A 144179-nucleotide genomic window follows, 5' to 3' on the forward strand; every position below is an offset into this window, starting at 1 on the left:
CAGAAAAGCCCACAAAGAGTTCGGCCATTGCTTACAAGCACAAAGACTACTCAGATGCCATTCGATCTCAGATCAAACGACCTCGAAGCTCGTATCACCGTAGCATCCAAGCTGCGAGAGCACCTTATGTTTTCTCGCACGGGAGGATATGAGGTGCTCCCGCACCGTAGATTCTATGGTGATACGAGTTCACGGAGATCTAACGGCCCACAGTAGGAGGTTTGAATGTTTTTTCAATATACGGATGAGAGAGTTCCGGAATTGCCCAGAAAGTACAAGTACTATGCATGTGCCATCTGATCACTGATCATACGACCTAAATGCTCATATCACCGTAGCGGGTAATTAAGCTACGGGGAGCACCTAATATGAGCAACGGGGAGCCGTTGGATCCAAGATGCAGCGGCACACACGAGGCCTGAATGTTTATTTGCAAAAAAACCTTTGGAGAGTTTGGAAATTGCGCATAATTACAAAGACTACTCCCAAGCCATTGGATCTCACTTCCAACGGTGTAAAAACTCGTATCACCATAGCATCTAAGCTGCGGGGTGGACGTGATATTCTATGCCGCTGTCATTTTTGTTCGTAAACTTGCAAAATATGTGTAACTTGTGCCGTTACTTGTCTAACCGCGCAAAGTGTTTGTTCAAAAAAACCATCCTACACTGAAATATCGGAACAACACACGGGGTCCCACTTGTCATTAATCAAATTTGGACCTAAAACTATCAAATCTAAAAGACGAGATTCGAATTGGCAACCTGGACTACAAAGCGTAAGTCGATAGCCTGAAACAACAATGGTTGTTGGCTTTGTCCCATAAATTGATTTTATACAGTAGTACGTTGAGTAGAGTAGAGGGAGTGCCTCGTCAACACGTGCATGACCGTTGACTCACTTACTGGTGGGTCCTAGGTCTGCGATCTCTCTCTTCTCTCCATCGTCTAACCTTTGCACGGGCACACACGAAGAGCGGCGCTAGCTTGCCGTGGTGTTATTACAACTAAAAAAGCTTGGAAAATAGAAGAATGACCTAGAACAAGAGACGTTGTGGCTGGTCGAGACGGAACTAACCACACCTATCCTCCGTGCCATGTTAGCATGATGAAGCTGTGTGGCTAGTGGGGTGTTTTCGACCGACTGGCTGGGTCCCGAGGTCGAACCATAGGTACTATGTCTGATACAGTAAATTTTTACACGCACATTTTTCCTCCGTGCCGAGACATGGCACACCCTACCGCGCGGTTTCGGGGTCCTCCCGGGTGGTGCACGCATATATTCTTCTTGACATGGGACGCCCTACCGCGCGTTTTCGCCGAAGCAAGTAAATGAGTCGTCAAATCACGAAAGACCACTTTTCCCGCTGAGAACATCAGTGAAGCACGGTGGCTAGCTAGTTGGGCTAGTTCGACCGATTAGCTAGGCCGCCGCCACATTTGTTTTTTCACCCCTTTTTTTATCTACTTGCCGGCAGGTAAATTCAAATATCCACCACGGCGTTGCTCTGGTGTTTGAGTGCGGCAGGATTTTTAATTTTTTGATTGACGGGAGCAGGCGCGGCAGCAATTAGTCACGATGACTCCGCCTGTAAAACCCACTGCTCCCTGATGTGAGAAGTCGTCGACTGGTGTTTTACCATGGTGAAAACCAAAAGATCCCCCGCTCCTCAGCTGGCTCCCTCCGCCTTCCCGTAGATTGCATTGCCTTTCAGCCGTTTCGCCCCTGCATCACCAACATCGTGTGCCTCGAGAAGCAGAGGGACTTCAGTGGTGTTTAGGCGCCCTCTGCATGGGCATGTCCATGTCTCGGCGCAACATGACCGTTGGATCAAACTCAGACGGTGCAGATCAGTGACTGTAGCACAAAGCGTGTGGGTGTGTTTGGTTGCATTCTCATCTCAATATACTCCTCTGTCTAGGTGTGTAAGTCACCTTACGAAAACCAAATAATCCCAAAACACTTAGGCACGGTACATTAACTCCCTCCCCGTTTCTTGTTTTGTGACATATCAACCAATAAGAGACGTGGACCGTGCATGCTTTCAATGACTTGAGACTAATAAACATGACATGTAGTGGTTACTTCATTGCATGCAATGCTATTAATTAGCAAACAGACATTAAGTTTTCTCGTTTTCCTCTCCACCTTGGTCGCAGTGCACAACGTAAGATGACTTACACACCTAGACGGAGGGAGTAGTTGTTTCCTCTTCGTGTATTTGTGTTAACCTACTAGTGTGGACTCATGCACCCTTCATGCACTCTGCCAAACACCCAAAAGTGGGTCGAGAAGGGAACTTTCGCTCCCATCCCGTGCACCCTTCATACACCCTACACTATTCATGCTTCATATGGTTCATGTTTCGTGGAGTACTGTAGCACCGTACTCTCCGTGTGCTGTAGACCTAGTTCTATTAACATTGATCCCACCGTTCATTCTCGACCGGACAGTCGAGAAGTGGTACTATGTTACTACATTACTGTTCATATAGTTGACATGCGCACAACATCATTTGTTGTCGTCATATCTTACTACACAAGCAACAAGATTATGTAGTACTGATGTATGAACCACTGCACATGCCTAGTAGTAGGAGCACTGTGTATGTTCAAGTGGCTGCCCTGTTTCGCACTCCTCCGTCGTAAGAGTGGAAACACTTGCCGTAATCATTTTTTTCTTCAGAAAAACAGTGGACACGCTCTACCGTGCGGATCCTCCTCCAGCCATGCACTAAATTACTCACTTTCGCCGACGTGTGGGACAGCCAGCATCGGGGTCCACCAGCCATGCACTAAATTACTCTATAGTAGAGTGACGATAGACTACCCCGAACGAAGCGCCGCAGTAATGCCCAATGAGCCGTCAAATCACAAAACCCCCTCCTTTCCAGTAGTAAGTTGGACGGACGAAGCAACCATCATTTCACTCTTCTCTCTCAGCTTCCTCTCTACCCAACTCGCTTCTCCCTCATCTTGTTCCTCATTTCTTCAAGAAAACCCCGACCTGCTTCTGCTATTGTTCTTCTCTCCCAAAGAAGGAAAGGTGAGCGCATCAATGGTGTTGATTCTGGCCACGGCCCGGTCTTGCAACCCCGAGACTGATCCTATAACTCCCTCTCTTTTCTTCTTTTGGGTTTGTGATTATGGTTTCTTTTCTTTTATTTCTATTTGACAGTTTCTTGATGGACGTTGGAGCACCGGCCGAAGTGATGTCTATGGCTCTGGCCAAAACCGTCGAGGCTCATGGTACGAAGAAGCGCAAGCACCCCGCCGAGACTACCGCAGACAAGCTCAAAGCCATCGCCCTGTCCAAGCCCCCCTCTCTGGGATCCCTCATTAAGCAAGTCCAGGTAATATCTCTTCTTGACATTCTTTTTCTTGATCTTGATCGTGTTTTTTCATCTAACACGCAGTACTAGTACTAGTAGTACAACTTTCTGGGTGATCTTGCATGTGATTTTTGTGTGCCAAATGACGGTTCTAAATTCCTCTTTTGACCAAAACATGTGAGAGGTTGACACTGATTTCTTATAGATTACTTTCAACTACTCCCTCTGTCCCAAATTTATTGTCTTAGATTTGTCTAGATACAGATGTATCTAATACTAAAATGTGACTTGATACATCCGTATCTAGACAAATCTAAGACATGAATTTTGGGACGGAGGGAGTACTTCATGAACATCAATGCTACCTTTGAAGAGGGTATATTTGCCTCAGTAACTTCTGTTATGAATATTGCAAGTAATCCCTCTGCTCTCATGCCTTTGAAGGCATGTTCTAGTGTCTTTGTTCACTCATTTATGTGCGTATATGTAGTCATATATGGAGTATAATATCGAAAATCATCTTATATTTCTGAACGGAGGTAGTAATAAAATATGGTTTCTGTTTGCATTAGAACCAGGTCCGCGGTGGAGATGAAGTTCTCAAAGTCATGCCGTGTGAACTGGAAGACCTGAGGATGAGTTCTACTGCTAAACTATCCAGCTGTTGTGTCCTTGCCGCGACGTGTCCTGAACTAGTGTTTTCCTGTAGCATTGTTGTCAGGCGTGTTCTCGAGGCTGTACTTGACCACAACAATTTCCTGGCTGTGCCTTCGATTACGAAGGGTGTGGTTCTTGTAAAGCTTCCCAACAAATCTGATGCGGCCTGTCTTCATGATCATGTTTATGAGTGGAAAGACCACTCTGTTAGGTTCTCCAAGGTTGACGAGATGGTGATGGTGCATGTAGACATCTCTCACGAAGTCCATGGCCTAGTCAGTTATGCGGGGTTCATCCCGTAGGTCGGTGGCAAGAAATAGTCTGCAGAGTTTAATTAGTGCAACTTTGCTTGTCTGTAGCTCCGACACCGGCACCAGCTCTACAAGGAGCACCATCTCCGGCAGCAGCAGCGGCTTCGGCACCTGCACCAACACTTGCACTTGCATCTACTCCGGCCCGTGCAGCGGCAACCGAACGAGCAGTTGCACCGGCAACAGACTGGGCTGCAGTTCGCACTTCATATACCAAAGTCCTTACAAAAACCGACATGTCCACCTTCTTGGTAAGCATTGGCCGCCCAAGTGTTTCGTTCTTTTTTCTTTCCATGTTGTTTCGCATGATTCACTGTGTTGATCTAACTGTTTGGGTATGTCTTCTTGTTTGCAAATAGAGAATTCCTAGAGCAACGATGGAGTCATTCAACAATCCGGGCGACAACGGCCAAGTCTTACCATGCGCAGCCTTGGTGTGAATGAACCTGCTCAATATACCGTAAGTACAAAGGATGGTCGCATGATGATTGATGCTAAAGGATGGTCAAGGTTCAAATCTAAATCATATCTTGCGGTAGGGGATGATCTCAAAATCAAACTTTCTCGACAAGGAGAGCCGGTCCAAATCAACTTTGAAATTCTTCAGTAGCATCACGCAACTGCCGAACTGATCTATCCTACGAGAGATTTTGATGTAATAATCTGGCATGGTGAAACAAGTGTCCTGTGTTTATAAGTAATACGGCAGTATTAATTATCACATGGTATATCTTTGATAGAATTGCAACTCTCATTGCTGGTTAGGAACTGTCGTTCGATTTTATTCCAACTGCTGCCGTGCTTTATTCAATTTTGTGTATTCGCCTTGTGACAACATCTAAAACCAGCGCCGTACCGATCGCTTGCAATATGAAAAGCGCTAAGGTAGAACACATGGGCCCCCAAACATGCAGGGTGGGCCTGCGGCCCAAAGTCCAGAACCGTGAGCCTGTCTGAGTATTATATTCTCAGCTGAACCCCCATAATGCCCGTGCGTTGCACGTAACATCAAGATGCATTTGTATGAGTATTTTATCTTGTGAGAGAAAAGGATGAATGAGGGAAGGCCTTATTTGCAAATGTGGAGAGGTGTGTGGGTACCTTTTTGCAAAACTGCCATAGTTTCCTTCCTATCCGTCAGATATAAATCGGACGGCCTATATTGCAGGATGGCAGGCACACCATCATCACCAACTCCTCTATACTGTGTTAAAAGAACTCTGTTTTTTATAATTATATATGTTATATATTCCCATTGATTTTTCTTATGTATAAAGTTGTGATATAAAAGATTTGTATATTTCTTTACAGAGGGAGTATCTCTCTGTCAAAAATATATTTTTGTCTAACTAGTTACTCCTGTCTTTCTACTTCCTTTCGCTGATATGTGGGGCATCCGGCAATGGGGTCCACGTGCCATATGCACAAATTAGAGTGTACAACTGCACGGTAGACACACCCCGGTCGTAGCGCCGCAGTAATGCCCAATGAGCCGTCAAATCACAACCCCCCTTTCCAGCTTTAGCAGTAAGCTAGACGGACGAAGCGGCAATATTTCACTGGGCCTAAATCCCCTTCTCCCTCGTCTGCTTGTTCAGAGAAAAACCCCCTCTCGACGATTGCATAGGGTTTTCTCATGGAGAACCAGGTACGAATTCTTCATCCATCCCCGATAAATCCAAGTCCCTTGGTCGCGGGTAATCCTAGGATGGCAGCCACCGCCGTTGATGCATTTTTCTTCCTACTGAATCTAGTGTGTTTCATTTGCAGTGCCCAAAGTGTGAGGACCCTACAGGTTTCCGCGCCCTCGGCGAGACGCCACAGTTGTTCCTTCTCATCCTAATACAGGATTTTAAAACGCGCACAGTATGTTCCTAGAATCCTCTTTTCTATCCGGAGGGTGGGGTTTTTTTGAACATGTTGTCGACTAACTTGGAAATTTGGATTTCTATATGTGGATAAAAGGTACTACCAGTACGATGGTCAACACTGACGTGAAGGAGGAAGTTATTTCTAGATTTGGATAGGGAATACATTGTGTTCTCATATTATTTTTCCTGCAGTGCATTATTTGCTCTTCCAGAACACATGTACTCAAGATGCTCGGCCTTGCCATAACTGTATACACCAGTTTAATGGTCACAGTAAAGACAAGCCATGGATATAAGTTTCGAGTTGGGTTCATGAACCAACAAGGTCACTGCTTTTTTATGGCCGAACTTGGATAAACTTTCTCAAGTGTTACAGACTGAAAGTTGGCGCACGAATGTTGATGGAAATAGCAGAACCTGGTCTCATCTTCACTGCGATCTTCCACCCCGATGTTGTTCCAATTGTTCATAAATGTTAGTTTTGTATCTGATTCTTGCTTGTTGCCTCGATTACTTCTTAATCCACCTATTCTGTCTAACTAATCACAATTTAACTTTAGAAGTAGCAACGAATCTCTCACGAAGATAATACTTCTAACTAATATTTTCTTATAATTGGTGGCACGTGTAGGTTTTTTCAGAGTTAAGCAGGCTGCTCATTTGTTATTCTGTAACAACTCGGCTGTTACTGATGGCACTGAAGTTGACTGGGACGACATCCACAAGTTCCTACACTTTATTGATCGTCTTGAGGTCCTTGTGGGGCGTTTCAATGGTGGAAGGCCACGTGGGATATGTGTGACGCTGCTGTACTTGTTGAACATGTCCAACTGTGTCGAGAAACTTATGGTACGAGCTGTTTTCTGTTATATATGTTGTTCATAAACTATTGCTTATACACAGTTTTACAGCTGTGATCTTCTTGAAACAGAAACTGCCCAGTTCTATTGTTCCTATACAGATGCCTGACCATGGTCGGGTCAGACTTGTGCTTGGTCACAACGTGATGTTTATGTCGACCTACTCCATTCCCCTTGGAGGTGAAAAGATACTTATTCATGGGTGGTCTCAAATAATGCAGGCCCGTCCATCTTGGAGAATAGGACAAAAGATTATGTTCCTGCTTTTCCATGGCTCTAAAGCGAATATCCTGTTTATTGACCACATTGCGAGATGAAGCCGCTTTCAGAAGGTTGTGGATGCGCGGGGTGGCGCCTGGGCCTTGTCCTGGGGCTTGGCAGCCTCACCCTTGGTTAACTATATGCAAAGTAGCAATGTTCAAGGTGTGCTTTGTACGGTTGAACCTGTATAAGTACTCATACTGCTTTCAGCTATGGTTGTTAAGTGCCCCTGTTGGTTTCAGTTAAGGTTGTTAAGTACTCCTGCTGCTTTTACAGTTGGTCGTGTTTCTTCAGTCCTGTCTTCCTCCAGCCGCCAAAACCAAACCAGCACCGGCAGGGCCGCCTGCTTCCGCCTCCCACGGCTGGCTGCACCTCAGCGCACGCATCGCCGCCCCACCGTCTCCTAAATCGTTAACGCCGACGTCTGAGGCCTCGCCGTCGTCCTCCGCACGCTTTGCCGCGCTCGCCGCGGCACCGCCCTCTCGTGTTGTCAACATGGTCAACAAACAATAGGAATCGACAGAAGTACGTGGAGAGGATGGCAGTACGGGCCCACCATGTTAGTGTATGGAAAAATAAAATGCTTCCTTCTAGTGTTTTCCTGACATCTGGGACCCACGACATTGTGAGCGTATATAGTCAATAGACAAGAGAACAACACAAGATCGCCTGACACCTGGGACGTAGCTGCTCGAGCAGTTTTTTTGTTATTGTTGAGACGGAGCAGGGTTTGATCTGGGCTGTGGCCCGTCTAGCCCTGGCTTATATTTTATGTTCACCATGTGACCAGCCCAGCTATTTTTTTTTGTGAAAATGAGCCCAGTTTATTTTTTCTGAAGAATACCCAATCCAGGCCTATTTATTTTTCTACACCCTGATGGGCTGCAACTCTTTCAAGACGTCTGCAAATCTTGAAAGTAATATGAAATTGGTTGTAAATATAAAAACAGATGACAAATTGACAATTACTTTATAATTTCTGATTTTTTTCACATTTTCATATTCCTATTTCACTGGGCATTAACCTAATTTAAATATATCTTCAAAGTACTTTAAATCTGGCTCGATATTTCATTATTAAAAATAGTTTGGAACCCATAGAAATATGCGAAATTGGCCTTGGACAACCAAAAAAATGGACTGCAATAAATTGCATAAGAAGTCGCAATGAGCTATATATAAATTATTAAAAAAAGAGGGAATGGTCTGACTTATGGGCCTATTAAGTTGACGCGTATGCAAGATTTTTTTAGTATATACGTCAACAAACGATTCTAGCAGACGTAACCGTTGGATGTCAATCCAACGGCCGTCGTGTTTCTTCAATCTCTGATCTTCTTGCTCCAGCCGCCAAATCCAGCGCCGGCGGGACCGCCTGCTCCCGCCTCCCATGCAGGCCTCACTGCCCCCTAGTACTCCCACCGCTGGCCAGGTCATCCCTCTACTCACCCACACCCCCTGTTATTCTGCGGCGACGACAGCCTCACACCGCAGCCGAAGCAGTGAACCCTCGTACTCCTCTCTGCGTGGGCATCCACTACCGCGTCTTCCCCAGCTCCGCGTCGTCCCCTTCCTAGGCCCCGCCGTCGTCCACCGCCCTGGTGCTCTCGGCGCGGCGTGGTCAATGTGGTCAAGGAACGACTTCCATCGGAAGAGTAGTGTCGTGGAGAGGCTGACAGCTGGGTCCACGACAGCCGCAAGGAAGTGCCTCCTTATTACGTGGAAAATAATTATTCCTCCACCTGACAGCAGGGACCCACCGGACGGGCCACCGTATTTGGCGAAAAAACGTTTCCCCCCTGACTGCTGGGACCCACCGGATGGGCCACCGTATTTTGCGAAAAAAAAGTTCCCCCCGTTGTCAGCTCGGACCCACCGGAAGTGCCTCCTTATTACGCACAAAAAAATGAATACTCCCCCTGCTGGTTGGGACCCACCTTGGTGGGAGGCTGACTTTTGGGCCTACGAAGTTGACGGGGACGGAGTGCTTTGTCAACGTAGTCAATATGAACGATTCTAGCTCCAGTGACTGTACGATGTCCATCCAACAGCCGTAGTGCTTCTTCAACCTCTGGTCTTCCTGCTCCAGCCGCCCAAAGTAGCGCCGGTCGTGCCGCATGCTCCTGCCTCCCGTGGCCGGCTGTGCTGCCGCGGGGGCCTCACTGCCCCCTACTATTCCCACCGCTGGCCAGGCCATCCCTCTAATGACCCACCCCCCTGTTATTCCGCGGCAACGGCAGCCTCACACTGCAGCGAACCAGTGAACCCTCGTACTCCTCTACGCATGGGCATCCACTGCCGCGTCTTCCCCGGCTCCGCGTCGTCCCCTTCCTAGGCCTCGCCGTTGTCCACCACCCTGGTGCTCTCGGCGCGGCGTGGTCAACGTGGTCAAGGAACGGCTTCCATCGGACATGGACTATACGTGGACAGGCTGACAGCTGGGTCCACGGCCACAGCAAGGAAGTGCCTCCTTATTACGCGCAAAATAATTATTCCTCCACCTGACAGCGGGGACCCACCGGACGGGCCACCGTATTTCACGAAAAAACGTTTCCCCCTGACTACTGGGACCCACCAGCTACATCTTCGCACGCAAGGAAGTGTGTCCGGGCAAAAAAAAACGATTCGCCCCCCTGACTGCTGGGACCCACCAGCTACATCTTCGCACGCAAGGAAGTGCCTGACAGTCGGGACCCACCTGGTCGAAGCGTATGTAGCGTTGTCATTCTGGTCGCGAACGTGTACGTACATACTGGTCGATGTAGAGGCATGCACGTGTCGTAGCAGAAGCGCGCAGGTGCAAGAAAGTAAATACGGCCACGTACGTACATACGGGCGGGGTCTCGAACGCCTACTCGCACGTACGTACGGCCAGGGCTCGTGTACATGGCTGGGTCGGAACGGAGAAACATCATCGTCGTCGTGTTCATGGGGAGCCAACCGGCTGGGTCAGAACGGAATGCGGCGTCGTGTTCATCGAGAGGGCTTGGACAGAACAGCCGATGGAAAGGAGGCCTGGCGTACCGCAGAACGGAGGAAACGGCCTTGTGTTTGACCGGTGACGTTCGAAACGGGATCCTGTTCATCGGGAGGGATCTGGCGTACCGCAAAACGAAGGAAACGGACCTCCTACGGTCGAAACGGGGGTCCTGTTGATCGGGAGGGGTGTGGCATACCGCAAAACAGAGGAAGCGGACTTGTGTTGGAGTGCTATGGTCGAAACGGGGGTCCTATTCATCGGGAGGGGTCTGGCATACCGCAAAACGGGACTCCACAGGATACTGTTCATCTCCATCGTCGACCCCCTCCAGCCTCCATGGGCTACTGTTCATCCACTGTCGACCTCCTCCAGCCTCCACCTGCGACTGTTCATCCACGGGCTCCTGTTCATCCAGCCTCCAACGCGCGCTACTCCACCGGCTACTGTTCAACCAGCCCTCTCCACGGGCTCCTGTTCAACCACCCCTCCACGGGCTACTGTTCATCCAGCCCTCCACCGTCTAGTGTTCATCCTGCCCTCCACGGGGTGGTCCTGTTCATCCACTCCTCCACGGGGTCCTGTTGATCCAGCCCCAACCGGCTCGATCGATCGGGGTCCTGTTCATCCAGAGGCAACACCACGGGGTCCTGTTCATCCACCCCCATCGGGAATTGTTCATCCAAACCCCCCCAACAATGCTCACTGTTCTCCAGAGGCAGCATCGATCATCTTCAGTTAGCAGCAGTAGCGAAGGAATCGCTCGATCAGGTTCAGTTAACAGCCATCGATTGATCGCTCGGGTTCAGTAACGCGTAGCCTACAGTGCAATTGCTTGGGTTCAGTTAGAGCCCAACGCCTCGCTCGGGTTCAGTTAGAGCCCAATGCCTCGCACCCACGCGCGTGCGTGTACGAGAGCAACGCACATTGCTCGGTCCTGTTCATCCACCCCCACCGGGAACTGTTCATCCAAACCCCCCCAACAACGCTCACTGTTCATCCAGAGGCAGCATCGATCGGCTTCAGTTAGCAGCAGTAGCGAAGGAATCGCTCGATCAGGTTCAGTTAGCAGCCATCGATCGATCGCTCGGGTTCAGTAACGCGTAGCCTGCAGTGCAATCGCTTGGGTCCAGTTAGAGCCCAACCCCTCGCTCGGGTTCAGTTAGAGCCCAGTGCCTCGCACCCACGCGCGTGCGTGTACGAGAGAAACACACATCACTCGGCCCTGACCACCCACCGTAACTGGGAACACCCCGATATTTTCCTCGCCCTCGCTTCTACCACAGTTTTCTCCGTCATGGACGGCCCAAAGAATGTCATGCAGCTGCGTCTCCGGCCCGCCCAGGATGAAAAGCCCATTTTCTGTCATGATTTTTAGTCATAGATGTAGGACCCCACCACATCTATGATGATACCGTGTTTTGTCACAATTATTGTCATAGAAGTGTCATAAGTATGACAGAAAAAAAATTCGTTCGGCCCAAAATGTCACGGATGTGTCTTTTTTGTAGTGTTGTGCTCAAATAAAATTACAAACCAAAAAACAAAAAACAATTATTACATGATCTCTAAAACAAATGGTTTGATCGATTACATGAACAAACAACACAAAGGTTATTCAACGATGGAAAGAACATTTCACCTATGATTTACTAAGTGGGAATTTAATTTCCTTTTTTCCTTCAGGACCTTAACAATGTGGTCAGTCTCAGCTTGCTTCGTTTTGAAATCCACCAAATATTTAATGGTTGTCTTGAGTACTGCTTATGATTGTGCGGTTTGTTTCCTCAACATGTCAAATTCATCTCTAAGTGCAGAAGCAGATTCTCTTTCTACCACTAGTTTAGCCTCTAGAGCATGAGCAATTGGCAACTCATGATGCACGATTGGGCCGATGCCACTGCTGTGGGATGATACAACGTCCATGGGGACCTCACTCTTTGATCTTGGGCTAACCTGTTTTGCCATTAAAGTTCCGATTGGATTCCGAAAAGTTGAATTTAGCAAAACATCTAAACTGGGAGTTATAATAGCAAACCAGTTAAACAAACAAGGAAATAAAGAGTTTCAATTGGATGCTGAAAAGTAGTTATTAACATCATTGTAACCGGTTGTTGCAGCAGCAAAGTAGTTAAACAAACAAGTTTGCAAAAGGTACCTGTTGTGGCATTGGAGTTTCTCTTGGATCCTGAAAAGTTGAGTAGCCAGTAACGTGATTAGAGCAACCGGTTGCAGCAGCAAAGCAGTTAAACAAACCTGTTGTGGCATTGGAGTTTCTCTTGGATCCTGAAAAGTTGAGTAGTCAGTAACTTGATTAGAGCTACAAGTTACAACAGAAAACCTGTTACACAAATATATTTTTGAAAATGTACCTACTGTGATATTGGACTTCCAATTGGATCCTGAAAACATGAAGTTGGTAAGATGATTACAACAACAAGTTACAGTAGCAAACCAGGTAAACAAGGAAGTTTCTGAAAACATACCTGTTGTGCCAACAGAGTTTCAGTTGGATCCTGCAAACTTGAATGTTAGCAATCAATAAATAAAGTTTTGCAAGAGCCATAAGAAACTAACATCAAACTAGTAAAACTAACCGGTTTTGGCAACGTATTTGATTACACATGAACTAGTAAAACTAACAAGTTCTTGGCAACATATTAAAGTAACAAGTCGGTACCGTTTACCAGCAACACAGACATCTGTAAATTTCTTTGATGTAAGCAAAATGATACCAAAACAGATAAGTTAAAAAGACGGTGTCCCTCATATAAATCTGACAATTGTCTATCTATGAACATGCAAACATTACTAGTGCTACAAGTGATAACAACAAACCATTTAAACAAACAGGGTATCAGAACGTAAATTAGACATGAATTCTGCACCCTAGAAGTACATATGACCAGCTATATACGTGCTTAAGTAGCTATTTAAGTTCAGGCAAATATGTAATTCTTAACAGTAAGTATCAAACACATAGATAGGCGCAGTCTATAATAGGATTAACAGGCTATGGCATTATGTAATCAGTAGCAAACTAAATTAAGTCAAGCAGCATAATTGAACAATTTTGCAATAAGTGGCTAACTAAAATTCTGAGAAGCAGGTAACTGAACTTACGCTAGCTCTTTGTACAGGCACACTGCAACTTCTTTTTCACTTACAAGGTTCTACGAAGGAGTCCATGGCATCAATTGCTTGGATACGCAGTCCCAATACTTCTTTCTTTCCACACTGCATTGATAAGTTGAATGGTTAATCTGGTAAGATGGTGCGTCCTTGATATGTTATATGAGGACGTGTAGTCAAACTAGTTGTAGCCACACACATCACACTGGCTTTTACTGTATATTTAATGCGATTACATTTGGCATATCGAGATCTAAGCAATCTACAATACGATGAAAGACTGGCATCTTCACATTATTGGCGAAGTCAGTTCATAGAAACAAGCAATTCAACCATTCTGTGGGTAAATCAAAAGCGCCACTGGAATATTTTTCACTACCCCAATCATAGACGCAAAAGGGGCGACGCCACCGTAGGGGCTGGTATGGGCGGCCGCCTCGGGTGGCTGGAAAGTGTGCACCTAGTTTGAGTCGTCTAGGTTAGCCCATGCTAGTTATGTTCGTCCCAACGCACGAGCAGGCAATGTAAAAAATGATGAAAAACATTTCAATTTGGATGGGCCAATAACGTAAGTGCAAGGCAGGCCCTATAGCAGGCTCGTGGCCCAAAAGAGCGCCTCCCATATCGATCGACAACAGGAAAAATCCCAATTCGTTCCCTCCAGCCTCCAGTCTGGTTCGCTCCTAACCTAGCCGCTGCTGGACAGACCAACACAGCACTTCCTCGCGCCCTCGTTGGAGGGCGGTCACCGGGCTTCAAGCGAATGGAAGGACAAGAAGATGAAGATCTAGCCCTAGGTGTAGCCTGCGTGGGAGGCAGTGGCGGCAGCACGAGCATGGCATCGAGCTTGCGCAGACGGACAGTCGCAGCTTGCGAGAGCAGCATGCGCAACGAGCAGGTACATCACATCCCTAATTATATCTAATTCAACTGTTCAATTTCTGGCCAATAGTTAAACCCGACGGTGTTGTGAAACTGCTTGTATGTAGGGAATCTATGAGAAAATGAAACCAATTTCTGCTTATTTTATAACGCCCCCAATCAATACTGTACTGACTGAATCTGATGTATCTAATCAAGTTTCCGCTGCAAACATACAAGCTCATGTTGTTCTTGAGCCTTAAGTGTCTAATGAACAGACTGCTAATGAAGGATTTGATGCAAACATTTTACATGCTCCTGGTGATGAACATATAGTGTCTAATGAGGGATCTAATGCAAGCATTTTGCAAGCTCCCATTAAAGGATTTAGTGTCTAATGATGATCTGTTATGTTGAGAGAGGCGTAGAGATTTGTAGGCATTGATGACAAGCAAATTATAGTACATTTACATGGCTTCAGGAAACGTCGAGGCCATCTACCAGAAAGTCCCCGTATTATGACAACGTAGCATAAATACTTTTCTAATCTGTTGTTTGAAACTATTGGCATACTTGTGCAGGATAGATATATTGATATGCAGTTTGCGCACTAGTTATAGGTGCAATTACACCTCAATATTTTTAGCCAGAGAACGAATAATTCAAGCAGGTATAGACCATGTTAGTAGTCCTTGTACACCATGTTGCATTTTGTGTTTTTTGGTGCTTGCATCATTTAGTGTTTTATAATCTGAACTACTTTGGATCATTAGCTGGTTTTCAAAGTGCATGTAGCTTCACATTTCTCAAGTTATGTCGATTTCCGGAGTGCAAGTGCCTTCGTATTTTTTAAGTTAAGTGTTCGCCCCTGGTAACTTGAATTCGTGGATCCGCCACTGCACACAAATCATACACGCAGGCCAGTACGAATTAAATGAAATGCAGGGACTTACGCTAGCTCGTTGTACAGGCTCACTGCAGCTCTGCTTGCACTTGGGATGTTCCATGTACAAGTCCATGTTACCACTTGCTTGGATGTGCAGGATTTGTGCTCCTTTCATCCCCCTCTGCATTTTTGACACGGCGAATGGTTGATCAAATAAGAGGAATTGACCTTGCTGTTGTACCAGAGGACAGATACTTACAAGGTTATACAGGTGTGCAGGATGTGTACTAGATCCCTTAGCGCCGTCATGCTTCGCTAAAAAATGGTTTTGCTTGTTTCAGATGATATCTCCAGAAGAAACAAGAGTTAAAGTCAGAGTTGCATCGGCGTGTAAGCTAAGAGAGCAGTGAAAGGATATCCAAACATTGTCGGAACAGTGCACAAGGGAGTGATGTGTGGATACCTAGTTCGGGCCGGCGTTTGGGCATGCTCGCCTAGCTAGAGTGCGGGTCACTTCAGATCCGTTGAGGGTGATGCGCTGGCGTTGGCTGGCCACGCACGGATGCAGATCTAGAGTGGCAGCGGAGCGCTACGATGCGGTGGACGAGACCGTTGGTGAAGCCCCAACGGCCTCGGGGGGCGGAGGTGTGATGATGTGCTCGGTGAAGTAGCCATGGTGAGGTGGGAGACGGCGTCGGTGAAGCGCACCTGATGCGGTGGAAGTCGGTGTCTGTGAGGCACGTCGGTTACGGCGGCCGACGTTGTCGGTGGACCACCCAGTGCGGTGGACGAGGGCGTAGATGAGGTAGCTTCGGTGCGGTGGTGAAGCGCGACCGTCGTCTTCGTCGTCGTCGTCCGGCACAGAGGTGGGGAAAGAGACGAGACGAGGGGCGATTCGAACTTTGCTTGGGTTGGCGGCGAATTAGGGATTTGAGCAATCTGGGCGCGGAAGGGGACGGCGGAGAAGGGAGATTTTGCAGGGCTGGAATTGGGGCCGCCAGATATTTCAATCCGAAACGTGGAAGCGTGAACATATTTTGTCGTCGTTCTTTTTTTTGGGGGGGGAGGGGGAGGGAGGGGGGTGGGTGGCTGGGTGCTAAGCGTCCGTACGACACACACAACCACCACGACACGACCCTGGTCTGCCTGGTGCGCCTACATTTGAGAATGCAAACGAATCTTCTTTCATTTGCAAACGAATCTGTATGTATTACCATGCCCGTGTTTTCCTTGCAAATAATTAGTCATTCGAAACGAGATACTATAAATTAATTAATGAGGAGTTATTTGAAAAAAATTGAAACGGTATCCATGGTATCCACGCTAACGTGGATTAGAGTGTGTGTCACATAATTAGTTATTTGAATTAGGGTGTGTGTCAGATAGCTGTCTCCAATTCTAACGTGGATTTCGCATTTCACGGTATCCATGCTACTTTTTAAATACAAATTCATATGTATATGATGAACACCATGGTAGTGAGAAAACTTTGGATGGATTCAAACATATCTTCTACAAAATAGCACAACAATCGAGTCAATGTCAACTTTTCCAAACCTAATATGGCATGAATTCGAAATAATTACCCATATGCATGGTCCTCAGTTCAAATCTTACAGTGTACACGGAATTGAAACATCGATATTAAGTCTCGTACTATCTACATTCAAATGTTGTTTTTAGCCCCCGGCACACACGCTACATACTTCATGTGTCGGTCAACCTTCCTCTCCTAACCACCTTAGGAAGCTATCGGTTTCCGACACACGTTCATTCTTTCTCTCCATGTTTTGATCTCTAACTCTCTCAACTACACAACCCCCTTTTTTCCACTCTGTTACCAAATGTATTTACCTCACACACCCGCCATTGCACCCCATGCCGAGCTCTCCCTCTCTCTCTCTTTCCCTCCCACCCTCTCTCGCTAGATACATGCATTGCCTATCTAGCCCCCAACCTCTCGTGCGCACGCACGCACGTTGTCTATCTAGGTCACTACCTCGAGACTGTCTCACGCTTTCTTCCGCACGACGGGCCACACTCGCTCAATCTCGCTCTCTTTATCTCAGTCTCGATTAACCTCATTTTCTTTCACACACAAATGATATATCATCCTGTTCGAGCCTCGATCGACACACTCTGTACTCTCTCACACAGATTGTCTATCTAGGTCAGTCCATCCAAGTCGCCCCCACTCTATCGACGTCATGGCGGGCTACGCTCGCTCAATCTCTCTCTCTATCTCTCTCTCTCTCTCTCTCTCTCTCTCTCACTCTCTCTCTCTTTGTATGTCTCGATTAACCTCGCTCTTTCTCGGACACAAACGATATGTCTCCATGTTTGAGCCCAAATCGACATATTCATATTGTATACTCTCTCATGCACATTGACTACCTAGGTCACTCTCTCCAACCCATCTCACTCTTTCGATCGCAAGACGACCCACACTCGCTCAATCTCTCTCCCTTTATACATGTAATCGATTGACCTTGCTTCGTCCAACGCACAAAATTTATCTACATGTATGTGGCTGGATCATCTCTCAAGCTCTATCTTGCAGCCCTCACCCTTCCCAAAAGCTCAATCCGACAATATCTCTCCAGAGCATATATATATTTTCAATGAATGTCGGACCACACTCACTTTGTCTCTCTATCTATATGTCTCTCAATTGACCTTGCTTTCTCACGTCGTATCTTCCACACATTGAAGCTACCTCTCCATCCCTCGCAAAGCCGGAGCTATTTACATTGCGAGGGGGATTCCAACCTTGGATTAATTTGTGTAGGCATTTATTCCGGTGGGTTTAGATTATATTTTTGTAGCATTCGGCCCACAACTACTCCGAACACCGTTGCAACCCCCGCACCTCCCCCAATTGATTTCCCTCTGGCTCGGCCATCGCTCTCTCGCACGTCCTTTCTCTCCTTCAACGTCGCACCATGGTATTATTGCAAAAAAACTCTGTTGTTCTCTTTAATTATTACAAATAAGCTACAAAACTTCACACCGATAGTCGACCTGGAATGGAACAAATTTCGACCCACAAATTAAAGTGCTACAAACTACACACCGAGGGGCCCACCTGTCATGAAACAAATTTTGACCCATATACAAATTAAAAAATAAAGGACAAGGATCGAACATGCGACTAGGGCCTTCAAGCCGCACGTCAATAGGCAACATATGTAGAAACAATGTTTGTTGTACCCCCTTTGTTCATATAATGTTTTTATATTACCTCATCCTATTTAATGGATAACATGTAATATTATTTTTAGTACTTTAGTGGGACCGGCTCGTTAGCACGTAGTACTATTCGCCTTCACTTACTGGTGGTTCCATGTGTGCTCTCTCTCTCTCCTCCCCTTCAGCATTTAGACGCACGGGCAAACACAAAGAACTCGCGGGCGATGTTGCCGTTGACCATATCTGGACGCGTTCACAAGTTACGGCACCAGTTTCACGTACTAGTAGTACTAGTCAATGTGTACGTGCAATGCACGTTAATTTGGAAGTATATTAAGTGCATGCGCATATTAAGTAGGATATTATTTGCGTGTTATTATGTGATTAGCACTATTTTTGGCATGAAATTAACTGCACGCTAAACGTGTTGAGCGCTCAACATTGAAGCAGTCTAGGTCGTTGGATGAGAAGGAATACATGTGGCTTCATGAGGTTTTATATTTAATTTGATACGGCTCTAGCAGAACATTCAATCGATCAAACCATAGATTTCATTCAGTCTGACTCCGACTTTACATTCATACGATGGTCGATCTAAAATAAACGGAAATGACAAACGTTCGGATTTTAAGCATGGCAATCCGAATGTTTTTCATGGCAAATTTAGATTACACGGCGGCGGCGGGGGCGTCTTGCGGTGGGAAGCGGCTCCTCTGCCGTGCTCTGTGTGTCGTCGGGCCACTGACCGACGGCGACAGTGGCGTCTTGCGCCGTTGTTGGCGTACTCCTGGACGTTGGCCCTAGCTTCAAGCAAGGCCACAATGTTCTGGACTTCGGTCTCCAGGAGCGAGTCAACTGGCGGGAGGAGGCGACTGGCGTTGGTGCAAGGAAGCGGTCGACAACGGCCATCCATGCCGCTGAGGGGGTCACTGGCACTGGCAACGGCGCGGCGGAGACATTCGTGTGCACGGGCACCGACACGGGCGCGCACGTCAGTGCACGCGCAGGTGCATGCGTTGGCAGGTGCACGGGCGCGTGAAAGTCGTCGGGGACCTCGTGGAACCCCGTGGCATCAAGCTCGGTGACAATGTGCGGCTCTCAGCCCATCAATGCCACGGGGATGGGCGCTGACGCAGTCGGGGCGACGGGAGCCGGAATGGGAGCAGGGACAGGTGCGGCGTCTGCCCGCAAGGCCGGTTCAAGCTCATCCCAAAGCGCCTTATGTTCTTGAGACTCCGGCTGGGTGTCTTCCTCAGGAAACTAGAAGACTAAGGGCAGACTATCGTAATGCGGCATGGCGTACGGTTAGGTCACGCTTGTTGGAGGTAGACGACAGGAGAATCGGAGAGGAAGAGAGAAGATTGTAGCGATACCGGGTAGTGCGGGGTTGATTTTAAACTGCGGCACCGTCGGCATTAAAAGTGGGAGCAGTTGGGACGAAGGTGGGCAGCGGAGCCTGGTCAAAGGGCTCGCCTCCCGGTGAGCCTGAGCAGCGGTCTGCTTGCACGCCTCCTGTCAGCCGGCGCAGCGGTCTGCTCTCACGCCTCCCCTCGACTCACACGCTTGCTCGGACGGCACTTGCCGATGAGAAGCAAGACTCGTGGCGGCACGTAAACGCCCACGGTTTCAATAAATACCTTGGCTCTTCATTTGTGCAACTTTGCATAAGCAGCCTGTCTCAAATTGAAGAAAAAAATTACATAGGAATATTTGTGCCATATCACGTGACCATGCTCAGTTTCATGAATTTCTGGTCACTTTTGGATTTTCTGAAATTTAAAATCCAGGATTCGAAACAATATCATAACCTGCATCATGCAATAAATTTTCAAGCGATACATCTTTCCTGTTGTATTTCTTAAGAAAGGATTTGGTCAAACGTTTTGCTTAGTTAGACTTCAGACAAGTTATATATGCAGAGTAAAAGGATAATCCCTCCGTACCAGTGCATTGCCTGATATATTAACTCAAGTACTAGGCACGAACAAACGGGCTCAATTCTGTGCTCATCCTGGTGTAGTACTCCTATAGTACTAGGCAATGCAGTTGACGGGTGACCTTGGGTAGCGGCGACGAGGGAATTGAACCATGCTCGGCACGGTAGGTAACGTTGTCTAGTTACTAAAGCATCCCTCCATTGTTCATCGGTAGTCATTATGGACCGGGGACATGAGGGGAATTTCCTAGGGCTGGAATTCTGGCCGCCAGATATTTCGACTCGAAACGCGGAGGCTCGACTGGTTGGGGTGGCTAATGTGCGTACCACGCACGCCACCAGAAGGACACGAGCCCGTTTTTTTAGGATCAACACGAGCCAAGGTCTGGCTGGTACGCCGTTGGGTCCTACCATTACGAGAATACGAAAGGAATCTTTTAAATTGCCGAACGAATCTATGTGTATTACAATGCCCGTATTTTCCTTGCAAATAGTAATCTCAACGTGGTAATTGATTTATGACGAGTTCTTGAATTAGAGTGAGTTTGTGATATAGTGATCTCAACGTGGATTTCACATTTCATGGTATCCCTAGTAAGTTTTTCATTGCAAATTCAAATTTAAAAGATGAACGGTATGGTGGTGAGAAAACTTTGTATGTATCAAGCATATGACCACACACACACACACACGAACACAACAACAATCCAATAAGTATAGTGCATCTATTTTTCCAAACCATGCATGTATGACACGAATTCAAAAATACTCCTTCTGTTCCTAAATATTAGTCTTTTAGAGATTTCAACAAGTGACTACATACGGAGCAAAATGAGTGAATCTACACTCTAAAATATGTCTATATACATCCGTATGTGGCAGTCCATTTGAAATCTCTAAAAAGACTAATATTTAGGAACGAAGGGAGTAAAATGTAAGACATGCATGGTCCTCAATTCAATATTTAAAATGAACAGGAAACTGAAACATGAATATTAAGTCTAGTACTACAGTACATGCAAATGTTGTGTTTAGGCGGAGCTATGTAGATTGTCGGGGGTTAACCCCTCGACCTTAGATAAAATTGTGAAGCTCTGTTTAGGATTGTTTAGATTATATTTGTCCCCACCCTCCCAAACACCGATTGGTTGTGCACCCCCTCCTCCCCGGGAGAATATCATGTGCCCCCACACCTTAGATGCTATATGCTGATACGAGTTGCTTGGAGCTTGTAGATCTGAGATATAGCAGCTCACAGGATGTCTTAATATTTTTACAGGAAACCTTAATGAGTTTGAGAATTGCACACAATTTGTACAAAAACTACTCAGATGCCCTTGGATCCCATATCCAACGACCTCGAAGCTCGTATCACCGTAGCATCTAAGATGAAGGAGGACATCATATTCTCCTGTATGTAAGAATATCATGTGCTACCACACCTTAGATGCTTTGGTGATACAAGCTCTTCGGAGCCGTTGGATTTGTGACCCAACAACTCCTCGGTGGTTCGAATGTTTTTTTGCAGAAAAGCCCCCAAAGAGTTCGGCCACTGCTTACAAGCACAAAGACTGCTCAGATGCCATTGGATCTCAGATCAAACGACCTCGAAGCTCGTATCACCGTAGCATCCAAGCTGCGAGAGCACCTGATGTTTTCTCGCACGGGAGAATATGAGGTGCTCCCGCACCGTAGATTCTATGGTGATACGAGTTCACGGAGATCTAACGGCTCACAGTAGGAGGTTTGAATGTTTTTGCAATATACGCCTGAGAGAGTTTGGGAATTGCGCAGAAAGTACAAGTACTACGCATGTGGCATCTGATCACAGATCATACGACCTAGATGCTCGTATCACCGTAGCGGCTAATTAAGCTACGGGGAGCACCTAATATGAGCAACGGGGAGCCGTTGGATCCAAGATGCAGCGGCACACACGAGGCCTGAATGTTTTATTTGCAAAAAAACCTTGGAGAGTTTGGAAATTGCGCATAATTACAAAGACTACTCCCAAGCCATTGGATCTCAGTTCCAACGATGTAAAAACTCGTATCACCATAGCATCTAAGCTGCGGGGTGGATGTGATATTCTATGCCGCTGTCATTTTTGTTCGTAAACTTGCAAAATACGTGTAACTCGTGCCGTTACTTGTCTAACCGCGCAAAGTGTTTGTTCAAAAAAACCATCCTACACTGAAATATCGGAACAACACACGGGGGTCCCACTTGTCATTGATCAAATTTGGACCTAAAACTAACAAATCTGAAAGACGAGATTCGAACTGGCAACCTGGACTACAAAGCGTAAGTCGATAGCCTGAAACAACAACGGTTGTTGGCTTTGTCCCATAACTTGATTTTATACAGTATTACGTTGAGTAGAGTAGAGGGAGTGCCTCGTCAACACGTGCATGACCGTTGACTCACTTACTGGTGGGTCCCAGGTCTGCGATCTCTCTCTCCTCTCCATCGTCTAACCTTTAGACGCACGGGCACACACGAAGAGCGGCACTAGCTTGCCGTGGTGTTATTATAACTAAAAAAAGCTTGGAAAATAGAAGAATCGCCTAGAACAAGAGACGTTGTGGCTGGTCGAGACGGAGCTAACCACACCTATCCTCCGTGCCACGTTAGCATGATGAAGCTGTGTGGCTAGTGGGGTGTTTTCGACCGACTGGCTGGGTCCCGAGGTCGAACCATAGGTACTACTACGTCTGATACAGTATATTTTTACACGCACATTTTTCCTCCGTGCCGAGACGTGGCACACCCTACCGCGCGGTTTCGGGGTCCTCCCGGGTGGTGCACGCATATATTCTTCCTTGCCGAGACGTGGGACGCCCTACCGCGCGTTTTCTGGGTCATCCTCGGTCATAGCGCGAAGCAAGTAAATGAGTCGTCAAATCACGAACACCTTTCCCGCCGAGTACATCAGTGAAGCACGGTGGCTAGCTAGTTGGGCTAGTGCGACCGATTAGCTAGGCCGCCGCCACATTTGTTTTTCACCCTTTTTTATCTCCTTGCCGGCAGGTAAATTTAAATATCCACCGCGGCGTTGCTCTAGTCTTTGGGTGCGGCAGGCGCGGAAGGATTTTTAATTTTTTGATTGACGGGAGCAGGCGTGACAGGATTTTTAATTTTTTGATTGACGGGAGCAGGCGCGGCAGTAATTAGTCACGATGACTCCGCCTGTAAAACCCACAACTCCCTGATGTGAGAAGTCGTCGACTAGTGTTTTCCCATGGTGAAAACCTAAAGATTCCCCGCTCCTCGGTTGGCTCCCTCCGCCTTCCCATAGATTGCATTGCCTTTCAGCCGTTTCGCCCCCTTTGCTTCCTCTCCCCATTGCTTCTACCTGGTGCCATGGCGGCGCAGCAGATCACGGAGTCTGAGGTGAGGCGCCTGACACAGGAGCTCCAGGCCAAGGATGCGGAGCTCAGGGCCAAGGACGTGGAGCTCCGTGAGCGCAAGGAGGAGAGGAGTGCCATGCTCCTCCGTTATGTGCGGGAGATCACAGAGCTTCAAAAGCGGCAGGCGTTCACCACAAAGATGCTCGTGGCATCGGCAACGTTGCTGCAGAAAGCGGGAGATACGATAGGCCGTCAGGGAGCGGCTGGAGCGCGAGCGGGCCGATCGTGACGAGGTCCAGGATCGCCTCAGCCACTTGGTGGACCAAGTTGCCATGCACGTGTTGCGGCTGCGTGATGCCTACCGTCGTGCCAGCGCGACCATGCCGGCCGTCGGGCTAAACCCGTTCGACCACCCCATCGACTTCAACGAGCTGCGGCTTCCTGACCTGGTCTCCTTCTTCACCTATATCTCCGAGGAGCTGAGCCGTCTCCGCGCGATGGTGGGGGCGGAGCTGGACAAGGAGGGGTTGCGAGCTGCCGTCGCCGTTGCCGGGCGAATCCTCTCAGGGCTCCGTCACCGGAATCCATTCGTGCCATTGGACGCCGTCTTTGACGAGCTGGCTCCCGTCGACCGGGAGCGGGCTCTGCGGGCCGTTGCACCCTGCATCACCAACGTCGTGCGCCTCGAGAAGCAGAGGGACTTCGGTGGTGTTTAGGCGTCCTGTGCATGGGCATGTCCATGTCTCGGCGCAACATGACCGTTGGATCAAACTCAGACGGTGCAGATCAGTCACTGTAGCACAAAGCGTGTGGGTGTGTTTGGTTGCATTCTCATCTCAATATAGTTGTTCCCTCTTCGTGTATTTGTGTTAACCTACTAGTGTGGACTCATGCACCCTTCATGCACTCTGCCAAACACCCAAAAGTGGGTCGAGAAGGGAACTTTTGCTCCCATCCCGTGCACCCTTCATACACCCTGCCTAACACTGATTCGTGCTTCATATGGTTCATGTTTCATGGAGTACTGTAGCACCGTACTCTCCATGCACTGTAGACCTAGTTCTGTTAACATTGATCTCACCGTTCATTCTCGACCGGACAGTCGAAAAAGCGGTACTATGTTACATTACTGTTCATATAGTTGACATGCGCACAACATCATTTGTTATCGTCATATCTTACTACACTAGCAACAAGATTATGTAGTACTGACGTATGAACCACTGCACATGCCTAGTAGTAGGAGCACTGTGTATGTTCAAGTGGCTACCGTGTTTCGCACTCCTCCGTCGTAAGAGTGGAAACACTTGCTGTAATCATTTTTTTCTTCAGAAAAATAGTGGACTCGCTCTACCGTGCGGATCCTCCTCGACGGTCGTCGGGACCTTGCTACTCACTTTCGCCGACGTGTGGACAGCCAGCATCAGGGTCCACCAGCCATGCACTAAATTACTCCGTAGTAGAGTGCCCAACTGCACGGTAGACTACCCCGATCAAAGCGCCGCAGTAATGCCCAATGAGCTGTCAAATCACAAAACCCCCTCCTTTCCAGCAGTAAGTTGGACGGACGAAGCAACCATCATTTCACTCTTCTCTCTCAGCTTCCTCTCTACCCAACCCTCGCTTCTCCCTCATCTTGTTCCTCATTTCTTCAAGAAAACCCCGACCTGCTTCTGCCATTGTTCTTCTCTCCCAAAGAAGGAAAGGTGAGCGCATCAATGGTGTTGATTCTGGCCAAGGCCCGGTCTTGCAACCCCGAGACTGATCCTATAACTCCCTCTCTGTTCTTCTTTTGGGTTTGTGATTATGGTTTCTTTTCTTTTATTTCTATTTGACAGTTTCTTGATGGACGCTGGAGCACCGGCCGAAGTGATGTCTATGGCTCTGGCCAAAACCGTCGAGGCTCATGGTACGAAGAAGCGCAAGCACCCCGCCGAGACTACCGCAGACAAGCTCAAAGCCATCGCCCTGTCCAAGCCCCCCTCTCCGGGATCCCTCATTAAGCAAGTCCAGGTAATATCTCTTCTTGACGATCTTTTTCTCGATCTTGATCGTGTTTTTTCATCTAACACGCAGTACTAGTACTAGTAGTACAACTTTCTGGGTGATCTTGCATGTGATTTTTGTGTGCCAAATGACGGTTCTAAATTCCTCTTTTGACCAAAACATGCGAGAGGTTGACACTGATTTCTTATAGATTACTTTCAACTACTTTATGAACATCAATGCTACCTTTGAAGAGGGTATATTTGCATCAGTAACTTGTGTTATGGATATTGCAAGTAATCCCTCTGCTCTCATGCCTTTGAAGACATGTTCTAGTGTCTTTGTTCACTCATTTCTGTGCGTATATGTAGTCATATATGGAGTAAAATATCGAAAATCATCTTATATTTCTGAACGGAGGTAGTAATAAAATATTTGGTTTCTGTTTGAATTAGAACCAGGTCCGCGGTGGAGATGAAGTTCTCAAAGTCATGCCGTGTGAACTGGAAGACCTGAGGATGAGTTCTACTGCTAAACTATCCAGCTGCTGTGTCCTTGTCGCCACGTGTCCTGAACTAGTGTTTTCCTGTAGCATTGTTGTCAGGCGTGTTCTCGAGGCTGTACTTGACCACAACAATTTCCTGGTTGTGCCTTCGATTACGAAGGGTGTGGTTCTTGTAAAGCTTCCCGACAAATCTGATGCGGCCTGTCTTCATCGTCATGTTTATGAGTGGAAAGACCACTCTGTTAGGTTCTCCAAGGTTGAGGAGATGGTGATGGTGCCGGTAGACATCTCTCACGAAGTCCATGGCCTAGTCAGTTATGCGGGGTTCATCCCGTAGGTCGGTGGCAAGAAATAGTCTGCAGAGTTTAATTAGTGCAACTTTGCTTGTCTGTAGTAAGTACTATTGTTCAGTACTTGATTTGTGTTTGTGAACCCTGTATTGTTTAGTACTGCCGCTTTTGGTGTGTGGTGAGTCCTGAGAACAGTCTATGTTAATGTCTGTCCACTCAATTTAGTCTGTATATTTTGAAGTATCCAGATCATCTGTTTTGTGAGGACGGTTTATCAATTATGGTTGCACTCCAATATCTGCATGCATTGCAGGGTTTATCGCACCCACCAGGATTTCCAGTCCCATGGATGTTCGGTCCATACGATTTGTCATGACCTTTGGACTGTCCTGCTTGTGGGAGTAGGCGGGGGCCCTGCATGCCACGCGTAGTTGGACGACCAATCTTCTGTTTAGTACTTCAACATAGTGATTTCCTGGTAAGGATTCACTCGTGTCACATCAAGTAAATCTTATTGATTTACTGTCTAAATCTTATTGATTTAATGTCATGTTTTCTTTCTTTTGCTGCAATTTTACGATGCAGGTTTTGCCATGTGACATTCATCACAGAATAAACCGTTTGGTTTGCTCTACGATGGATATTTTTGTAGGCTTCACTTCTTATGTCGTGTCAGTAACAAAGGCACTGTCCATCACTTATATTACTGGAAAAAATTGGATCAGTCTGTTGTCTGAGTACAAGCTGAATCCCTATGATGAACTGCAGTTTGGTTTAACAAACACGCCACAATTAGTCCTTCTCGCGTTTAAAAGAAATGAAGAAAAAGACTGGATCACGGTCACGGAGCCTAGTCAAGTTAGAAAGCTGATCATAGCAGACCAGACACGATCGCCGCTGTCTCGCACATCGGTACCACCTTCAGCAACGGATCGAGCACCGGCAGTTGCTCTTGCACTGACAGCGGCAGCAGCTTAGTCTGATCCAGCTGAGGATTGGGCACCGACCGCGTCAGTGGATCAGGCTGATCTACCGGAGGATCGGGCATCGACACCGGCACCTGCTCCGACACCGGCACCAGCTCTACAAGGAGCACCATCTCCGGCAGCAGCAGCGGCACTACCAGTCGCACCGGCACGGGCACCAGCAACGGCTTCGGCACCTGCACCAACACTTGCACTTGCATCTGCTCCGGCCCGTGCAGCGGCAACGGAACCAGCAGTTGCACCGGCAACAGACTGGGCTGCAGTTCGCACTTCATATACCAAAGTCCTTACAAAAACCGACATGTCCACCTTCTTGGTAAGCATTGGCCGCCCAAGTGCTTCGTTCTTTTTTCTTTCCATGTTGTTTCACATGATTCACTGTGTTGATCTAACTGTTTGTGTATGTCTTCTTGTTTGCAAACAGAGAATTCCAAGAGCAACGAGGAGTCGTTCAACAATCCGGGCGACCGTGGCCAAGTTTCTCTTACCATGCGCAGCCTTGGTGTGAATGAACCTGCTCAATATACCATAAGTACAAAGGATGGTCGCATGATGATTGATGCTAAAGGATGGTCAAGGTTCAAATCTAAATCATATCTTGCGGTAGGGGATGATGTCAAAATCGAACTTTCTCGGCAAGGAGAGCTGGTCCAAATCAACTTTGAAATTCTTCAATAGCAGCACGCAACTGCCGAACTGATCTATCCTCCGAGATATTTTGATGTAATACTCTGGCATGGTGGAACAAGTGTCCTATGTGTATAAGTAGTACGATAGTATCGTTGATAGAATTGCATCTCTGATTGCTTGTTAGGAACTGTCATTTGATTTCATTCCAGCAGGTGTCGTGCTTTATTCAATTTTGTGTATTCGCCTTGCGACAACATCTAAAACTAGCGCCGTACCGACCGCTTGCAATATGAAAAGCACTGAGGTAGGACACATGGGCCCCCAAACATGCAGGCCCACCGGCCTGTGGCCCAAAGTCCAGAACCGTGAGCCTGTCTGAGTATTTCTTAGCTGAACCCCCATAATGCCTGTGCGTTGCACGTAACATCAAGATGCATTTGTATGAGTATTTTATCTTGTGAGAGAAAAGGATGAACGAGGGAAGACCTTATTTGCAAACGTGGAGAGGTGTGTGGGTACCTTTTTGCAAAATTGCCATAGTTTCCTTCCTATCCGTTAGATATAAATCGGACGGCCTATATTGTAGGATGGCAGGCACACCATCATCACCAACTCGTCTATACCGTGTTAAAAAAACTCTGTTTTTTATAATTATATATGTTATATATATTCCCCTTGATTTTTCTTATGTATAAAGTTGTGATATAAAAGATCTTTATATTTCTTTACAGAGGGAGTACCTCTTTGTCAAAAATATATTTATGTGTAACTAGTTACTCCTGTCTTTCTACTTCCTTTCGCTGATATGTGAGGCATCCGGCAACGGGGTCCACGTGCCATATGCACAAAATTAGAGTGCACAACTACACGATAGACACACCCCGGTCGTAGCGCCGCAGTAATGCCCAATGAGCCGTCAAATCACAAAACCCCCACCTTTCCAGCTTTAGCAGTAAGCTGGACGGACGAAGCGGCAATATTTCACTGGGCCTGAATCCCCTTCTCCCTCGTCTGCTTGTTCAGAGAAAACCCCCGCTCGGCGATTGCATAGGGTTTTCTCATGGAGAACCTGGTACGAATTCTTCATCCATCCCCGATAAATCCAAGTCCCTTGGTCGCGGGTACTCCTAGGATGGCAGCCGCCGCCGTTGATGCATTTTTCTTCCTACTGAATCTAGTGTGTTTCATTTGCAGTGCCCAAAGTGCGAGGACCCTACAGGTTTCTGCGCCCTCGGCGAGACGCCACACTTGTTCCTTCTCATCCTAACACAGGATTTTAAAACGCGCACAGTATGTTCCTAGAATCCTCTTTTCTATCCGGGAGGGTGGGGTTTTTTGAACATGCTGTCGACTAATTTGGAAATTTGGATTGCTATATTTGGATAAAAGGTACTAGTACCATGGTCAACACTGACGTGAAGGAGGAAATTATTTCTAGATTTGGATAGGGAATACATTGTGTTCTCATATTATTTTTCCTGCAGTGCATTCCTTGCTCTGCCAGAACACATGTACTCAAGATGCTCGGCCTTGCCATAACTGAATACACCAGTTTAATGGTCACAGTGAAGACAAGCCATGGATATAAGTTTCGAGTTGGGTTCATGAACCAAGAAGATCGCTGCTTTTTTATGGCCGAACTTGGATAAACTTTCTCAAGTGTTACGGACTGAAAGTTGGCGCACGAATGTTGATGGAAATAGCAGAATCTGGTCTCATCTTCACTGCGATCTTCCACCCCGACGTCGTTCCAATTGTTCATCCATGTTAGTTTTGTATCTGGTTCTTGCTTCTTGCCTCGATTACTTCTTAATCCACCTATTCTGTCTAACTAATCACAATTTAACTTTAGAAGTAGCAACGAATCTCTCACGAAGATGCTACTTCTAACTAATATTTTCTTATAATTGGTGGCACGTGTAGGTTTTTTCAGAGTTAAGCAGGCTACTCGTTTGTTATTCTATAAGAACTCGGCTGTTACTCATGGCACTGAAGTTGACTTGGACGACATCCACAAGTTCCTACACTTTATTGATCGTCTTGAGGTCCTTGTGGGGCGTTTCAATGGTGGAAGGCCACGTGGGATATGTGTGCCACTGCTGCACTCGTTGAACAGGTCCAATTGTGTTGAGAAACTTATGGTACGAGCTGTTTTCTGTTATATATGTTGTTCATAAACTCTTGCTTATGCACAGTTTTACAGCTGTGATCTTCTTGAAACAGGAACTGCCCAGGTCTATTGTTCCTATACAGATGCCTGACCATGGTCGGGTCAGACTTGCGCTTGGTCACAACATGATGTTTATGTCGACCTACTCCATTCCCCTTGGAGGTGAAAAGATACTTATTCATGGGTGGTCTCAAATAATGAAGGCCCGTCCATCTTGGAGAATACGACAGAAGATTATGTTCCTGCTTTTCCATGGCTTTAAAGCGAATATCCTGTTTATTGACCACATTGCGAGATGAAGCCGCTTTCGGAAGGTTGTGGATGCGCGGGGTGGTGCCTGGGCCTTGTCCTGGGGCTTGGCGGCCTCACCCTTTGGTTAACTGTAGGCAAAGTAGCACTGTTCGAGGCGTGCTTTGTACGGTTGAACCTGTATAAGTACTCATACTACTTTTAGCTACGGTTGTTAAGTGCCCCTGCTGGTTTCAGTTAAGGTTGTTAAGTACTCCTGCTGCTTTTACAGTCTGTCGTGTTTCTTCAGTCCTGTCTTCCTCCAGCCGCCAAAACCAAACCAGCGCCGTCGGGGCCGCCTGCTTCCGCCTCCCACGGCTGGCTGCGCCTCAGCGCACGCAGTGCCGCCCCACCGTCTCCTAAATCATTAACGCCGACCTCCGAGGCCTCGCCGTCGTCCTCCGCGTGCTTTGTTGTGCTCGCTGTGGCGCCACCCTCTCACATTGTCAACATGGTCAACAAACAAGAGGAATCGACAGCGGACTGTACGTGGAGAGGATGACAGTAGGGGCCCACCATGTCCAGGGCCGGATGCAAGGAAGTTCCTCATTTTTTGTTATATATATACTCCATTGTCACCGTATGGAAAAAGAAAATGCTTCCTACTAGTGGTTTCCTGACATCTGGGACCCACGACATTGTCAGCGTATATAGTCAATAGACAAGAGAACAACACAAGATCGGCTGACACCTGGGACGTAGCTACTCGAGCAGTAATTTTTTTGTTATCGTTGAGACGGAGCAGGGTTTCAACTGGGCTGTGGCCCGTCTAGCCCAGGCTTATATTTTATGTTCACCACATGACCAGCCCAGCTATTTTTTTTTGTGAAAATGAGCCCAGTTTATTTTTTCTGAAGAATACCCAATCTAGGCCTACTTATTTTTCTACGCCCTGATGGGCTGCAACTCTTTCAAGACGCCAGCAAATCTTGAAAGTAATATGAAATGGGCTGTAAATATAAAAAACAGATGACAAATTGGCAATTACTTTATAATTTATGAATTTTTTCACATTTTCAGATTCCAATTTCACTGGGCTTTAACCTAATTCAAATATATATTCAAAATACTTTAAATCTAGGTCGACATTTCGATATTGAAAATAGTTTGGAACCCACAGAAATATGCAAAATTTCGTTTAAATTTTTAACTCCGGCCCTGGCCAAAAAAATGGACTGCAATAAATTGCATAAGAAGTTGCAATGAGCTATATATAAATTATTAAAAAAAGGGAATTGTCTGACTTGTGGGCCTATTAAGTTGACACGTATGCAAGATTTTTTTTACTTATCATATACGACAACAAACGATTCTAGCAGACGACCGTTGGATGTCAATCCAAGGGCCGTCGTGTTCCTTCAATCTCTGATCTTCTTGCTCCAGCCGCCAAATCCAGCGCCGACGGGACCGCCTGCTCCTGCCTCCCATGGCCGACTGTGCTGCCGCGCAGGCCTCACCGCCCCCTACTACTCCCACCACTGGCCAGGCCATCCATCTACTCACCCACATCCCTCCACTGCTGTGGCTTCGCCGCCTCCGGGTCATTCCCTTCCCGGGTCTCGCCGTCGTCCATCGCGCTGGTGTTCTCGGCACGGCGTGGTCAACGTTGTCAAAAAATGACAACATCGGAAGAGGGACGTACATGGAGAGGCTGACAGTTGGGACCCACATGGTCCATGGCCGCACGCAAGCAAGTACCTCCTTATTACGCCAAAAAGAATGAATACGCCCACTGACAGCTCGGTTGACGCGGACGGAGGGCTTTGTCAAATTAGTCAACAAACGATTCTATCACTTGTTAACATCCAACGGTCGTCCTGCTTCTTCAACCTCTGATTTTCTTGCTCCAGCCGTCCAAACCACCGCGTGCTCTTGCTTCCCGTGGTTGGCTATGCTGCCGCGGAGGCCTCACTGCCCCTACCACTCCCACCGCTGGCCAGGCCCTGCGGCGACGGCAGCCTCACACCGCAGCCGAACCAGTGAACCCTCGTACTCCTCTCCGCATGGGCATCCACTGCCGCGTCTTCCCCGGCACCGCGTCTTTCCCTTCCTAGGCCTCGCCGTCGTCCACCGCCTTGGTGCTCTCGGCGCGGCGTGGTCAAAGTGGTCAATGAATGACTTCCATCGGAAGAGTACTATACGTTGAGAGGCTGACAGCTGGGTCCACCACCACAGCAAGGAAGTGCCTCCTTATTACGCGCAAAATAATTATTCCTCCACCTGACAGCAGGGACCCACCGGATGGGCCACCGTATTTCGTGAAAAAAAATGTTTCCCCCCTTACTGCTGGGACCCACCAGCTACATCTTGGCACGCAAGGAAGTGCGTCCATATTACGGGCAAAAAAAATTGATTCGCCCCCTGACTGCTGGGACCCACCAGCTACATCTTTGCACGCAAGGAAGTGCCTGACAGTCGGGACCCACCTGGTCGAAGCGTATGTAGCGTTGTCATTCTGGTCGTGAATGTGTACGTACATACTAGTCGATGTAGAGGCGCGCACGTGTCGTAGTAGAGGCGCGCACGTAGCATCTACACGTACGTACAACGGCCAGGGTGCAAGAAAGAAAATACGGCCACGTACGTACATACGTGCAGGGTCTCGAACGCCTACTCGCGCATACGTACGGCCAGGGCTCGTGTACATGGTTGGGTCAGAACAGAGAAGCTGCGTCGTCGTCGTGTTCATGGGGAGGCAACCGGCTGGGTCGGAACGAAATGCATCGTCGTGTTCATCGGGAGCCAACCGGCTTGGATGGAACAGCCGATGAAAACGAGGCCTGGTGTACCACAGAACGGAGGAAACGGCCTTGTGTTCGACCGGCCACGGTCGAAACGTGATCCTGTTCATCGGGAGGGGTCTGGCGTACCGCAAAACGGAGGAAACGGACCTCCTAGGGTCGAAACGGGGTCCTGTTGATCGGAAGGGGTGTGGCGTACCATAAAACGAAGTAAATGGACTTGTGTTGGAGCGTTACGGTCGAAACAGGGGTCCTATTCATTGGGAGGGGTGTGGTGTACCGCAAAACGGGACTCCACGGGATACTGTTCATATCCACCGTCGACTGCCTCCATGGGCTACTGTTCGTCCACCGTCGACTACCTCCATGGGCTCCTGTTCATCCATCGTCGACCTCCTCCAGCCTCCACCTACGACTGTTCATCCATGGGCTCCTGTTCATCCAGCCTCCACCGCTCCTCCACCGGCTACTGTTCAGCCAGCCCTCTCCACGGGGTCCTGTTCAACCACCCCTCCATGGGCTACTGTTCATCCAGCCCTCCACCGGCTACTGTTCAACCAGCCCTCCACCGGCTACTATTCAACCAGCCCTCCACGGGGTCCTGTTCATCCAGCCCTCCACGGGGTCCTGTTCATCCACCGGCTCGATCGATCGGGGTACTGTTCATCCAGCGGCAACGGCCTCTACTACCACGGGGTCCTGTTCATCCAACCCCCCACCAAGAACTATTCATCCAAACCCCCTCAACAATGCTCACTGTTCATCTAGGGAAGGACGCAGCAGTGTTCGATCGGCTTCAGTTAGCAGCACTAGCGAAGGAATCACTCGGGTTCAGTTAACAGTAAGGGATCGATCGATCGCTCGGGTTCAGTGACGTGTAGCCTGCAGTGCAATCGCTCGGGTTCAGTTAGAGCCCAACGGCTCGCTCGGGTTCAGTTAGAGCCCAACGCCTCGCACACACGCGCGTACGTACGAGAGAAACGCGCATCGCTCAGCCCCGACCACCCACCGTAACCGGGAACTCCCCGATATTTTCCATGCCCTCGCTTCTACCATGGTTTTTTCTGTCATGGACGACCCAAAGAATGTCATGTAGCTGCGTCTCCGGCCCACCCAAGACGAAAGGCCCATTTTCTGTCATGATTTTTGTCATAGAAGTAGGACCCCACCACATCTATGAGGATACCGGGTTTTGTCACAATTATCGTCATAGAAGTGTCATAAGTCTGACAGGAAAAAAGTTCGTTCGGCCCAAAATGTCACGGATGTGTATTTTTTTGTAGTGCATTCTATAGCCTGTAACAATTCTTTGTGGACTGAGTTCATTCTTATCATTAGGATCAACAGTAATTCCCCCCTTCTTAGGGAGACAATGAACAGGACTTACCCATCTACTATCAGCTATAGGATAGATTATATACCTGCTTCCAGAAGTTTTAATATTTCCGTTCTTACCACTTCTTTCATCTTCGGATATAACTAACGTTGGTGATCAACAACGGGTTTAGCATTAGGTTCCATATTAATTTTCTGCTGACAGAGAGTGGGACTAATGCCCTTAAGATCATCAAGAGTATATCTAATAGCAGCTCGATGCTTCCTTAGAACTTTAAATAATCTTTCTTCTTCATGTTCTGAAAGGTTAGCACTAATAATAACAAGATATATCCTCTTCTCATCAAGATAAGCATATTTCAAAGTGTCTGGCAATTGTTTTAATTCAAACACAGGATCACCTTTAGGTGGAGGAGGACCTCCTAGAGTTTCAATAGGCAAATTGTGTTTAAGCAGAGGACATTGTTCAAAGAAAATCTTATCTATTTCGTTTCTTTCATGCATATGTAAATCATTTTCATGGTCTAGCAAATATTGTTCTAAAGGATCAATAGGAGGTATAGTAATAGAAGCAAGACCAATTATTTCATCCTTACTAGGCAATTCTTTTTTATGAGGTTTTCTACTAAATTTGGAAAAATTAAACTCATGAGACTCATCACCAAAGATGACACCGACAGTTTGTTTCTCACAATCTATTTTAGCATTGACGGTGTTCAAGAAAGGTCTACCAAAGATAATGGGACAAAAGTCATCTTGTGGGGAACCAAGAATAAGAAAATCAGTAGGATATTTTATTTTCCCACAAAGACTTCAACGTCACTAACAATCCCAAGTGGTGTGATGGTGTCTCTATTAGCAAGTTTAATAGTAACATCTATGTGTTCTATCTCAGCGGGTGCTATGTCATTCATAATTTCTTGATATAAAGTAAAAGGAATAGCACTCACATTAGCACCTATGTCACATAAACCATGATAACAGTGATCTCCTATCTTAACTGAGACAACAGGCATGCCAACAATGGGTCTATATCTATCTTTTTCATCGGGTTTGGCAATTCTAGCAGCTTCATCACAGAAGTAAATAACATGCCCATCTAAATTATTGACCAAGAGATCTTTAATCATAGCAACACTAGGTTCTACCTTGATTTGTTCAGCTGGTTTAGGTGTTCTAATATAACTTTTGTTGACCACAGTTGAAACTTTAGCATGTTCCTTCATCCTAACAGTGAAAGGTGGTTTTTCAATATAGGCAGTAGGAACAACTGGATCAACATTGTAGATAATAGTTTCATCTTTAACTTCACCGGTTCTTTAATTTCTTCTTTAATAGGTGGGTGATATTTGAACCACTTTTCTTTAGGAAGATCAACATGAGTAGCAAAAGATTCACAAAAGGAGGCTACTATCTCAGAGTCAAGTCCATATTTAGTGCTAAACTTTTGAAAAGCATCAGTATTCATAAAAGATTTAACACAATCATACTTAAGCTTAATACCTGACTCTTTACCTTCGTCGAGTTCCCAATCTTCAGAGTTGCGTTTAATTCTTTCCAAAAGATCCCACCGGAATTCAATAGTCTTCTTCATAAAAGAACCAACACAAGAAGTATCAAGCATGGATCGATCATTATGAGAAAGCCGAGCATAAAAATTCTGAATAATAATTTCTCTTGAGAGGTCATGATTGGGGCATGAATATAAAATTGACTTAAGCCTCCCCTAAGCATAGGATAATTTTTTTGTTGAAACTCAAATTTCAATCGATTCCAGTTCCAAGATCCAATATCATCGCATAGCCTATACCATGCCAATGCTTTTCCCTTCAAAGATAAAGGGAAAACCTTCTTCTTCATTTCATCTTCGGGTAAACCTGCAAGCTTAAACAATCCACAAATTTCATCCACATATATCAAGTTAATATCAGGATGTTCGGTTCCATCTCGCGCATAAGGATTAGCTAGCAGTTGTTCTATCATACCCGAAGGAATTTCATATTCAATATTCTCAGTAGGTTCAGTAGGTTGAGGGGTGACTAATTGTGGTTCCGGTCGAGGTGAAGATACCCCGAACAAACCCCTCAAAGGATTGTTCTCCATAGTAACAAGTGACAATAAATTTTAGCACGTAGTAATATTTTTCCTTACCAATTTCCACTTACCAAGAGTGCTTCACTCCCCGGCAACGGCGCCAGAAAAGAGCCTTGACGACCCACAAGTATATGGGATCAATTGTAGCCTTTTCGATAAGTAAGAGTGTCGAACCCAACGAGGAGCAGAAGGAAATGACAAGTGGTTTTAGCAAGGTAATGTATACAAGTGCTGAAATTGTAAGTAACAGAGTAGTTTGATAGCAAGATAATTTGTAACGAGCAAGTAACTGTAATAGTAACAAAAGTGCAGCAAGGTAGCCCAATCCTTTTGAGGCAAAGGACATGCCAAAATGATCTCTTTTAATAGGCAAAGCGTTCTTGAGGGTACACGGGTATTTCGTCTAGTCACTTTCATCATGTTGGTTTGATGCGTGTTCGCTACTTTGATAATTTGATATGAGGGTGGACCGGTGCTTAGGTGCTGTTCTTACTTGAACAAACCTCCTACTTATGATTAACCCCCTCGCAAGCATTTGCAACTACGAGAAAAGTATTAAGAACAAATTCTAACCATAGCATTAAACTTTTGGATCCAATCGGTCCCTTACGGAATAGCGCATAAACTAGGGTTTGAGCTTCTGTCACTCTCGCAACCCATCATCTAATAACTACTCCACAATGCATTCCCTTAGGCCAAATATGGTGAAGTGTCATGTAGTTGACGTTCACATGACACCACTAAGGGAATCACAACATACTTTCTATCAAAATATCGAACACATATCAAGCTCACATGATTACTTGCAACATGATTTCTCCCATAACCTCGAGAACAAAAGTAACTACTCACAAGTGATAAACATGCCCAAGATCAGAGGGGTATTAAATAGCATAATGTATCTGAACATATAATCTTCCAGCAAATAAACCAGATAGTAATCAACTACAAGATGTAATCAACACTACTAGTCACCCACAAGCACCAATCTATAGTTCCGGTACAAAGATTGAACACAAGAGATGAACTAGGGTTTGAGATGAGATGGTGTTGTTGAAGATGTTGATGGAGATTGCCCTCCCCAAGATGGGAGAGTTGTTAGTGATGATGATGACGATGATTTCCCCCTCCGGGAGGGAAGTTCCCCCGGCGGAATCGCTCCGTCGGAGGGCAAAAGTGCTCCTGCCCAAGTTCTGCCTCGAGACGGCGGCGCTCCATCCCGAAAGTCCTCTGCTTATTTTTTTCTAGGTCAAAATGACTTATATACCAAAAGATGGGCACCGGAGGTGGGCTAAGGAGGGCACAACCCACCAGGGTGCGCATGGGCTCCCTGGCGCGCCCAGGTGGGTTGTGCCCACCTGGTGGGCCCCCTCTGGTACTTATTGGCTCCAATATTTCTCATATATTCCATAAAAATTCCCCGTAAAGTTTCAGCTCATTTGGAGTTGTGTAGAATAGGTAGCCTGACATAGCTTTTCCAGGTCCATATTTCTAGCTGCCGGAATTCTCCCTCTTTGTGTGTACCTTGCATATTATGAGAGAAAAGGCATTAGAATTACTCCAAAAAGCATTATTATGCATAAAAACATCATAAATAAAGTAGGTGAACATGATGCAAAATGTACGTATCACTTGTTACTTAATGCTATGGGAGGGGTTTACCTTAATGATCTTTAGTAGTTGCGGATGCTTGCTAGAGCTCCACTCGTAAGTGCATATGATCCATGTACGGAAAGTGTGTTAGCTCATGCCTCTCCCTCATATAAAATTGCAATAATGATTACCAGTCTAGTTATCAATTGCCTAGGGACAAATCCTTCTCTTGTGTTACAAAAAGCCTTCTACGAAACAACTGACTTTCATTATCTTGCAAATTACTCCTAGTTTTAGTCTCGCTAACTACTTCTAGTTTCATTCTTGCAAACTTATCTTATACCTACAAAATAGTATCATACGTGTTCTAGTTAAAGCGAACGTTAAGTGTGTGTAGAGTTGTATCGGTGGTCGATAGAACTTGAAGGGAATATAAATTCTACTTTTAGCTCCTCGTCGGGATCGACACTCTTACTTATCAAGAAAGGCTGGATTGTTCCCTATATGTAACACCCAATATCTGATTATATCCCACATGCGTCGAGGCACGGCTTAGGGGCATAAGCACATATTAGGTTCGTCGCAAGGATGGTTATATCTTTGCACAAGCCATGTAATGAACAAGAGAGAATACTAGATAAAGGCATACACTCGCCACATGTATACACCATAATATTCAATCATACATACATTCATCCAAAAGAAGATAGGGTTCGGCTACAGATGAAATCAAATGTGAAAAGACATTACCACCCATGCTACAATCCCGATCGACCCGACAAGAAGCGTCTACTGATCATCCGAAAATGAAACATACATATGACTACGATCCTCGTCAAACTCCCACTGGAGCTCTGTACCATCACCTGTGTCTGCAACGGTACCTGCAACTATTGTAGTAGTAATCTGTGAGCCACGAGGACTCAACAATCTCATTCCATGATTTCAAGACTAACAAAGCTTATGGTTATGGCATGGTTAAGTGGTGAGGTTGCAGCAAGCACTAAGAATGTTTAAGTGGCTAACTTACGAGTACAATAATAAGATGAGTGTTATACGCATATCGCTCACAAATTGATATGATCAATAAGTGTTCCTAAAAACTACTTAAGGTTCAATCATAACCCCATCGTGTTCTCTTCCCGAACCTTGTCGAAAAGAGACGATCACGGTTACACACGCAGTTGGTGTATTTTAATTGAATTTAGTGTCAAGTTCTCTACAACCAAATATTATAAATTTCCAAGTCGCCCCATAACCGTGGGCACGTGTCGAAAAGATTTAACCCTGCAGGGGTGTCCAAACTTAGTCCATCACATACTCTCACACTCCGCTTTGGAAAGCCTCAACCTCGAGATAGCCCAAAGTATCCTCGGAATCCTGGTGCACAAAATATTTTGACAATGGTAAAAAACCCAGCAAGACCACCTGATGTACCAACAATCCTGATAGGAGTCACACGTATCTCATTCTCACGGCACACTAGACGGGCCAGGCGTTGGATTGGCTGAGAGCCTGGTTGCCTAGGGGGCGCCGGACATCGCCCAGTTTGGACAAACACTGATGAAGAGCACTGGCCCGGGTTGTTGATTAAGAATCTGCGGGTTAATTATTCCTTGTGTAGTTTTAGTTGTTATTGGTAAAATGTTAAAACCAAAGTTGGGTCTTGCTGGAAGAGTTTTATTCTAAGTGAAATGTCAAGGGGGGCCCATAAACCCAAACCGTGTAAGGAACACAAATCATGGAACATAATACCGGTATGACGGAAACTAATGCGGCATGAGTGGAACAAAACACTAGGAAAAAGGCCGAGCCTTCCACCCATTACCAAGTATATATATGCATTAATTAAATAAGATATATTGTGATATCCCAAGACATCCATGTCCCAACAAGGAACAACCTGCAACTAGCAACGCTACAAGAGGGGCTAAGCAAAGCGGTAACATAGCCAAACAACAGTTTGCTAGGAAGGTGGGGTTAGAGGCTTATCGTGGCAATTTGGGAAGCCGACAGACAAGTAGTAGGTAGCGTGACATAGTGATAGCTATTAGACAACTACCAAAGCAAATATTGTAGTGATATCAAGGAATGATCATCTTGCCTGAAATGTCCTCGGTGGGATCAAAACCTTGCTACTCGGAAACGTTCTCAACAGGATCCTAAAACTCAAACTCGTCTCCCAGTACTACCCATAAGAAAAGAATAAGCATACAATAAATAAAAAACCATGGCATGGCAATGAACATATTCTAAATACAATTCTATCATGAATGCATATGAAGAATGCAACGATCGGATCTATGGTTCTAACGGAACGAAGGTTACGATGTCGGGAAGGACTTGGTGAAGAAAAGATATATGTGTACAAATTATTCGCAAACCAAGTATGCCGCTATTAAGAATGTTAGATTTTAGTCGTAATGGATATAAAGATCATCAAAAACGGATGCACAGAACTCAAAAAGTAAGCAAAACAAATATGCAATGCAATCTGCCAACAACAGCAACATGACACTTTGCAAGCAACATTACAAGATGCTACATTAACATAAAGTGCTCATTCATGATATGTGGCTGTAGTATGCTAGAAGAACTATAATTCATCAAAAGTTTCAAGTTCATTAGCATCATGGATTAATTGCAATGAAGGCTACAAGATTCAAAGATATTGTTACAGATGGTGAAAATAGAGTGTATGTGCTAGTAGAAACATTGACAGGCAGTATTCACATGGATGTTACAGCAGGCAAAGGAACTCCAATTGCAAGATATTTATATGTGCTTATAGTAGACATGGAATAGATCAAAATGTTCCATTGTCATAAATTCACATGATGCATGGATTAATCACAATTGAGCTCACAAGATACAACTTTCTGTTAACAACAATTTGTTATAACAACAAGACCGGTTTAGAGCAGGATTAAGACATGCCACAGGAGCTTTACGTGGCATCAAATGGCATGGCAGGGGATTACTGTTAACATAGAACAAATCTTTTTACAAATCATGCTCAAAATAATTGTTGATTAGTGGGAATCATCATGACAACATGGCAAGTTATAATACAGTCAGTTTCAGACAGCAGTTCTTCAACAAGTGGAAACAACAATATTATCATGGAATGTTTGCAAGCTTGCTACAGTGCCTTAACATAATTTCCATGGCATGGGAAAAATACTAGCAGCATGTAGACATGAAATGCACCAAACTCATGTATAAATATTTCTCATATGATGTTTGCATTAATTCACACAAAAATAACACAATGCAAAGTTTTTCTGAAAATTGAGCACATCACGGATTGAAGGTGTCGATGTACTGGGGCCTGGACCCTCAGTACCCCTGACTTATGCACAGACAACGGCTCCTCACCGACAATGAAGCTTGCCAGGAGATCAAGACTAACATGCCTAGAAAAGATATCCCTGAAGGAAATATGCCCTAGAGGCAATAATAAAGTTGTTATTTATATTTACTTATATCATGATAAATGTTTATTATTCATGCTAGAATTGTATTAACTAGAAACTTAGTACATGTGTGAATACATAGAGAAAACAGAGTGTCCCTAGTATGCCTCTGCTTGACTAGCTCGTTAATGAAAGATGGTTAAGTTTCCTGACCATAGACATGTGTTGTCATTTGATGAACGGGATCACATCATTAGAGAATGATGTGATGGACAAGACCCATCCATTAGCTTAGCATTATGATCGTTTAGTTTTATTGCTATTGCTTTCTTCATGACATATACATATTCCTCTGACTATGAGATTATGCAACTCCCGAATACCAGAGGAACACCTTAATTGTGTGCTATCAAACGTCACAACGTAACTGGGTGATTATAAAGATGCTCTACAGGTGTCTCCGAAGGAGTTTGTTGGGTTGGCATAGATCGAGATTAGGATTTGTCACTCCATGTATCGGAGAGGTGTCTCTGGGCCCTCTCGGTAATGCACATCACTATAAGCCTTGCAAGCAATATGACTAATGAGTTAGTTGCAGGATGATGCACGAGTACAAAGACTTGCCGGTAACGAGATTGAACTAGGTATGATGATACCGACGATCGAATCTCGGGCAAGTAACATACCGATGACAAAGTGAATAACATATGTTGTTATGCGGTTTGACCGATAAAGATCTTCGTAGAATATGTAGGAACCAATATGAGCATCCAGGTTCCGCTATTGGTTATTGACTGGAGATGTATCTCGGTCATGTATACATAGTTCTCGAACCCGTAGGGTTCGCACACTTAACGTTCGATGACGATTTGTATTATGAATTATGTGTTTGGGTGAACGAAGTTTGTTCGGAGTCCCGGATGAGATCACGGACATGACGAGGAGTCTCGAAATGGTCGAGAGGTAAAGATTCATATATTAGAAGATAGTATTCGGACATCGGAATGGTTTCGAGTGGTTCGGGTATTTGACCAGAGTATCGATGGGCTACCGGAACCCCCCGGGGAAGTGTTGGGCCAACATGGGCCTAAGGGAGAGAGAGGGAAGCCCGCAGGGGGGGGAGGGGGATGGCGCGCGCCCCCTCCTAGGGAGTCCGAATAGGACAAGGAGGAGGGGGCGCGGCCCCCCTTTCCCTTTCCCTTTCCCTCTCCCTCTCCTTCCTTTTCCCTCCGGTGGAAGAAAGGAAAGGGGGGTGAATCCTACTCCTAGTAGGACTCCCCCCATGGCACGCGCCCCTGGCCAGCCTCCTCCTCCTCTCCTTTATATACGGGGGCGGGGAAAACCCTAAAGACACATCAATTGTTCTCTTAGCCGTGTGCGGTGCCCCCCTCCACAGTTTACTCCTCCAGTCATAGCGTCATAGTGCTTAGGCGAAGCTCTGTGCAGATCACATCACCATCACCGTCACCACACCATAGTGCTGACGGAACTCTTCCCTGACCCTCTGCTGGATCAAGAGTTCGAGGGATGTCATCGAGCTAAACGTGTGCTTAACACGGAGGTGCCGTACGTTTGGTACTAGGATCGGTTGGATCGTGAAGACGTTTGACTACATAAACCGCGTTAACATAACGCTTCCGCTTTCGGTCCACGAGGGGTATGTGGACACACTCTCCCCCTCTCGTTGCTATGCATCTCCTAGATAGATCTTGCGTGATCGTAGGAAAATTTTGAAATTGCATGCTACGTTACCCAACAGTGGTATCAGAGCCAGGTCTATGCGTAGATGATATGCACGAGTAGAACACAAAGAGTTGTTGGCGATAATAGTCATACTGCTTACCACCAACGTCTTACTTTGATTCGGCGGTATTGTTGGATGAAGCGGCCCGGACCAACATTACATGACCACGTTCATGAGACCGGTTCTACCGACGTTCTTTGCACACAGGTGGCTGGCGGGTGTGTGTTTCTCCAACTTTAGTTGAATCGAGTTTGACTACGGCCGGTCCTTGTTAAAGGTTAAAACAGCACACTTGACGAAAAATCGTTGCGGTTTTGATGCGTAGGTAAGAACAGTTCTTGCTAGAAGCCCGTAGCAGCCACGTAAAACTTGCAACAACAAAGTAGAGGACGTCTAACTTGTTTTTGCAGGGCATGTCGTTGTGATGTGATATGGTCAAGACGTGATGAGATATAAATTGTTGTATGAGATGATCATGTTTTGTAAAAGTTATCGGCAACTGGCAGGAGCCTTATGGTTGTCGCTTTATTGTATGAAATGCAATTGCCATGTAATTGCTTTACTTTATCACTAAGCGGTAGCGATAGTCGTATAAGTAATAGTTGGCAAGACGACAACGACGCTACGATGGAGATCAAGGTGTTAAGCCGTTGATGATGGAGATCATGACGGCGCTTTGGAGATGGAGATCAAAGGCACAAGATGATGATGACCATATCATGTCACATATTTTGATTGCATGTGATATTTATCTTTTATGCATCTTATTTTGCTTAGTATGGCGGTAGCATTATAAGATGACCCCTCACTAAATTTCAAGGAATAAGTGTTCTCCCTGAGTATGCACCGTTGCTACAGTTCGTCGTCCCGAGACACCATGTGATGATCGGGTGTGATAAGCTCTATGTTCACATACAATGGGTGCAAGCCAGTTTTGCACGTGCAGAATATTCGGGTTAAACTTGACGAGCCTAGCATATGCAGATATGGCCTCGGAACACTGAGACCGAAAGGTCAAACGTGAATCATATAGTAGATATGATCAAGATAGAGATGTTCACCATTGAAAACTACTCCATCTCACGTGATGATCAGACATGGTTTAGTTGATATGGATGACGTGATCATTTAGATGACTAAAGGGATGTCTATCTAAGTGGGAGTTCTTAAGTAATATGATTAATTGAACTTTAATTTATCATGAACTCAGTCCTGATAGTTTTTGCATATCTATGTTGTTCTAGATCAATGGCCCGTGCTACCATTCCCTTGAATTTTAATGCGTTCCTAGAGAAAGCTAAGTTGAAAGATGATGGTAGCAACTACACGGACTGGGTCCGTATTTTGAGGATTATCCTCATTGCTGCATAGAAGAATTACGTCCTGGAAGCACCGCTAGGTGCAAGACCCGCTGCAGGAGCAACTCTGGACGTTATGAATGTCTGGCAGAGCAAAGCTGATGACTACTCGATAGTTCAGTGTGACATACTTTACGGCGTAGAATCAGGACTTCAAAGACGTTTTGAACGTCATGGAGCATATGAGATGTTCCAGGAGTTGAACTTAATATTCCAAGCAAATGCTCGAGTTGAGAGATATGAAGTCTTCAACAAGTTCTACATCTGCAAAATGGAGGAGAATAGTTCTGTCAGGGTACCATAGCCACTTGACTCAGTTGGGAGTTAATCTTCCTGATGATAGTGTCATTGACAGAGTTCTTCAATCACTGCCACCAAGCTATAAAGGCTTCGTGATGAACTATAATATGCAATGGACGGAAAAGACAATTCCCGAGCTCTTCGCCATGCTAAAGGCTGCGGAGGTAGAAATCAAGAAGGAGCATCACGTGTTGATGGTTAACAAGACCACTAGTTTCAAGAAAAAGGGCAAAGGGAAGAAGGGGAACTTCAATAAGAACAGCAAGCAAGTTGCTACTGAAGGGAAGAAGCCCAAGTCTGGACCTAAGCCTAAAACTAAGTGCTTCTATTGTAAAGGGACTGGTCACTGGAAGCGGAACTGCCCCAAGTATTTGGCGGATAAGAAGGATGGCAAAGTGAAAGGTATATTTGATATACATGTTATTGATGTGTACCTTACTAATGCTCGTAGTAGCGCATGGGTATTTGATACTGGTTTTGTTGCTCATATTTGCAGCTCGAAACAGGGGCTACGGATTAAACGAAGATTGGCTAAGGACAAGGTGACGATGCGCGTGGGAAATGGTTCCAAAGTCGATGTGATCGCCGTCGGCACGCTACCTCTACATCTACCTTCGGGATTAGTTTTAGACCTAACTAATTGTTATTTGGTGCCAACGTTGAGCATGAACATTATATCTGGATCTTGTTTGATGCGAGACGGTTATTCATTTAAATCAGAGAATAATGGTTGTTCTTTTTATATGAGTAATATCTTTTATGGTCATGCACCCTTGATGAGTAGTCTATTTTTGTTGAATCTCGATTGTAGTGATACACATATTCATAATATTGAAGCCAAAAGATGCAAAGTTAATAAAGACAGTGCAACTTATTTGTGTCACTGTCATTTAGGTCATATTGGTGTAAAGCGCATGAATATACTCCATGCTGATGGGCTTTTGGAATCACTTGATTATGAATTACTTGATGCTTGCGAACCATGCCTCATGAGCAAGATGACTAAGACTCCGTTCTCCGGAAGAATGGAGCGAGCAACTGACTTATTGGAAACAATACATACTGATGTATGCGGTCCGCTGAGTGTTGAGGCTCGCGGCGGGCATCATTATTTTCTGACCTTCACAAATGATTTGAGAAGATATGGGTATATCTACTTGATGAAACATAAGTACGGAACATTTGAAAAGTTCAAAGAATTTCAGAGTGAAGTGGAAAATCATCGTAACAAGAAAATAAAGTTTCTACGATCTGATCATGGAGGTGAGTATTTGAGTTATGAGTTTGGTCTTCATCTGAAACAATGTGGAATAGTTTCGCAACTCACGCCACAGGGAACACCACAGCGTAATGGTGTGTCCGAGCGTCATAACCGTACTTTATTAGATATGGTGCGATCTATGATGTCTCTTACCAATTTACCACTATGGTTTTGGGGTTATGCTTTAGAGATGGCTGCATTCACATGAAATAGGGCACCATTTAAATCCGTTGAGACGACACCATATGAACTACGGTTTGGCAAGAAACCTAAGTTGTCGTTTCTTAAAGTTTGGGGCTGCAATGCTTATGTGAAAAAGCTTGAACCTGATAAGCTCGAACCCAAATCGGAGAAATGCGTCTTCATAGGATACCCAAAGGAGAATGTTGGGCCTTCTATCACAGATCCGAAGGCAAGATATTCGCTAAGAATGGATCCTTTCTAGAGAAGGAGTTTCTCTCGAAAGAAGTGAGTGGGAGGAAAGTAGAACTTGATGAGGTTATTGTACCTTCTCCTGAATTGGAAAGTAGTTCATCACAGAAATCGGTTACAGTGATTCCTACACCAATTAGTGAGGAAGCTAATGATGATGAAGATGAAACTTCAGATCAAGTTACTACCGAACCTCATAGGTCAACCAGAGTACGATCCGCACCAGAGTGGTACGGTAATCCTGTTCTGGAAGTCATGTTACTAGACCATGATAAACCTACGAGCTATGAGGAAGTGATGATGAGCCCAGATTCCGCAAAATGGCTTGAGGCCATGAAATCTGAGATGGCATCCATGTATGAGAACAAAGTGTGGACTTTGGTTGACTTGCCCGATGATCGGCAAGCCATAGAGAAAAAATGGATCTTCAAGAAGAAGACTGACGCTGACGGTAATGTTGGTGTCTACAAAGCTCGACTTGTTGCAAAAGGTTTTCGACAAGTTCAAGGAGTTGACTATGATGAGACTTTCTCACCCGTAGCGATGCTTAAGTCTATCCGAATCATGTTAGCAATTGCCGCATTTTATGATTATGAAATTTGGCAAATGGATGTCAAAACTGCATTCCTTAATGGATTTCTTAAAGAACAGTTGTATATGATGCAACCAGAAGGTTTTGTCGATCCTAAAGGTGCTAACAAAGTGTGCAAGCTCCAGCAATCCATTTATGGACTCGTGCAAGCCTCTCGGAGTTGGAATATACGCTTTGATAGTGTTATCAAAACATATGGTTTTATACAGACTTTTGGAGAAGCCTGTATTTACAAGAAAGTGAGTGGGAGCTCTGTAGCATTTCTAATATTATATGTGGATGACATATTGTTGATTGGAAATGACACAAAATTTCTGGATAGCATAAAACGATACTTGAATAAGAATTTTTCAATGAAAGACCTCGGTGAAGCTGCTTATATATTGGGCATCAAGATCTATAGAGATAGATCAAGATGCTTAATTGGACTTTCACAAAGCACATACCTTGATAAAGTTTTGAAGAAGTTCAAAATGGATCAGTCAAAGAAAGGGTTCTTGCCTATGTTACAAGGTGTGAAGTTGAGTCAGACTCAATGCCCGACCACTGCAGAAGATAGAGAGAAAATGAAAGTCATTCCCTATGCCTCAGCCATAGGTTCTATCATGTATGCAGTGCTGTGTACCAGACCTGATGTGTGCCTTGCTATAAGTTTAGCAGGGAGGTACCAAAGTAATCCAGGAGTGGATCACTGAACAGCGGTCAAGAACATCCTGAAATACCTGAAAAGGACTAAGGATATGTTTCTCGTTTATGGAGGTGACAAAGAGCTTGTCGTAAATGGTTACGTCGATGCAAGCTTTGACACTGATCCGGATGACTCTATGTCGCAAACCGGATACATATTTGTATTGAATGGTGGAGCTGTCAGTTGGTGCAGTTCCGAGCAGAGCGTCGTGGCAGGATCTACGTGTGAAGCGGAGTACATAGCTGCTTCGGAAGCAGCAAATGAAGGAGTCTGGATGAAGGAGTTCATATCCGATCTAGGTGTAATACCTAGTGCACCGGTCCAATGAAAATCTTTTATGACAATATTGGAGCAATAGCCTTGGCGAAGGAATCCAGATTTCACAAGAGAACCAAACACATCAAGAGACGCTTCAATTCCATCCGCGATCAAGTCAAGGAGGGAGACATAGAGATTTGCAAAATACATACGGATCTGAATGTTGCAGACCTGTTGACTATGCCTCTTCACGAGTAAAACATGATCAGCACCACGACTCCATGGCTGTTAGAATCATTACTATGTAATCTAGATTATTGACTCTAGGCAAGTGGGAGACTGAAGGAAATATGCCCTAGAGGCAATAATAAAGTTGTTATTTATATTTCCTTATATCATGATAAATGTTTATTATTCATGCTAGAATTGTATTAACTCGAAACTTAGTACATGTGTGAATACATAGACAAAACAGAGTGTCCCTAGTATGCCTCTACCTGACTAGCTCGTTAATCAAAGATGGTTAAGTTTCCTGACCATAGACATGTGTTGCCATTTGATGAACGGGGTCACATCATTAGAGAATGATGTGATGGACAAGACCCATCCGTTAGCTTAGCATTATGATCGTTTAGTTTTATTGCTATTCCTCTGACTATGAGATTATGCAACTCTCGGATACTGGAGGAACACCTTGTGTGCTATCAAATGGCAAACCGTAACTTGGTGATTATAAAGATGCTCTACAAGTGTCTCCGAAGGTGTTTGTTGGGTTGGCATAGATTGAGATTAGGATTTGTCACTCCGTGTATCGGAGAGGTATCTCTGGGCCCTCTCGGTAATGCACATCACTATAAGCCTTGCAAGCAATGTGACTAATGAGTTATTTGCGGATGATGCATTACGGAATGAGTAAAAGAGACTTGCTGATAACGAGATTGAACTAGGTATGATGATACCGACGATCGAATCCCGGGCAAGTAACATACTGATGAAAAAGGGAATAACATATGTTGTTATGCGGTTTGATTGATAAAGATCTTCGTAGAATATGTAGGAACCAATATGAGCATCCAGGTTCCGCTATTGGTTATTGACCGGAGATGTGTCTCGGTCATGTCTTCATAGTTCTCGAACCCGTAGGGTCCGCACGCTTAACGTTCGATGACGATTTGTATTATAAGTTATGTGTTTTGGTGACAAAAGTTTGTTCGGAGTCCCGGATGAGATCACGGACATGATGGGGGGTCTTGAAATGGTCGAGAGGTAAAGATTCATATATTGGAAGGTAGTATTCAGACATCGGAATGGTTTCGAGTGGTTCGGGTATTTTACCGGAGTACCGAGGGGTTACCGGAACCCCGCGGGGAAATGTTGGGCCAACATGGGCCTAAGGGGGAGAGAGGGAAGCCCGGGGGGGCGGGGGTGGCACGCGCCCCCCTCCTAGGGAGTCCGAATAGGACAAGGAGGAGGGGGCGCGGCCCCCCTTTCCCTTTCCCTCTCCCTCTCCTTCCTTTTCCCTCCGGTGGAAGAAAGGAAAAGGGGGGGGCGAATCCTACTCCTAGTAGGACTCCCCCCATGGCGCGCGCCCCCTGGCCGGCCTCCTCCTCCTTCTCTCCTTTATATACGGGGGCGAGGAGCACCCCAAAGACACATCAATTGTTCTCTTAGCCGTGTGCGGTGCCCCCCTCCACAGTTTACTCCTCCGGTCATAGCGTCGTGGAGCTTAGGCGAAGCTCTGCGCGGATCACATCACCATCATCGTCACTACACCGTAGTGCTTATGGAACTCTTCCCCGACCATCTGCTAGATCAAGAGTTCGAGGGACGTCATCGAGCTGAACGTGTGCTGAACACGGAGGTGCCGTACGTTCGGTACTAGGATCGGTTGGATCATGAATACGTTCGACTACATCAACCGCGTTAACCTAACGCTTCCGCTTTCGGTCTACGAGGGTACATGGACACACTCTCCCCCTCTCATTGCTATGAATCTCCTAGATAGATCTTGCGTGATCATAGGAATTTTTTTGAAATTGCATGCTACGTTACCCAACAATCGCAGGCCAAGAGAAGCTGCTCTTTGAGAGATCAAGGAACACATCAAGAAGACCAAGATTCAAGGCCAAGTTGACGTAATTACTAAGGAGAAGAACAAGACAGAGCACTAGAAGCAGTCTTTCCCCGCAAGACCGAACTGGCAAGGGCGAAGTCCCGGTAAGATCCGTCGCTGGCATGCTCTTGCCAGTCACCAACACTCCACCTCATCGAGCAACTAGTCACTAATTGATGAGGTGTCGAGCCTGCAGGTGGTTTGGTGGGATCTGTCGAGCACGTGGCAGTCTACTGGAAGGAGGATCACCTTTAATGACACCCATCCCATAGGCGTGTCAAGATAATAGGAGGCGGTTGGGCAAGCGGTGCAACGACCTTGCCGGGGCTCCTCCTCCTCATGACACTTAACAGAGCATTTAATGCTTCTGTCCTAGCCGAGTAGAGTTAGGTATGATAGTACTATTCGCAGTCTAATCAACATGTAATTATTTTTTTCCCACTATGGTAACCCCTTGAACTATAAAAGGAGGGCCATGGCAACCTTTACAAGGGTTTGAAACCAATTGAACTCCACACACACTTGCACGCGTAGCTGCCTTCTCCTTGCACCTTGCCGGGAGAAAGCGCTCCTTGTACTTGTGTACCCACATTTCCAATACACCAAATCAGGACTAGGGTATTACACCTCAAAGGTGGCCCGAACCACAAGGGGCTAGATGGCCCCATAGATGGTCATCCACATCGACATCTTTGGCGCGCCAGGTAGGGGGATCACTAGAGTGAACCTGGATTAGCAGATGGCACACGATTACATCAAGCTTCATCGTCATTTTCATCATCCATGGCACCCAAGAAGAAGGGCTCCATGGCAACAAATCCTTCATGATAGAGGCAAAGGTGTCCCGATGTTTTGATGAGATAGCTATCATTTTCTATGGGAGTCGACTTTGATGATCCAACTACGAACGTGCGAAGATGTCATGCCTTAGTAATCGCTAAACCAACTTTCGAGGGGTTATTGACCATGCCGGAGCATGATCAACCTGACCACGAGGGTCTATTTCCTGCAAGCAAATGAAGAACAAGCAAGAAACTGAGATTGCAATTCTGGATATTGCGAATATAAGAGGAAAGCTTTATTGATGAAAGTGGGGTTCTGCAACGTCTTGGTGTGGTCGCTAAACACAAATGAAGTACGCGAAGTTGCAGCTATGGAAAACTTTTAATCTAAACGAAATACGAAGTCTAAACGACGCCCTAAGGGATGTATATATGGAGGAGTAGGGGGGAATTTCGTGTCCCCTTGTAGGAGGGGTCCGAAACCAACCCAAACTTAATTTCCCCACACATACCGACTCTAAAAACAGCCTATACTTAAGTATTTCGAAATGACATGGGACTAGCCCAAAAATAAGGTGGCACATCACCTAAAATAAGCTATGGACGAAAGTTATGAAGGGGCATCTTGTATATTTTGTCCATGTCCTTGTAGGTCATCACGGAGGCATCAAAGTGCTCAAATATGTAGTAGAAACACCATTGTGGATCCCTTCACGCGCGCCTTCATCTCCATGCTTGATCCTTCTCCAGTGTTTATCCCTCTTGTCCATGCTAGGCCCTTCATTAGTACTCAGCACAAATGTATCCAATTTAGGTAGCATTATATTCTCATGAACATTAGAATTGTCACCAACAAACTAAAGTACCTGGTAATTCAATTGGCGTGCGTAAGCTCTAGTAATTGGTCCAGTATGGATAGTAGAATGGTATTGATGTCCTGATCATCGTCCCCTTATTGAAATGAAGTTGTCCTCGACGGAAGGTCATCTTCCTCACCCAAATAAGGCTTCAATTCTGCAATGTTAAAAGTGGTAGTAACCCCAAAATCTACAGGCAGCTCAAATTTATATGCATTATTTTCTCTAACACCTTGAAAGGACCATCAACACGTGGCATTATCTTTGATTTGTGCAAATTAGGAAACCTATCCTTAGGCAAATGTAACCAAACAAGATCTCCAGGCGCAAACACAACACGTTTTCTACCCTTATCTCCAGCAAGTTTGTATTTAGCATTCATACCCTCAATGTTCTCCTTGGTTAATTGATGCATTTTTAAGATCAGTTCAGCATGTTGTTTAGCATCAAAATTAACCTTCTCCGAAGATGGAAGAGGCAACAAATCAATAGGTGCACGAGGTAGGAAAGCATACACAAGTTCAAAAGCGCACATCTTAGTAGTAGAATGCAGCGAACAATTATAAGCAAATTCAATATGAGGCAAACATTCTTCCCACATTTTCTTGTTATTCTTCAAAACAACCCTAAGCATAGTAGACAATGTTCTATTAACTACTTCCGTTTGTCCATCAGTTTGGGGGTGACAAGTAGTACTAAAAAGCAGTTTAGTCCCCAACTTGGCCCATAAACATCTCCAAAAGTGGCTAAGAAATTTAGTATCACGATCTGAAACGATAGTATTTGGCACACCATGCAAGCGAATAATTTCATGAAAGAACAAATCAGCAACATTAGCAGCATCATCGCTTTTATGAAATGGTATGAAGTGTGCCATTTTCGAAAATCTATCCACGACAACAAATATGCTATCCCTCCCCTTCTTTGTTCGAGGTAATCCTAAAACAAAATCCATAGATATATCCTCCCAAGGAACACTAGGTACAGGCAAAGGCATATATAAACCATGAGGACTGAATAGTGACTTAGCTTTTTGACATGTAGTGGAACGAGCAACAAAATGCTCGACATCCCGTCTCGTCTTTGGCCAAAAGAAATGTGTAGCAAGTATATACTCCGTCTTCTTCACGCCAAAGTGTCCCATTAATCCTCCTCCATGCGCCTCCTACAACAACAAAAGACGAATGGAGCTAGTTGGAATGAATACCTTGTTAGCACGAAACACAAATCCATCATTAACGACGAACTTGTTCCATGTTCTCCCTTCTTTACATTTCTGCAATACATCTTTAAATTCAGCATCATGCACATATTGATCTTTGATGGTCTTCAAACCAAATATTTTAAAGTAAAGTTGTGAAAGCATAGTATAACGACGAGACAATGCATCAGCAATAACATTTTCTTTACCCTTCTTGTGTTTAATGACATAAGGGAAAGTCTCAGTGAATTCAACCCATTTAGCATGTCTATGGTTCAACTTTGCTTGACTTTTAATGCGTTTCAAAGATTCATGATCGGAATGTACAAATTCTTTGGGCCATAAATAATGTTGCCATGTTTCTAAGGTCCGAACAAGAGCATATAATTATTTATCATAAGTCGAATAGTCCAGACTAGGCCCACTCAATTTTTCAGAAAAGTATGCAACAGGTTTGCCATCTTGTAATAACACACATCCTAATCCAATTCCACTAGCATCACAATCAAGCTCAAAAGTCTTATTAAAATCAGGAAGTTGGAGTAAAGGAGCATGTGTCAACTTATCTTTCAATACCGTGAAAGCTTCTTCCTGTGCGGTACCTCAAACAAAAAGCACATCCTTCTTTGTAAGCTCATTGAGAGGTGCAGCAATGGTGCTAAAATCTCTCACAAAACACCTATAGAAACCAGTGAGTCCAAGACAGCTCCTCACATGTGTGACCGTTTTGGGCTGCGTCCAACTCTCAATAGCTTCAATCTTGGCTTTATCATCTTCAATTCCTTGTGGAGTAATAACATAGCCAAGAAAAGATACTTGGTCGGTGCAAAAGGTGCACTTCCCAAGGTTACCAAACAAACGTGCATCTCGTAGAGCAATAAAAACAACACGTAAATGTTCCAAATGCTCTTCCAATGATTTTCTATAAATCAGTATGTCATCAAAATAGACTACCACAAATCGTCCAATGAAAGTCCGTAAAACTTTGTTCATTAATTTCCTGAAAGTACTTGGTGCATTAGTTAACCCAAAAGGCACGACTAAGCACTCATATAAACCAAACTTATTTTTAATTGTTGTTTTCCATTCATCTCCCAATTTCATACGAATTTGATGGTATCCACTACGGAAATCAACTTTGGAGAAAACAGTAGAGCCACTTAATTCATCAAGCATACCATCTAGCCTAGGAATAGGATGATGATAATGAACAGTAATATTATTAATGCCTCTACAATCAACACGCATACGCGACGTGCCATTCTTTTTTGGCACTAGTATAATAGGAACAACACAAGGGCTAAGAGATTCTCGTATATAACCTTTGTCGAGCAGCTCCTGTACTTGACGCATAATCTCATTCGTCTCCTCTGGATTGGTATGGTACGGCGCATGGTTTGGCAGCAAAGCACCGGGAATTAGTTCAATCTGATGCTCAATCCCGCGAATAGGTGGTAATCCCGATGGCACGTCTTGTGGAAAGACATCAGAGAAGTCCTACAAAATGTTAGTGACAGCAGGAGGCAAAGAGGAAGGCACGTCCTGAATGAAAATAATGCCTCTTTTCACACAAAAGCATAGCAAACAGATTTGTTGAAATCTAGATCATCAATATCAGATTTGGTGGCAAGTAATCATGCACTTTTCAATTTAATTTGAGAAGTAACACTAGATGGTTTATTATTAGGCTTCATTTGTTGCTCAAATTCTTTTGCCACAATCTGGTTTTCACTCTTATTTTTCTCCTGTTTTGCTTTACTAGCTCTATTAATATCATCTTTCAAAATAGAATCAGGAGTCATAGGAAGCAAAGTAATATGTTTATCCTTGTGAACAAGGATATACTAATTATTTCTACCATGGTGTACAGAATTTTTATCAAGTTGCCATGGTCTACCTAGTAATAATGAACATGCTTGCATGGGTACCACATCACAATCAACATAATTAGTATATGTAGAGATACTAAAATGCACACGAACAGTACATGTTACCTTAACCTTGACGTTGTTGTTGAACTATCGGATGTAGTAAGGATGTGGATGTGGTCTTGTGGTGAGAGATAGCTTCTCCACCGTCTCCATGCTAGCCAAGTTGTTATAGCTCCCTCCATCTATGATGACGCGAACAAAACATTCCTTCACAACTCCCTTTGTATGGAACAAATTGTGCCTCTGATTTTGCTCAGCCTGTGTGACCTGCAAACTCAAAACACGTTGAGCAACTAAAATTTCATAGCTATCAGCATCTTTAGCAGCCATGTATTGCGTCTCATGATCAGAATCATCTCCGCCGTGTTCTTCACTTGTAATAAGAGCCAAAGTCCCCTCATCATAGGCACTAGCAGACTCATACCCACCATCCTTAGTAGCAATCTTAATACGCGGAGATTGGCATTCTCTCGCATAATGACCTCAATCCTTACAACGATGACAAATAATATCATGTGTGTGCCCTGTTGATGCCTTGGATGAAGAAGAGCTCGGTGCAGGCCCGGTAGGTGTGCTCTTGGCAGATAGTGGTGGTTGTGCCTGCTTTCGTGTATCACGGCTGGAGGTGGAAGCTGACGGAGGTGTCGGTGTAGCAGAACATGTGGAAGTAGAAGATGCATGCGGTGTCCATGATGAAGGTCGACCTGCAGAAAAATTAGTCCACGCTAATGCCTGTCGATCTTACACTTCACGTTCAGCTCTGCAAGCAAGATGGAATAAACGAGTGATATTGTTATGCTCCTTATACTCTGAAATGGTCTGAATCTCTCTATTTAATCCACCGATAAAATGTGCAAGCATAGCTTCATTATCCTCAACAAAACCACATCTAATCATGCCATTTTGTAATTGCTGATAATACTCCTCTCTGAATTTTTTCCTTGTCTCAAACGCTGCAGTTTTTGAAGTAATTCACATTGATAATATGGTGGAACCCGACGAGTACGCATAGCAGTTTTCAAAGCAGCCCAAGTAGTAGGGATATTATCATGATATAATCTACAATGTTCAGACCACCAAACAGAAGCGAAACTAGTGAATTCACAAACAGCAGCAGCAATACGACTATCCTAAGGATATTGTAAGCATGTGAAACGTTGTTCAGTTTAGAACTCCCAAGTAAGATATACATAAGGAATGTATCTACCCTCAAACGGTGGAATATTCAGTTTTAGTTTAGGAATATGGTCATAATCTTGTACCTGAGGTGGTGCTGTAGCCCTACCGTTGCGATTATATGCATGAGGTCGACCTAGTGGTGATGGTGCTGGTGGTTGCAGGTAGTTCTGATTTTGATCAACCTCATCCTTGTTATAGTCCTCCACCTCTGTAGTAGCAGCAGGAGTTACAGAAGCATCAACAGCAGTAGCAGTGGCACCAGAAGTTTGTCCTGGCTCAAGAGGAACATGCTGCGCTCGCCCTGCTGGATCGCGGCGTGGAGGTGGTTGTTGAAGTTGTTGAAATGGTGTAGCAGATGCGGGTGGTGGTTGTGGAAGATGTGCGAGTACTTCATCGAACTTGGCATCCAACTTGGTGCCAATTGTCTTCTCAACACAACAATCCTCTCCAGTGCCTTTCCAAAGTTGGCCATCACGTCTTCCACCCGTTGACTCAACATTTGCTGAAATTTATCATGAAGCTCCTTCGTCGTCATGTTCTCCCAGTCAATCTCGTTGGCTTGTCATCTTGCCATGGTTAGCAGCAATAGAAACACACAAGAATATGATCCTATAGACTACTAAAAAGTGGTGGTGGTGGGGTGTCACAAATCCGTCAAGCAAATCTCAAATTCTTACCAGTTCTTACCCAACAACAGGTGGTGATCGGCAACTGTTGTAGTCAAAACTCTCAAAGCTTGGATAGAGCGATTACTAGGGATAGTCAGACGCACGACGCAGATATATGTGGAGCTGGGAAGGCTTATAATATGGAAGAAAAAAGGGCCAGCAATAATCAATCCAGAGATATGAAGTCACATAAATGTTCAAGGACGGTAATGTGCTGGTCCTAGGCTAGACTGTGCTAGAGACGTGAGCCTAGAACACTAGAAAAATCACAGTGCTGCATGTAAACAAGGGAGGAGGACACTCTGATTCTTATTTCTTTCCTTTTTTCACCTTTTTCCTCTTTTTTTTGCTCCTCAACAATTTTTTTCGAAAAAGTCTACAAATGTTCTAAAAACTGCCTAGGTAGAATTTTCCAGACTTGTTCATGACTCATAGCACGGAAGTTGGGGAATCCGACTTGTTCACTACAATTTTTTTCTTCGAAACTAGACCTTTTTTTCTTGTACGGGTAGCACGGAAGTTGGGGAATCCGACTTGTTCACGACTCCTAGTATCGCGTGATCTGGAACTCAAAAATAAAGGAACCTATACTAGACTCGGACTGGTGGTGGAGATGAATCTGGTAGTGATGAAAATGGTGCGGCGGCGACGTGAGAACCTGTGACTAGAAGTCGAAACTCTAGAGGAACTACATGCTAAGACCAGCAACTTGACACGACGATGCAACCAAAAATTCAACAAAGCAAAACTCTAAAAAAGATTATGCAAAGGCTCAGATTGGTTTGGATATGATGAACTAACCCTAATTTTTTGTGGACTATAGGTAGGAAGAATAGACTCGGTCTAAACTAGGAAAAACTATAAAATCGCACCGAGCAACCGGGAAATCTGATACCACTTGATAGAGGCGAAGGTGTCCCGATGTTTCGATGAGATAGCTATCATTTTCTGTGGGAGTCGACTTTGACGGTCGGACTATGAACATATGAAGACGTCGCGCCTTGGCAATCGCTAAACCAACTTCCGAGGGGTTATTTTCCATGCCGGAGCATGATCAACCTGACCACAAGGGTCAATGTCCTGCGAGCAAACAAAGAACAAGCAAGAAGCATATATTGCAATTATGGATATTGCGAATATAATAGGAAAGCTTTATTGATGAAAGTGGGGCTATGTGACGTCTTGGTCTGGTCGCTGAACACAAACGAAGTATGCGAAGTTGCAGCTATGGTGAACTTTTAATCTAAACAAAACCCAAAGTCTAAACGACGCTGAGGGAGTCCTGGATTAAGGGGTCCTCGGGCGTCCGGCCTATTGGACATGGGCTGGACTGATGGGCTGTGAAGATACAAGACCGAAGACTCTCACCCGTGTCTGGATGGGACTCTCCCTGGCGTGGAAGGCAAGCTTGGCGCCCGGATATGAAGATTCCTTTCTCTATAACCAACTTTGTACAACCCTAGTCCCCTCCGATGTCGATATAAACCGGAGGGGTTAGTCTGTAGAGGCAAGAATCATACTCATAGTCATACAGGCTAGACTTCTAGGGTTTTAGCAATTACGATCTCGAGGTAGATCAACTCTTGTAATACTCATATTCATCAAGAACAATCAAGCAGGAAGTAGGGTATTACCTCCATAGAGAGGGCCCGAACCTGGGTAAACATCGTGTCCCCCGTCTCCTATTACCATCGACCTTAGACGCACAGTTTGGGGCCCCCTACCCGAGATCCGCCGGTTTTGACACCGACATTGGTGCTTTCATTGAGAGTTCCGCTGTGTCATCGAAGACAGGATTGATGGCTCGCCTTGTTATCAAGGACAATATCGTCGCCGGAGGTTCCCTGACCTCAGGACAAACCCTCCGACTGGGCGGCTTTACCATGACCGCCCCTACGGCCGTTAAGCCAATGATGACTTCTCGGGTCATCGAAAACCACCTCCGTGTTAGCTCCGAATACTCTAAACAGATGGATCCGTCTGAGTTATCATCTTTGAACGAGCTCCTAGATTGCATTGCCTCCCCGGGGGTCGCTACAGACTATGATCTGATTGGGCTCAAACTCGACCAGAGAGAAATTAAATCTCTGCCGGTCACCCACCAGATAGCGGTAGTTGAGGAGCAAGACGGCAACTCTCCCTCTATATTGAGGACGAATTGTGTTCGGATTTCCGAGCTCGAAGAACCGGACACCTTCCTTCGGAAAGACATATCCCACCCTCCGGACCTTGAATCGGACGACGGGCCTGAAAAATCAGTTAATATCCCGGAGCCCGAGCCATTAAGTTTGGAAGTTCTTAACACTCTGGATTCCAAATTGGGCCAGGGTTCAGATTTAAAGCCACCCACCCACCCAGATAGGCGCGATCTCACGTACATATGGCAGTAGTCTCAGGAAACATTCCATCACTTTTGGGCCAGATTCCTCCTTGGCAAAGACAAGATTAAAGGTTGCTGCGACGAAGATGCGATCTCAGCATTCTGCAATAATTGCACGGACGAAGGACTCCTCAATGCCATCAACCGCCGTCGCGTATTACTCTTTGTTGACTTGGCAACCATTGTACAGAAGTACTGCGGAATGGAAAGCATCTGGAAAACTCAAGCAGCTCTCTGGGAACCACCGGTTTCCACTCAACCCTTCGTCCGAGCAAAAAGGGTGCACCCTCGCGGCGCACCAGATCCAACAGTAAAGAAATCTAAGCACATCACGGGGCGCGGAACCGTTCTGGAGGGATGGCTCGATAGTCCATGCAAAATACATGCAACATCGGACACCATACCAACCCACAGCCTTAGAGCATGTTGGATACTCCGGCAAGTGGCCAAAAGCGGCGAGGATATCCTCACCAAAAATACACCAGTGCAACACCCCCCGGAAGATGACGACCCCAGCGTATTGACAGACTTCAAGACTTTTGCTTCAAACAATCAGTGTAAAAGGGCTTTTCGCAACCTCGCCGAAGTCTGACAAGTCGTAGTAATAAACCCTTGGAACGACACGGCCATAACTTTCAACGCGAGTGACGAACCAAAGTTCCGGACAGTCGGAGCACCAGCCGCCTTGGTCCTCAATCCAATTGTGGACGGGTTTCGGCTCACCAAAGTGCTCATGGACGGCGGCAGTGGATTAAACCTCATCTACGGGGATACGCTCAATAAAATGGAAATAGATAGGAGTCGCATCGAGCAAAGTAGCACGACCTTCCGGGGAATCATTCCCAGCCGGGAGGCTAGATGCGCGGGAAAAATCACGCTCGACGTGGTTTTCGGCACACCGGAGAATTATCGGTCCGAAGAGATAACCTTCCAAGTGGCTCCTTTCAACAGCGGATATCACGCCCTACTGGGGCGAGATGCATTTACACGCTTCCAAGCTATACCTCACTACGGGTACATGAAGCTCAAGATGCCCGGGCCAAACGGTATCATCACTCTTGCCAGTGATCCGGACATAGCACTCCGCGCCGAAAATAACCGCATCCCTGGCCCTCGAGGCATTGTCTGAAATACTCGCGGTCGAAGAACTAACCGCGGTGCGCTCTACTGTGTATAGGGATGATGTAATCCTGGACAAATGACCCAAATCCACCTCCTTTAAACCAGCAGATGAAATAGTCAAATGTCAAGTCCACCCGACGGATCCCAAAAAGACAGCATCCATCGGAGCACAACTCGACCCAACGGTCGACGCTGCATTATGAGAGTTCCTGCGTGAGAACTGGGACATATTCTCCTGGCACCCTTCTGATATGCCAGGAATCCCACGCAGATTGGCCGAACACAGCCTCAATATATTAAAGGGATATAAACCGGTCAAGCAAACACTGCGGCGTTTTTCCGAACCCAAACGACAAGCTATGGGGGAGGAGCTAGCCAAGTTACTTGAGGCCGGATTTATCAGAGAAATAAAACACCCGGACTAGCTAGCAAACCTGGTGATGGTACCAAAGAAGGATAAATCCTGGCGCCTATGCATCGATTTCAAACACCTCAACAAGGCCTGCCCTAAGGATCCCTTCCCCCTCCCTCGCATCAATCAGATTATTGATGCGACCGCAGGACACGACTCACTGTGTTTCCTCGATGCATACTCCGGATACCATCAAATCAAGATGAAGGAGTCCGATCAATCCGCAACGGCATTCATTACCCCATATGGGCCTTTCTGCTTCACACTATGCCTTTCGGGCTCAAAAACGCTGGCGCCACCTACCAACGCATGATTCAAACATGCCTGGAGAAACAGATCGGCAAGACAGTTGAAGCATATGTCGATGACGTCATCATCAAAACCAGACATGTCGAGTCATTGGTAGACAATTTATGTCTCACATTCGACAATCTCCGTGCATATGACATCAAGCTCAATCCGGAAAAGTGTGTTTTCGGCGTCCCCGCCGGAAAAATGCTGGGCTTCATCGTTTCAAATAGAGGAATTGAGGCAAATCCATCCAAAATCCAAGCTTTGTCACAATTGGCTATGCCAACAGACCTTAAACAGGTCCAAAAACTCGCGGGATGCGTGGCAGCTTTAAGCCGCTTTATCTCCAGATTGGGAGAAAAAGCATTGCCACTCTACCGCCTTCTCCGACGCACCGACCACTTCGAATGGACGGATGCGGCAACGGCCGGACTGGAGGAAATAAAGGCCCTTTTAGCGAGCAACCCAGTTCTGGCCGCGCCAAGTCGGTGAACCCATGTTATTATACATTTCGGCAACACACCAAGTGGTGAGCGCCGTGCTCGTCGTTGAGCGAGAGCAGGATGGACATAGATTCCCGCTCCAGAAACCGGTATACTACGTATCCACTGTCCTCACACCGTGCAAATCCCGATACCCTCAATACCAAAAAATAGCATACGCGGTCTTCATGGCATCCCGGAAGCTGCAACACTACTTTCAGGAGTGCTCGATTATGGTGGCTTCTGAGGTACCACTCAACGAAATAATAAACAACCGCGATGCAACGGGCCGGATTGCTAAGTGGGCCATTGAGCTCCTTCCATTCGACATAACCTACAAACCGCGCCAAGCCATTAAATCCCAAGTACTGGCTGACTTCATCGCCGAATGGACACAGGCCGAACTCCCTAAAGAGTATGACACGTATTCCAACTGGGTTATGTACTTCGATGGTTCAAAAATGTTGGCGGGGTTAGGGGTGGGCGTTGTCTTAACGTCCCCCACTGGAGACGTAGTTCAGTACGTACTCCAAATATTATACACAGACTCCAACAATGCAGCCGAATATGAGGCCTTATTACATGGACTTCGGATGGCCATCTCCATGGGCATACAATGCCTAGAAGTGCGCGGGGACTCAAACCTTGCACTATCTCAAATAAATGGTTATTTCGATGCCAAAGATCCAAAGATGGCGGCTCATCGTAACGCCGCCCTGAAAATGTCGGCTCGATTCGAGGGGCTCGAGTTTCATCATGTGGCTCGAGAAAGTAATCAAGCGGCGGACGTCCTTGCTTGCATCGGCGCCAAGCACGACCCCGTCCCACCTAACATCTTTCTGGAAAGGCTTTTTAAGCCGTCCGGGAAGAGCGGCAAAACCATTCCGGATCCAACTACAACCCCAGATTCCGAACACACTGATATCATCGGGGGCCCAGCCACCGAAATAACACCATTGGCCCAACTCATCATGGCAGTCATTGCCCCATGGACCGAACCCTTCTTGGCCTACCTTAATAGGCGAGAATTCCCTGAGGATCAGAATGAGGCTCGCCGCATTGTCTGGCGTTCGAAGGCCTACAAGGTTCACGACGGAGAACTCTAAAAGAAAAGTGCTACCGGAGTACTTCGAAGATGTATCTCCAAGGAAGAGGGGCGGCAGCTCTTGGCTGAAATTCATGCCGGTCTCAGCGGTCACCACGCCGCGGCTCGGGCATTTGTTAGCAAGGCCTTCCATACAGGTTTTTATTGGCCGACAGCCCGAGCAGATGCACAGGACCTTGTCCAACGTTGCCTCGGATGCCAGCTTTTCGCCAACCAAAGCCATATGCCACCCACTGCTCTACAAACAATCCCCATCACTTGGCCTTTCGCGGTCTGGGGGCTTGATATGGTCGGACCCCTTAAAGGAGGAAGCCATAAGAAAAAATATCTGCTGGTCATGGTGGACAAATTCACTAAGTGGATAGAGGCCAAACTAGTGAAAACGGTCGAGGTCGGGCCAGCGATAGAATTCATATCCGGTGTGGTGCACCGTTATGGTGTTCCACACAGCATCATCACCGATAACGGCTCCACTTTCATAGCCGATGAGGTGAAAACCTGGTGTGCTAATCTGGGCATTAAGCTCGATTACGCCTCCGTCTATCACCCGCAAACAAACGATCAAGTCGAACAGGCTAATGGTCTTATTATGAGCGGCATCAAACCCAGACTAGTGCGGTCTTTGAAAGAATCAGACAAGCACTAGGTTGAGGAGCTCGACTCCGTACTCTGGGGGATGCGGACCACACCCAACCGCACCACTAGATATACACCTTTCTTCATGGTGTACGGCGCGGAGGCCGTGTTACCCTGCAACATTATTCATGACTCACCTCGAGTGTGCATGTACGAAGAGAGAGAGGCCGAGCTTGATCGGCAGGACAACCTAGATGCCCTGGAGGAGGAGCGCGACGTTGCAAAAGCCTGTTCCGCATTCTATCAACAACAGGCCCGCAGATATCAAAGCAGAGAAGTACGGGCCAAGACTTATAATGTTGGCGAACTCGTTCTACGCTTGCCGGAGAAGAAAAAGGACAAACTCAAGCCCAAGTGGGAGGGTCCCTTCATCATTGACGAAGTTCTCACTGGAGGAGCGCACAGCCTGCGCGATGCGTCAGACAATCGCCTAGAGCCAAACCCCTGGAACGCGGCCAGACTCCGAAGATTCTATGCCTAGCGCCCAACTCTTTGTTCGTTTCCTTCTCCCTATTATTTCAATCATTTTTCCTATCTTTTCGGTCTTCCTTTTTTCTAGCCTTAAAGCCGTCCCGCAGCTACACCGTGCACCCGTGACATACACATCCTCAAATATGTACATCCATTATACCTGGGGGCTTCTTGGACAGAAGCTTATTATTGTTATTTTCCGAGCATCATGCTCATCACATATGTGTGTTTTCCTCATATGTACCTTTTCTTCGCCATTATATGCATCGATATGACTTAAGTTTTGGCCAAGCTGGGTTGCCTGGCTCCTGTGCTTATGCCCTATGTTCCTGTTAGTTCGGCTAGGGCATAAAGGGAGCACCTCTGCGATTGTTACTGTCGGGTCATCCGGATGTGTACCTCAGACTGGGTGAAGCTGAAAGCTAGCATTCTTAAGGGAATATTCGGTCGGCGGACTAAAGTTGTTTTTGCATTCACCCCATTGTGAACCCCCAGATGTTACGTACACTGCGATTTCTGCAATCACAGTTCGGACATGCACATTAACGCATGTACACCCAGGGAAAGGAACCCTTAACGGAACTATTGTCTCTAGAAGATGTTTCTTACAATCACAATGTAATATAACATAGCTAGCTGGATACAACTTGTCTGTTCAAGCAACTATGACCCCTACGCCTAGTTTCCATGCATACCCCGGTCTATTTTTGCTGCTCAGGTATTCAGAAACACTCCGCACCTTCGGGTCCAGAGGTCAAAGCGTAAAGGTCTGCCATGACAATCGTTTTACAATCCGGCTAAGTACAAATATGTCAAGGAAAGTACATAGTCACTGGACTCAAAAATTTCCTCCTCTATACCGTCTAACAGGCTGTCTAACTTACAATCCTGTTGGGAATATTTGGCGGCTACTTCGACTTGGTCATATACCAAATTAACGGGAATTTCTTTTCCATCTGACCCTACAGGTCCGACCCGAGCCATATTAATACGGATCAAGCTTGGTATACCATGTTTTCACCATGGCCCAGGCTTCTCGTGCACCTTCCCGGTAGGCCGATATCTTCCATAACCGGAAACGCCACCGCGCTCCCCTGAATAGCTGTATAAGCTCCTCCATTCTTCCTGGAGGGGAGGCCGATGGCCATAAAGCCTTGGCAACACTTCGCATCGCCTGTCGAGCTTGCTCGTTCATTTGCGACAGCTCTTCTAGCAGATCGCCCGAGAATCCGGGCACCTCCTCTTCGGGACGGCCAGTCAGCATACCTACAGAAATAACTCTGTCAGTCCCTTTCATCTTCGAATTACACGGAGGTAAGTTTGACCACATACTAAATATGCCGCCTCGAAGCCTCTTATTTTCCTTCACGGAGTCAGCCAGCTGGGCCTGCACATATTTCAGTTCTTCACCCAGCTGGGTGTTGGAATCCTGGAGCTTGTGTTTCTCCTCCCTGACACGTGTCAGCACACGTTCGCCCGCGGCCGGTAGTCTTTTGGCTTCTCGTTCTCCCGCTTGAGCGGCTTTCTGTTGCTCCTTCAGTTGATCTGACGACCTGTCATGAGATGAGCAACTGTGTTAGCATTGCTGGTATAAAATTATGTTTTCTCGATGGAGGGAAACATTACCAGGGGACGCCTTCTTGGATTTCTCCAGTTCCGCAGTAGCAGCAGTTAGCTGGGTCCGATACCTTTCTAGTTCTTGAGACAACAGGTTGTTTTTCTCCGTAAGCACCTGGTTATACGATGATCCTTAAATCAGTTGTATCAACTGCTTCAAGTCTCAGGGCTACTGGTATATAATTATCAGATTGGTATAATATAAACTTACCGGCATATCTTTCAAATGTTGGTCTGCGGCTCTGGTAAGCCCGTCTCGAGGAGCACGGATGTATGCATCCGCCGAGCTAAAGGCATCGAATGCCTCTTTTGTAAAACCGAGGTCGCAAAGAACGGCCCTCCGACGCCGATGACCCATGGCGCTTTCCACTTCCGAGTTGGTGACGGATACACCATCCGAATCCTCGGCCAAAGAACAATCCAGCGTCACTCCCGTATCCGCCCTTGTCTTTTTGGCAGGGTCAGGAACCTGGCTGTTGGGAGTATGACCGGTAGTATCCCCGGACATAGTCCGGCGAACGCTTTTCCTGAGAAGGCACAAGCGCAAAATGTCACAGTTGGATGTGACTGCCAAGGGGCATATTGAAAGTGCGTTATATCGACTAGAGGGGGGATGAATAGGCGATTTTTATGAATTCTTCACTGAGGAATTTGCGGGTGAGGATATTCGTTAGCGAAGAACTACTTGCAGCGGAATAAGTACTCAAAAGTAAACATAACAGAACACAAGCATGGTCATCATGATGAAATGAAGACAAGCACAGAGTACAGAAAGCGTAAACACAGGATAACACATGATGAAGACAAACAGACTGAAGAAATTGAACTGAGGAAATTGAGAAAGTCTTCAGTCAAAGTCTTCAAACAGATATGAACAAGCACACAACAACTGTAATGAGGAAATGAAAGAGTTGAGGAAATAGAACCAGTAAGCTTGGTGAAGACAATGATTTGGTAGACCAGTTCCAACTGCTGTCTCAGTTGTACGTCTGGTTGGAGCGGCTAGGTATTTAAACCTGAGGACACACAGTCCGGACACGTCCTCACCGTATTCTCCTTGAGCTAAGGTCACACAGACCTCGCCCAATCACTCGTGGTAAGTCTTCAGGTGACTTCCAAACCTTCACAAACTCGGTCACTCGGCGATCCACAATTCCTCTTGGATGCTCTAGACCATGACGCCTAACCGTCTGGAAGAAGCACAGTCTTCAAAGGTAACAAGCGTCGGATCCACGCAGGATCAATCTCTTCAGTGATGCTCAATCACTTTGGGTTTGTAGGTGTTTGGGTTTGGGTTTTCCTCACTTGATGATTTTCGCTCAAAGTCCTCGGAGGATGGGATGCTCTCAAATGACAAGTGTCAGTTTCTCTCGGAGCAGCCAACCAGCTAGTGGTTGTAGGGGGCGGCTATTTATAGCCTAGGGAGCAGCCCGACATGATAAGACATAAATGCCCTTCAATGATATGACCGTTAGGTGGGTAGATATTTTGGGACAGCTGGCGCGTAGCACAGCAACGGTCGGAATTTGAGGCATCAAATTCCTCAGGGCTATCATGTTCCTCACTGTGTAGGCAATCCGCACTGGCGAATTCCTAACTCCTCAGTCAGAACAAATTCCTCAGAGACCAGAAGAACTTCGTCTCTGTCACTGAAGAATATGACTGAACTGTATGAGATTTCCAATGGCTTCACTCGAAGGGATTGGTAGGTGTAGGATTTTGAGTTGAGCATCACATGGAAATTTTTCCTTAGTATTTCCTCGACCCCCTTTAACAGTACGGTGTTTCCTATGACTCAAGAAAGAGAAAATGAAACTATGAAAACAAAAGTCTTCACGCTTCATGTTCCTCGAATGAATACCAAGTCTTCAAGGTCACACCAATTTCTTCACTTTCAAAGTCTTCAGAAAGTCTTCAGAAATCCAAAGTCTTCAGTCGAAGAACTTCATTTTTAGGGGTCGACTTTCTCTGTAAATATCAAACTCCTTATAGACTTATAGACCTGTGTACACTCATAAACACATCAGTCCCTTAACCTATAAGTCTTCAATACACCAAAATCACTAAGGGGCACTAGATGCACTTACAATCTCCCCCTTTTTGGTGATTGATGACAATATAGGTTAAGTTTTCAACGGGGATATACATATGAAGTGTAAAAACTGAAATTGAGGAATTTGATTGCAAGATATAGAAGAACTCCCCCTGAAGATGTGCATAGTGAGGAATTTGCTTTTGAAGCAATGCACACTTGAAGAGTAGAGTCATGGAGATCTCCCCCTATATCTTGTAATTCATACACGCATATGAAGAATTTGAAATGCATGATGAAATATGGTGACTGATGTAATTCAGCATGCGTGCATTAACATTAATGAGGAATAAGCATGCAGAAAATCTCAGCAAAAGTATCAGGCCACCATAGAGTTTTAAGTTTACAACTCGATCTAGCAAAGTCATCAGAAGAACGAGAGTTGTAAGTTTGCAAAAAAACGCCCATATAAGATAGACCCGCTTGAAGACTAACTCAAATTTCTCGCCCTTTGTCATCGAATGACCAAAAGGATCGAAAATGAGGACTAACGCCCCTGAAGAATATCATGTTGATGGAGGAGCGCCAGCGTTGTTGGGGTCGTTTGTTATTGTAGGGCCTGCCGCAGTGTCGTCCAAGTCTTCATGCTCGTCGGTTTCGCGCGATGAAGAATATGAGCTGGCCACCAAGGAAGGAACCTTGACCTTCTTGTATTTCTTCGGTGGAGGTGCAGACCAGTCAAAGTCCTGCTTGAGACCCATTTGCTTCAGATCTTCTTCACCATATACATGTGACAGAATAGCCCAGGTGCGACCAAAGACTTCATGGAGGTAGTAATGGTTTATCTTCACTACATTATGTGTAGCAGTCATGTTGTGAAGAATAGAACTAAACTGACGCTTAACCCATTTATGGTTTTGATCCACCTTCTGGTGAAGACTAAGCAGAAGCTCACAGTCAGTCATCACTCTTGGAGCTGTGGCTTGAGGATTTGGCTTGGATGCATTGGTAGCATAATCATGAGTGGCAGAGTCATCATTGGTGGAATAAGATGCAGCTTTGCAAAACTGTCCATCCAATGGACGAATGCCTTCATCAATAATAGCTGGTGCCTTGCCCTTCTCATTAGCTGTGGAATATGTCCGCTTGAGGACTTCGATTGGGGGCAAGTAGCTGAGGTGATTCTGAAAATTAGCTTTGTAGTTGAGTGAAGACCTTGTTCTGAGGAATCTCATAATCCAAGGAGCAAAAGGCTTCAACTCAAACGGAGAGAGTGCAACATTTGCCAGAGTCCTCATGAAGAAATAATGATAGTTGACAGGGATGTCATGCATGATGTTGAATAGCAGATTCTTCATGATGCCAACGACTTCTTCATCAGACGAGTCGTGGCCTTTTATCGGACTCATTGTCTTCGTCAAAATGCGATAGACAGTTCTTGGCACATAGAGCAATTCCTTCACGAGGAATTTGGTCCTTGAGGCTTGACCAGGCTTCAGAGGCTTCATAAGAACTTGCATATAATGGGCAGTGAGTTCAGGCTCTTGGTATAGGCAACGAGCTCCTTCAGGTGGAGGACTGATTGGCAGGGCATGAAGCAATTCAGAGGCCGGTGCTTTATAATGAGTGTTTTCGGTCATCCAGTCAAGAACCCAGGTATTCACATCGTCAGCATCTCCTGTGATGTGCAGCGTTGCATAGAACTGAAGAATAAGTTCTTCATTCTAATCAACAATGTCAGAGCAAAAGTTGAGGAGGCCTGCGTCATGAAGCACACTGAGGACAAGGGTGAAGCAAGGCAGTGATTCCATGTCCACGTGAGCAATATGCTCGTGGTCGAAGACTTTGTCCTTGTTGAAGAGCAGTGAAGAATAGAAATTGGCCTGGCTGGCAGTCCAGAAGAGCTTCCTTCTAAGACGAGCAGAGTCATAAGGATTATAATCAGTGAAGAACACATGCTCGCCGAAGAAGTCATCAGCCTTGAATTTTGTTTCTTCGAGGATGGATTCTTTGGCTTGGGCTGAGGAGTATCAGTTAATTGCATTACTACCTCAGGAATCGCAATCTCAGGTTCCATAGGCTGAGGAATTTCAGCTTCTTCTTCAGTGGCAGCCTGGGTCTTCAATTCTTCATTTACATTTTCTTCAGCACTAGTGGCTGGAATCTCTTCATGTACAGAAGGAGTTGCACGAGGTTCTTCAGATCCCATTTGTACTTCAATGTTGACAGGGGACTGAGGAATTTGTTGAAGTGGTGTGAACAGAGGAGAGTTGGGGTGCTGACTTTCCCAAAAGTCATCATTTAGCACTGGTGTTGTACACCCAATGTCCACATCTTCATCTTCTTCTTGTTCTTCAATGCCAGCCTCTTCACCAGTGAACTGAGGCATGGGCGATGAGACTTGTGGGGTTGAAGGGATTGCATCCGCTTCAATTTCTTCATCCAACTGCTCTGACGAAGCAGCAGAAGGAATGTCATCATCAGATGCACTTGGAATCACATATTCTTCATCAAAAGGAACAAGATCCTTTGATGGCATGGTTGTGATAGGAACAACATCAATTGGGTTGTTGAATGAGCTAGTCAAGGGCTTCATCTACTTCGGAGCTGAAGAATCTGATGAAGTTGATGCCTTCCTTTTCTTCACCGCTGCACGCTCTGCAGCCTTGATCTTCTTCACATCTGATGCAGATGGAAGATTGGAGTTGGGGTAGGTGCAGGAGGAGCAGAGGAATTTGGTTGAATTTCTTCAGGCACAACTGATGCAGTTGCCCTGACTTCTTCAGTTTCTTCAGGCGCAACACTAGTGGTTGCCCTGGCAATTTCTTCAGCGGCTGGAATGCAGTCATCAGCCCTGGTACTTTGAGTTTCTTCAGCAGCCTGAATATCATCAGCGGTGCTGGCATTTTCTTCAGTCCGCTGAGCAGATGCTTCAGCCTGAGGATTTTCTTGTTGCGTTGGGGCTGCAACATTGAAAGTGAACTTTTCAGTAAATTTCACAAACCTGACTTTCGCTCCAAGCCAGTCAGCACGGTATACGTCAAATTCATCACTGAGTTTCTTGATCTCAGATTGAATAGTGACAAGTTCTTTAGTTTTCATAGAGACAACATTTTTCTTCAGGAAGCGTTCCTTCTTGTACTGCGCTTTCTTGATCTGCCTGGACTTTTCAAATTTCCATTTTTCTTCTTGGATGAAGGCAGTCAGCATATGACTTTGACCAGGAGTCAGTTTAAAATCAGGCATAGGAGTATTTGGATCCTTGTGCCAGGGATCAATGTAATCAAGGATCAACTTGGGATCCAAAAGAAGAGGCACATTTGTGCCTTTGGCTCTAGCGGCCTTGAGCTGTTTGTCTCTGATGATTTTGGTAAGTTCCTCATCATCAGCTTTGCCTTCATCAGACGGCACTTGGAAGGCGACCTGCTTCTTGTGAGGACTTGGGCGAAAGCCACGTCCAGCAGTGGCCTTTGTCTTCAGCAGAGAGGGGCCAGTTGAAGAATTTAGTGCAGCTGGGGAACTAGCAGAAGCTCCTGAGGCAATAGAGATGCCTGTTGTCCTTTGGTACATGGCGAGATGCACAGGTGCTGAGGATTTTGACGGAGCAGCTGAGGACTTTGGCGGAGGAGCGAGAGCAGTTTGAGGACTTGGCCATGAGGGCTTTGAAGAATCTGGCCGTGAGGGCATTGCTGAGGAACTTGGCCGTGAGGGCATTGGGGGTGAAGCACTTGGCTTATGAGCAGGCTTCTTTGCCATGGCCTTCTTCGGCTTGCTTCCAGAGGCCTCAGTAGTGGCAGCAGTAGCAGCAGAGTCTTCGTTAAATTTCCTCACTGCTTCTCTTGCCGGTTTAGCCAATTTGGCCTGGCGCTTGGCCCATTCATCAGGATAGTCCTCACCGCGCTTGAGGCTGGTGTGATCTGCTACCTGGCCAGGTGCCAACGGAGGTCTTGGGCATGGAGGATTTAGAGCGAATTTCTTCATATACTTGGGAGTAACATACCTGTACTCCCTCCACTCCCTTGCCCATCTCCTCTCTTTCTTTGGATGTGCACCTTGCGCTGATTTTTGTCCTCCTTACCAAACTTGGCCTCATCAGGAGTGCAATAGTCCTTGTATATGTCATCAGGGATCTCAAAGGCAGTATTGACCTCAGGCCTCTTTCCTCCTTTGTGTGGCTTCTTTCCATCAGCTATTTTCTTCAGCTGAGGAATATGAACAACTGAATTTTCTGAAGAGGTGTGCAACTTTTCTTCGAGGAACGCTGCAAATGAGTGAAGTTGATGAGAACCTAGTGATTCAGCAGCGGACATGTGTACCTGTGAATAGAGTATAGTTGCAAGGAATTTGGAGAGGTCATATGCGTTCTTAGAGGTTTTTCAAAAAGAACAAGTTTGAGGAATTTGACCAGATGAGTCTTGAAGAATTTCACTAAGCCTTCTTTGTCTTAGATTCCAGAGTTGTACAGATCAAAAATCCACACAATTGAGGAATCTTGAAGAAAAATATTGCTTAGAGAAACGGATCAAGAACAGATGACATGTGAGGTGTTTTAGTGTGTGAGGATTTGAAGAAAAACACCTTTGAAGATTTTGTAGAAATCATTCGAATCAAAGAGGGCAGTAAAAGTAACTTTTAATTACCCTGGATGAAGAACACGACGAACTGGGAAGTGTAGATGTGAAGTTCGTCAGTTCAGATCTTCCACGCTCTAACTCGACTGAGGAAGACAGCTACGGCGGCGGCGGAGTGAAGAAATCCGCAACCGGCGCGAGTACGACGGTGACGAGGTCGTGGCAGTGAAGCTCTTCCTCACTGGCGATGATGAAGTAGCGGCGGCGCTAGGGTTTGAGAAGCTCGAGCGGAGTAAAAGTGAAGTGAGGAAGGGGAGGGGTATATATAGCCACGGTGAAAAACTGTTCGCCCGAAGAAATTGGACGAACGTGCCCCTGACCCTTCTCATTCGCTTGACATGTGTCACCCACGTACTGAGAGGTGGCGATCGTGTGAGATCGTGGGTGAATAGATAAGTATTTTCGTGGGATGCGGAACAGTTTGAGCGGCAAAGCCGAAAATTTAGATAAGATAAGTAAAAAGTTCCGTTCGCAGATTCTTCAGCTGACAAGGACACAGTGAAGATTTTGAACGAGTTTCAAATAGAACGCACATGAAGAATTTGTGAATAGATTGGGTTGAGTTTAGCATAGTGGGGGAAGGGTCCGATCACATCCACTTAGCAGAAATAGCAACTTGAAGAAATAGCAATAAGTGAATGTTGTAGAGGATATATATATATATATAGCCAATGAATAAAAATGACGGAAACAGTGAAGACAATGCAAAGTTGAAGAAAATTGAACAACCGAGGAATTTCAAAAATGAGGAAAAACTAAAATTGAAGATTTTCAACTTTTGGTGGTGGCGAGACCCACTCTATAAGAATGATGATTTCAGACACCGCGTACAATTGTCGTAGGGCTCTGAGAATCAAATTGTTCGTTAATTTCTTCACACTTAGAGTGTTAGTCTTCATTGATTGAAGAAAAACGTTTCTTCATGTGTTGCACATCTAAGCCATCAATTTTGCATAAGTGTTAGGATGAGTGCCCTTTTCGAAGAACATTCGAAGATTCTAAGATATTTAGCTCACACCGCAACTTGCTAAATCTCTTCTCATCCAAGGGCTTTGTGAAGATATCGGCTAGCTGTTCTTCAGTCTTCACATGCTCAATAGAAATGTCGCCCTTCAACACATGATCACGAAGAAAATGATGATGAATCTGAATGTGCTTTGCCTTCGAGTGTTGAACTGGGTTGTGAGCAATCTTGATTGCACTTTCCTTGTCACAGTAGAGAGGCACATTCTTCACGTTGACGCCATAGTCCTTGAGAGTTTGCTTCATCCACAGCAATTGAGCCCAGCAAGAACCAGCAGCAATGTACTCAGCTTCAGCAGTAGACAGTGATACGCAGTTCTGTTTCTTCGAGGACCAACAGACCAAAGATCGTCCGAGGAAATGGCATGTGCCTAGATGTTGACTTGCGGTCCACACGATCACCAGCATAGTCAGAGTCTGAATATCCAATGAGATCAAAAGCTGAGCCCTTGGGATACCATAATCCAAGTGTTGGTGTGTGAGCTAGATATCGAAGGATATGCTTCACAACCTTATGGTGTGATTCCTCTGGTGTAGCTTGAAATCGGGCACACATGCAAACACTAAGCATAATGTCTGGCCTGGATGCTCATAAATACAATAAAGAGCCAATCATGGAGCGGTATACCTTTTGATCGAGGTCAATACCATTTTCATCAGTGCATAGATGGCCATTTGTGGGCATTGGAATTTTGACCCCTTTGCAATCTTGCATGCCGAATTTCCTTAGTACATCCTTGAGGTATTTCTCCTGAGATATGAAGATGCCATTGCGATGTTGACAAATTTGAAGACCTAAGAAGAATTTCAATTCTCCCATCATAGACATTTGATATTATACACTCATCATATAGGAAAATTCATCACTGTAACGTTGGTTAGTATAGCCAAAGATAATATCATCAACATATATTTGGCACACAAACAATTCACCATCATAGGATTTAGTGAAAAGAGTTGGGTCATGTGAACCGGGTTTGAAGCCTTTCTTCATGAGGAATTCCTTCAAAGTATCATACCATGCCCGAGGGGCCTGCTTGAGGCCATAGAGGGCCTTATCGAGTCTGAAGACTTTGTCAGGATTCTTTGGATCTTCAAAACCTGGGGGTTGAGCAACATATACTTCTTCCTCAAGCTTACCATTGAGGAATGCACTTTTCACATCCATTTGATATAAAGTGATATCATGATGGTTAGCATAAGCAAGTAATATGCGAATAGCCTCAAGTCTAGCAATAGGTGCAAAAGTTTCATCGAAATCAATTCCTTCAACCTATGTGTAGCCTTGAGCTACAAGCCTTGCCTTATTCCTCACAACAAGGCCATTTTCATCTTGCTTGTTGCGGTAGATCCACTTTGTGCCAATGATATTGTGCTTGCGAGGATCTGGACGTTTGACCAGTTCCCAGACATTGTTGAGCTCGAACTGATGTAATTCTTCTTGCATAGCTTGAATCCACTCAGGCTCCAGAAATGCTTCATCTACCTTAGTAGGCTCTCTGATAGACACGAAAGCAAAGTGCCCACAAAAGTTAGATAAATGTGAAGCTGTTGAGCGTGTGAGAGGAACTCGTGCTTCAATGTCATCGATGATTTTGTCAATCTGCACTTCGTTTGCAATGCGAGGATGAGCTGATTGTCGTCGAGGAATTTGATCAGCATTTTCTTCAGCACCATTTTCTTCAGGTGCATTAGCTCGACGTTCTTCACGTTCTGGAATGAATTCTTCAGCAGATTCTTCGGTTGGAATGACATCCTCGGTAGCCTTGAACTTGATAGTTTCCTCAGGTGCTGGTTCATCTATCACAGAAGGTAGGTGCTCTTTTTGCGAGCCATTAGTTTCATCGAACCGCACATCTACAGTTTCAACAACTTTGTGATGAACGTTGTTGAAGACTCTGTAGGTGTGCGAGTCCTTTCCGTAACCAAGCATAAAACCTTCATGTGCTTTCGGTGCAAATTTAGAGTTGTGATGAGGATCTGTAATCCAACATTTAGCACCGAAGACTTTGAAATAACTCACATTGGGTTTCTTGTCAGTGAGGAGTTCATAAGCGGTCTTCTTGAAGAATTTGTGAAGATATACTCTGTTGATGATGTGGAAAGCAGTATCAATTGCCTCAATCGAAAAACGATGATGCGTCATGTATTCATCAAGCATAGTGCGAGCCATCTCAACAAGAGTCCTGTTCTTGCGCTCCACGATGCCATTCTGCTGAGGAGTATAAGGAGCAGATAACTCATGAGTAATACCAAGTTCATCAAGATAGTCATCAAGACCAGAATTCTTGAACTCAGTTCCATTGTCAGTCCTGATGTGCTTGATCTTCACACCAAAGTTGGTTGAAGCCCTCTAGGAAAATCGTTTGAAGACTTCCTGCACCTCATGTTTGTAAGTGACAATATGTACCCATGTGTAACGAGAGTAATCATCAACAAAAACAAAGCCATATAGAGATCCATCATTTGTAACTGCAGAATAATGGTTAGGACCAAAGAGATCCTTATGAAGCAATTCAAATGGTCGAGTGGTAGTCATGATTGTCTTTGCTGGATGTTTGGCCTTGGTCATCTTTCCAGCTTCACAGGCTCCGCATAAGTGATCCTTGAGGAATTTGACATTCTCGATGCCAATGACATGCTTCTTCTTCGCGAGTGTGTTCAGATTCCTCTTGCCAGCATGACCAAGTCGTCGATGCCATAGCCAGCCTTCTGAGGCTTTTGCAAGTAGGCATACGGCTGGTTGTGGTCCTGTAGAGAAATCAACAATATACAGATCTCTTCTCCTAAAGCCTTCGTCAGCGAAGATGATATGCTTCAGATGCGATGGAGATAAGGGAGCATCTATCAATAGATTCTTGTCACCAGTCATGTGATTTGTACATCCACTATCGAGGACCCACTCATTGGCTTTGGGTTGATCATCCTGCAGATGAATTAGTGCAACTTACGAACTCATATACTACATCAGTGAAGAATATGACATCAATTTCATCAGATCAATTTCATCAAGTAATAGAACAGATAAACCAATATGAGGACGTGAGAAATGAGAGTTCATTTCTTCATGATTAGCCTGCGTCCTTTCAGGCAATTTTAGGTCTCTAGCAAATTCTTCAGACGTTTAAGCACGTCTGGAGACCTGACCCTGCATAAGAGATTAGTTCTTTTTCTTCACCACCAACATCTGAAGGGGTGGCAAAGAATTCATCACTCTGCGAGCTCCATATGAGAAAGGTGGCATAGAAGCCAGTACATTTTGTTTCACATAGGAGGAGTTAGGATAAGCATATGAATAAGCAGAGAAATTCTTCGAGGACTTATGAACATAATGATTAGAAGAATAATGCTCATATTCATAGCCCTTAGCTCTTCCCTGCGAGACAGAAGTGTTAGCATGATAATATTCATATGAGGACTTTGATCCTTTTGAGGAATTTGATCCACGTGAGGAATTTGGTCCATATGAGGAATTTGATTCGGGGTTCCTATTCTTCACAGGTGGTGTCATGAGGACATTCACCTGAAGACTTTCAAGGCACCTTTTGGGAACCCAGATTTTCTTCATAGGGGAACTGTTCCTGAAGTTAGAGCCAACATATCTAGCAAATACTTCACCATTATAATTTTTGAACAGTTTATAGTTGGAGTCAAATGACTCATCAGCAGAATGAGGAGAATCACATGTAAAGCCAGATAGATTAGATGGATCTACTGGAGGTCCCTTTGCAGCAACCCATGAGGTTTTGGGGTACTGCTCAGGCTTCCAATATGTACCATCAGCATTGAGTTTCCTCTCGAAGGCAATACCCTCTTTCCTAGGGTTCCTGTTGAGGATATGCTTTTTAAGCACATCACAAAGAGTCTGATGCCCTTTGAGGCTTTTGTACATGCCTGTCATGTACAATTCCTTCAGCCCTACATCATCAGTGATACTAGCAATGTCCTCAGATGAGGAATTAGTGATAGTAGAGACAGTTGAAGAATTTGTAGCATTAGAAGCATTTGAACATTCAGGTGAAGAATTAGCAGATTCACGTTCAATGCATTTCAAATATGGAGGTACAAATTCTTCCTGAGAAGCTCTGATTTGTTGAGCAAGTAATGAATCGCGCTCCTTCTGAAGATCTTCATAATTCACTCTTAGCTTTTCAAGATCTTGCTTTCTTTGAAGAAATTCATAAGAAAGCTTCTCGTGATCAGATAAGAGAGTGTTATGATGACCTTGAAGGTTGTCAAACCTAGACTGAAGTCTGTGAAGATTTTCAGCAAGGTTTTAGTGCGATCCATTTCTTCACCCAACATATCATCACTTTTGTCTAGCATGTTTTGAACCTTTTCAAAAGCCTTTTGTTGTTTCACAGCAATCTTAGCAAGTTTAGAGTAGCTGGGCTTGAGGTTTTCATCAGATTCATTCTCACTTGATTCAGAGGAGGTATATTTGAGTACCTTGGCACCCTTTGCCATGAAGCAATAGGTGGGAGCGTAGTCATCATTGCCTTCATCAGCCTTGTTGGTGGAGCCATTTTCTTCAGAGTTGAAGATAGACTTACTAACAAATGTAGTAGCGAGAGCTAGACTCGCCACACCAAACTCGGACTCTTCAGATGCCTCCTCTTCCTCATGGTCCTCAGATCCAGCCTCAGAGTCCATTTCCTTGCCAATGAATGCCCGAGCCTTCTTGGAGCTGCTCTTCTTGTGAGATTAAGACTTTGAAGATTTTGATGATGAAGACTTTGAAGATTTCTTCTTCTTCTTCGCGTCATCAGAACTGTACTCCTTGTATTTATTCTTCTTTGATTCCTTTTCCCACAGAGGACAATCTTGAATGTATTGACCAGGTTTCTTGCATTTGTGGCATAGCCTCTTCTTGTAGTCACTGGATGAGGAATCACTGCTCCTTGAGGATTTTCCAAAGCGACCACGTCTAGAGAACCTTTGGAATTTCTTCATGAGCAGTGCTAGCTCCTGGCTCAGTTCTTCAGGATCACCAAGGCTACTACCAGAATCTTCACCTTCAGATTCAGAGACGACCTTGGCCTTCAGGGCACGTGATCTGCCATAGCTCGAACCATAGAGATCTCTCTTCTCAGCAAGCTGGAACTCATGAGTATTTAGCCTCTCGAGGATATCAGCGGGATCAAGTGACTTGTAATCAGCACGTTCTTGTATCATCAGTGCCAGAGTATCAAATGAGGAATCAAGCGATCCAACAATTTCTTCACCACCTCATGGTCGGTGATGTCAGTGGCACCAAGTGCTTGAAGCTCATTTCAGATGTTAGTGAGGCGATCGAAGGTTTGTTGAACATTTTCATTGTTGAGTCTTTTGAAGTGGTCGAAGAGATTGCGTAGAACGTCAACTCGAGAGTCCCGCTGTGTTGAGACTCTTTCATTGACTTTGGACAGCCTATCCCAGATAAGCTTGGCAGTTTCCAAAGCACTCACTCTTCCATACTTCCCTTTGCTCAGATGGCCACATATGATGTTCTTCGCTTGGGAGTCGAGTTGCTTGAATTTCTTCACATCACTAGCATTCAGTGAAGGTGTGACTGAGGGAACACCATTTTCCACAACATACCAGAGATTGTTATAATTTGCCTCAAGATGCATTCGCATCTTATTCTTCTAGTAGGGGTAGTCCGTCCCATCGAAGGTAGGACACCCAGCAGAGACCTTGATCATACCTGCGGTCGACATAACTAATACTCCAGGCGGTTAAACCAAAATCACACAGAACAAGGGAGTACCTTGCTCTGATACCAATTGAGAGTGCGTTATATCGACTAGAGGGGGGTGAATAGGCGATTTTTATGAATTCTTCACTGAGGAATTTGCGGGTGAGGAAATTCTTTAGCGAAGAACTACTTACAGCGGAATAAGTACTCAAAAGTAAACATAACAGAACACAAGCATGGTCATCATGATGAAATGAAGACAAGCACAGAGTACAGAAAGCATAAACACAGGATAACACAAGATGAAGACAAACAGACTGAAGAAATTGAACTGAGGAAATTGAGAAAGTCTTCAGTCAATGTCTTCAAACAAATATGAACAAGCACACAACACAGTAATGAGGAAACGGAAGAGTTGAGGAAATAGAACCAGTAAGCTTGGTGAAGATAATGATTTGGTACACCAGTTCCAACTGCTGTCTCAGTTGTACGTCTGGTTGGAGCGGCTAGGTATTTAAACCTGAGGACACACAGTCCTCACCGTATTCTCCTTGAGCTAAGGTCACACAGACCTCTCCCAAACACTCGTGGTAAGTCTTCAGGTGACTTCCAAACCTTCACAAACTCGGTCACTCGGCGATCCACAATTCCTCTTGGATGCTCTAGACCATGACGCCTAACCGTCTGGAAGAAGCACAGTCTTCAAAGGTAACAAGCGTCGGACCCATGCATGATCAATCTCTTCATTGATGCTCAATCACTTTGGGTTTGTAGGTGTTTGGGTTTGGGTTTTCCTCACTTGATGGTTTTCGCTCAAAGTCCTCGGAGGATGGGATGCTCTCAAATGACAAGTGTCAGTTTCTCTCGGAGCAGCCAACCAGCTAGTGGTTGTAGGGGGCGGCTATTTATAGCGTAGGGAGCAGCCCGACATGATAAGACATAAATGCCCTTCAATGATATGACCGTTAGGTGGGTAGATATTTTGTAACAGTTGGCGCGTAGCACAGCAACGGTCGGAATTTTGAGGCACAAATTCCTCAGGGCTATCATGTTCCTCACTGTGTAGTCAATCCGCACTGGCGAATTCCTAACTCCTCAGTCAGAACAAATTCCTCAGAGACCAGATGAACTTCGTCTCTGTCACTGAAGAATATGACTGAACTGTATGAGATTTCCAATGGCTTCACTCGAAGGGATTGGTAGGTGTAGGATTTTGAGTTGAGCATCACATGGAAATTTTTCCTTAGTATTTCCTCGACCCCCTTTAATAGTACGGTGTTTCCTATGACTCAAGAAAAAGAAAAAGAAACTATGAAAACAAAAGTCTTCACGCTTCATGTTCCTCGAGTGAATGCCAAGTCTTCAAGGTCACACCAATTTCTTCACTTTCAAAGTCTTCAGAAAGTATTCAGAAATCCAAAGTCTTCAGTCGAAGAACTTCATTTTTAGGGGTCGACTTTCTCTGTAAATATCAAACTCCTCATAGACTTATAGACCTGTGTACACTCATAAACACATCAGTCCCTTAACCTATAAGTCTTCAATACACCAAAATCACTAAGGGGCACTAGATGCACTTACACATATTTACGAAGCCATACCTCTTCGATGAAGGCTCGGCCGGGCCTTCGTTTGCCTTCCTCTTCGAAGGCTTGCCCGGCGTGGGTGCCGCTCTCTTTGGAGTGGCCTCTGGTGCGACATGGTATGCCGAACGCCTCCCCTTTGGAGCACGAGACAGTGCGGTGGGTGAGGTAGAACGTGGAGGCTCTTTTGGAGGAGATGTCTCCTGATTACTTACGTGTGAGGCAGGGAGAAGACCGGGATAGTCGGCGGTGATGGCCACTTCCGTGCCGTCATAGCTCGCCTGGTAGAACACCCCGCCCTCGAGCACCACGAGTATGTCTGGGTCCTCTTCGAATCCGGGGTCAAGGTCCCCGTTGTGGTCCTCTGGCTGTGGGGCGGGGCTATATAGCCCCTCGGTGATCTTTCGCCATTCCTGTTACAAATGGACGGATTAATGTTCATTAAAAGTAACTCAGGGAGTAGAACGAGTGGAGCAGCGGGGTTGGAACTCACCCAACTAGGAGGATTGTACATGGAGAATCCGTCTCTGCGCTTAATGTGAATAAATTCCTCTTCCTCCCCTTTGAACAGCTCGGCTAATATTTTTGCCAAAGTGGCGGGGGTGTCCAGACCCTTCCGACCGCAGCGAGAGGCGTCATCTTCTCCATTATAGTGCTACATGGGAAGCCCTCTGTATTGGAGTGGCTGCACCCCTCGCACTATGGAAGTCGCCATCACCTCGACTATTGATAATCCAGACTGGGTAAGAGTCTTTATCTTGCTCATCAGTTGACAGACTTCCGCACTATCTTCCTCCTCGAAACTCCGAGGATGCCAGCTGTGGCGTTTCTTCAATGGAACACTTGTAAATTTGGGAAGACCCATTCGAACTGGGCCAAGAAGGGCGACGTCCTCGATATAGAACCATTCAGAGGGCCACTCTTTGGATGCCTTCTTTGGTGTGCCGGACAGGTATCCGGTCTCGGCGATACGCCATATCTTGGCTCTGCCCACTTCAAATATTGACCCATCTTGGTTGCGAGGGACGAGGCAGAACAGCTTCCTCCACAATTCAAAATGGGCCTCGCACCCCCGAAATAGCTCGCAAAGAGCAACGTAACCCGCGATGTGCAGGATGGAGGTAGGAGTGAAGTTGTGCAGTTGAAGGCCATAATACTCCAGAAGCCCTCGGAGGAATGGATGGATTGGAAATCCGACACCTCTTAGCAAGTAGGGGAAGAAGCACACTCGCTCCCCCTGGATGGATTGGGGAAATTCTCGGCCTGAGCCCCGCCGTTGAAGGAACTCAGTCCTGCTCAAACAGGGACTAGATCCATGGGGGGGTGGAATCCCTGTGTTTGCAGCTTCACCAGCTGACCGTGGGATACGAAACATCTCTCCCAATCGCCTTTCTCTGGGCCGTGGGGATGGGAGGAAGAGCTGGGAGCGCTAGCCATGTTGGAGTGGTTTTTCCTAGCAGGCTCTGAGGATTTTTCGCGTGATGTGGAATGGATCTGAGATCCAATCCCTCTAAATAGACGCTTTTCTTACATGGCCGGGGTGTTATATGCAAAAATGCCCTGACCTCTCGTATTCATTCGGCACGTGGAAGCTGAAGCTATGGATGCACAGAAGCCGATGGGAACGACATTAAATGGAGGGCCGAATACAACCCTTTGAAGTCATCGGAGGAGGAACCTGCCTTGCAATGCCGAAGACAATCTGCGCGCCGGACACATCGTCATTGAAAGCCTCGTTCGGGGGCTACTGAGGGAGTCCTGGATTAAGGGGTCCTCGGGCGTCCGACCTGTTGGACATGGGCCGGACTGATGGGCTGTGAAGATACAAGACCGAAGACTCTCACCCGTGTCCGGATGGGACTCTCCCTAGCGTGGAAGGCAAGCTTGGCGCGCGGATATGAAGATTCCTTTCTCTGTAACTGACTTTGTACAACCCTACTCCCCTTCAGTGTCTATATAAACCGGAGGGGTTAGTCCGTAGAGGCAAGAATCATACTCATAGTCATATAGGCTAGACTTCTAGGGTTTTAGCCATTACGATCTTGAGGTAGATCAACTCTTGTAATACTCATATTCATCAAGATCAATCAAGCAGGAAGTAGGGTATTACCTCCATAGAGAGGGCCCGAACCTGGGTAAACATCGTGTCCCCCGTCTCCTGTTACCATCGACCTTAGACGCACAGTTCGGGACCCCCTACCCGAGATCCGCCCGTTTTGACACCGACAGATGCCCTAAGGGCTGTATATATGGAGGAGTAGGGGGGAATTTCGTGGAACATTGTAGGAGGGGTCCGAAACCAACCCTAATTTTGTTTCCCCACACATACAGACTCTAAAAACAGCCTATACTTAAGTATTTCGAAATTACATGGGCCTGGTCCAAAAGTAAGGTGGCCCAACACCTAAAATAAGCTATGGACGAAAGTTATGAAGGGGCATCTTGTATATTTCATGCATGTCCTTGTAGGTCATCACGGAGGTATCAAAGTGCTCAAATATGCACTAGAAAGGTCATTCTAGATCCCTTCGTGCGAGCCTTCATCTCCATGCTTGATCTTGCTCGAGTGTTCATCCCTCTTTTCCATGCTAGGCCCTTCATTAGTAATCAACATAAATGTATCCAATTTAGCCAACATCATATTCTCATGAACATTAGAATTGTCACCAAGAAACGAAAGTACCTGGTAATTAAACTGGCGTGCGCGACCTCTAGTAATTGGTCAAGTATGTATAGTAGTAGGGGTTGTGGGTGTAACAATGGTATTGATGTCCTCATCACTTCGACATCCAAGATTCCTTCCCACGCCTCTACGGGCGGTGCAAGCGGCGCCACCACCATGGATGGCGCGAACACTGTGATAGGCAGGACCAGCGTAGGTGGCACGGTCGCTGTGCCCTCTGCGGCGAGAATGGGTGGTGGATGCGCTGGAGGTGGTCACCTTCCACGTTGCTCTAGCGAAGACAACAACAATGGCGCGGGTGGCGCGGGCACGCATCTCCCTCCTCCTCAGCGCACCGGCGAGCGCAACCATGGGAGCAACACCGTCAAGTCGGGTGCAAGTCGGGATCCTTCCGCTGCAATGACTCCGGCAGCGGCGAGGGAGACAACATCGAAGCACACGCAATGTCCATCATGAGATGGGTGTGACGTGATGCCAAGCAGCGTTGTTGATCATACATAGCGGCGCCTGCACGGCAAGACGCCTGTCGATCAGGCTCTAGATCTTCATGTGCCACCTCCGCCACACCAACCTACTATCACACCTGCGGTACGACAGCAAGATCGCAACGGCGCTCCTGCTGGCTCTCCCAGGAGTCGAGCGACGTCGCGTTCTTCGCTCTCCAACATGCCTTCGACGACAACGGAGGTTATGGCGTGAGCCCAAATGCTGTTAAACTTCCCTCCAACAGCTCACAAGATGGATGAGTGGAGGGCCACCATCCAAAGTTTGATTCAGTTTGCAGAAACAAACAAATCCTAGCTGGCAGAGCCTTCACGGAGTCCGCAAATAGCACCAGGTGCTGCCGGACAAGCGAACAAAAAGTTATCGCACCACTATTGAGCAATGCCGGGAGGGCTGCCCCAGCAACACGGTGTGCGTGATGACCTAGTCGTTGACGAGCCTGCGCCTAGTGTTGACGGGCAACCACCTGATATGTCTCCAACCTATCTATGCTATTATATTATCTGTTTTGGATGTTTTATATGCATTAATGTGCTATTTTATATCACTTTGGGACTAACTTATTCACGTAGTGCCCAGTGCCCAGTGCCAGTTTCAGTCTTTTCCTTGTTTTTGACTTTTACAGAAAAGGAATATCAAAAGCAGTCCAAATGGAATAAAACTTTATGATGATTTTTTGTGTACCAGCAGAAACCCACGAGACAAGGAGAGGAGACCAGAAGACGTACGAGGCGGCCACAAGCCGAGGGGGCGCGCCCCTAGCTTGTGCGCCCCTCGTAGACCGTCCAGCCCTAATCTTTGCACTATAAATCCTTGAATATTCCCTTTATGTCAGAAGAGACACCAAAATACCTTTTCACCGTCGCAAGCTTCTGTTCTCGTGAGATCCCATCTTGGGGCCTTTTCCGGCACTCCGTCGGAGGGGGATTCGATCACAGAGGGTCTCCACATCAACCTTGCCGCCCTTCTGATGATGTGTGAGTAGTTTACCACGGACCTAAGGGTCCATAGCTAGTAGCTAGATGGCTTCTTCTCTCTCTTTGATCTTCAATACAATGTTCTCCTTGATTTTCTTGAAGATATATTCGATGTAATCTTCTTTTGCGGTGCATTTGTTGAGATCCGGTGAATTGTTGATTTATGATCAGATTATCTATGAATATTATTTGAGTCTTCTCTGAACTCTTTTATGCATGATTGAGATAGCTTAGTATTTCTATTTGGTCTATCGATTTGGTTTGGCCCACTAGATTCGTTTTTCTTGCAATGGGAGAGGTGCTTTGTGTTTGGGTTCAATCTTGCGGTGTCCTCACCCAATGACAGTAGGGGTAGCGAGGCACGTATTGTATTGTTGCCAATATGGATAAAAAGATGGGGTTTATATCATATTGCTTGAGTTTATCCCTCTACATCATGTCATCTTCCTTAAGGCGTTACTCTGTTCTTATGAACTTAATACTCTAGATGCAGGCAGGAGTCGGTCGATGTGTGGAGTAATAGTAGTAGATGCAGGCAGGAGTTGGTTTACTTGTCACGGATGTGATGCCTATATTCATGATCATTGCCTTAGATTTCATCATAACTTTGCGCTTTTCTATCAATTGCTCAACAGTAATTTGTTTACCCACCGTATGCTTTATTCAAGAGAGAAGCCTCTAGTGAAACCTATGGCCCCCGGGTCTATTTTCTATCATATATTTCAGATCTATAAAACCAAAAACCTAAAAAATACCTTTCTGTAATTTATTTATATTTCTTTTATTTTTCCTTTTACTTATCTTTTATATCTATCTCTATTAGATCTCACTCTTGCAGGTGACCGTGAAGGGACCAACAACCCCTTTTTCGTGTTGCATGCAAGTGTTTGTTAGTTTATGCAGGTGCATATATTGGGGACTTGCTTGTGCCTCCTACTGGATTGATACCTTGGTTCTTAACTGAGGGAAATACTTATCTCTACTTTGCTGCATCACCCTTTCCTCTTCAAGGGAAAATCAACGCAAGCTCAAGAAGTAGCAGGAAGAATTTCTAGCGCCTTTGCTGGGGAGGTTCTACATCAAGCCTACCAAGTACCTATCATAAACTCTCATCTCTTGCATTTACTTTATTTGCCATTTGCCTCTCCTTTTCCTCTCCCCCACTTCTAAAACATTTTCAGAAAAAATACAAAAATACTTTCCTTTTTATTCACCTTCTTTCCATTTGCTTTTTGTGCGCTTGTGTGCTAGATTGCTTTCTTTGTCACAATGTCTCAAGAAAACACCAAGTTGTGTGACCTTTCCAACATTAATAATAATGATTTTATTAGCATCCCAATTGCTCCCGCCACTAGTGCAGAATCTTATGAAATTAATGCTACTTTGTTGAATCTTGTTATGAAAGGACAATTTTCCAGTAGTCCTAATGAAGATGTTGCATCCCATCTAAATACTTTCACTAACTTGTGTGATATGCAAAATAAAAAGATGTGGATAACGATATTGTTAAATTGAAGCTTTTTTCGTTCTCACTACGAGATCGTGCTAAAACTTGGTTTTCAACTTTGCCTAAAAATAGTATTGATTCATGGAATAAGTATAAAGATGCTTTTATTTCCAAGTATTTTCCTCCCTCTAAGATCATCTCCCTTAGGAATGATATAATGAATTTTAAGCAACTTGATCATGAACATGTTGCACAATCTTGGGAGAGGATGAAATTGATGATAAGAAATTGCCCTACTCATGGTTTAAGTTTATGGATGATCATACAAAAAATATATGCCAGATTGAAGTTTGCATCTAGAAATCTTTTAGATTCCAGCGCGGGAGGTACTTTTACGGAAATCACACTAGGATAAGCTACTAAACTCCTAGATAATATTACGGCACGTTACTCTCAATGGCAAACCGAAAGATCTTCTACTAGTAAAAAAGTGCATGCGATTGAAGAAATTAATATTTTGAGTGGAAAGATGGATGAACTTATGAAATTGATTGCTAGTAAGAGTGATCCTATTGATCCTAATTATATGCCTTTGTCCACCTTCATTGAAAATAATAATGAATCTATGGATGCGAGTTTTGTTGGTAGGAACAATTTTGGTAATAACGCGTACAGAGGAAACTACAACCCTAGGAATTTTCCTAGTAATTCCTCTAATAATTATGGTAATTCCTACAACAATTATTATGGAAATTATACTAAAATACCCTCTGATCTTGAGAAAAAATAATTAAAGATTTCATTAATTCTCAAAAGATTTTCAATGCTATGGTTGAAGAAAAACTTTATAAGATTGATGATTTGGCTAGGAACGTTGATAGAATTTCTCATGAGATTGATTCTGTTAAGATTAGATCTATTCCACCCAAGAGTGATATTAATGAATCTCTGAAAGGTATTAAAATTTCTATTAATGAAAGTAGAGAGAGAACCGCTAGGATGCGTGCTAAGAGAGATTGGCTAGAAAAAGCTTGTTCTTCTAGATTTTGTGATAATAATGATGAAGATCTTAAAGTGATTTGTGTGACGCATATTGAATCTTTGTTTGCTAATATAAAACTTGATAAAGATGAGACTGTATATGAGTCAACTTTAGCTAGAAGGCGTTCCAATAATTTGGAGCGTGAAGATTTTAATGAAAAAATTGATAAAAGTGGGGTTGGCGAGGTAAAAAATTTAGGTAGCGATGAACCCACACTTTTGGATTTCAAGGACTTTAATTATGATAATTTTTCTTTGATAGATTGTATTTCCTTGTTGCAATCCATGCTAAATTCACCTCATGCTTATAATCAAAATAAGGCTTTTACTATACATATCGTGGATGCTATGATGAAATCGTTTGAAGAAAAAGTTGAGTTGGAAGTTTCAACCCCTGGAAAGCTTTATGATCAATGGGAACCTACTTTGAAGATTAAGATTAAAGATTATGAGTTTAATGCTTTGTATGATTTGGGTGCTAGCGTTTCCACTATTCCCAAAACTTTATGTGATGTGCTAGGTTTCCAAAAATTTGATGATTGTTCTTTGAATTTGCATCTAGCGGATTCCACTATTAAGAAACCTATGGGAAGGATTAATGTTGTCTTATTGTTGCAAATAGGAATGATGTGCCTGTAGATTTTATTGTGCTTGATATAGATTGCAATCCTACATGGCCTATTATACTTGGTAGACCTTTCCTAAGAACGATTGGTGCAATTATTGCTATGAAAGAAAGAAACATTAGATTTTAATTTCTGTTAAGAAAGGGCATGGAACACTTTCCAAGAAAGAAAATTAAGTTACCATATGAATATATTATGAGGGCTACTTATGGATTTAATATCAAAGATGACAATACCTAGATCTATGTATTATGCCTAGCTAAGGGCATAAAACAATAGTGCTTGTTGTGAGGCAACCCAATTTTATTGTGTTTTTTGTTTTTGTTTCTGTTTTTCAATAAATACACATTATTACCTCTGTAGTAATTATGCTTTAGTGTTTCATTTAGTGTTTGAGCCAAGTAAGACCTTTGGGATGGTTTATGGTGATAGTTGATATGATCTTGCTGAAAAACAGAAACTTTTGCGCTGATTGCTAGAATTTTAAAAAATCACAAATACGTAATTTTGATCTAAATTGTTCACACAAGATTTATATATGAATTTTCTAGATTATCCTAAATTTTCAAAAAAATTGGAGTTACAGAAGTATAAGAAATTTCCAGACTACTACAGATTGTTCTGTTTTTGACAGATTCTGTTTTCTTTGTGTTGTTTGCTTATTTTGATGACTCTATGGGTAGTATCTGGGGGTATGAACTATGGAGAAGTTGGAATACAATAGATATAACATAAATAAAAATTCAGAATGAGTTCACAACAGTACCTAAGGTGGTGATTTATTTTATACAAACGGATCTCACGAGTTTTCTGTTGAGTTTTGTGTTATGAAGTTTTCAAGTTTTGGGTAAAGATTTGATGGACTATGGAATAAGGAGTGGAAAGAGCCTAAGATTGGGGATGCCCAAGGCACCCAAAGTTAATATTCAAGGACAACCAAGCATCTAAGCTGGGGGATGCCCTTGATGGTATCCTCTCTTTCGTCTTCAATCCATCGGTAAATTTACTTGAGGCTATGTTTTTATTCACCACATGATATGTGTTTTGGTTGGAACGTCTTGTATGATATGAGTATTTGCTTTTTAGTTTGCCACAATCATCCTTTCCGTACAATCTTTTGAGAGGGACACGCTTTAATCATGAATTTATTAGAATACTCTATGTGCTTTACTTATATCTTTTGAGCTAGGTAGTTGCTCTAGTGCTTCACTTATATCTTTTTAGAGCACGACGGTGGTTTTATTTTGTAGAAATTGATGAACTCTCATGCTTCACTTATATTATGTTGAGAGTCTTAATACAGTTTGGTATTTTGCTTAGGTTATGAAGTTAGTCCTAATATGATGCGCATCCAAGAGGGATATAATAAAAACTTTCATAAAGAGCATTGAATATATGAGATGTTTGATTCCTTACATTTGTTTTGAGATATAAATATGGTGATATTAGAGATATGCTAGAGACTAATTGTGTATTGGTAGAAATACTTGTGTTAAAGTTTGTGATTCCCTAAGCATGCACGTATGGTGAACTGTTATGTGATGAAGTCGGAGCATGATTTATCTTTTGATTGTCTTCCTTATGAGTGGCGGTCGGGGACGAGCGATGGTCTTTTCCTACCAATCTATCCCCGAGGAGCATGCGTATTAGTACTTTGCTTTGATGTCTAATAAATTATTGCAACAAGTATGTGAGTTCTTTATGACTAATGTTGAGTCCATGGATTATACTCACTCTCACCTTTCCACCATTGCTAGCCTCTCTAGTACCGCGCAATTTTCGTCGGTGCATTAAACCCACCATATACCCTTCCTGAAAACAGCCACCATACCTACCTATTATGGCATTTCCATAGCCAATACGAGATATATTGTCATGCAACTTCCACTGTTCCGTTTATTATGACACGCACCAGCATTGTCATACTGTTCTCATATGTAGAGGCATTCATATAGAGTCATATCTTTGTTCTAGTATTGAGTTGTAAGTAAATAAAAGTGTGATGATCATCATTATTAGAGAATTGTCCCATGTGAGGAAAGGATGATTGAGGCTATGATTCTCCCACAAGTCCAGATGAGGCTCCAGACTTAAAAATAAAAGGAATCCAAAGAGCCCAAATAAAAAGAGGGCAAAGAGCCCAAAATAAAAAAAGAGAAAAAATAATAAAAAAATGAGAGAAAAAGAGAGAAGGGACAATGTTACTACGCTTTTCCACACTTGTGCTTCAAAAAAAGCACCATGTTCTTCATGATAGAGAGTCTCCTATTATATCACGTCCATATACTAGTGGGAATTTTTCATTATAGAACTTGGCTTCTATATTCCAATGATGGGCTTCCTCAAATTGCCCTAGGTCTTCGTGAGCAAGCAAGTTGGATGCTCCCCCACTTAGTTTTCTTTTGAGATTTCATACACTTATAGCTCTAGTGCATCTGTTGCATGGCAATCCCTACTCACTTGCACCGATATCGATTGATGGGCATCTCCATAGCCCATTAAATTGTGTAGTTGATGTGAGACTTTCCCCTTTTTTGTCTTCTCCTCACAACCACCTTCTATTCCACCTATAGTGGTATATCCATGGCTCACGCTCATGTATTGCGTGAAAGTTGAAAAAGCTTGGGAACATTAAAAGCATGAAACAATTGCTTGGCTTGTCATAGGGGTTGTGCATGATGAAATACTTTGTGTGATGAACATGGAGCACAACCATGCTATATTATTTTGTAGGGATAACTTTCTTTTAGCCATGGTATTTTGAGAAGACATAATTGTTTACTTGTATGCTTGAAGTATTATTATTTTTATGTCAATATTAAACTTTTGTTTTGAATATTATGGATCTCAATATTCATGCCACAATAAGAAGAATTGCATTGATAAATATGTTAGGTAGCATTCCACATCAAAAATTCTAGCTTTTATCATTTACCTACTCGAGGACGAGCAGGAATTAAGCTTGGGCATGCTTTATACGTCTCCAACGTATCTATAATTTCTTATTGTTCCATGCTATTATATTATCTATTTTGGATGTTTTATATGCATTAATATGCTATTTTATATCATTTTTGGGACTAACTTATTAACCTATTGCCTAGTGCCAGTTTCTTTTTTTCCTTGTTTTTGACCTCTAAAGAAAAGGAATATCGAATGGAGTTCAAACGGAATAAAACTTTAGGATGATTTTTCTTGGACCAGAAGAAACCCAAGAGACTTGGAGAGGAGGCCAAAAGACCTACGAGGCGGCCACAAGCCGTGGGGGCGTGCCCAGGGGGCGCCCCTAGCTTGTGCGCCCCTCATAGACCGTCCATCCCTAATCTTTGCACTATAAATCCTCAAATATTCCCCTTACGTCAGAACAGACACCAAAAATACATTTCTGCCGCCGCAAGCTTCTGTTCCCGTGAGATCCCATCTTGGGGCCTTTTTCGGCACTCGGCCGGAGGGCGATTCAATCTCGGAGGGCCTCTACATCAACCTTGCTGCCCCTCCGATGATGCATGAGTAGTTTACCACGGACCTAAGGGTCCATAGCTAGTAGCTAGATGGCTTCTTCTCTCTCTTTGATCTTTAATACAATGTTCTCCTCGATATTCTTGGAGATCTAATCGATGTAATCTTCTTTTGCGGTGTGTTTGTTGAGATCCGATGAATCGTGGATTTATGATCAGAATATCTATGAATATTATTTGAGTCTTCTCTGAACTCTTTTATGCATGATTGAGATAGCTTAGTATTTCTCTCCAATCTATCGATTTGGTTTGGCCTACTAGATTGGTTTTTCTTGCAATGGGAGAGGTTCTTCGTGTTGGGTTCAATCTTGCGATGTCCCACTACTGCAGGATGCTGCTAACGCGACACTACGATCAGAGACCCTTCGACGAAACTGTGTGCGATGCAATAATCACAAACGGTTATGTAAAAAAAATGTCAAAAAAGATGCAAAACCTTTGCGATGACGGATGCATCAAACACGGTTCAGATTTTAGTCGCGTGTGCGATGCAGGCATACGGTTCTGTTCAATGAACTGTTTGCGATGAGTCAGAAGAACAGAAACGGGCAGCCAGATGAAGGTGTGTGCAATATAGGACATACAGTTCACTTGGATGAACTGTTTGTGATTAGGCAAAACAAAAGAAACGGTTAGCCAGATCAAGGTGTGTGCGATAGAGGGTAAACAGTTCACTCGGATGAACTGTTTCCGTTGAGCCAAGATAACAAAAATGGTTCAATATAACAAGATGTGTGTGATACGCGGCAAACAGGTCTGAGTTTCTTAGATGACGCCTGCGAAATGCCCCCTTTCCCAGAGATCCCCATCCCCACCCCCTCCCCCACTCCAGAGCGTTGCACCCTAAGCCCGGCTACGCTTCCCGGGGAGCTCGAGGAGCGAATGGCCCAAAAGAGCTTTACCGTGGCCTCTTCGCCCGACATCGGCGAGGTGGCCGCCGAGGAAGCTGACAACGATGACACGACCTGGATTAAGCCTTTCAATCAGCGGGCTAGAGTATTCTGGCATGTCGCGGACGCTGGCTATCACATCGAGGTTGTTGACACCGACGGCTTGACGCGGGCTATGTCACAGGTTAAGTTGCCCACCCCCAACTCTTCGGGTTCGATAGTCATCAATCTCATCGATGGCCCTGTCACTGATCTCCTGCGGCTCATTATGAACAATTTGCCATCCTTCGTCGCCATGGAGCCCCTTTTGTCATTTCTGAAGGACACGTTCTGCGACGCTGGCCTGGAATCCTCACCTGGCAACTCAGACCTCATCGATGGCAACCACGAGGAGGGAGCCAATCTGTGACAAGTGAGGAAACCCATGATTTATTTTCTCAAACCCCTTTTGTAGTGAGAACATGTCCAGTATTTATTGCTATATTAGGTTGTTTGCATTACGCCTTGTTTATTTCTACGGTTTATGGTTGTTCATTTGTTTGTTGTTAGCATATGTCCAGTTTCAATTGCCATCTTTGGTTGTTCGTAGTATGCCTTGTTTATTTTAGCTATTAACAGTGTGATGTTCTATATGTGCTAGTATGAACTATGCAGTTCAATTTCATCAATACCAAATTTAACAATAGCTCTAAGAATGACTATATTTGGTTGCTGTTAAGCATGAGTGTGATGTTCTATATGTGCTAGTATGAACTATGCAGTTCAATTTCATCAATACCAAATTTAACAATAGCTCTAAGAATGACTATATTTGGTTGCTGTTAAGCATGAGTGTGATGTTCTATATGTGCTAGTATGAACTATGCAGTTCAATTTCATCAATACCAAATTTAACAATAGCTCTAAGAATGACTATATTTGGTTGCTGTTAAGCATGATGTACTCCCTCCGAATCTTTTTAGTCCACATATAAGATTTGTCTAAAGTCAGGCCTCTTAAAGTATGACCAACTTTATAGAACCTAATACCAACATTCACAATATGAAATAAATATCAGTACATGTACCATGACTTAAATTTTCATATTGTATAACTTTAGCATGCTGGATGTTGATTTTTTCCTATAAACAAGGTCAAATTTTATGAAGGTTGATTTCAGACAATTCTTATATGCAGAGTAGAAAGGACCGGACGGAGTATTGAACACGCCTTTCCATTTGATTTAACAATGGCACTGTTTGGATACTCTAACTTAGCTAGAGGTTAGAGTTAGTTTCTAGTTCATGACAGTTAAAAGGGAGAGAGAGATTGGTGGAATAGTTGATTGTATTGCTTGAGCCTCGTGGGCTTATATATAGGAGTACATGGTCATCTTGGAGTACAATCCAAGGTAGAATAAATCCTACGCTATCCTACGTTTCCTAAATAACAATGATACTCAACAATGACTAACCCTAAACTAACTCTAGCCAAGGAGGTGTTTGGATGACATTGTTAGATTGATAATGGCCCTGTTTGGATCGATGGGTTAGAGTTAGTTTGATCTAGTTTGGACTCAAATAGCCATAAGTATCCAAACATGAGGGCTAGTTTGAGCTAGTTGCATCTAACCCACCCGAAAAAACTATCCCACCAAGAGGTGCTATTTGGAGCTAGTTCTCCTAGTGCATTTATTGTTAATCTAACCCTGTTATCCAAACACCTCTTTGGCTAGAGTTAGTTCACGGTTAGTCATGAGCTAAAAACTAACTCTAACCTCTAGCTAAGTTAGAGTATCCAAACAGGGCCAATAAATGTGCTTGGAGAACTAGCCCCAAACAACACCTCTTGGGTGGGATAGTTGTTTTGGGTGGGTTTGAGGCAACTAGCTCAAAATAGCCCTCATGTTTGGATACTTTAGGGATATTTGAGCCCAAACTAACTCAAACTAACTCTAACCCATTGATCTAAACAGGGCCAATAACTAGCATACTTATACCTGCACAATACAAGTTTGAATGACTATCTTTGCTTGTTTTTAAATATTAGGCATGTTGTTAAACAACCTTTCCACTTCTTGTTTTAAAATATTAGGTTTTTAACAATTTGGTATTGCACATGTAGGTCATGCTGTCGGAGGTTTTGACCCACTATTTGACCCTTTTTGCATATGTGGAAATGAGTTGTCCATCAATATCAGTCAAGTCAAGACACTCAGAAAGATTGTTACGATAAAGAAATTAGCGACAAAAAACAACAAGATATTTGTCTGCAGAATGAAGAAGATATCAGCTGACTACAGGATGGTACTTAACTGTTATAGCTTGTCTTTTGAATTCCTTTGCGCCATTTCAAATCTGGAAAAGATATTTATGCATATCCTTGTTTTCAGGCCTTTCCAAAGCTGTTCACTGATGATTACCTCTCAAACCACCTGTATGGTCAGGAGGCAAGGAAGGTTTTCATACAACACCCACAGTTCAATATTGAAGTGTTCCTGAAGAGGACGAAGGATGGACAGTCAATCATCCATAGGCACTGGCCTAAATTTGCAAAGACCTTCAACATTAATGAAGGCTTAATATCCGCCTTCCGCTTCAGCAGTTTTCCAGATGAGATTCATCTGTCTATGTTCGGTCTATGATGCTAATTTTGAAAGGTTGTAGATGTTGCATCTGAAACTTGGTGCCGGTGCAGCTATGTAATGGGGTAGCTGAGTGCTGAAGCTATATGATGTTGTACTCTGATGTATTTCAATTATGAAATCCTGCTTCCTTAATATGGAAATGAAATATTGTGTGCTTAATATGAAATGTCAATTAGATTAATAAATGGATTATTAATAATAGGACAGTTAGCCTGCTAATTGGGTTTTCTATTGCAAACGGTTATTGACAAAACACCATGGGAGATGACCTCAGGCAACCCACACAGTTTCTAGGAATAAACTGTGTTGGATCAATGAACAATCACACACGACATCCTCTTGAAAACTGTTTGCGTTAGGCCACCTTGCGCAAATGATTACAACATAAAAAGTGTGTGTGATGGATAGCCTTTGCCACACAGTTTCTTCCATGCATCGTGCGTGATGCATTCAATAATGCAAATGATAAAATTGTTAATATCGTGTGCAATTGCAACGCTATCACAAACGATTTAATGGGGAAAATTGTGTGTGATGTACCTGCGAATGGAAACGTTTTCCTTGGAGTGACTGTGTGGGATGTATATATGAACGTAATCTTGGATTAACTATGTGGGATGTACATACTAACAGAAATGTTTTCCTTGGATTGACTGTGTGGAATGTGCATACGAACGGAAACATTTAGCGGGGACTGACTGTGTGGGATATACATACGACCGGAAATGATTTCGCCTGTATAATTTTTTTTTAGCACTACTGTACGTATAACCGCATTTGATTGCTCGCCGGTCGCACACGATCACATTTTGCTGAGCGTGTGTGCCAGGAGGGCATATCCCCGACGGTTTCTGGGTCGTGTGGGAATGACCCCCCTATCACAGTCACTGACTAGGTAACAGTTCCAAATGTCATCGCGGAAAGGGTTAAAAACCGTTTTTATAGCACCTTGCTGTACCAGTGTCCTCACCCAGTCACAGTATGGGTAGCGAGGCATGTATTGTATTGTTGCCAATAAGGATAAAAAAGATGGGGTTTATATCATATTGCTTGAGTTTATCCCTCTACATCATGTCATTTTGCTTAAGGCGTTACTCTGTTCTTATGAACTTAATACTCTAGATGCAGGCAGGAGTCGATCGATGTGTGGAGTAATAGTAGTAGATGCAGGCAGGAGTTGGTCTACTTGTCATGGATGTGATGCCTATATTCATGATCATTGCCTTAGATATCATCATAACTTTGCACTTTTCTATCAATTGCTCAACAGTAATTTATTCGCCCACCGTATGCTTTATTCAAGAGAGAAGCCTCTTGTGAAACCTATGCCCCCGGGTCTATTTTCTATCATATATTTTCAGATATATAAAACCAAAAACCTAAAAATACCTTGCTGCAATTTATTTATATTTATTTTATTTTGCCTATTACTTATCTTTTATATCTATCTCTATTAGATCTCACTCTTGCAAGTGACCGTGAAGGGATTGACAACCCCTTTTTCTTGCTGAGTGCAAGTGTTTGTTAGTTTGTGCATGTGCATATATCGAGGACATGCTTGTGCCTCCTAATGGACTTGCTTCTTAACTAAGGGAAATACTTATCTCTACTTTGCTGCATCACTCTTTCCTCTTCAAGGGAAAAATCAACGCAAGCTCAAGAAGTAGCACCACCTTATGGGGTTGGACGCCTGGCCATGCTTGCGTGCTACGGCGAGTTCATTTGTTGTTCTGTCAGGGCAATATGCCCGAATCGTCGAGAGAATGCGACGACAAGTTAGCTCCCGGCAGAGTTCTTAGTGTTCCGTAGATTTTTGTACACATCAATTACGTGTATATGTGTGTGGTGTTGCAAGTACACTTTCATTTGTATGAAACTGCTAACAAATCATCAACGTTTACGAAACCACCCTTTTCTCTTTTCTATTTTCATCAGAGACAGAACAATCCCTCACGTGCAAGTTTCTCGGGGGAGTGGTGGAAGGAATCCACTCAAACAGTGTTGGCATTCATTTCATACAACAAGAAGTATAGCAAAGAAAGATAAGTTGAAAAAATCAACCAAGAAATTCTTTGTTATGTTCGCAGTTTCCCTTGCACGATTCTGCATTTGTAGGAGAAACTTGATGCAGAGAGACCTTGTCGTGATCATTTGCGCTCTTATTTTGTTTCGAGTCCGCTCAACAACTTAAGTAGCGGCATTGAGAGTGTGAAAGGAAGCCTTGCCGGCGGCAGTACTACTGGCAGGCTGCTGAGGACCCACACCTCAAGCGCCCGCGGCAAGTGTTGCCCTAGCAAGCTCTGGACATGCGTCGGAGACATGATCGTACAAAAACAAAAAGAAGCAAGGGGAACATCATGCATCTATATGCCTACTTAAAATGTATTACGTCGCGAAAGCAGTGCAGATGTAACATTAGATTGAATATGTCTTTTACATGACAGCAAAATAACAGACGGGGCAGCAACACTTAATCCCGGCGACCGCCTTGGCTCTTCGAGACCTTGAGCACATAGTCGGCGAGAGGAGCAGCAATATTGTCAGTGACTGTGACATCAGTGTCCTGCCACAACTTCTTGAAGATCTTGGATATGTCAAGGCTAGGATTGCGATGAGCAAGGTTGAGCAGCACTACATAGAGCAAGCTACGCGCGAATAGCCGGGACTCAGCGGCAAATGCAGCAGACTTGTCATCCTGATATGTTTTTAGCGCATCAGTAAGGCCTTCAAAGAAATAGGTCAGCCTAACGCTGGCAGCCTCGTGCTCGTTGATAGTGAAGCTCCAGCTTTTCACGTCCATATCAGCAAGCTGGGAAGAAAGGCACTCTGCTATACCAACGAGCTTCTCCATCCAAAAAGAATATAGCTTGCATTGCTCTGTGAGGTTACTCTCAGCATCTTTTCGGGAGGTCATCTCCGCGGTAAGCTTCTCAGACATGGCCCTCTCCCTTTCTTTGGTGCATTCAAGGTTTGTTTCCATGCGAGCAAGCTTGGGTTTCAGATCTCTAGCCACACTGTTGACAGTGTTGAGATCTTGGTCCTTGGTCGCAAGCTACATCTACAACTCCTCTAGAGTGAGGGTTATTTTCTGCGCTTCCCCTTGAGGTTTTCGATCCCCTGTTGCTATTGGCAAGCTCCTACTTCAATTTTCTCACCTGGGTTTTGAGGTCTTCTCTAGCAGTGGTGACAATGGCAACATCATCAGTGGCCTAGGCCTCAAGGGTTTTCTTTTGCTCGTCCTCCAACTCTTTGGTCCGCTGCCAGATGAGTGCCTCAATTTCTTCATCATTGCTGTGGAGAGTGGCGACAAGGGTTTGTTCCCGAGCAACAAGGTCTCTTTCCTTGGCATTCAGCTGTGCTTCACGCTCCACCAGCTTTTCGTCCCGGAGGCCGCTTCTTCTTTAGCGGCAGTAAGCTTCTCTTCCCGCCTTATGAGGTTGTGAGCCTGCTTGTTGTACCACGAACACAACTCGCTGGCCTTCTCCTTCAGCCTCAGATCGACTAGATCTGCAGATTTTTGCTCTTCTTGAACTCTGCCCCACCTTCAGTTGTATCTTTCCTGGACACCTTTGAATCTGATGGCCATGATTTCCAGGAATGCAAGGTCTTCAGCTCTATCATTGGCATCAGTGGATTTAGTGGCCCAGTCAGCAAGGGGGAACCGAATTCGAGTGATCTCTTCACCAAAGTTCAGCCGTGCGGTACCAGATGAACTAGGGGCTCCGGACTCATGTTGGGAGACGACTAGTTCCAAGCTGCTTGGTGAGGCTTTAAAGATTGACGCCGGAGGTTGGTTGTCAGGGTTCGGCGCGTCAGTATTGATAGGCGCCTCTTCCACATCCATCCTGTCGGGGTCCGATGAGTTGCCGGGGGGCTTCTCAGTTTCTCCAGGGGTCTCCCCAGCATCATGAGCAATTTGCACAAGGTTCTCCCCGGCGGCAATCTTGCTGGCTTCTTCAGCAGCAACCTTTGCAATATGTGCCACCTCCACAAGAATCTCACCCTCCTTAGGAGAAGTTGGGACTATGGATTGGGCTAGAAGCAATGATAGAATAAGACTTAAATTGCTAGTCAAGACTAAGAAAGCGAGAGGGTTCTATGAGAAATGCGTGAAGGCAAGAGGATTACCTGTTGGCGCTTGTTGAGGATGGACGTCTCCTTCCCTAGCAACCTGGGTTGCCGGCACACGGTGACCTGCGACGTCGCTTGTCGGCATGACCTCCGTGTGAACAAGCTCATTGGTGAAGGCCCTTGTTGGAAAAGTTCTCTCCGTATTAATAGTTGACGAAGAGACCATGATAGGATCCACCTCTTGGCGCTCTTCTTCTTGGCGGGCCTCTCCCATCTGATTGGCAAGATCGGAAGGGTGACCTCTGTGCTAGTACTAGTGGGAGAGGCTTGTGCCACGTCCTCGTGCAGGGGGCTTGGCTGGGGGCCGAGGGCGCAGATTCAGTTGTCACGACCCCATGGCCAGCGCTTTCCACAGGATCTTGCGCTGTTGCTGGTTTGGCACGCTTGGTCCGGTGCACAAGTTGTTCTATATCTCTGCCAAAACATAAGGAAATCAATTCAAGACGGGAATCATACAGAATCAAGACTTGATGAAAACAAAAGTATTACTTACTCATCTTCCTCAGATTCAACGATAGTGGAGAGATCGTATCCTACTGGGGGAGGCATCTCTCTGGCCCTCTTGAGTGCCGGGGGGGTGGGCTTGCCGAGAGAGAAGGCCCAGTCCCCTTGGCAACCTTCTGATGGGAGGGTGATGCATGAGCCCACGGACGCCGGGCAGGTTGACGACGTACCTCCTCTTGGCGGCCGGTCCTAGTGGTTGTCTTCTTCGTCGTTGGGCCAGCCCCGGGCGAAGGAGCGTGCACCGGTCCTTGGCCCACCAGTTTTTGGAGGCGACGTCTCCTCTGTGGGCCTCGGGGAGCTTCTTCTTCTTCTTCTTCTTTAATCTTTCCGGCAGCTTCGGTCCCTGCAGGTTCACCCCCGGTAACCTCGTCTTCGGCAGGCTCGTCCCCAGCAACCTCAACTTCCACAGGGTCATCCCCAGCAGATTCCCCCGGTTGATCCCCGATAGACTCCTACTGTTCCCCGGTAGACTATTACACCTGAAAGGTGGCTCAAACCTGGGTAAAGATCCTAGTGTCCTCTATTGATCTTGCTCTTTACGTTTTGTGCATTTCCCTAGCCAAACCACAAGGGGCTAGATGGCCCCATAGATGGTCGTCCACACCGACAAAAGGTAAGTTGATTACTTTGCATAGATGGAAAAGTGGCTTAACAAGATGATCAATTCGTGCAATTGACATGTAGATGTAGTATGCATAGAGCTTTTCAAAACATGTCTAGGTCATGTGTGCAAATAAGCCACAGATCTGCAAGTATCTTCATCACAACAGGGGCAAAAGATATCAAGTTTTCTCAAACTTTGCAGTTTCCAGAAATCTCACAGTCAAAATTCAGAATTTGTGAGGGCTTCGGGATCTGGTCCCCAGACCTTCTAGATGCATGTATGTGGTGCAAGTCACCGGTATGAACATGGGGCTATGCCTAGGACATGAATTGACCAAAGGAAAATGCATGGAAAACCCATATCTGAAGTTTGCCTATCGGTGCACGAACTAGACTATGCAGAGCACCAGGAGCAAGGTGTTTGGCATGACGACAGCGAGGCCTACCATGAGCGAGAGGACATGGGGTTTTGTAGGGATGGAGAGGGAACTACCTAGTATACCTAGGACATGAAGAGGTCATCGGGGACGCAGTGAGATGACGACGGCGAGTCGTGGAACTTGGCGGTCTTCTCTGATCCGGGATGTAGAGGAAGAAGGTGGTGTCCTCAAGCGCAGCTTGCACTAATGGAATCAGGATCTTTGCCGTTAGCCTGTTCTTTGCCGTCCGCTAGCTGATGGCAAAGAAGGTCTTTGCCATATGCATACAGAAGGCTGACAGCAAAGAACAAGCGGACGACAAAGAGATAGTTTGCCATCAGCAATCTCTTTTCCGTGCGCTAGCAGACGGCATAGAAGCTTTGATGTCTGCTAGCTGACGGCAAAGAGGGAGGGTGGCCCACTGGCTGTCAACCCCTAACGGGGCCCCTCTTTGCCGTCCGCTAGCGGACGACAAAGTATTCTATGTCGTTCGCCAGCTGAAGGCAAAGAGCTTGTGGACGGCAAAGTTTGAAATTGACTTAGCGGCCGCGCCCCGCCGTCACCCTCTCTCTCTCTCTCTGTCTCTATACTCTCACCCCCCGTGCCACCCCGCGCCGTCGCCGCCACATCCTCCCCGCACTGTCGCTGTCGCACCCTCCGCGCGCCGTCGCCGCCCCCTCCCTGCCTCCCCACCCTCCTCCGGAGCCTCCCCGTCGCCGGCTCCCCGCTGCAGCCGCGGGTTGACTGCCCCCCGAGGAGCGCCACCCGTCGCTGCCCCCTCCCCACCCCGTCGCCACCCCGCCTCGCCGCCGCCCCATCGCCGCCCCCTCCACGACCCGTTGCCGCCGCCACGGTGAGCCCTTGCCCCTGTTTTCTTTTCTGTTTAGTTTAGGTTATTTAGTTTAGGTTTATGTTTTTTAGTTTAGGTTTAGGTTTAATTATATTAGATTAGTGTTAGGTTTGAGTTAAATTGTCATAATTAAAGGAAGTGAAAAAAAGATGAAAAAATAAGAAGAAAAGTAGAATAAGTAGAAAGGGGGAAGAAGAAGAAAAAGAGGAAGAAGAAGAAGAAGAAGGAGAAGAAGAGGAGGAGGAGGAGTTCTGTTTTTTTTCTGTTTTTTCTTTTCTGTTTTAGATAATAGATATATTAGATATATAGTTAGCTAGATTATATTATATTATATTATATTAGTGTTAGGTTTTAGTTAAATAGTCATAGTTAAAGGAAGTGAAAAAAAGAAGAAAAAAGAAGAAGAAAACTAGAATAATTTGAAAGGGGAAGAAGAAGAAGAAGAAGAAAAAGAGGAAGAAGAAGAAGAGCAGGAGGAGGAGGAGGAGGAGAAGAAGAAGAACAAGAACAAGAAGAAGAAGAAAAAGAGGAGAAGATGACTAGGTTAGTTAGGTTAGTTTGATTTTCTAGGTTAGTTTGATTTTCTAGGTTAGTTAGGTTAGTTATCTTTAGACTAGGTTAGTTAGGTTAGTTAGGTTAATTAGTGTGAGGGGTTTTGGTGATGTCATCTTGTTCTCCAAGGGATGATACTTGGCAAGGTAACCAAATATGGCATACTTGTAAATAATCCAAAAGCTTGGAATATCAGAAAAGGGTTTTTGATGGATTTGACCAATATTTTGAACATAACCATGTGTTGAAACTCTTATATATGGACAATATATGTAAAATGAGCTTCCCTAAATTTCCTCAAATATTTTTGAAACACTAAAATAATTGTAATCTATTAAAGACCATTTCTGGCCTTAAGAAAAAGCCTTTAATTAGTTAGTTAGTTATTTTTAGGTTAATTACTTAGTTAGTTATTTCATTAGTTAGTTAATTTTTTTAGGTGTTGTTTTCACCCACCAAATTTTTTATTATGTTTATGTTGTACTTATTTCGTTTACTCTTTGTCATTGCAGGTGTTGACAGATGGTGGGCGCGGGTCGAGAGCGCTCCGAGCCTCCTTCTTCCTCGGCGCGTACTGGGAGGGTGGCTATATTCCTCCCCAACAGCTTCGAAGAGCGCTCGTAGATAGCATGGGGACACCGGCGGGCCCTTCTTCTTCAGCCGGTAGAGGTCGGGGGAAGACGAAGAGGGGATCTAGAGGTGGACGTGGCGGCGGGAGAGGTAGGAAGGCTGTTGTGCCTTCCTCACCGCCACCCGAAGCTGATTCTCCGGACCACCGGAGTGCTCCGTCTCAGGTGGAGCCGTCAGACTTGGACCCGTCTCGGACTCCGGTCCAAGAGCCTCGGGATGAAGAGCCTCGTGTCGCCGAGCCTTCGTCCCAAGAGACTCGGGCCCCAGAGTCTTCGTCCCACGAGACTCCGGTCCCAGAGTCTTCGTCCCAGGTGACTCCGGGGACTAGTGGCCATGCCGATGGCAAGGAGACCTGGTCTGACGATAGTTTTAGCGAGGGCGAGATGGTTGAGAAGGGCAAGAAGGTCTACCAGTGTGGTGGTACGAAGCTCCCGGCCGTGCCGGCGACCCGCGATCAGAGGTGGTTGATTCAGCCTAACGGGGAGAAGTAAGTGCATTTACTCTTTTTCAACCTTTGTCCTTCATGTTTCTTCAAATTAATATCTAATGTGTTGGCCTTGTCATATTGCAGGGGTTGGATACACCCCGATGGTGTCCGCAGGCCCAACCAGCTCCTTGGTACTCTAGTCCGGCACCACTTCTCGGGGTGGGTCACGTTGCCCGGTGAGGGTCAGGCTCCATAGCTAGCAATGAGCTAGGAGCTGTACGTGGTTGCCCCAGCCCCGCAAGAGGAGAGGGTCAACGGTGTCGTGTGCGAGATGGTGGCCGACATTGTGAGGCGGCGGTTTTGGGTAATTTCTACTTTACATAATTAAAAATCAACATTGCCTAGAGATTGTACTAATCAATGTTGTCTTGTTTGATTTCAGACCTTCTACAGGGTTGCTAAGGAACACGAGGCGGATGACTGTATCTCATGAGCTTGCTCAACCACGGAGCGCTCTTCAATCATCCTGTAATCATAGAATTGCTCCATGATGTACAGCTCAGTGCCAGGAACCAGAGGATCGCAGCGGTGGCCTTACTTGGACCCGAGTGGCGGCGACCTACCGTGTTCTACTCTTCCTCATTTTCTGTGTGGCGCGGCCTCGTTGGCAGTGGGGCGGGGCCTCGGCGGAGCCGGTGATGTCCTCTGTCTCGTTGCCAGCGGGCGGCGCCTCGGCAGAGCGGGGGAAAATCCTTCCCCTCATTGCCGGCAGGGTGGGGCCTCGGCGGAGCTGGCGGTGTCCTCTGCCTCGTTGTTGGCGCCGCAGGGCCTCGGCAGAGCAGGGCCTCATCGACGCCAGCGGAGCGGGGACTCGTCGGAGCAGGCATTGTCGTCTGCCTCGTCCTCGGTCTCGCCAAACAACGCCTCGGCCGCTTCATCGCCCACTTTGTAGGCGGCCGCAGCCTCCGCCACCCGCATGTGGTACCGCCAGCGCTCGAGGCGGCCCCCGCAGGCGGAGCGGTAAATGTCGAGCAGCGCCTCCTGCTCTGCCCGCTCCGCGGCGATCTGCTCCTCCGCCTACAGGTGCTCCTGGAGGAGATGATGGTTGTAGGCGGCGTCGGCCTGCGCCTCCCGGAACTGCTCCTCATGCTTCTGCCTCACCGTGTCCATATATTGGGCTCGGGCCTCGCCGATGGTCATGGTGCAATGCACCGGTGAGGATGGCGCGAAGGAGGGGGTTGGCGCCGGATCGTCAACTACCATGTTCTCCATTGGGACGTCGTCGTCCTCCGGCTGCCTGCCGGCTAGCCAGTCGGCAGCAATTGCTGCCATCTCCTTGTGGTCCGTCGTCCGCCCGTCCCGAAGAGCGCTGGAGCGCGAGGAAGCCATGGTGGGCAGTAGTGGTGTGGACAGGAGAATAGGAACGAATGCGGATGACTATGGCTATGGCCGGCGCAGCACTTTATATAGCAATGGTGGGCGGCAGAGGGACGGACGGAGGGCACTTGTGTCGTTTGAAGGCGGAGCAATCGCATGCACCGGGAAGCGGGGCAGGCGGCACTGACCGTTTCGGGCGGAAAGCGCGCGCGGGCGAGGGAGGCGGTTTGGGTGGGCTAGTGCAGTCAGACTCGTGCTTGGCAGCGGGTCGGTCCAGCAGCCAGACATGCTGGCTCGCCAGCTACCTCGCCGAGCTGAGCGACGACAATCAGACGATGGACGTAGCTTCCGACCAGGAGCCGGCGCCACTGTCCAAGCCGGTTCATGCCGTGTTCACCATAGAGCAGGCGTGGCCGCACTTCGACGCCCTAATGGCGGAAGAGCTACCAGCGCAGGAGACCTGTGCTGCAACCTCCGTCTCCTCAACGAGCACCGGTGAACAAGCGAACGACAATGCCGTCGCGGACATGTGGCCCTATGATCCTGGCTTCCCGAATGAGCAGCGGGCATTGTATCAGACCATCCATAGGGCCCGCGAGGCCCTCTCCGTCGTCCTTCAAGTTGTTGCGCTCGCCTTGGCACCGCCGTCTCGCGTTGTCAACATGGTCAACGGACATGGGGATGAGGAGATGACTTTACTTGGAGAGGATGACAGCAAGTGCCTCCTTATTAGTATATAAAAATATAATTTTTTTGCTTCCTCCTGGTTTCCTGACATCACGGTCCCACACCATTGCAAAACTATGTAGTCAATAAACGAGAGAATTGCACAAGAAGCGGCCGACAGCTGGGACCAAGCAGCTCGAGCAGTATTTGTGTTTTTGAGGTGTGAGCACTGCAGAGTTTTTCTTGAGCGATGTTTAGTCTAGATATTAATTTTTCTCCTCTGAACAACAACGAAAACATCGCTGCATCTATTAACTGGGCGGGCTGTGGCCCCTCTAGCCCAGGCCAGATATCCAGCCCAGATATTAATTTTTTTCAAGCTAAAAATGGCTAGCCCAGCTATACTTTTTTTAGGAATACCAAGGCAAGGTCAAGTTGTTATTCTCCGCCCCGCTGGGCTGCAAATCTTTCCTAGGAGGGATGCATTAGGCTTAACAAGAAAATGGGCTTTAAGAAATAATAAATGGGATGTAATTATAAAAACTGGGCAGTAACTATAAAAAATGCACCAAACACGTAATTACTTTATAAAATATTATTTTTGGATATTGAAAATTTTAATTTCATTAATTGTCGCGAGCGTAATGTTTTGTTGGATTTTTACGTAATATAAATTTGTATTGAAATTGTATTTAATCTGACTAGAAATTTCGGGATAAAAATATTTCGGATCCCATCAAAATGTGGGAAGTTTTATTGAATTCTGTTTTGAACGGTTGGTTGAAATGGGCTGTACTTTTAACAAACTGTAAATGGGCTGTAGTAAATTCCATTAGAATTCAAAAATTGGCTGCACATTCTTACAAATCACAAATGGGCTATAAGTTCTCTGCCACACACTTGTGGCCTTACTAAGTTGACGTATTTTCTAAAAAAAAAGAGTTGACGCGTATGCATGGCTTTGTCAACTTATAGTCGACACATGGTTCTAGTAGCAGTGGCCGTTGGATTTCCATCCAACGGATGCCTTGCTTCTTCTTCAATCTCGGATATTCTAGCTTCACCCGCCCAAAAAATGATTCCTCCCCCTGACATCTGGGGCGCACCATTTCGGAAGCTGACCCGTGGGCCTACTAAGTTGACGCGTACCAAGGGCTTTGTCAACTTGGTCAATATAAACGATTCTAGCTGCAGTGACCGTACGATGTCCATCCAACGGCCGTAGTGCTTCTTCAACCTCTGCTCTTCTTGCTCCAGCCGCCCAAAGCAGCGCCGGTCGTGCCGCATGCTCCTGCCTCCCGTGTCCGGTTGTGCTGCCGCAGAGGCCTCACCGCCCCTACTATTCCCACCGCTGGCCAGGCCCTGCGGCGACGGCAGCCTCACACCGCAGCCGAACTAGTGAACCCTCGTACTCCTCTCCGCGCGGGCTTCCACTGCCGCATCTTCCCCAGCTCCGCGTCTTCCCCAGCTCCGCGTCGTCCCCTTCCTAGGCCTCACCGTCGTCCACCGCCCTGGTGCTCTCGGCGCGGCGTGGTCAACGTGGTCAAGGAACGGCTTCCATCGAACGTGGACTGTACGTGGAGAGGCTGACAGCTGGGTCCACGACGGCAGCAAGGAAGTGCCTCCGTATTACTCGGAAAATAATGATTCCTCCACCTGACAGCAGGGACCCACCGGATGGGCCACCGTATTTCGTCAAAAAAACGTTTCCCCCTGACTGCTGTGACCCACCGGACGGGCCACCGTATTGCGCGAAAAAACGTTCCCCCCGCTGTCAGCTCGGACCCACCGAAAGTGCATCCTTATTACGCACAAAAAGTGAATACTCCCCCTGCTGGTTGGGACCCACCTTGGTGGGAGGCTGACTTGTGGGCCTACTAAGTTGACGGGGACGGAGTGCTTTGTCAACTTAGTCAATATGAACGATTCTAGCTCCAGTGACCGTACGATGTCCATCCAACGGCCATAGTGCTTCTTCAACCTCTGGTCTTGTTGCTCTAGCCACCCAAAGCAGCGCCGGTCGTGCCGCATGCTCCTGCCTCCCGTGGCCGGCTGTGTTGCCGCGGAGGCCTCACCACCCCTACTATTCCCACTGCTGGCCAGGCCCTGCGGCGACGGAAGCCTCACACCACAGCCGAACCAGCGAACCCTCGTACTCCTCTCCGCGTGGGCTTCCACTACCGCGTCTTCCTCGGCTCCGCGTCGTCCCCCTTCCTAGGCCTCACCGTCGTCCACCGCCTTGGTGCTCTCGGCACGGCGTGGTCAACACGGTCAAGGAACGACTTCCATCGGAAGAGTACTGTACGTGGAGAGGCTGACAGCTGGGTCCACGGTGGCCGCAAGGAAGTGCCTCCTTATTACGCGCAAAATAATTATTCCTCCACCTGACAGCAGGGACCCACCGCACGGGCAACTGTATTTCATAAAAAAATGTTTCCCCCTGACTGCTGGGACCTACCAGCTACATCTTCGCACGCAAGGAAGTGCATCCGGGCAAAAAAATGATTCGCCCCCCTGACTGCTGGGACCCACCAGCTACATCTTCGCAGGCAAGGAAGTGCCTGACAGTTGGGACCCACCTGGTCGAAGCGTACGTAGCGTTGTCATTCTGGTCGCGAACGTGTACGTACATACTGGTCGATGTAGAGGCGCGCACGTGTCATAGTAGAGGCGCGCACGTAGCATGTACACGTACGTACAGCGGCCAGTGTGCAAGAAAGAAAATACGGCCACGTATGTACATACGGGCAGGGTCTCGAACGCCTACTCGCGCATACGTACGGCCAGGGCTCGTGTACATGGCTGGGTCGGAACGGAGAAACAACATCGTCGTCGTGTTCATGGGGAGCCAACCGGCTGCATCGGAACAGAATGCGTCGTCGTGTTCATCGGGAGGGCTTGGATGGAACAGCCGATGGAAACGAGGCCTGGCGTACCGCAGAACGGAGGAAACAGCCTTGTGTTCGATCGGCCACGTTCGAAATGGGATCCTGTTCATCGGGAGGGGTCTGGCGTACCGCAAAACGGAGGAAACGGACCTCCTACGGTCGAAACGGGGGTCCTGTTGATCGGGAGGAGTGTGGCGTACCGCAAAACGGAGGAAACGGACTTGTGTTGGAGCGCTACGATCGAAACGGGGGTCGTGTTCATCAGGAGGGGTGTGGCGTACCGCAAAACGGGACTCTACAAGATACTGTTCATCTCCACGGTCGACCTCCTCCAGCCTCCACGGGCTACAGTTCATCCATCATCGACCTCCTCCAGCCTCCACCTGCGACTGTTCATCCACGAGCTCCTGTTCATCCAGCCTCCACCGCGCGCTACTCCACCAGCTACTGTTCAACTAGCCCTCTCCACGGGCTCCTGTTCAACCACCCCTTCACGGGCTACTGTTCATCCAGCCCTCCACCGTCTACTATTCATCATTCCCTCCACGGGGTGGTCCTGTTCATCCTGCCCTTCACGGGGTCCTGTTCATCCAGCCCCAACCGGCTCAATCGATCGGGGTCCTGTTCATCCAGAGGCAACACCACGGGGTCCTGTTCATCCACCCCCACCGGGAACTGTTCATCCAAACCCCCCAGCAACGCTCACTGTTCATCCAGAGGCAGCATCGATCGGCTTCCGTTAGCAGCAGTAACGAAGGAATCGCTCGATCGGGTTTAGTTAACAGCCATCGATCGGGTTCAGTAACGCGTAGCCTGCAGTGCAATCGCTCGGGTTTAGTTAGAGCCCAACACCTCGCTCAGGTTCAGTTATAGCCCAATACCTCGCACCCACGCGCGTGCGTGTACGAGAGAAATGTGCATCGGTCGGCCCCGACCACCCACCGTAACCGGGAACACCCCGATATTTTCCTCGCCCTCGCTTCTACCATGGTTTTTTCCGTCTTGGACGGCCCAAAGAATGTCATGCAGCTGCATCTCCGGCCCGCCCAGGAAGAAAAGCCCATTTTCTGTCTTGATTTTTTGTCATAGAAGTAGGACCCCACCACATCTATGATGATACCGGGTTTTGTCACAATTATCGTCATAGAAGTGTCATAAGTATGACAGAAAAAAATTCGTTCGGCCCAAAATGTCACGGATGTGTCTTTTTTTGTAGTGTTAGATAATCTTTCAAGCATTTGACCAATAAAAGGCAAAGGGTAATGATCTTTTCTAGCAGCTTTATTTAATTTTCTAAAACCAGTTACCATTCTATAGCCTGTAACAATTCTTTGTGGAATAAGTTCATTATTATCATTAGGACCAACAGTAATACATCCTTTCTTAGGGACACAATGAACATGACTTACCCATCTACTATCAGCTATAGGATAGATTATACCTGCTTCGAGAAGTTTTAATATTTCCATTCTTACCTCCTCTTTCATCTTCAGTAACCAACGTTGGTGATCAACAACTGGTTTAGCATCAGGTTCCATATTAATTTTGTGCTGACATAGAGTGGGACTAATGCCCTTTAAATCATCAAGAGTATATCCAATAGCAGCTCGGTGCTTCCTTAGAACTTCAAATAATCTTTCTTCTTCATGTTCCGAAAGGTTAGCACCGATAATAACTGGATATATTTTCTTTTCATCGAGATAAGCATATTTCAAAGTGTCTGGCGATTGTTTTAATTCAAACACAGGATCACCTTTAGGTGGAGGAGTACCTCCAAGAGTTTCAATAGGCAAATTTTGTTTAAGCAGAGGACGTTGTTCAAATAAAATCTTATCTATTTCATTTCTTTCATGCATATGTAAATCATTCTCATGGTCTAGCAAATATTGTTCTAAAGGATCACTAGGTGGCACATCAATAGAAGCAAGACCAATTAATTCATTAGGCAATTCTTTTTCATGATGATTTCTACTAAACTTGGAAAAATTAAACTCATGAGACTCGTCACCAAAGCTAACACCAACAGTTTGTTTCTTGCAATCTATCTTAGCATTAACTGTGTTCAAGAAAGGTCTACCAAAGATAATGGGACAAAAGTCATCTTGTGGGGAACCAAGAACAAGAAAATTAGTAGGGTATTTTATTTTCCCACACAAGACTTCAACATCTCTAATAATCCCACAAGGTGATATGGTGTCTCTTTTAGCAAGTTTAATAGTAACATCTATGTCTTCTATCTCTGCAGGTGCTATGTATTTCTTAATTTCTTGATATAAAGTGTAAGGATTAGCACTCACACTAGCACCCATGTCACATAAACCATGATAACAGTGATCTCCTATTTTAACTGAAATGACAGGCATGCCAACAACTGGTCTATGTTTATCCCCTTTATCGGGTTTAGCAATTCTAGCAGCTTCTGCACAGAAGTAAATAACATGCCCATCTATATCTTCTTCCAAGAGATCTTTAACCATAGCAACATTAGGTTCTACTCTAATTTGTTCACCTGGTTTAGGTGTTCTAAGATAGCTTTTGTTAACCACACTTAAAACTTTAGCATGTTCCTTATCCTAACAGGAAAAGGGGGTTTCTCAATATAAGCAGTAGGAACAACTGGATCAACATTATAGAGTATAGTTTCTTCTTTAACTGGTACCAGTTCTTTAATTTATTCTTTAATAGGTGGGTGATATTTAAACCACTTCTCTTTAGGGAGTTTAACATGAGTAGCAAATGATTCACAAAAGGAGGCTACTATCTCAGAGTCATGTCCATATTTAGTGTTAAACTTTTGAAAAGCATCGGTATCCATAAAAGATTTAACACAATCGTACTTAAGCTTTATACCTGACTCTTTACCTTCGTCGAGTTCCCAGTCTTCAGAGTTGCGTTTAATTCTTTCCAAAAGATCCCACCGGAACTCAATAGTTTTCTTCATAAAAGAACAAGCACAAGAAGTATCAAGCATGGTTTGATCATTACGAGAAAGCCGAGCATAAAAGTTCTGAATAATAATTTCTCTTGAGAGCTCATGATTGGGGCATGAATATAACATTGACTTAAGCCTCCCCCAAGCTAGAGTGATACTTTCTCCTTCACGAGGCCAAAAATTATATATATAATTCCGATCACGATGAACTAGATGCATAGGATAATTTTTTTGGTGGAACTCCAATTTTAAATGATTCCAATTCCATTATCCAATATCATCGCATAGCCTATACCATGCCAATGTTTTTCCCTTTAGAGATAAAGGGAAAACCTTTTTCATCACCTCATCTCCGGGTAAACCTGCAAGCTTGAACAATCCATAAATTTGTTCTACATATATCAAGTGCATATCAGGATGTTCGGTTCCATCTCCTGGATAAGGATTAGCTAGCAGTTGTTCTATCATACCCGAAGGAATTTCATATTCAATATTTTCAGTAGGTGTAGTAGGTTGAGGGGTAGCTAATTGTGGTTGTGGACAAGGTGAAGATACGCCGAACAAGCCCCTCAAAGGATTGTTTTTCATAGTAACAAGTGACAATAAATGTCAGCACACTATATAAATGTTTCCTTACCAAATTCCACTTACCAAAGGCGTTTCACTCCCCGGCAATGGCGCCATAAAATAGCCTTGATGACCCACAAGTATAGGGGATCAACTGTAGCTCTTCTCGATAAGTAAGAGTGTTGAACCCAACGAGGAGCAGAAGGAAATGACAAGTAGTTTTTAGTAAGGTAATGTCTGCAATTGCTGAAATTGTAAGTAGCAGAGTAGTTTGATAGCATGATAATTTGTAACGAGCAAGTAACGATAATAGTAACAAGTATGCAGCAAGGTAGCCCAATCCTTTTGAGGCGAAGGACATGCCAATATGGTTTCTTATGGTAAGCAAAGCGTTCTTGAGGGTACACGGGAACTTCATCTAGTCACTTTCATCATGTTGATTTAATTCGTGTTCGCTACTTTGATGATTTGATATGTGGGTGGACCGGTGCTTAGGTGCTGTTCTTACTTGAACAAACCTCCTACTTATGATTAACCCTCCCGCAAGCATCCGCAACTACGAAAAAGGTATTAAGAATAAATTCTAACCATAGCATTAAACTTTTGGGTCCAATCGGTCCCTTACGGAATAGTGCATAAACTGGGGTTTAAGCTTTTATCACTCTCACAACCCACCATCTATTTACTACTCCACAATGCATTCCCTTAGGCCCAAGTATGGTGAAGTGTCATGTAGTCGGCGTTCACATGACACCACTAAGAGAATCACAACATGCATACCATCAAAATATCAAACACATATCAAGTTCACATGATTACTTGCAACATGATTTATCCCGTGACCTCAAGAACAAAGGTAACTACTCACAAATAATGAACATGCTCATGATCAGAGGAGTATTAAATAGCATCATGGATCTGAACATATAATCTTCCACCAAATAAACCATATAGTAATCAACTGCAAGATGTAATCAACACTACTAGTCACCCCCTAGCAACAATCTATAGTTCTGGGACAAGATTGAATACAATAGATGAACTAGGGTTTGAGATGAGATGGTGCTGGTGAAGATGTTGATGGAGATTGCCCTCCCCAAGATGGGAGAGTTGTTGGTGATGATGATGATTTCCCCCTCCGGGAGGGAAGTTCCCCCGGCAGAATCGCTCCGCCGGAGAGCAAAAGTGCTCCTACCCAAGTTCCACCTCGAGACGGCGACGCTCTGCCCCGAAAGTCTTCTCCTTGATTTTTCTAGGTCAAAATGACTTGTATACCAGAAGATGGGCAGCGGAGATGGGCCGAGGAGGCCACAACCCACCAGGGCGCGCTAGGGAGGCTTGGCGCGCCCAGGTGGGTTGTGCCCACATGGTGGCCCCCTATGTTAGTTATTGGCTCCAATATTCCTTAAATAATCCATAAAAAATCTCCGTGAAGTTTCAGCTCATTTTGAGTTGTGCAGAATAGGTGGCCTGACGTAGCTTTTTCAGGTCCAGATTTCCAGCTGCCGGAATTCTCCCTCTTGGTGTGTACCTTGAAAATTATGAGATAAAAGGCATTAGAATTACTCCAAAAAGCATTATGATGGATAAAAACATTATAAATAACAGTAAGAAAACATGATGCAAAATGGACGTATCAATGGTCCTCTTCGTCAAAGATGATGGGCGTGCGTGATCATTTGAGCGGCTTCCAAGCCTCTACCGCTGGCTCCACGACATTGACCTCACATGCCCACCGTCCAAGTTGGCAGTGAGAGGAGTGCAGAGATGCACCCTCGTCAATGCACAGGGCGTCAATGGCCTTCTAGAACACCTGCTCACTAGTTTCCTCTTTATCCCCTCCATCACTCTCATTGTTGCAAGCTTCCTTCTCTCGACCCCTGGCGGGTTTTCCTTGGTTCCGGAAGGTTTTGCCGGTGCGATTTGCTTCACCTCCTCGGCCCTTCCCGCCAATGGTATTCTGACCATTTTCTCTATCACGCTTCTCATATTCTGCTCTCTGCCTCTTGACAAGCTGCTCAACCTGATGACACTCTTGAAGATCGTGGCCCTTGGTCCGATGAATCTTGCAGTACGGCTCGTCGCCTTTGCCGGCCTTCTCAGCAGCCGCAGCTTCCCGGTAGTCAGCGCACACGGCAGCTTCCTTGCCGGGGGCTTCGGCTCTCACCTTCTTGCTGGTACTAGGTGTGCCCAATCCTTCGATAGTCATCACTACCTTATCCTTGCGCCTCTTGCTGCGCTTCTTGCTCTTCTTCTGACTGATGGATTCGTCGTCATCCTCTGAGTCGACGTTGATGCAATCCTCCTCTCCGGGTAGTTTCCTTCCTTCCTCTGTGATAGCCTGGCTTATAAGGGATGATAGACTACTCATATCAATAAGGAATTCCTTCTTTTCAGGGAGCCTATTCGGACAGAACTCCAAAGTTAAGTGTGCTCATCTTGGAGTAGTTTCAGGATGGGTGCCGACCGGGAAGTTGCTCCTGGGTGCACACAAGTGAGGACAAAGTGCGCAGAAAAAACTAGTATTGATCAGTGGGCCAGCCTAGATCCCGCTAGGATTAACGACCACCGGGGGTGTGTCCGGGGTGTTACAAGTTGGTATCAGAATCGACCCTTGCGGTTACACGGATGTTTGCGGACAAGTGCGCGGTCATGTTGTTCATGACGTTTGTGTCCCGTCGTGGCACATGATATGCACATGTACCGGACTGGATGCACAAACGTATGTGCCAAGAGGGAACGCTCCTGTGGACCGACAAGGACGTCGGCTCCTCTGAGTGGGGGTGTATGTGATAGCCTGACTTATTAGGGATGATAGACTACTCATATCAATAAAGAATTCCTTCTTTTCAGGGAGCCCATTCGAACAGAACTCCAAAGTTAAGCATTCTTAGCTTGGAGTAGTTTCAGGATGGGTGACCGGCCATGAAGTTGCTCCCGGGTGCGCACGATTGAGGACAAAGTGCACAGAAAAGACTAGTATTGATCTGTGGAGCCAGTCTAGATCCCATTAGGAGTAACGACCACCGGCGGGTGTGTTCGGGGCGTTATATCATCCATCCGAGCACACTTGTCCACCAAGGTGTAAAGCTCCTTCACAATCTTGGGAAACCGCACGTTCATGCACAGATTGGATTGGAAGGCAGCTATGACAGCTGCCAGATGGATATTTGGGATGTTCCTGTGGACTCTGCTGAATCTCTGCAAATACTTCTGGAGAGTCTCTCCTTCTTTCTGCTGGAGGAGCTGCAAGTCACTAGGCCACCCTGGTTCTTGACAGCCGCTAGTGAAGGCGCCAGTGAACTCATGGCACAGGTCAGCCCATGATGAAATGGAGTTCTCCGGCAAGTGAATCAGCACCTCACGTTGGACTTGAGTGCCAAAGGGAAGTAGTTGGCAAATACCTTCTCATCGCCCCACCCAATAGCTTGAAAAGCGATGGTGTAGATGCTCAGAAACTGTGTCGGGTTCAGCCTCCCATCATACTTCTCGGGTATCTCTGGCTTGAATGTGCGAATGGACGGCCAACAGACTTGTCGCAGCTCACGAGTAAAGGCAGGGCACTCAACCTCAAAAGGTAGGCACCCGCCAACCTCGAGTGCGGGCTCGTCAACGTCGGGACCATCGCACCCATTGGTCCGACGGTGGTCGTCGCGGCGTCGCTCAATGACGACATGCGCTTCTCCCCTCCGCCGGTCCTCTAGGGCTTGCCGTTGGCCTGGACGTGCTCGAGGGTCAGAAGAGGCCATCGAGACGTCGTCAGGTTCTTGATTATACCACGCTCGCGCTGGTTGCCGCGGTGGGGACTGCACCGTGGGGGTGCCCCCTTCTGTACGACCAGCAGCGCGAGCCGTTGTTGTCGGTTTGGGAGGTCGTGGCAGGCCAGCTCACCGTGAGCCCCCGCCTCGGTGAAACTGGGGAGACTCTGGATGGTGGAACGCCACTCGTCCATCTGTTTGTCCGTCGGTGGAAACCTTAGTAGCAGCCGAGCCCGCGCCATTGCCTCCGTAGCAGTTCTTGGCATGGGTGATGACGATGTGGACCGCACCATCGCTTGGCTTCTGAAGGTGCCAGCAGCGACAGCACCACGTCCTCGCTGTTGCGAGGCGACCATTTGGATGGGATGGTGATGTGGTGAAGGCGCTTGAGGGCCAGTGGCTCTGTTGGGCGCAGCGACCTGGTCGACTCGGTCCGGGGGAGATGCATGTGCTACAGTCGCTCCCATGGTGGGGGTGGCCGGAGGGCGGCGATTCGCCCCAGACCGAGCGTCGCCGCTGTGGTTGTGCCCGTCGATGAGAGGAAGGGGCGCGGATGGAATAATCCCTTCACCCGTACCTCGTGGGGCATGGCCATCGGGATGTTGCTGATGCTGCTCTCGTACAGTGTCTCCTGCTCTGGCTTCGGCCACATCCCCAGTAGCGTCCACATCCTCGTGCGCCTTCGCAACCCCCACAGCATTAGTGGCTGCAGGCGGCAGAGCCTTCCAGGTGGACGGGTGAGCTGAAGCACCGGATTTCTTCTTAGGCGCCATGGTCGATGGCGCCGTCGAAGATGAAGATGGCGATGAAGATTAAGCGTTGCTCACGCTTTCAAGTACGCGCAAGTGATCCCCCTACCCGGCGCGCCAATGATGTCGCGGGAAACCACGGCCACCAATGGGACCAAAGGTCCCTTGCTGGTTTGGCGGGGGGACGGCACGTTGCACAAAGAGCAGAAGAGCGTGGGGCAGCACGACAGAGATCACACGGGCAGTTTTACCAAGGTTCAGGCCGCGGTGATGCGTAAAACCCTACTCCTGCTTTGGTGGATTGATGGTGGAAAAATGTTGGTGGTCACAGCACATTTTCCCGGCAGGGTTGCCTGAGGGAGAAACGGTTACGTGCGTATGAAATGTGAGGGTTTGCTAACATAGGGTCCAACCCTTTCTAAGGTTGCCTCAGGCCTCCTTTTATAGACTAAGGGGTCACCAAAGTGGCAAATTAGTCATTATGCACTGATAAGATAGCAAACAATGCTATCATACCTAACTCTGCAGGCTGACAGAGCACAGTAAATGTTCCACTCAACGTCACATCGTCGCTTGCCCGGCAAGCCACGCCAGGCTATTTTGCCAGCTTCGCGCCTGCTCGCTCGACACATGCAGGACGGGTGTCATATGTAGGTATTTCCTGTAGAAAGAGGCTACCATGTGGCAAATGGCTGCCACTTAGTCACCTTGCGGCTGGACACTGCATTGATCGACGACGTGCGTCATGGTGAAGTGGTTTGGTGAGGTGGCTCCGCCCCCGCAAGTTCTGGCAGGACCTGCCGGGACATCTTGGAGGTTTCCTTCCGGGGGCGACCCGTCCTCGCCAGGCTCGCCTGCTAGGCAAGGGAGGCTTTTCTCCTGGTGGTTACTTACTTCTCTGGCTTGGTCTTGGTCCTCTTGATCTGCACATTGGTCCTTTGAAGATCTTGATCTCTTGTACCTTGGCCTGATCTTGGTGTTGTAATCTTGCTCCCGTGCCTGTGCATAGTCTGGCAACGGACCCAGGGTTTGTTGCACTGGCAAAGTGGGATTGCTGCTTCTGCATCCAAATCTTTAAACCAAAGTTATTCCAGATGAGTCCAGTATATCTACCTATATGCGGTATCACCCTACTGTTCCAGGTAAATTTGCATGTGCCGCCTCTAGATATTCAAATGAATATCTGGTTTGTGTGCCCATACCATTCGCGGAACGATAGGGGCGGTCAGTATCTTCCATGCTAAGTGGGTTATTCTTGTGATGAGTGTTTATTCACTCGTCCTTGCACGAGAGGGGCTGGTAATAGGAATGCCCAGCCCCGAAATGAAAAATAATAATTAAACAAACTCCCCTTGGAAGTTGTTGGTATGGAGGGCACCCAAGGATTCAGCTAGCCATGGCTTGTGTTTGCTGGTGGAGGGGGAGTAAACCTTACTTTTATCGCTTGGGAACCGCCGCTAATGTGTTTGGAATGGAAGCTATTGACAACTCCTGGTCGTGAAGTGACGAGAAAGGTGTACCTCCCAAAAATATATTTATCTTCGATTTAAGATTTGAGCTCTGGCACCTCTGCTAATCCCTGCTTCCCTCTGCAAAGGGCTTACCTATTTACTTTTATGTTATTTTACTTTTATGTTGAGTCATCACCTTCTCAAACAACCACCAGTCCTGAGAGCATTATTGTCATCCTGATGCATTGTGTATAGTTAATGTTCAGTGCATCATGACTGGATCTCTTCTACCATGAATTACAATGTTTAGTCGCTGCTTGAACTTTGGAGGTGCTCTACTTTTTTGTTTTGTGGTCTCAGAAAGGGCTACCGAGATACCAATATTATCATATTATATCATGATTGTTTAGACAAAGTGTTGGCATTTGAAATATTTTATTATTGCTCGCTAGTTGATTATGCCATTGATATGAGTGAATATAATTTCTAAGAGTTATTATTTGCATGGTTAGTCATGATCTTTGCTGAAAACCTGGGTACTATTTAAGCATATGTATAAACACAAGAACAAAAGAGTTCGTGAAAGTTTTTCTTTGTCACTTTCAGTTTATCAACTGAATTGCTTGAGGACAAGTAATGGGTTAAGCTTGAGGGAGTTGATACGTCTCCTTTGTATCTACTTTTCCTAATGCTTTTGCTCTTGTTTTGGACTCTAATTTGCATAATTTTGATGAAACTAACCCAGACTGACGTTGTTTTCAGCAGAACTACCATGGTGTTGTTTTTGTGCAGAAATATAAGTTCTCAAAATTGGACAAAACATTTTGGAGCCTTATTTTGGAATAAATAAAAATTACTGGAACCAAGACCCACTGGAGGGGTGGGGGCAGCTGCCCACTAGGCACAAGGGCACGCCACCCACCTTTGGCGCGCCCTGGTGGGTCATGGGGCCCACGAGGCTCCGCTGGCCCTAATCTCGACGCTATAAAATCCTATTTTTCCAAAAAAATAGGAGAGGAAGTTTCATCGTGTTTTACGATACGGTGCCGCGGCCACCTACCGTTCTTCTCAGGAGGCCAGATATGGAGTCCGTTCAGGGCTCCGAGTGGGGGATCTTCCGTCTTCGTCATCATCAACCATCCTCCATAACCAATTTTATGATGCTCGCCACCGGGAGTGAGTAATTCCTTCATAGGCTTGTTGGTCGGTGATGGGTTGGATGAGATTCATCATGTAATCAAGTTAGTTTTGTTAGGGCTTGGTCCCTAGTATCCACTATGTTCTGAGATTGATGTTGGTATGACTTTGCTATGCTTAATGCTTGTCAATAAGGCCCGATTGCCATGATTTTAGATCTGAACCGTTTATTTTTTCACGATCATATATACATTCGTGATCCAATCTTGCAAGTTATATGCACCTATTACATGTTATGATCCACATACCCAAGGTGACAACAATTGGGATTCTTTCCGGTGATTACTGTAATTTGAGGAGTGTCTGTGCCAAAACCAACAGATCTCGGGTAGGGGTCCTGAACTGTGGACCTTGGATCGATGGGGAACAGTAGATGTAGGACATGATGTTTACGTAGGTTCGGGCCCTCTCTAAGAGGTAAAACCCTACATCCTGCTTGATTATGTTGCTTGTGTATAAGGGGGTTAGAGAGTAGATCTACCACGAGATCAAACAAACTAAACCCTAACTAGTAGGATGGGAATTGTTCTTCTAACCTCTACGGACCAAGCCCCCTGGTTTATATAGACACAAGGGGTGCTAGGGCATACAGATAGTCGGTTACATCAAGCAAACCCCGCATCTTCCATCTTGACTTGGGGTAAACACTAAGGCACAAAAGTTCTTCGGTCCGGATACAATGCGGCTCACCAATCCGGCCCATGTGAGATAGGCCGGCATCCCGAGGACCCCCTAATCCGGGACTCCCTCAGTAGTCCCCGAACTAGCCTTCAACGCCGTCTTGATATTACTTCTGTAACTGCATACTCCAGCTTCTAGGCGAGTTCCCCTTCTTATGTGTATTCAGAATTATCCTTCTTTAGTAAACTCTCCAAACAGTGCTCGATCCACCTCGACCATACGTCGATCCGTATCAGAATCCGAACTATCGATTTTACTTAGCCTTGAAGTCCTATCGTTCGAGTGTGGACAGTACCTTTGACTAACAACTTTTGGTGAGGGGTCACATTCGGTCATAAACATGAGGACTCAATGCGCTGCTCGAGGCAGCCCCTCCAATGACATGTCCCGTCAGGGAGGAGATCGTGTCCCGTATTTTATGGGATTTGATAATTGATTCTCATCATCCCACTCGCGCATAATGTCACGAGTATATCGGGAAGAGGTGAGGCTGGTGGCGCATTTACATGACTCTTCGCATTATGACTACCTGTAAAATAGAGCAGCCAAGATTTACCCCCATACGCCTTCTTCTTCCTCTCACCACGGCCTTCCAAATCTACAGAGCTTGAGCACTCCAATCTATCTTCCCACAAAGTTAAGTACGGCAATGGCCGGATCTAGAGCGAAGGGCCAGAGGGAGGCCTCGTTCGTCACCAACAACGACATTGAGGACCTAAAGCGGACGGGCTTCCTTCCCCCAACATTGCTCACCTGGCCCCTGAAGAAGGCTAAGTTGTGCCGACACCTCGTGCAGGCGAACGGGAGGGTATCGTCCCACACTTCATCCGAGGACTGGGTTTTCCCCTCCACACGTTCGTTCGACGGTTGATGTTCTACTATCGCCTTGATTTCTATGACCTGTCCCCGAATTTTCTCCTCCATATCTCGGCCTTCATCATCATTTGTGAGGCCTTCCTCCAGGTCCAGCCGCACTTTGGCCTATGGCTGAAGGTTTACAATGTTAAGCCAAAGATCGTCGACGGCCAGCATGCAGATTGCGGGGGCTCCATGGTGAGCAGGCTTACCTGACTCGGTTGGCCATAGGACGTGTTTCTAGACACAGTCAAGGTCTAGCGAAAGGAATTGTTCTACATCACAGAGCCCCGTGATGCGATCTGGATTGTCGCTCCGGAATTCAGATCTGGGCCCCCAGCGAGGTTAACCTCATGCACCAGAAAGGACCATGACTGGGGCTCTACCACCAAAGTTGAGGTGCTGCACACACGCATCTCCAATATGATAAAGGTAGGGGCCGCCATGACCAATGTGGTCCAGATTATGATCTACTGTGGTCTCCTGCCTTGCCAACGCCGATCCACACCAATGTGGTCCAGATTATGATCTACTGTGGTCTCCTGCCTTGCCAACGCCGATCCACACCAATGTGGTCTTGGAAGCCCATAGACCCCCGCACCGCGCAGTACCTCCATGGTACCACCCGTGAGAATCTATGGAGGGTGTTGTTCAAGCCACAGAAGACGTGGCCGACTGAGAAGGAGGACATTGGCCTTGACACCGAGAAACACCCCCCCAAGGAGGTAATGTAGCACGGTCCCTTTTGTGTTCGGATATTTACTATCTTACTATGATCCTCAGCTCTTTCATCTTGTTTTCCAGGGCTGGCTTAAGAAAGCCGAGGAGATGGATTGTCCGGCGCCACTGCTTGAAGACCCAATGTTGACCCTGTAACAAGAGATGTTGATCGTGGCGCCTTACAAGGCGCCCGGGAAAAGGAGAAGAAGAAAAGGAATGCACAGTAGGCCAGGGAGGGTGATGCGGCTTGAAGCTACGTCGGTATTTCCCCAAAGAGGAAGGGATGATACAGCACAGCAGCGGTAGGTATTTCCCTGAGTGATGAAACCAAGGTTATCGAACCAGTAGGAGAACCAAGCAACACAACGTAAACAGCACCTGCACACAAATAGAAAATACTCGCAACCCGACGTGTAAAAGGGGTTGTCAATCCCTTTCGGGTAACGGCGGAGGTAGGGAAGTGGACATGAGAGAGATGTAAATATTGATAGATCAAACGCCAAATAAAATAAATTGCAGCAAGGTATTTTTGTATTTTTGGTTTAATAGATCCGGAAATAAAAGGCAAATAAAATACACCGCAAAGGCAAATAATATGAGAAAGAGACCCGGGGGCCGTAGGTTTCACTAGTGGCTTCTCTCAAAAAAATAGCAAACGGTGGGTGAACAAATTACTGTTGGGAAATTGATAGAACTTCAAATAATCATGATGATATCCAGGCAATGATCATTATATAGGCATCACGTCCAAGATTAGTAGACCGACTCCTGCCTGCATCTACTAGTATTACTCCACACATCGACCGCTATCCAGCATGCATCTAGTGTATTAAGTTCATGGAGAAACGGAGTAATGCAATAAGAACGATGACATGATGTAGACAAGATCTATTTATGTAGAAATAGACCCCATCGTTTTATCCTTAGTAGAAACGATACATACGTGTCGGTTCCCCTTCTGTCACTGGGATCAAGCACCTTAAGATCAAACCCACTACAAAGCACCTTCCCATTGCAAGATAAATAGATCAAGTTGGCCAAAGAAAACCCAAATATCGGAGAAGAAATACGAGGCTATAAGCAATCATGCATATAAGAGATCAAAGAAGACTCAAATAACTTTCATGGATAAAAAGATAGATCTGATCATAAACTCAAAGTTCCTCCGATCCCAACAAACACACCGCAGAAAGAGTTACATCATATGGATCTCCAAGTTATTGATAATCAAAAGAGAGAGAGAGAGGAAGCCATCTAGCTACTAACTATGGACCCGTAGGTCTACAAAGAACTACTCACGCATCATCGGAGAGGCACGAATGGAAGTCGTGAACCCCTCCATGATGGTGTCTAGATTGGATCTGGTGGTTCTGGACTCTCCTGCAGCTGGAATTGATTTTCGTCGACTCCCCTAGGGTTTCTGAAATATTGGGGTAATTATAGAGCAAAGAGTTGGTTCAGGGGGCACCCAAGGTGGGCACAACCACCAGGGCGCGCCTGGGCCTCCTGGCGTGCCCTGGTGGTTTTTTCTCCTCTCGGAGCACCCCCAGGCGCTTCTCCGACCCACTGGATGTCTTCTAGTCCAAAAAAATCCACAAAAAGTTTCGCTGCGTTTGGACTCCGTTTTGGTATTGATTTCATGCAATGTAAAAAACATGCAGAAAACATCAAGTGGCACTTGGCACTATGTCAATAGGTTAGTACCAAAAAATAATATAAAATGACTATAAAATGATTATAAAACATCCAAGAATGATAATATAACAGCATGGAACTATCAAAAATTATAGATACGTTGGAGACGTATCAGAGGACCTCCGCACAAGAGGTCATCCGGATAGCAAATCCGCAGACACCGCGGCCGCATCTGTCCAAGACGAGGATGAGTACAAGGATGAAGAGGAGAGTGACTCCTCCCAATCCAAGAAGAGAGCGTCGCCGGCCAAAGCCGAAGGGGAATACACACCCCCAGCTCCGAAGAGGAGGGGGGAACTTGTCATACTTGATGGTACGTCCATTTTGCATCATGCTTTTATATTGGTATTTGTTGCATTATGGGATGTTATTACACATTATGGTACAATACTTATGCCTTTTCTCTCTTATTTTACAAGATCTACATGAAGAGGGAGAATGCTGGCAGCTAGAATTCTAGACCAGAAAGGAGCAAATCTGAGAGACCTATGCTACACAACTCGAAAAGTCCTGAAAATTTACGGAGAATTATTTTGGAATATATAAAAAATATTGGGCGAAGAAAATACCAGGAGGGACCCACCAGGTGGACTCAAGCCTGGGGGCGCGCCCTACCCCCTAGGCGGGCCCCTAGTGCTTGTGGGGCCCCTGGGAGGCCTTCGGTGCCCATCTTTTGCTATATGGAGGGTTTTGACCTGGAAAAAATCATAAGGAAGCTTCCGGGATGAAGCGCCGCCGTATCAATGTGGAACCTGGGCACAAGCAATCTAGGGCTCTAGCGGAGCTGTTCTACCGGGGAAATTTCCCTCCAGGAGGGGGGAATTGAAGCCATCGTCATCACCAACGATCCTCTCATCGGGAGGCGGTCAATCTCCATCACCATCATCACCAGCACCATCTCCTCTCAAACTCTAGTTCATCTCTTGTATCTGATCTTTGTTTCAAAACCTCATATTGGTACCTGTGGGTTGCAAGTAGTGTTGATTACTCGTAATTAATGCTAGTTGGTTTATTCGGTGGAAGATCATATTTTCAGCTCCTTGATTCTATTTAATACCCCTCTAATTATGAACATGGATATGCTTTGTGAGTAGTTACGTTTGTTCCTCAGGACATGTGAGAAGTCTTGTTATAAGTAATCATGTGAATTTGGTATTCGTTCGATATTTTGATGAGATGTATGTTGTCTTTCCTCTAGTGGTGTTATGTGAATGTCGACTACATGACACTTCACCATGATTTGGGTCGAGGGGAAGGCATTGGGAAGTAATAAGTAGATGATGGGTTGCTAGCATGACAGAAGCATAAACCCTAGTTTATGCGTTGCTTCGTAAGGGGCTAATTTGGATCCACATGTTTCGTGCTATGATTAGAGTTATCTTAATTCTTCTTTCTTAGTTCTGGATGCTTGCGAGAGGTGTTAACCATAAGTGGGAGGCTTGTCCAAGTAAGGACAGCACCCAAGCACCAGTCCACCCGCATATCAAATTATCAAAGTAACGAACGCGAATCATATGAGCATGATGAAAACTAACTTGACAGTAATTCCCATGTGTCCTCGGGAGTGCTTTCCTTTATATAAGAGTTTGTCCAGGCTTGTGCTTTGCTCTAAAAAGGATTGAGCCACCTTGCTGCACCTCATTTACATTTGTTACTTGTTACCTGTTATGAATTATCTTATCACACAACTATCTGCTACCGATAATTTCAGTGCTTCCAGAGAATACCTTGCTGAAAACCGCTTGTCATTACCTTCTGCTCCTTGTTGGGTTTGACACTCTTACTTATCAAAAGGACTACAATAGATCCCCTATACTTGTGGGTCATCAAGGCTCTTTTCTGGCTCCGGCGCCGGGGAGTGAAGCGCCTTTGGTGAGTGGAATTTGGTAAGGAAACATTTATATTACGTGCTGAAATTTACTGTCACTTGTCACTATGGAAAATAATCCTTTGAGGGCCTTGTTCATGGTATCTTCACCCTGACCTGTTGAGCAAGAAGTTTCCCCTCAACCTACTGAACCTACTAAAAATATTTATTATGTAATTCCTTCAGATATGATAGAGAAACTGCTTGCTAATCCTTATGCAGGACATGGAACACTAAATCCTGATATGCATCTAATCTATGTGGATGAAGTTTTTAGATTATTTAAGCTTGCAGGTTTGCCCGAGGATGATTTCAAGAAGAAGGTCTTCCCTTTATCTTTGAAGGGAAAGGCATTGACATGGTATAGGCTATGTGATGATATTGGATCTTGGAACTACAATCGATCGAAATTGGAATTTCATCAGAAGTTTTATCCTATTCATCTGGTTCATCGTGATCGGAATTATATATATATATATATATATATATATATAATTTTTGGGCTCTTGAAGGAGAAAGTATTTCTCAAGTTTGGTGGAGGCTTAAGTCAATTTTATATTCATGCCCCAATCATGAGCTCTCAAGAGAAATTATTATTCAGAATTTTTATGCTCGACTTTCTTGTAATGATCAATCCATGCTCGATACTTCTTGTACTGGTTCTTTTATCAAGAAGACTATTGAATTCAAATGGGATTTATTTGAAAGAATTAAAAGCAACTCTGAGGATTGGGAACTCGACGAAGGTAAGGATTCAGGTATAAACCTTAAGTTTGATTGTGTTAAATCTTTTATGGTTACCGATGCTTTTCGTGAATTTAGCACTAAATATGGACTTGACTCGGAGATAGTAGCTTCTTTCTCTGAATCATTTGCTACTCGTGTTGATCTCCCTAAGCAGAAGTGGTCTTAATATCATCCTCCCATTGAAGTAAAAGTAGTAGAACCTATTAAAGTTTAAGAAGAAACTATTACTTACAATGTTGATCCTGTTATTCCTACTGCTTATATTAAAAAAACTTTCCCTTTTAGGATAAAAGAACATGCTAAAGCTTCAACTGTGGTTCGTAAGAGTTATACTAGAACACCTACAGCCCCTGAACAAATTAAAGTTGAACCTAGTATGGCTATGGTTGAAGATCTCTTGGTCGATAATATTGATGGGCATGTTATTTATTTCTGTGATGAAGCTACTAGAATTGCTAGACCTGATAATAAAGATAAACCTAGACCTGTTGTTGGTATACCTGTTGTTCTGTTAAAATAGGAGATCATTCTTGTCATGGCTTATGTGATTTGGGTGCTAGTGTGAGTGCAATTCCCTTTACATTATATCAATGAATTATGAATGATATTGCACCTGCTGAAATAGAAGACATTGATGTTACTATTAAGCTTGCTAATAGGGATACTATATCACCAATTGGGATTTTTAGAGCTGTTGAAGTCTTATGTAGGAAAATAAAATACCCTATTGATTTTCTTGTTCTTGGTTCCCCACAAGATGATTTTCCCATTATATTTGGTAAACCTTTCTTGAACACTGTTAATGCTAAGATAGATTGCAAGAAAGAAATTGTTAGTGTAAGTTTTGGGGATGTGTCTCAAGAGTTCAATTTCTCCAAATTTCATAGACAACCCCATGATAAAGATTTCCTAGTGAAGATGAAATTATTGGTCTTTCTTCTATTGTTGTGCCTCCTACTGTAACGCCCACGATGTGGCTATATCTTTGAAAGGTAGCAGGTGCGTTACTGTAACGCCCACGATGCAGCTATATCTCCCACGTGTCGAGGCACGACTTAGAGGCATAACCGCATAGTGGTTTTGTCGCAAGAAGGGTCATCTTCACACAATCCCATGTAATGAACAAGAATGGGATAAAGAGTTGGCTTACAATCGCCACTTCACACAATACATGAATAAATATCATACATCATCCAAAATACAAGCATATAGACCGACTACGGTCAAAATCTAGATGAAAATAAGACAACCCCAAATGGTAGACCCCCGATCGTCCGAACTGGGCTCCACTACTGATCATCAGGAAAAGACACATAGTAACGACCACGTTCCTCGTCGAACTCCCACTTGAGATCGACGCCATCATCTGCACTGGCATCGTTGGCACCTGCAACTGTTTTGGTAGAATCTGTGAGTCACGGGGACTCAGCAATCTCACACCCGCGAGATCAAGACTATTTAAGCTTATAGGAAAGGGAGGTGCAAAGAGGTGGAGCTGCAGCGGCAAAAGCATATATGGTGGCTAACTTGCACAAATGAGAGTGAGAAGAGAAGCAACGGAACGGACGTCATCTAGCAATGACGAAGAAGAGGTCCTGAACACCTACTTACGTCATTCATAACACAGACCGTGTTCACTTCCCGGACTCCGCCGAGAAGAGACCATCACGGCTACACACGCAGTTGATGTATTTTAATTGGGTCAAGTGACAAGTTATCTACAACCGGACATTAACAAATTCCCATCTGCCTCATAACCGCGGGCACGGCTTTCGAAAGATAATACCCTGCAGGGGTGTCCCAACTTAGCCCATCATAAGCTCTCACGGTCAACGAAGGATAAACCTTCTCCCGGAAAGACCCGATCAGTCTCGGAATCCCGGTTTACAAGACATCTCGACAATGGTAAAACAAGACCAGCAAAGCCGCCCGAATGTGCCGACAAATCCCGATAGGAGCTGCACATATCTCGTTCTCAGGGCACACCGGATAAGTCAAGCTACGAGTAAAACCAGACCTCGAGTTTCCCCGAGGTGGCCCCGCAGGCTCCTCGGTTCGGACCAACACTCGAAGGAGCACTGGCCCGGGGGGTTAAAATAAGATGACCCTCGGGCTCGCGAAAACCCGGGGGAAAAGGCTTAGGTAGCAAATGGTAAAACCAAGGTTGGTCCTTGCTGGAGGAGTTTTATTCAAGGCGAACTGTCAAGGGGGTCCCATAAATCACCCGACCGCGTAAGGAACGCAAACTCAAGGAACATAATCCCGGTATAACAGTAACTAGGGCGGCAAGAGTGGAACAAAACACCAGGCATAAGGCCGAGCCTTCCACCCTTTACCATATATATATAGATGCATTAATTAAATAAGAGATATTGTGATATCCCAACATATCCATGTTCCGACATGGAACAAACTTCAACTTCACCTGCAACTAGCAACGCTATAAGAGGGGCTGAGCAAAAGCGGTAACTTAGTCAAACAACGGTTTGCTAGGAAAGGATGGTTAGGGGCTGACATGGCTAAAATGGGAGACATGATATAGCAAGTGATAGGTAGCGAGCATGGCAATAGAGCGAACAACTTGCATAGCAAAGATAGAAGTGATTTCGAGGGGTGGTCATCTTGCCTGCAAGGTTCTCAGAGTTGTCGAAAGCTTGATCCTCGTAAGCGTACTCGACAGGTTCCTCGTTCACGAACTCGTCTCCCGGCTCTACCCAAGACAAGAACACAAACAAACGGAACCACAATCAACAACGAGAAATGCGCAAGCAACATGATGCAAAACATGTATGATATGCGATGCATATGCGTGCTCCGGAAGGAAAATGATGAACATGGCAGTAACTTGGCAAACCAAGCATGCCACTGGAAAGATGAGATGATTTCGGTCGAAATCGATATAAAGATCACCGGAATCGGATGCACGGTTTGCAAATGGCAAGCAAAACAAGAATGACACGAATCTGCGATTAACAACATGATAGCACTTAAAATGCAACAGGTAACAATGCTACAGTACCCCAACATAGCAACAAAGCGCATGTCAGTAATCTACAGGAGGTGGTTAACAAAAGAGGAACAGTGAGCTACGGCTAGTTCACAACATATCAAGCTCAAACAAGCATGGAAAAAGTGCAAAAGATTACAGGTTCACAGACTTAGTGGAAAACTGGACATGGCAGAAATCAGCATCAGGTAGCAATGTTCAGAGCATGAAATCAACATGCTACAGGAACTTAACATAGCAAAACAAGGCATGGCAGTGTTCTACTAAATGCACATGACAAAAGTCCCTTACTGACCATAAGCCAAAAATGAACAGAAGATATGGTGGCAAGCATGTAAACAGAGCATGGCAGAAATAATAATATGTAGGCCTCTTTGTGAGCTTGATGCACTCACTACAGAGCAATGCATGACAAACCAAGCACACCTAAAGCAAGATGGCATGTTTATGAACCTATCCATGGCAAGAACAATAGCATAGCATGCATGTATCAACTACAATAAGCTTGGAAAAATTGCATATCATGTTAAGAATCTGCCAGAAATATTTTATAGCAAAAGTAGAGAAAGATTGAGTCATGCTATGGCACTCCATAATTGCAAACAATTGCAGGAATGGATCCAATACAACTATAGCTACAAAACATCCTTAATGAACATCTCCAAAATATGCATGGATCTCTCTGTAGCATCAAGTTTACATGGCAACAAAATTATGCTAGTCACCACAGAGACCACAAAAATACATGGACTACACCACTGGAAAGATGGCATGGCATACTCCAAAACACATGTAGAGCTCATGCTCAAAAAATGCACAGATTAAATGATACAAAAATAACAAATCTCCAAGTTCTCATAAGAACCAGAGAATAACAGCAACTAGCCCTCTTCCAACAGAGATTTTGGCATAAAGATGACCTCTAATGAACATGATGCAATTGAACAAAATGAAGAGCATCACGAGTCGAACAATTTGACATATTACACGCGCGAATCGGAGCTACATGCACAGAGTTATGGCATCGGGAACAGGAGCACTTGCTGAGAAAAATTAGTGACTTGGAGAAAAAAAACGGGTCGAGGAGAAGTCAACGGGGGCTATTACCAGATTCGATCGAGGGAGCTCGCTCGATGGAGTTCGCCGGCGGGAGAGAAGAGAGAGGAAGCAGCGGCCGTCGGCGGGGGAAGGAGGAGGCGAGGCGGCGGCGGTCGCCTGCGGGAAGGCGGCGGGCGGCGAGGGCCAGCCGGGCGGCGGCGGGGCACACGGCCGGCGGCGACGGCGAGGATGCCCGCGCGGCGGCGCGGGACCACGGCGCCGGCGCGACGAGGAGCAGACGGCGGAGCGCGGAGGGGCGCGGCGAGGCGTCGGGCCGGCGGGCCTGCGGGCCGCGGCGGTAGGAGGCCGGAGGCGGGCCACGTGGCAGCTTGCGATTCGTCCGCCGGCGCGGGCGGACGTGTCTGGCGCGGGCGGACGTTGTCCGGCGGCGCGAGGTGGAGGACGCTAGGGTTAGACTGCGATTCGTTTTTCGGGATGCCCACATATAAATAGGTAGAGGGAGCTAGGAGGCTCCAAATGAGGTGCGGTTTTCGCCCACACGATCGTGATCGAACGACCTAGAGCATGGAAGAGAGTTTGGTGGGTTTTGGGCTGGTTTTAGCAGGGGTTTTTGCTGGACACTCAAATGGACTTTGCGGATGCCCGGTTAACCGTTGGAGTACCAAACGACCTCCGAATGGAACGAAACTTGACCGGTAGTCTCCGGGTGGTATATTAAGGCCACTTGACAAGCCTCGGTCCATTCCGAGAAAGTTTGACACACACACACGAGGGGTGCACCGGAGGAGATAGGAGCGCCGGATTGGAAAACGTTCAACGGGGAAAATGCTCGGATGCATGAGACGAACACGTATGCAAAAGCAATGCGCATGATGACATGATATGAAAATGCATGACATGACAAAATACAAAAAGAAAGACAAAACCCGACAACGGAGGGAAAAACATAACACATAGCCGGAAATGGCAAGAGTCGGAGTTACAAATATGGCAAATTACATGCGGGGTGTTACAACACTCCACCACTACGAGAGGATCTCGTCCCGAGATCTAGGACTGAAAGAACTCCGGATATTCGAAACGGAGATGGTCCTCGCGTTCCCAGGTGGCTTCCCGGTCGGAATGGTGCGACCACTTCACTTTCAGGAATTTGATAGACTTGTTGCGAGTCCTGCGCTCAGTTTCTTCAAGAATAGCAACTGGGTTCTCATGATAAGACAAATCTTCCTGGAGGTCAATCTCTTCGAAGTTGATAGTGCGCTCAGGCGTCTTGAAGCACTTGCGGAGCTGTGACACGTGGAACACATCGTGCACGTTCGCGAAGTTGGAAGGAAGCTCAAGTTGATAGGCGAGGTCGCCTCTTTTGCCAATGATCTTGAAAGGACCCACGTATCTAGGGGCAAGCTTCCCTTTGATACCGAAGCGACGAGTGCCTTTCATTGGAGAGACGCGGAGGTAGACATGGTCTCCGATCTCGAAAGCCAAATCACGATGCTTACTATCATAGTAACTCTTCTGACGCGATTGCGCAGCTTTGAGATTATCACGGATGACTTTACACATTTCTTCAGCTTCAGTGATTAAGTCATTGCCAAGAAGTTGGCGTTCACCAGTCTCTGACCAATTGAGAGGAGTACGACACTTTCTGCCATAGAGAATCTCGAATGGGGCCTTGCCCGAATTCGCTTGGAACCTGTTGTTGTAGGAGAATTCAGCATAAGGGAGACAATCTTCCCATTTCATGCCAAAAGAAATGACACAAGTCCTGAGCATATCCTCAAGAATTTGATTGACTCGCTCGACTTGGCCACTAGTTTGAGGATGGAAAGCTGTGCTGAAGCGAATGTTTGTGCCCATGGCCTTCTGGAAGGAGTCCCAGAACTTAGAGGTGAAGATGCTTCCACGATCTGAAGAAATCAATTGTGGAATGCCATGCAAGGAGACAATTCTGGAGGTGTAAAGCTCTGCCAGCTGAGCTGCTGTGATGGATTCCTTGATTGGAAGGAAATGAGCCACTTTAGAAAGCTTGTCGATGACAACGAAGATAGCATCATTTCCGCGCTTGGACTTGGGCAAACCAGTCACAAAGTCCATTTCGATATGATCAAACTTCCATTCTGGGATAGCAAGAGGTTGGAGGAGACCAGCTGGTCGTTGGAGTTCTGCTTTCACTCTTCGGCAGACATCACATTCATTCACGAATTGAGCAATTTCTCGCTTCATTCGAGTCCACCAATACGACTGCTTGAGGTCATGATACATCTTCGTACTTCCAGGATGAATGGAAAGGAGAGAATTGTGCGCCTCGTTCATTATGACTTTCCTTAGATCACCTTTAGGAACCACAATCCGGTCCTCGAAGAATAAAGTGTCTCTGTCATCAATGCGATAGCACTTGTATTTGGAAAGACCCTTGTTGATACCACGTTTCACCTTCTTCACCATGGCATCAAGGAGTTGTGCCTCACGAATTTGATCTTCCAAAGTAGGAGAGACTATGAGGTTGGCAAGAAAGCCTTGAGGAACAACTTGGAGATTCAGCTTGCGGAAAGCTTCACAAAGATCCGGTTGGAAAGGCTTGAGGATTAAGCTGTTGCAATAAGCCTTCCTGCTTAAAGCATCTGCAATGACATTTGCTTTGCCTGGAGTATATTCAATACTCGGATTGTACTCCTGAATCATTTCGACCCATCGAGTCTGCCTGAGGTTGAGGTTGGGCTGAGTGAAGATATACTTGAGACTCTTGTGATCAGTGAAAATGTCCACTTGTCTTCCCAACAAGAGATGTCTCCACTTTATCAATGCATGGACAACTGCCGCCAACTCAAGATCGTGAGTGGGGTAGTTCTTCTCATTGGGCTTCAACTGACGAGAGGTATAGGCCACAACTTTCTTCTCTTCCATTAACACAGCACCGAGACCTTGGAGAGAAGCATCACAGAAAACTACATACGACTTGGATTCATCAGGAGGAGTCAAGACAGGAGCTGTGACTAGTTTCTCTTTGAGAGTGTTGAAAGCAACGTCACACTCAGGAGACCAGACATACTTCACATGCTTCTGTAGGAGGTTGGAAAGAGGTTTTGCAATCTTGGAGAAATTCTCAACGAATCTTCGGCAATAGCTTGCAAGACCAAGGAAACTTCGAAGCTGCTTGACATTTTGAGGAGGTTCCCAATCCACAACTGCGGACACCTTCTCGGGGTTAACAGCGATGCCCTTGGCAGAGATGATGTGACCAAGGAAAAGAACTTCATCGAGCCAAAACTCACATTTGGAGAACTTCGCATAGAATTGATACTCTCTGAGCTTGTCGAGCACCAATCGCAAATGTTTGGCATGATCCTGCTTATTCTTGGAGAAGACCAAGATATCATCGAGATACACCAGAACGAATTCATTGGTATAGGGGTTGAAGATGTAATTCGTCATCCGAGAGAACACCGGAGGAGCATTGACAAGGCCGAAAGACACGACAGTATATTCATAAGAACCAAAGCTTGTTCTGAATGCTGTCTCGGGAATATCTTCTGCTGACACTTGTTGCAAGTCACCTCTGAGAGTGGATGGTGATAAGGAGCATTGGACTTTGGAGCTTGATTCTGAGACTTGTTCTGATAGCCAGAGTTGGAAGAGTTGGAAGAACCATGGCCACCATTGTTCTTCTGCTGGTAAGGCTGACGAAACGGAGGAGGAGGAGGAGGAGGCAACCAGAACTTCTGTTGCTTAGATGTCACAAGTGAGGAAGAAGAAGACTGAACTGCGTCTCTGACTCTCTTCTTAGAAACCTCACACTTGAGCTGAGCAGCCTCTTGCTTCAGTGTCCAGCAAAAACCCCCTCTAAAACCAGCCCAAAACCCACCAAACTCTCTTCCATGCTCTAGGTCGTTCGATCATGATCGTGTGGGCGAAAACCGCACCTCATTTGGAGCCTCCTAGCTCCCTCTACCTATAAATATGTGGGCATCCCGAAAAACGAATCGCAGTCTAACCCTAGCGTCCTCCACCTCGCGCCGCCGGACAACGTCCGCCCGCGCCGGCGGACGAATCGCAAGCTGCCACGTGGCCCGCCTCCGGCCTCCCACCGCCGCGGCCCGCAGGCCCGCCGGCCCGACGCCTCGCCGCGCCCCTCCGCGCTCCGCCGTCTGCTCCTCGCCGCGCCGCCGCGCCGGGCATCCTCGCCGTCGCCGCCGCCCGGCTGGCCCTCGCCGCCCGCCGCCTTCCCGCCGGCGACCGCTGCCGCCTCGCCTCCTCCTTCCCCCGCCGACGGCCGCTGCTTCCTCTCTCTTCTCTCCCACCGGTGAACTCCATCGAGCGAGCTCCCTCGATCGGATATGGTAATAGCCCCCGTTGACTTCTCCTCGACCCGTTTTTTTTTTCTCTAAGTCACTAATTTTTCTCAGCAAGTGCTCCTGTTCCCGATGCCATAACTCTGTGCATGTAGCTCCGATTCGCGCGTGTAATATTTCAAATTCTTCGCCTCATGATGCTCTTCATTTTGTTCAATTGCACCATGTTCATTAGAGGTCATATTGATGCCCAAATCTCTATTGGAAGAGGGCTAGTTGCTGTTATTCTCTGGTTCTTAGCAGAACTTGGAGATTTGTCATTTTTGTATCATTTATTCTGTGCTTCTTTTGAGCATGAGCTCTACATGTGTTTTGAAGTATGCCATGCCATCTTTCCAGTGGTGTAGTCCATGTATTTTTGTGATCTCTGTGGTGACTAGCACAAGCATGCAAAGTAGGCCCCGTAATATTTCTGATTTCAGGGACTTCGTGATTTCTCTAAGTCCTTGTCTGCTATAATTTTGTTGCCATGTAAAATTGATGCTACAGAGAGATCCATGCATGTTTTGGAAATGTTATGTAAGGATGTTTTGTAGATATAGTTGTAATGGATCCATTCCTGCAATTGTTTGCAATTATGGAGTGCCATAGCATGACTCCATCTTTCTCTACTTTTGCTATAAAATATTTCTGACAGATTCTTAACATGATATGCATTTTTGCCAAGCTTATTGTAGTTGATCCATACATGCTATGTAATTGTTATTTGCCATGGATAGCTTCATAAACATGCCATATTGCTGTAGGTATGCTTGGTTTGACATGCGTTGCTCTGTAGTGAGTGAATCAAGCTCACAAATAGGCCTACATATTAATATTTCTTCCATGCTCTGGTTTTCTGCCAAGTCTGAAACCTGATAACGAAACTTGCTATGTTTACATGCTTGCCACCATATCTTCTGGTCCTTATTGTCTTATGGTCAATAAGGGAATTTTGTCATGTGCATTTAGTAGAACACTGCCATGCCTTTTTTTGCTATGTTAAGTTCATGTAGCATGTTGATTTCGTGCTCTGAACATCGCTACCTGATGCTGTTTACTGCCATGTCCAGTTTTCCACCAAGTCTGTGAACCTGTAATCTTTTGCACTTTTGCCAGGCTTGTTTGAGCTTGATATGTTGTGAACTAGCTGTAGCTCAGTGTTCATCTTTTGTGAAGCATCTCCTGTAGATTACTGCCATGTGCTTTGTTGCTATGTTGGGGTGCTGTAGCATTGTTACTTGTTGTATTTTATGTGCTATCTTGCTGTTTATCGCAGATTCGTGTCATTCTTGTTTTGCTTGCCATTTGCAAACCGTGCATCCGTTTCCGGTGATCTTTATATCGATTTCGACCGAAATCACCTCATCTTTCCAGTGGCATGCTTGGTTTGCCAAGTTACCGCCATGTTCATCATTTTCCTTCCGGAGCACGCATATGCATCGCATATCATACATGTTTTGCATCATGTTGCTTGCGCATTTCTCGTTGTTGATTGTGGTTCCGTTTGTTTGTGTTCTTGTCTTGGGTAGAGCCGGGAGACGAGTTCGTGAACGAGGAACCTGTCGAGTACGCTTACGAGGATCAAGCTTTCGACAACTCTGAGAACCTTGCAGGCAAGATGACCACCCCTCGAAATCACTTCTATCTTTGCTATGCAAGTTGTTCGCTCTATTGCCATGCTCGCTACCTATCACTTGCTATATCATGTCTCCCATTTTAGCCATGTCAGCCCCTAACCATCCTTTCCTAGCAAACCGTTGTTTGGCTAAGTTACCGCTTTTGCTCAGCCCCTCTTATAGCGTTGCTAGTTGCAGGTGAAGTTGAAGTTTGTTCCATGTCGGAACATGGATATGTTGGGATATCACAATATCTCTTATTTAATTAATGCATCTATATATATATGGTAAAGGGTGGAAGGCTCGGCCTTATGCCTGGTGTTTTGTTCCACTCTTGCCGCCCTAGTTACTGTTATACCGGGATTATGTTCCTTGAGTTTGCGTTCCTTACGCGGTCGGGTGATTTATGGGACCCCCTTGACAGTTCGCCTTGAATAAAACTCCTCCAGCAAGGCCCAACCTTGGTTTTACCATTTGCTACCTAAGCCTTTTCCCCCGGGTTTTCGCGAGCCCGAGGGTCATCTTATTTTAACCCCCCGGGCCAGTGCTCCTTCGAGTGTTGGTCCGAACCGAGCAGCCTGCGGGGCCACCTCGGGGAAACTCGAGGTCTGGTTTTACTCGTAGCTTGACTTATCCGGTGTGCCCTGAGAACGAGATATGTGCAGCTCCTATCGGGATTTGTCGGCACATTCGGGCGGCTTTGCTGGTCTTGTTTTACCATTGTCGAGATGTCTTGTAAACCGGGATTCCGAGACTGATCGGGTCTTTCCGGGAGAAGGTTTATCCTTCGTTGACCGTGAGAGCTTATGATGGGCTAAGTTGGGACACCCCTGCAGGGTATTATCTTCCGAAAGCCGTGCCCGCGGTTATGAGGCAGATGGGAATTTGTTAATGTCCGGTTGTAGATAACTTGTCACTTGACCCAATTAAAATACATCAACTGCGTGTGTAGCCGTGATGGTCTCTTCTCGGCGGAGTCCGGGAAGTGAACACGGTCTGTGTTATGAATGGCGTAAGTAGGTGTTCAGGACCTCTTCTTGGTCATTGCTAGATGACGTTCGTTCCGTTGCTTCTCTTCTCGCTCTCATTTGCGCAAGTTAGCCACCATATATGCTTTTGCCGCTGTAGCTCCACCTCTTTGCACCTCCCTTTCCTATAAGCTTAAATAGTCTTGATCTCGCGGGTGTGAGATTGCTGAGTCCCCGTGACTCACAGATTCTACCAAAACAGTTGCAGGTGCCGACGATGCCAGTGCAGATGATGGCGTCGATCTCAAGTGGGAGTTCGACGAGGAACGTGGTCGTTACTATGTGTCTTTTCCTGATGATCAGTAGTGGAGCCCAGTTGGGACGATCGGGGATCTAGCATTTGGGGTTGTCTTATTTTCATCTGGATTTTGACCGTAGTCGGTCTATATGCTTGTATTTTGGATGATGTATGATATTTATTCATGTATTGTGTGAAGTGGCGATTGTAAGCCAACTCTTTATCCCATTCTTGTTCATTACATGGGATTGTGTGAAGATGACCCTTCTTGCGACAAAACCACTATGCGGTTATGCCTCTAAGTCGTGCCTCGACACGTGTGAGATATAGCCGCATCGTGGGTGTTACAGTAACGCACCTGCTACCTTTCAAAGATGTATGACTCCTATATTCTCTGACTTTTGTGAAAAGATTGTTGAGGTTTTCATGGATGATTTATCCGTTCACAGAACATCTTTTGATGATTGCTTAAGCAACCTTGATTGAGTTTTGCAGAGATGTGAAGAAAGTAATCTTGTCTTGAATTGGGAGAAGTGCCACTTTATGGTTAATGAAGGTACCGTCTTGGGGCATAAAATCTCCGAAAGAGGTATTGAAGTTGATAAAGCTAAAGTTGATGCTATTGAAAAAATGTCGTGTCCTAAAGATATCAAAGGTATAAGAAGTTTCTGTGTCATGCTGGTTTCTATAGGATATTTATTAAAGACTTCTCTAAGATTTCTAGGCCTCTTACTAATCTTTTGCAAAAAGATGTTCCATTTGCTTTTGATGATGATTGTGTAGAAGCCTTTGAAATACTCAAGAAAGCCTTGATTTCTGCACGTATTGTTTAACCACCTGATTGGAACTTACCCTTTGAAATTATGTGTGATGCTAGTGATTATGTTGTAGGTGCTGTCCTAGGACAAAGAGTTGATAAGAAATTAAATGTTATCCATTATGCTAGTAAAACTCTAGATAGTGCCCAAAGAAATTATGCTACTATTGAGAAAGAATTTCTAGCAGTTGTATTTGCTTGTGATAAATCCAGATCTCATATTGTTGATTCCAAAGTAACTATTCACACATATCATGCTGCTATTAAATACCTTATGGAAAATATGCTAAGCCTAGACTTATAAGATGGGTTCTCTTGCTGTAGGGATTTGATTTGCATATTATTGATAGAAAGGGAGCTGAGAACCCCATAGTAGATAACTTGTCTAGGGTAGAAAATGTTCTTGATGACCCACTACATATTGATGATAGCTTCCCTAATGAACAATTATCTGTTATAAATGCTTCTCATAGTACTCCATGGTATGCTGATTATGCTAATTACATTGTTGCTAAATTTATACCACCTAGTTTCACATACCAACAGAATAAAAAGTTTTTCTATTATTTAAGACATTACTTTTCAGATGACCCACACCTTTATAAAGAAGGAGTAGATGGTGTTATTAGACGTTGTGTACTTGAGCATGAACAGGAACAGATCCTACGCAAATGTCACTCCGAGGCCTACAGAGGACACCATGCTGGAGATAGAACTGCACGCAAGGTATTACAATCTGGTTTTTATTGGCCTAATCTTTTCAAGGATGCTCCGTAAGTTTTTCTTGTCTTGGGATGAATGTCAAAGCATTGGTAATATTAGTAGACGTCAGGAAATGCCTATGAATTATTCACTTGTTATTGAACCATTTGATGTTTGAGGCTTTGATTATATGGGACCTTTTCCTTCCTCTAACGGGTATACACAAATTTTAGTTGCTGTTGATTACATTACTCAGTGGGTAGAAGCTATTCCAACTAGTAGTGCTAATCATAACACTTATATTAAAATGCTTAAAGAAGTTATTTTTCCGAGGTTTCGAGTCCCTCGATATTTAATGACTGATGGTGGTTCATACTTTATCCATGGCGTTTCTGTAAATTGCTTGCTAATGATGATGTTAACCATATAATTGCATCACCTTATCATCCTCAGTCTTGTGGTCAAGTAGAATTGAGAAATAGAGAAATAAAATTGATCTTGCAAAAGACTGTTAATTGATCTAGAAAGAATTTGTCTAAGAAACTAGATGATGCATTATGGGCTTATAGAACTGCTTATAAAAACCCTGTGGGTATGTCTCTGTATAAAATGGTTTATGGAAAAGCATGTCACTTACCTCTAGAACTAGAACATAAAGCATACTGGGCAATTAAAGAGCTCAACTATGATTTCAAACTTGCCGGCGAGAAGAGGTTATTCGATATTACCTCACTCGATGAATGGAGAACCCAAGCCTATGAAAATGCCAACTTGTTTAAAGAAAAAGTTAAAAGATGGCATGACAAAAGGATACAAAAGCGTGAATTTAATGTAGGTGACCATGTATTGCTATAAAACTCTCGGTTAAGATTTTTTCCAGGAAAAGTTCTCTCTAAATGGGAATGTACTTACATTATCGAGGAGGTTTATCGTTCTGGTGCCATCAAGATCAACAACGCCGAAGGCACTAACCCGAAGGTGGTAAACGGGCAAAGAATCAAATATTATATCTCACGTACTCCCATAAATGTTGAAACCAGTATTATTAATACCATAACACCGGAGGATTACATAAGGGAGATCTACCAGAACGCTTCAGACTCCGGAAAGGAATAGGTATGTGGTACGGTAAATAAACCGACTCCAAAAAATTTCCAATGGCAATTTTACTCCGTTTTGGAATATTTAAAAATTAGGAAAATAAAAAGTAGTCCAAAAAGTGCATGAGGAGGCGACAAGCCCTAGGGCGCGCCCTACCCCCTGGGCTCGCCTCCCTGGCTTGTGGTCACCTCGTGTGGCCTCCGGACTCCGTTTTCTTGTACTAAACTCCTTTTGGTCGGTAAAAAATCATTATGTAATCTCCTGAAGATTTTGACCACCGTACCACGGCAAAATCCTCTGTCCTTGTTTCGAGCTGTTTTTCTGACAGATCTAGATCGCCATGACGTCTCCAAGCGTCCCCCAGGACAAGTTTTTTGAGAAGATCATCAACCCTTACCTTGCGGAGGTGCTGCAACACCCTCAGGCCATCGAGATGCATTAGGGTGTGCTCCACATCCGTGATGTTCAAGGACCAAGGAGGACCAGAAGCATGGAGTCCAGGCTCAAGTGCAAAGGGATGGTGGAGCGCGGACTCAACGCAAATCACTCCATGATCACGGATTTCACCCGTGACCACAAGCCGGATGCTAGTGAGATTGGGAAAGGGATCTCACTACTAGGGAAAAGCCTAGCAGTAGTGCTGGTTTTTGGCCTAGCAGTAGCGCGGGGTGCCACGCTACTGATAATGCGCTACAACTAAAGGTTTGTAGTAGCGTTGGTCTACACACGCTACTGCTATACGTACTTAGTAGTAGCGCGTTTTGTAGAAAGCTCTACTGGTAAATACTAGTAGCGCGCCTCTGTGCCTGCGCTACTACTGTTATTGTGTATTTTTTCTTTTTCATTTTATGTCGTATTCATACACCATTATACAGGTTTTTCATATAGTAGCAATTTAGAGATTGTTTTTACATCATAACGAGTTGTTACTTCACTGGGTGAAAGAACCGTGGATTAGTTTCGAGTGGATGGATCCATCCACTTGAAACTAATCTGCGGTTCTTTCACCCAATGATATAATAAATCATCATCATCATATCATTAACAACTTGTCATCATAATACCTCATTATCATATAACAACTCCTCATGATCATCATTTTCGTCAATGAGACATCATATAGCAAGTTGGTCACTAGTCATAATAACAACTCCTCCTCATCATCATCAACTCTAACACATTGTAGCACATAATAACACATTGTACCTAGGACCTACTCCTCTCTCATAGGACCTACTACCTTCTCTTAGGTAAAATAGCATAAAACAAGATAGGCCCTGATTCTCCATTATGGAGAATGGAGAGTATCCTGTCTCCAATTCTTGCGCTTCGCACAATGTTGCTTCCAAGTATCTCCCTACGATTGACCATACATATTTCCAATCTTTGATTGTCATGTCTTCATCGGTTTTGGAAATTCGGTATGAACAACAATAATGCATAGGATGACCTGGCCGTAAGCTCATAACATCAAGGTGACCTTTCGGAAACATCAGATGAGGCACACAATCCTTCAAGATTTTCTGCTGAAAACATAGTAATAACTTCGTAGTTAGCAATGTAGTTGAGTTTTAGATGAATTTATGCAAAAGATGCACGGATGTCGTAATAGTAAAAAATCTTACCTTGGCATCTCCATGGATTTTACCGTAGTTCAACACGTGCACTAGTGGCACGTATTGACCATAATGTGCAGGAGTTTGATAATAGATATTGTAATTCTCAAGATCATTAATAAATGAGATCAGATGGTTTTTCTCCTGATAAGTTAATTCTGAGCCATCGGTGTAGTAGGTTCTGTCTACCATCTTCTGCCCATTCTTTTAAGAATGAAAATAAGCTATCAATGGAAATAAGTTGTCAGCTATTTTGAATAAATTACTTAATAACTATGTTTGAGAACTCACATAGCGGTAGAATTGGAAGCGTATCAACAAGGACCCAAATGTCCATATTGTCTTCATCGATGTCAGGATCACAAAGATCCATGGTGACAAGCATACCCTCATGAAAATCATAGGTCTTACAAAGTGCTTCCCAATTCGGTCAACCAAAATGGGTTACGCTCTTAGAATTGTATAGATTTACATCAAAATCCATACCATGATGTGTCCTTAGGTGAATTATCTTTGTTTCCATAGTTTCATGATCTTCAAAATCCATCCTATCCAAGACATAGCGTCTTGCATGGCATGGGATAACCTAGTCTAATTGTAAAAGACGAAAATTACACATTGAAGAAGCAGAAGTTGTGCTTAATTACGAAAAAAACACTTGTCGTCGTTGCGTACCGTTTCAACAGTCTCCTGGAGCTTAATGCTGAAGCATCGACCTTCTACCAGGTGAGGCCTGTTGCACAGACCCCGGTCGTTGCCACACCAGTCTCACTCCACCGAGACACTTTCGTCGTTCGACTATGGCATCGACGACATTTCCTCTGTCCATAATTCAAAGATTAAACTTGTACAATTAAATATATGTACCACAAAAACTAAATTAGATCATTATTATTCATCACGGGTTGACTATCGGTCTGTCGAGTATTTTCTTGAAAACTCCCAGCTCACGTGGTGTATATATTGGACCGTCGGTGATGGTAGCTCCTCCTTTTGTTCCTGAGTGCATTACACCAAATTGTCTAGCACACGGGAACGAAGGAGAAGCTACCCCCGCGACAACAATCGGGATTCTTTGTCCTCTCATATATGGTGTAGACTCTCCCTCACTTATTCCTCTCTGACGATTATGACCGTCGGTGATGGTAATTCTTCTCCTCGCTCCCGTGCATTACCAAAAGGTCTATCACGAGAAGGAAGAGAACAAACGACCCCCACGACAACAGTCGGCATTCTTCTCTCATATATGGTGGAGTCCCGACAGACTTAAAGTCAACTCGAAATGTCATTTAATTATCTTTCTAGAAAATTTGGTGCACTCGATATTTCATACATATTCTAGCACAACTCATGCTTAAATTCATGAAAAAATCTGGCATGACCTTTGCTAAAAAAGGACATATCGAGCGCCTGAAATTTGCCTGAGCGGAAATGAATCAACACTCCGGCAAAACATAGGCCACTCGGAAATGAATCAACACTTCGCACACGAGCATAAAACTGGTGCTCATTGCATTTCAATGGTTCAATATTGACAAAAACATTTCAGTATATCTTATAACCCGAACATTTCATTTTGTTAAGAAGCATAACTAAATACCCTAGTTCTACTCTCTTCAACACCAAGGAGTGGACAAGGAGGAGGTGGACTTTTAGCTCTCCGACTCGGTTGTAGAGGAAGTAGAGGTAGCTCGGATGACGATCACTTCAAGGAGACACGACTCTACGAAGCCTGCATATTCCACCGAGTAAAATTTTAATTAGATCATCAAATGTCATATAACATTCTTTGATGACAAAATGATAATGACATAAATTCAACTAGTTCAACTAAGCACTTACTATAAATAATCTAGTTCTATTAATTTTCTTACTAAAAATAAACTAGTTCTATACTAAAATTTTAATTAGATCATCAAATCTCATATACCTAAATTTTCTTACTAAAAAATAAACTAGTTCTATTAATTCAACTAGTTCAACTAAGCACTTACTATAAATAAAAATAATTAATTTTCTTACTAATTCTATTAAACACTTACTAAAAAACAGTAAAAAGCTACATTATACAAGAACAGTAAAAAACAGTTTAGGGTTTAGGAGAGATGGAGGGAGGAGGGGTGAGAGGAGGGGGAGGTCCTAATACCATGAACCATCCTTGGCGGAAGTTCTTTTGAACCAAAAGATCACAACAAGAGTGCTCCTAATGAGTTCTCCATTTGTGTCTGTGACTCTGCCGGTCCTACCTTTCTGCATGGGTTATCCGGAATAAACATGTCGAATTTATTCAATGTGCTAACCGATGCATCTACAACTTAAATAAATTATATGTTCCTTTGAGTTGCCCCTCTTTAGTTGAATTCCGACCTTCATCTATCAATTGATAGTTAGGAGTAGTAGTGCATTCATGTTTATCGATGCCTATTATTCTTGTGGTCCGGCAAGCCATTCTATTCCGGAATGACCAGGAGAAACAAACTCCAGTACCTCATCCATATCCAGGATTGGGTCAAAGTAGTTGCATTTCGCAGATTAAGAATGCTAATCCAGCTTCTAGTCTGTTCTACCCTGAAGTATTACCCACTTTATGTCAGGAATATCATGGGAATTGCACCACCTCCTCTGAATTCTTGACGTAGTGATACTTCTCGCCATCATTGTTCATACCTAGGTTCCCGTGTTATTGTAATCGGAATGCCGACAAGTGAATTATGATGTGTGAAGTCAATACTCCTAGCAGCCCCGTTGCTTGGTAGTTAATGGACAATACTCTCATTCTTAGCGTGTTGGTTATTAAATAACCATACTAAGATTGATCGTGCTATCTAGTCCATTTTCCCTAGTGCACTATTCGATCAAAGAGTTAGGATTGTGTCAATCCCTTGCTCTTGTGATCATATTGTCTTGCCTTGAAAAGAAAGATTGCTCCTGAGCTTAATAACATATTGGTGATTCGTGATTTTCTGAATATCCTCTCAGAAGTATCACCAGGTTGTACCTTGGTTGTTATGTTGAGCTCGTGATCAAGTTGGTCTCTCATAAACCACCCCTTCTCCAAGAATATGTGTTGGATACCCCTAAGCTAGTTGGTTAAGCTAAACAACAACTTGGAGAGTTGGGAGATAAAAGCTTGCCTAGCTTAGCTCATGTTAAAGGGATATCCTTGTGTGTGTGTGTGTGTGTGTTGAAGAAAGATGATATCTTCATTGATTGATCCTTGTGTTCAGTTTTTGGATCTATTGCCTTGTCAAAACTTTGATTTGAGTGTCGCCTATCATCAAATCAAATCAGAACCAACGATGTTCGTAATGTTGTCTTACTCGTGGTTGATCCCTCGAGCATACACCATTATATCTTTTGGTCTGGACAATGCTATCACCTTGTTCACATAGTCGTGGAATTCCATTTTATGGAAATCTTGATAAATTGTTGTTGAGCCCATCGACGACATCCTTATCTCCTCCATGATTTTGTTCGACATCAAGCTAGTGTTGGAAACTTGTGTAAGCATTTCTTAGTGTTTCGCTCATGAAGCATATGTTCGGATGAAAGAAGTGACTTCCTTTAATTCACGTGCATATGATGCAAGTTGTCGTCATGAATT

This window comes from Triticum aestivum, chromosome 2D, assembly GCF_018294505.1.
Source record: "Triticum aestivum cultivar Chinese Spring chromosome 2D, IWGSC CS RefSeq v2.1, whole genome shotgun sequence".
Lineage (NCBI taxonomy): Eukaryota > Viridiplantae > Streptophyta > Magnoliopsida > Poales > Poaceae > Triticum > Triticum aestivum.